A 144,179-nucleotide genomic window follows, 5' to 3' on the forward strand; every position below is an offset into this window, starting at 1 on the left:
CTGGCTATCTTGTATCCCTCCAGAGCCCTGTCTGAACATTGTTTCTTCAGCCTTACATAAGTCTCCTTCTTCCTCTTAACAAGACATTCAACCTCTCTTGTCAACCATAGTTCCCTCACTCGACCATCTCTTCCCTGCCTGACAGGGACATACATATCAAAGACACGCAGTACCTGTTCCTTGAACAAGTTCCACATTTCATTTGTGTCCTTCCCTGACAGCCTATGTTCCCAACTTACGCACTTCAGTTCTTGTCTGACAGCATTATTTTACCCTTCCCCCAATTGCAAACCTTGCCCTGTTGCACGCACCTATCCCTCTCCATAACTAAAGTGAAAGTCACAGAATTGTGGTCACTACCTCCAAAATGCTCCCCCACTAACAAATCTATCACCTGCCCTGGTTCGTTACCAAGTACTAAATCCAATATGGCCTCCCCTCTGGTCGGACAATCTACATACTGTGTTAGAAAAGCAAACTGAGTTACTGAGGGAAGCGAGGGACAAAATAGTTGGGGCCTTAACAGATATCTTTGCAGCATCCTTGAGCACGGGTGAGGTCCCAGAGGACTGGAGAATTGCTAATGTTGTCCCTTTGTCTAAGAAGGGTAGCAAGGATAATCCAGGGAACTATAGACCTGTGAGCTTGACGTCAGTGGTAGGCAAACTGTTGGAGAAGATACTGAGGGATAGGATCTATTCACATCTGGAAGAAAATAGACTTATCAGTGATAGGCAGCATGGTTTTGTGCAGGGAAGGTCATGTCTTACAAACCTAATAGAATTCTTTGAGGAAGTGACAAAGTTAATTGATGAGGGAAGGGCTGTAGATGTCATATACATGGACTTCAGTAAAGCATTTGATAAAGTTTCCCATGGCAGGTTGATGGAAAAAGTGAAGTCGTATGGGGTTCAGGGTGTACTTGCTAGATCAGGGGTGGGCAAACTTTTCCGTGCAAGGGCCACATTCAGAAATTCACAATTCACAAAGGGCCGCATAGTATATTAAGTAAAATAATTACTTCACCCGGTTATGATTCTGGGCGCCTCATCTAGAACATAGAACAGTACAGCACAGAACAGGCCCTTCGGCCCTCGACGTTGTGCCGAGCAATGATCACCATACTCAAGTCAACGTATCCACCCTATACCAGTAAGTAACCCAACAGCCCGCCCCCCCATTAACCTTAAAAAAAATTTTTTTTTTTAAATTAAAAAAAAAAATTTTTTTTTTTTCTTTTTTTAATGACTTGGTGGGCAGCAGAAATACCTTTGGCGGGCCGCATGTGGCCCGCGGGCCGTAGTTTGCCCACCCCTGAGCTAGATGGATAAAGATCTGGCTGGGCAACAGGAGACAGAGAGTAGTGGTGGAAGGGAGTGTCTCAAAATGGAGGAGGGTGACTAGTGGTGTTCCACAGGGATCTGTGCTCGGACCGCTGCTGTTTGTGATCTACATAAATGACCTGGAGGAAGGTATAGGCAGTCTGATGAGCAAGTTTGCAGATGATACTAAGGTTGGTGGAGTTGCAGATAGCGAGGAGGACTGTCAGAGAATACAACAAAATGTAGCTAGATTGGAGAGTTGGGCAGAGAAATGGCAGATGGAGTTCAATCCAGGCAAATGCGAGGTGATGCATTTTGGAAGATCTAATTCAAGAGCAGACTATATGGTCAATGAAAGAGTCCTGGGGAAAATTGATGTACAGAGAGATCTAGGAGTTTAGGTCCATTGTTCCCTGAAGATGGCAACGCAGGTGATTATTTAGGAAAACGTAGTTTGATTAAAGATAGTCAGCATAGCTTTGTGAGGGGCAGATCATGCCTCACAAGCCTCATTGAATTCTTTGAGGATATGACGAAACACATTGATGAAGGTCAGGCAGTGGATGTGGTGTATATAGATTTCAGTAAGGCATTTGACAAGGTTCCCCATAGAGGGCTCATTCAGAAAGTTAGGGGGCATGGGATACAGGGAAATTTGGCTCTCTGGATACAAAACTGGCTGGCCGAAAGAAGACAACGAGTGGTAATGAATGGAAAGTATTCTGCCTGGATGTCGGTGTCCCGCAAGGATCTGTTCGGGGACCTCTGCTCTTTGTGGTTTTTATAAATGACTTGGATGAGGAAGTGGAAGGGTGGGTTTGTAAGTTTGCCGATGACACGAAGGTTGGTGGAGTTGCAGATAGTGTTATGGGTTGTTGCAGGTTACAGCAGGACATTGACAGGATACAGAGCTGGGCTGAGAAGTGGCAGATGGAGTTCAACCTTGATAAATGTGATGTGATTCATTTTGGAAGGTCAAATTTGAATGCTGAATACAGGGTTAAAGGCAAGAATCTTGGAAGTGTGGAGGAACAGAGGGATCTTGGGATCCACATACACAGATCCCTCAAAGTTGCCACCTAGGTTGATAGGGTTGTTAAAAAGGCTTATGGTGTGTTGGCTTTCATTAACAGGGGGATTGAGTTTAAGAGCCGCAAGGTTTTGCTGCAGCTTTATAAAACTCTAGTTGGACCACACTTAGAATATTGTGTCCAGTTCTAGTCGCCTCGTTAAAGGAAGGATGTGGATGCTTTGGAGAGGGTACAGAGGAGATTTACCAGGATGCTGCCTGGACTGGAGGGCATGTCTGATGAAGAAAGGTTGAGGGAGCTAGAGATTTTCTCACTGGAGCGAAGAAGGCAGAGAGGTGACTTGATGGAGGTGTGCAAGGTTATGAAAGGCATGGATAGAGTGGAAAGCCAGAGACTTTTCCCCAGGGTGGAAATGGCTGTCACAAGGGGACACAATTTTAAGGTGATTGGAGGAAGGGATAGGGGAGATGTCAGAGGTAGGTTCTTCACACAGAGAGTGATGAGTGGGTGGAATGCACTGCCAGCGGAGGTGGTGGAGTCAGAGTCATCAGGGATATTTAAGCGACTCTTAGACAGACACATGGACAGCAGTAAATTGATGGGGTGTAGGTTAGATTGATCTTAGATTAGGATAAATGGTCGGCCCAACATCGTAGGATGAAGGGCCTGTACTGTGCTGTACTGTTCGGTGTTCTATGTTCTCCCAATTCACTGACAACTCTCAAAATTCCAACTGGCCAGTCTTTGGTCCCCTGTTCAGCTCAACATTGGTGCAGCCTCCAATCTGCTCAACCACATGCTCGCCTCCAACTCTGATGCCCCAGTTGTCCCCAAAATCATTTATGTTCTCTCTCCCTGGCATGGCACTCATCTCTGCTCCCTCAAGACCAAGTGATGTAGTAGAACAGGTGTTCCCAAACGGGGGTCCACAGAACTCAGGGGGGCCATGGGAGTGTGCCGGGGTCTGTGACAAGGCAGGCACATTCATAAAATTTGAAAAATGCTGCAGACCAGCTTGTCCAATCAGAGATTAGTTTCTGGAGCATGACATTGCAGAGCCATGGGGAAAGAGAGGAGTAGTGGGACCAATTGAATAGCTCCTTCAGAGGGACAGGACAGGCATGGTCGGCTGAACGGCCTCTTTCTTTGCCCCGTGATTCTCTATTTGCTTTTGATACATGGAAAGTGTGGCACAGTGGTTAGCATTGTTGCCTCACAGCGCCAAGTGTTGCCTTTTCTCTTCCTGTGGCTCTGTTCTAACTATGGGAATCAGTGGATGTGCCCTCCTTTATTTTCATATCTAATCTATAATGCTCAGAGATGCCAGGTATCAAATGATACCACCACAAGGTTCAACCGGCTGTAGATCAAAGACCCAAACACCAGTTTGTAGTTCAAGGTCAAGGGTACTTTATTTACACACACAATGGATCATGCAACATACACTACTAGTTAACCACACCTATCGACTAAGACAACCTGTGCTTAACTTCAGACACCCAGTTTAGGTCAGAGGAACATTGGCTGCTGTTCGATTCTGGATCTATCGGGTCTGTAGAAGTAACTCCTGCTCAGCTGGGCTCATCCGTCTAGCAGCGAGCGTTGAACTTGAACTTGCTTCTGGTGGAGCTGCACTTGGGAAATGGTCATAGCCGGGGCGCCAGGTCCAAGGGAGGACGAAAATATGGCAAACTCTTCTTCTTATACTTGGGGGTTTTCACGCTCTTTTGGGCGGTCCTTCAGTTTGAACCCCACTAATTGGGTGATCCTTGATCACTCTGTTCGATTCCTAACCAATAAATAGGCGGGGCTGTGCATGTCCCAAGCGGTCACTGACCCCGTTGTTTACCCTTCCCCTGAACAGGGAGAGGCGCCGAAATGTCTGGGACTGTACGGGTTGCTCGAGTACCAATCCTTTGTCTTGGTGAAGATGGGCCATCAAATGCTAATCGGCCGATCAAAATGCTCATTGGTTGGAGTTTCGATACCGTCTGGACTTGCTTGCGAATATACATTTCAGGCTCTGAGCTTGCCTGAACCTTGCTTTGTCCATTTTACCCGCTCGGCTTTGCGCGTTTTTCTGTTCCCAGTTGTAAGTGGCCATCCCAGATTGCTACACAGGGTTTGATTTTGGCCTCGGGAGACTGTCTGTGTGGAGTTTGAACATTCCCCCTGGTGTGCGTGGGTTTCCTTCGGGTGCTTGCGTTTTCTTCAACAGACCAAGGATGTGCAGGTTCGGTGGATTAGCCATGAGAAATTTCCCCATTTGTATCCAAGGATGTGCAGGTTAGGTGGAGTTATGGGGATAGGCGGGGGGGGGGGGGGGGGGGGGGGGGGCGGATGATTGCAGACTCAATGGGCCGAATGCCTCCTTCTGCGCTGCAGGAATTCTAAAGTTCTAAGGAAAGGGAGGCTTGCTCCCGGGATGGCCACTTTTAGTGCGATCGTGATGACTGTGTCTGAAACTGGGACTCCAAGTCCTCCTTTGTCTTTCCTCAGGAACTGATGGCTCATTGGCTGAAGCCCTATGAAGATTGGCCCACAGATGCGCTGACAGTTCAGCACTCCCACTGTACCATCTCCCTCGTCTTCAGTTCACTGACAGATTCCACCATTCATGTGTAGAGTCATCATGCTGCAATTTGTAAAACGTTTTTAAATCCGACTGACAAAATATTCCACTATAAGTAAGGTGCAGAGAGGTAAAGTCTGAGGTGCACAATCTTTGTTTTCTTTGCTCCACAGTTTTTACTGAAAGGTCATGCCCCTCCCCCCACGCCCTCGAGATAATTCCTTACAACAGGCTATTTTCATTTCCTTGAGTAAATACATAAGACACAAATGTCTGAAATCTCAGAATGCCCCCTGGCGAATCCTTCAAATTTAGTAAAAGGTCACAAAGTCTTTTTCACGGTGGCACTCGGAAATTAAATATTAATTTGATCATAGCAAAATGCTGGATTGTTGACATTTTAGCTTCAGCTCACGAGCAAAACAAGTTCTTTAATTATATCAAATACCAATGGATATGGATCATTGTCAGCCTGAGGAATTGGTTTAGGTTGCAATATTACATCAGTGCAAGAGGCCTGCGGTTAGTGGCTTCCACAATCCTTACTTTTCCACGGTAGCTCACAGCTTGTGGAGAGGTGACAGGTCCCGATACCATCAAAGAAGGAGTTTCCTGTGGAACTGTAGCTGTCGTGGTCACGTCATCTTTTGAAGATCCGACTGTCCAGTTGTTAAAAGGTTATCCATCGGTTGGTAAGCCATCGAGGCATTGGTGAGAGGCAGATTGGGGCACAGTGACATCGGCCGACAGCATTGCCATCACTGAATCGCTCACTATCAACATCCTGGGGTTCCATTGATCAGAATCTGGACTGGACTGGCCATATAAATACTCTGGCTGCATAAGCAGGGGGTCAGTGGCTAGGAATCCTGCAACAAATAACTCACCACCTGACTCCTCAAAGCCTGTCCACAAGTCGGGAGGCTGATGGAATACTCCTCACTTGCTGCTCCAACAACACTCAACTCAACACCATCCAGGACAAAGCAGTCCACTTGATTGCTCCCGCTGCCACAGTCACCCCCTCCACCACCAATGAACTCACCTGATGAACGAGCTATGCTCCGAAAACTAGTGATTTCAAACAAACCTGTTGGACTTTAACCTGGTGTTGCAAGACTTCTTACTGTGTCGTCCACCACCAATGCACAGCCATGTGTACCATCTACAAGATGCACTGCAGGAACTCACCAAGGCTCCTTAGGCAGCATCTTCTAAACCCACAACTACTACCATCTTGAAGGCAAAGAGCAGCACATATAGGAATACCACCACTTGGAAATTCCCCTCCAAGTCACTCACCATCCTGACAAGGAAATATATCGCCGTTCCTTCACTGTCACTGGGTTAGAATCCTGGAACTCCCTCCCGAACAGCACAGTGAGTGTACCCACACCTTAGGGACTGTAGCGGTTCAAGAAGACAGCTCACCACCACCTTATCAACGGCAACTAGGGATTGACAACAAATGCTGGCCAAGCCAGCGATGCCCACTTCCCGTAAAAAATTAATTAAAAAAAGCATGTAAACCAGAAATAGGATTACGGCAATTTTACAACATTGAGCTATAGGTATATAATAGCAGTGAGTGATAGGGTTACCAAACCAACAGCTATTTTATTTTTTTTAAATGTTTTTATTGGCTTTTCTCATATTTATAAACAGTTGTTACTTATATACTTTACATTTTTCTTGCCCGCACTAATTTGCTTTATTTTACAGAGAGGTTTTTTTGTCCTTCATTTGACTAACTGTGCGTACATTTTGCTGCCCTCTGGATCGGTCTATGATATCCCCCCTTCCTCCTCCCCGCCCCGATTGGTTTCAGCACCCTTCATCTTCTCTTGTGGTTTCCCCCATTCCACCCCCCCCCCCCCCCCCCCCCCCCCCCCCCCCCCCCCCCACCCCACCCCCCGGGTTGCGCAGTCCTTTGGTTCTTCATCTTTTTTTTCCCCCTGGCTTACTCTTCATTGCTGGCCTCAAACAGGTTTTGGAACAGGCCGACGAACTGCCCCCAAGTATCCAGGAAGCCTTCCTCTGACCGTCGGATGGCGTACTTAATCTTCTCCAGGTGGAGAAATCCCGAATGGTCAGCGAGCCAGTCTGCAGCTTTGGGTGGTGCTGCCGATCGCCAGCCGAGCAGGATTCTCCGGTGTGCGATTCGGGAAGCGAAAGCAAGGGCGTTGGTCCCCATCCCCATGTGTAGCTCAAGCTGCTCTGATACCCTGAAGATTGCCACTATTGGGTGTGGCTTCACCCTCATCCCCACAACCTTGGCCATTGCCTCGGAGAAGGCTGTCCAGAACCCAGCAAGGTTGGGGCAAGCCCAAAACATGTGGGTGTGGTTGGCCGGGCCCCTCTGGTACCGTTCACATTTGTCCTCCACCTCCGGGAAGGAGCTGCTCATTCAGGTTCTGGTCAGGTGCGCTCTGTGCACCACTTTGAGCTGCATTAGGCTGAGCCTTGCGCAGGAGGAGGTGGAGTTCACCCTGCTCAGTGCTTTGCTCCAGAGTCCCCATCCTACCTCTGTCCCCAGTTCGTCCTCCCATTTTTGTCTGGTCCCATCCAGTGGTGTTCGAGCTCTGACCAGTAGCTGTCCGTATATTTTCTCACAATGCCCCCCCTTCTCGCTGCTTGTGCCTATCAGGTCCTCTAGTAGTATACTTTCTGGGGCCCTGGGGTACCCTACTGTCTCTTTGCAGATGAAGTGCTTTATTTAAAGGTGTCTCAATTCCTGTCCTCTTGCTAGTTTGTCCAGTGTCGACAGTCTGCGCCCTATGTAGAAGTCTCCGACTGTCAGTGTGCCTCCGTCCCGCCTCCATCTTTTGAAGGTGGTATCTAGCATGGCTGGGGGAATCTGTGATTGCCGCAGATGGGGCCATAAGGGACATTTTGGTTATCCCTAAGTGCTGTCTCAACTGGGTCCATGTTCTCAGCGTGGCCGCTACCACTGGGCTCGTTGTGTACGTTGTTGAGGAGGATGGGTGTGCTGCTGTGGCCAGGGCCTAGAGGGTTGTTCCCTTACAGGATGCCTCCTCCATTTGTACCCAATCTGTGTCGGGTTCTTGTACTCATCCCGTCACTTTTTCTGTCATTGCTGTCCAGTGGTAGTATTGTAGGTTCGGTAGAGCCAGGCCCCCTCTGACTTCCCCTCTATGCAGTGTCGGTTTGGGAATTCTCAGGTTCTTGCCACCCCACACAAATGCCATGATTAGCCTGTTTATGTTTTGGAAAAAATGAGACTCTGTGCTCTCTGTCTCCTCTCCGGATTCCCTTCCAGCTTTTTGCGTACCGCAGGATTATCGCCAGGGTTCGATCGCTAGCGCGAACAAGAGTGGGGACAGGGGCCAGCCCTGTCTTGTTCCTCTCTGGAGCTGGAAGTATTCAGAGCTGGTGGTGTTAGTTCAGACACTCGCTTTGGGAGCGTTGTACAGAAGCCTCACCCAGGCGGTGAATCCCGCTCCGAGCCCAAACCGTTCTAGTACCTCGAGGAGGTATTTCCATTCAACTCTGTCGAAGGCCTTTTCTGCGTCCAGGGAGATGATCACCTTTGGTGTTCTCTCCCGGGGGGGATCATTATCACATTCAGCAGCCGCCTGATGTTCGCTGTGAGCTGCCTGCCCTTGACAAAGCCCGTTTGATCCTCTGTGACCACCTCTGGTACGCAGCCCTCCAGCCTTTTGGCCAGGACCTTTGCGAGTATTTTCGCATCCACGTTCAGCAGTGAAATGGGTCTGTATGATCCACGTTCCATCAGGTCTTTATCTTTTTTGGTTATTTGTGAGATTGTAGCCTGCGCTAGCGTTGAGGGCAGCTGATACTCTCCATGATTTCTCCCAGATAGAACATAGAACATAGAACAGTACAGCACAGAACAGGCCTTCGGCCCTCAATGTTGTGCCGAACAATGATCACCCCACTTAAACCCACGTAAACCCGTATACCCGTAACCCAACAATCCCCCCATTAACCTTACACTACGGGCAATTTAGCATGGCCAATCCACCTAACCCGCACATCTTTGGACTGTGGGAGGAAACCGGAGCACCCGGAGGAAACCCACGCACACACGGGGAGGACGTGCAGACTCCACACAGACAGTGACCCAGCCGGGAGTCGAACCTGCGACCCTGGAGCTGTGAAGCATTGATGCTAACCACCATGCTACCGTGAGGCCCCTCACGGGGCTTCCAGCTCCCCCCGTCTGTCTTCCCCCACCACTCGTAGTTCAAGTCTGCCTAGGAACTGTTACATTCCCGCATCCCCGTCGGAGGGCTCGGAGGTGTACAGTCGCCGGTAGAAGGTCTCGAATGTCCGATTGACCTCCTTTGAGTCTGTTACCTGTCTGCCTTTGCTATCCTTAACCTGCACTATTTCCCTCGTGGCTGCCTTCTTTCTCAGCTAATAGACGGCCAGCCTTGTCTCCGTGTTTGTAGAAGGTCCCCCATGTCTGGCGGAGTTGGTACACTGCTTTCCAGTGGATAGCAGGTTAAAGTCCATTTGCAGCTTTTTCCTCTCCGCCAGCAGCTCTACGGTTGGGGCCTCAGAGTACAAAGAACAAAGAACAAAGAAAAGTACAGCACAGGAACAGGCCCTTCGGCCCTCCAAGCCTGTGCTGCCCGTCTAAACTACACTTCCTGGGTCTGTATCCCTCTATTCCCATCCTATTCATAGTAAGAAGTCTTACAACACCAGGTTAAAGTCCAACAGGTTTGATTCAAACACGAGCTTTCGGAGCGCAACTCCTTCCTCAGGTGAATGGAGAGGTATGTTCCAGAAACATTTATATAGACAAAGTCAGAGATGCTGGACAATGCTTGGAATGCGAGCATTTGCAGGTAATCAAATCATTACAGATCCAGAGAGAGGGATAATCACAGGTTAAAGAGGTGTGAATTGTCTCAAGCCAGGACAGTTGGTAGGATTTTGCAAGTCCAGGCCAGATGGTGGGGGGTGAATGTAATGCGACATGAATCCAAGATCCCGGTTGAGGCCGCACTCATGCATGCGGAACTTAGCTATAAGTTTTTGCCCTCCAAAACTTTGCCCGAGCAAAAACTTATAGCTAAGTTCCGCACGCATGAGTGCGGCCTCAACCTGGATCTTGGATTCATGTCGCATTACATCCACACCCCAACATCTGGCCTGGACTTGCAAAATCCTACCAACTGTCCTGGTTTGAGACAATTCACACCTCTTTAACCTATGATTATCCCTCTCCTTGGATCTGTAATGATTTGATTCCCTGCAAATGCTCGCATTCCAAGCATTGTCTGGCATCTCTGACTTTGTCTATATAAATGTTTCTGGAACATACCTCGCCATTCACCTGAGGAAGGAGCAGTGCTCCGAAAGCTCGTGTTTGAAACAAACCTGTTGGACTTTAACCTGGTGTTGTAAGACTTCTTACTGTGCTCACCCCAGTCCAACGCCGGCATCTCCACATCATGCATCCTATTCATGTATTTGTCAAGATGCCCCTTAAATGTCACTATCGTCCCTGCTTCCACCACTTCCTCCAGCAGCGAGTTCCAGCACCCACTACCCTCTGTGTAAAAAAAATTGCCTCGTACATCTCCTCTAAACCTTGCCCCTCGCACCTTATACCTATGCCCCCTAGTAATTGACCCCTCTACCCAGGGAAAAAGCCTCTGACTATCCACTCTGTCTGTGCCCCTCATAATTTTGTAGACCTCTATCAGGTCGCCCCTCAACCTCCATCGTTCCAGTGAGAACAAATAGAGTTTATTCAACCGCTCCTCATAGCTAATGCCCTCCATACCAGGCAACATCCTAGCAAATCTCTTCTGCACACTCTCTAAAGCCTCCACATCCTTCTGGTAGTGTGGCAACCAGAATTGAACACTATACTCCAAGTGTGGCCTAAGGTTCTATACAGCTGCAACATGACTTGCCAATTCTTATACTCAATGCCTCGGCCAATGAAGGCAAGCATGCCGTATGCCTTCTTGACTACCTTCTCCACCTGTGTTGCCCCTTTCAGTGACCTGTAGACCTGTACACCTAGATCTCTCTGACTGTCAATACTCTTGAGGGTTCTACCATTCATGGTTTATTCCCTACCTGCATTAGACCTTCCAAAATGCATTACCTCACATTTGTCCGGATTAAACTCCATCTGCCATCTCTCTGCCCAAGTCTCCAAACGATCTAAATCCTGCTGTATTATCTGACAGTCCTCATCGCTATCCGCAATTCAACCAATCTTTGTGTCGTCTGCAAACTTACTAATCAGACCAGTTACATTTTCCTCCAAATCATATACTTTATATATATGTAGGAACTTTCTATCGACTTCCAGAATGGAGTCCACTAGCTGTTGCCTGGCCAACCTCTCTTCAATGCCTCCCAAAACGTGGAGGGTGAGACCTCCCTGTTTTGGTTGTTACTAACGTAATTGCCTATGGCCTGCGATATTTTTTCACAGAAAGCCTGTCAGCCAGGGGGTCCGTGTCCAGCCTCCATGTGGGGTGCTTGGCCCGGTCTGACTCCAACCTCACATCCATATAATGTGGAGCGTGGTCGGAGATAACGATCGCGGAGTAGCCCGTTCCCGTGATCCCTGGAAGCACCGATTTCCCCACTGCAAAGAAGTCGATACTGGTGTATAACTTGTGCACCTGCGAAAAGAACGAGAACTCCTTTTCTCCCGGGTGCAGGAACTTCCATGGGTCCACCTCCCCCATCTGTTCCACGAAGGCCCCTAGCTCCCCAGCCATGCCAGACGTTTTCCCCGTTCTAGGGTTTGATCAGTCGGTCAGTGGGTCCAGCACGCAGTTAAAGTCGCCCCCCCATAGTCAGTCGGTGTGTGTCAATGCCGGGGATTTCCACCATTGTCTTCTTTATGAATTCTGAGTCGTACCAGTTGGGAGTGTACACATTTACCAGCACGACCGCTGCCCCTTCTAGGACATCGCTGACCATGACGTACTTTCCCCCTGGGTCCGTAACTGTCTTGGTTCCCGTAAACCTCGTCTTTTTGCTGATTAATATTGCTACCCCCCTAGCCCTTGTCCTGTAGCATGAGTGGTACGTCTGTCCCACCCAGCCCTTCCTTACCAGCAGTCGGTCCTTCTCCCTCAGGTGCGTCTCTTGTCGGTAGATTATATCTGTTTTTAGGCTTCTCAGGTGAGCGAACACTCTGGATCTTTTCAGTGGGCCGTTGAGTCCCCTTACATGCCAGGTAACAATCCTGGTGGGGGGTTTCTGACCCCCTGGTCCTGTGGGATCACCCATACTTACCTGGTGGACACGCCCATGCACTCCGGGCTTTCCCTTTGCTCGGGAGTGTTCCAAAATGGCCAGGGTCACCGCTCTCGTCATGGGGACGGGCCCCAGCGCTCAGGGGTTTCCCTTTGCCCAGGTGGCACCCAATGTGGCCCCCAGCTGTGTGTATGTCACACGGGTGCACCACTGCGCTCCGGGGTCTCCCTCCACCCTGATGCCCTCTCGAGTAGCTGCTTGCAGCGCCCTCTTGGTTCCTCGCCCTGCTCCCTGCCCGCCGAGGCCTATGTCTGTACTGCTTCACTATCTCACCCTTCCCTTTGCTTCTCTTTTGTTCTGCGTTCTCCCCCAGAGTCCTCCCCCCCCCCCCCCCCCCCCGCAGCCCCTGTACCTTTCTTCCTCCCCCTGCATTCTCCCCCCCTTCTGCCCCCTCCTCTCCTCCTTGTGCCAGGCCCTCCCCCTCCCCCTCCCCTGAGAGGGGGCGCCGCGGCCCTGCTTTCTTCCTACCCTCCCGTGCTGGCCCTCCTCGTTAGTACGGTGGCCCTCCTCCCAATATTCGGCCAGTTCTGGCCTGTTTAACCTTTCACCTCTTGCCCTCCTGTTTGCTTTCCTCACCCTCATTTCCCTCGCTCCACTCCCCCCATTGCATTGAGAGAGGAGACAAGCTCTGAAACGGGACAGCACAGTCCCGGGCAAGACATAAAACACAGTGCACAGTTCATGAGTCCATTGTCCTTGTTTGCGGTCTGTCCTCCGTACTTTGTCCTGGTTTTCCCTTCCTTTTCTGTCCCCATGTCTTTCATTGCGGATGCGTGTGCTCCTCCCCCAGCTTGTTCGCTCCAACGAACTCATCAGCTGCTGCTGGGGTGTTAAAATACAGCTCTTTCCCCTCAAATGTTACCCAGAGTTTGGCCGGGAATAACATCACAAATTTTACCTTGCTTTTGTGCAGTGCTGATTTCACCTTGTTAAATTCAGTCCTTTTTCTGGCTTGGTCTGCCCCAATGTCCTGATTCACCCTTATGGTCTTCTCTTCCCACGTGCTCTGTTTTGTTTGCCGGGCCCACTTTAGGATTGTCTCCCGGTCTTGGAACCGGTGCAGCTTCGCAATAATTGCTCTGGGCTGGTCCCCGGCTTTGGGCTTGGGTCTGAGCAACCTGTGCGCCCTGTCTATTTCCGGTGGGTTTGGTAATACCTCCTTTCCCACTAGCTTGCCCATTATTTGGGTGATGTAGCCTCTTGGGTCTCTGCCCTCTGTCCCCTCTGGCAGACCCACTATTTTAATGTTCTGCCGTCTGGATCTATTTTCCTGGTCCTCCACTTTCCATCTTTGGTTCCCTTGGGCCGTTACTAAAATAACCATTTGACCTCGGCTTCTAGGGTTATCACCCTGTCGCTCTGGTCTGAGGCAGCCCTCTCCAACTCCAGAATCGTTTTTTTCTGCGCCTTCACTTCCCTTTCCAGGCCTTCGATGTTCTGCTGCATTTTGTGCATCGTCTCCTTCATCATTGCTTGGAGCTCCGACCAGAGGGCCTCCTTTAAGCTGGTCGCTGCGTCCTGCTCACGCTCCGCTGCTTGGTCTGCCATTGTTTTCCCTTTCAGGCTCGCCTGTACCTCCGTCTCGTCTTGTGGGGCCGCCTGCCTGCGCGTCCGCCGCTCAGGCGCCTTATCCTCGCTGCTGCTGCTTGCGTCTCGCTGTCCCTTCACCTTGGTGTTTTTCTTTCCTCCAGCCATCTGTCTGTCTCTCTTTCTTCCTCCGCTGCTGTTCCTTGTCTCTTTCTTTTTCCTTGTCACTTTATTTATTTACTTTTATTTTTCCCCCTTCTCTTTTTTCCCCCCTTCCTTCTCACTTCTCAGGAGGGTTTGGGAGAGATGTCTCCTGGTGCGGGCGGGAGTCCCTCTTTGTCTCGCCATGGTCACTGCCGGTCTGTTGTGGGGGGTGGGGTGGGGGTCGGGGGGGTCGCTCTCTCTCTCTCCTGCTTTGTCGGCCCCGCTGGCTCCGCTCCCGAGTGCTTGAGTTACCGGCTTCGTGGTCCAGGCTGCCGCTCCTCTTCTGCCACCCACGTTCTGCGGGGCGGGGCTCCGTTGGGCAGGCTCGCAGGATCGCGCTCGTTCTGTTTGGGGACGCGTCTCTCCTCGGCTGCTTCTGAGCCGCCGGCTCCGGTTCCTCCCGCACCTTTTTAAAATTATTCTCCAGCTCCTCTCGCACACTTACTTCTCCCACGGGCCTCTGCTTACCGTCGGTCCGGTCCCTTGCGGCTTTTTTTCCTCCTGTTCGTACCTTCGGGGGAGCGCTGCGTGGGTTCTTTCTTGAACAAGAATAAAATTACCCCCGGGACACAACAAACAAAACAAAAAAAAAAGCCTGAAAGTTTAGTCCTTTAGCAGGAGCTGCCCCGTGCACGTCTTCCCCCTGGAGAGCTCTACCGGAAGTCCCACCAACAGCTATTTTGATAAATAAATAAAGACTTGCATTTATATGGTGCTTTTCATGACCAACGGATGCCCGAACCAATCAATTACTTTTCTCAAGTGCTGTCCCTGTTGCAGTGTTGGAAAATTGGCAGCCAGTATTCCCACAGCAAGCTCCCACAAATAGTGATAATGGCCAGGCAGTCAAGATGTTGATTGAGGGATGGATATTGGGTGGACCCAATGATAACTCTTCTTCCACCAAACAAGCCGATGGGGCCTCGATTTAACATCTCGTCCAAAGGACGCATCTCGACATTGCAGCCCACATCTTTGTCTGGATGAATTGTTGGCACAGTGCTTAGCACTGCTGCCTCACAGCGCCAGGGTGCCGGGTTCAATTCCGGTCTCGGGTGACTGTCTGTGTGGGTTTCCTCCGGATGCTCCGGTTTCCTCCCACACTCCAAAGATGGGGTGGTTAGGTGCATTGGCCATGCTAAATTGCCCAATAGATGTGTAGGCTAGGTGGGGCTACAGGAATAGGGCACAGGAGTGGGCCTAGGTAGGGTGCTCCCTCAGAAGGTGGCAGTCTCAATGGGCCGAATGGCCTCTTTCAGCACTGCAGGAATTCTATGTCTAAGTGCCGCACTCATCTGTCGCGATTTTATTACAACAAATCATCCCAAGGTGCTTCATAAGAGGATTCTAAAACACAAAATATGTCACCAAGCCACATAAGCTTGGTCAAAGATAAGCACCAGAATTTTTAATTGCTCAGGCAGGCGTACACCCAACATTGGGCGCACTTCCCTACATCATCGTGCAATATTTCAATCGGCAGGTGCGAGAGTCGGAGCAGGTCTGCTGACACTGAACCCAATTATATACAGCCTCTCTGCTTTTATGATTGGCGGATGGGCCGATTGACTCAGCGGCCTTAAGTTTTCGCTGCACCCTCCATTCAGGACGGGATGTAGTGTCAGTGCGGATATACAATTGAAAAATGAAACTGGGGACTGAGGTGTGTATTTGACACTCTTTGCAGCGTGTTTCCATCAATATTTATATTTTACAGGTCAGGAGCTCCCTGAGACAGTTCCGTAGCAGCTGTCCCCTTGAGAGAGCACAGTAGAAGTGCCAGTCCGCACCCATCTCTTTTCTCAGCACCCACCCTCTGCCCAGTGCATATTTCACACTGCCCCCTTTACCCCCCCCCCCCCCCATGTTAGTTGGCCATTGAAATCATGTTCTACAGCCGATCACGACCGAAAGTATGTTGTGCTCCCCCTTCCAGGCCTGTCGATTGCCCGCAACTGATGGACGAAAAATTCGCTACCTAGATTTTAAAAGAGTGCTTTACAGGAGGACAGTGTAATACTGAGCTATAGGGATATAGCACTGGGATATAGGGATTGACCGGGATCTGCAGCTTAAATGCTGTAAACTGTGGGGTTATGGGCCATGTGCAGGAAGATGGGATTAGAAAGGGCACCTGGGTGTCTTTGGGTCGGCATAAACAAGATGGGCCAAATGGCCCCTTCCTGTGCTGGTGTCTTTTATATGTTTTTATAGCATTGTGATAGATGGACACAGCATTGAGATATAAAATGATATGGGGGCCGCTTAGCTCAGTTGACTGGACAGCTGGTTTGTGATGCAGAGTGAGACTAACAGCGTAGGTACAATTCCCATACCGGCTCAGGCTGTGCATGCCTTCTCAACCTTGCCCCTGCTGGGGGGTCGGAGAATTTCACCCCAGGTCATGAATGACTGTGGACAGTTAAACAACTACTTGGAAGAGGAGGCTCTACAAATATCCCCATTCTCAGTGATGGCGGAGTCCTGAATATCAGAGAAAAATTTGACACACAGTCAGAGGTGCCGACTGGATAATTCATCTCGGCCTCCTCCCCAACAATTTGATTTTCTCCACATGATATCAATAAATGGTTGCGTAAACCAGATACTACAAAGGCTATTGGCGCTGACAACATTCAGGCAGTAGTACAGACGACTTGTGCTCCAGAACTAACCGTGCCCCTCACCAATCTGTTCCACTACAATTGCAACACGGACATCAGCTTACTTAGCAAAGTGATGGAGGATATTGTCGACAGTGGTATCAAGTGGTACCTACTCAGAAATAATCTGTCCTGTCACGCTCAGGTTGGATTTCAACAGGGCCACTCAGCTTTTGGCCTCATTACAGCCTTGGTCCAAAAATGGACAACAGAAAAATCGACATTGCCAGGCGGCACGGTAGCACAGTGGTTAGCACTGTTGTTACACAACTCCAGGGTTGTAGGTTCGATTCCCCGCTGGGTCACTGTCTGTGCGAAGTCTGCACATTCTTCCCGTGTCTGCTTAGCTTTCCTCCGGGTGCTCTGGTTTCCAAAGACATGCAAGTTAGATGGATTGGCCGTGCTAAATTGCCCTTAGTGTCCAAAAAGGTTAGGAGGGGTTACTGGGTTAGGGTGGAGGTGTGGGCTTAAGTAGGGTGCATTTTCCAAGGGCCAGTGCAGACTTGATGGGCCGAATGGCCCCCTTCTGCACTGTAAATTCTAAGAAAAGAGACACACTCCAGAGGTGAGGTGAGAGCGACTTCCCCCAATATCAAGAGAGCATTTGACTGAGTGAGGCAGCAAGGAGCCCGAGCAAAGCTGGAGTTAACAGGAATCAGGAAGGATCCCCCCGCGCCCCCCCTTGGACCGCACCAGCCAACTTACCTGCCAAGTCCTGCTGTGTGGGACCATGTTGTGGTAGTCGATATTAGAGGTATTACGATACCTAGGTTGATGCTGTAAGATCGTTGGTGTGGGAGGTACCTGAGATAGTAAGATCATTGGTGAAGCCTGCCTGCTGGTTCTACCCAGTAAGGTGGAGTACAAGAGTCTGTGTCTCCCCAGCTGCTGCATTCTGTACCTGGCTGCTGGTGGAAACATCTAGTCCAATAAAGCCTTCAATTGTACTCCAATCTCATTTCGAGAGTTATTGATCGTGCATCACATGTCCAATCCACACCAGCGGGACTGGCCAAAAATGGGCGGCTGCTCGGCCCATCGGGGCCCGGAGAATATGGCAGCCAGCTTCGGAGCGGCAGGGCAGGATTTCCCCCCCCCCCCATGTCTCCTTATCTGAGGATGGATGTTTTTGCTGTAAAGGGAGGGCAGCAAAGATTTACCAGGCGGATTCCTACGATGGCAGGACTGACGTATGAGGATAGATTATATTAATTGCAGTTCAGAAGAATGAGGCGGGATCTCATAGAAACCTGCAAACAGGGTAGATGCAGGAAAGATGTTCCCAATGGTTGGTGTGCCCAGAACCAGACAGTCTGAGGATACCATTTAGGCCATTTAGGATTGAGATTAGATAAAATTTTGTCATCCAGTGAGTGGTGAGCCTGTGGAAGTCATTACCACAGGAAGTGGTTGAAGCTAAGACATTGTGGCTGGAATTCTCCAACCATTCTGATTTACTTTGTCCGCCGGCAGCTCGCCCTGCCCGCAGGTTTCCCGACAGTGTGGGTGGCTTCAAAATGAAATCACCTTGACAAGTGGCACGAAGCCAGAATCCCACCGCCAGCGAACAGTGGGTTGCAGAGAAACACACTGCTGGGAAACCGGAGAATCCAGTCCTGTGCATTTGCAAGAACAGGTCTGGTCCAGCTCTTGGGGCTAAATGGATCATAGGGTGTGTGGGGAAGGTGGTATTAGGCTATTGAGTTCAGCCGTGATCTTAATGAATGATGGAGCAGGTTCGATGGGCCGAATGGCCTCCTCCTGCTCCTATTTTCTATGTGTCAGTGTTTACTCCCTGCTCTGCTTTTCTGCGTGTTTGTCTATTTTCCTTAATAGAGGTCATTCTAACTCTCCCTTTTAGACTGTCAGTTTGGGAGCTGCATTTATAGCCCTCCTCCCAAAATCAACCTGAAGAAGCCCCAGGCAGTAAGCAACTGAAGGCCGGATAGCCGAGAGACACTGGATAGCACTTAAGTATGGCATTCAATTGTAACTTATATTGTACTCAGTCAATTCTGAGTGGAGGGACTTAAGGTGTCACCTTCTCTCCCCACTTGCAATTGGTTTGAATTGAATGCTGCATTGAAACATTGGTTAATGCTAATTGCTGGGACAGTAGATCGGTATATCTGTGCATTGGTGTGTTCTAGTCCTGTAACCGTTCAATACATTGATGGGCACATACAAAAGAAGGAGAAAGTTAGGCATCAAATTGGAATTGGGAGGGTGTTCATTTACAATTTTATTTGATATCAACTTATCCAGAAGACAACACTGTTTCACAAACAAGCAACCAAAAGTAAGACTCCATTTGTTTTCAGGGTGGTGTTTTGTTTTTCCAAAGCAGCTCTGTTTCACTAATTTAATATTCAATCTCACGTGGCAGCATTGCTACCACAGACAATTTTTTTTTGTTGCATTTTGTGCTCCTGTTTGAATTATATATGCCACCAAAAATGTCGTAAATGACAATGTGATGATAGAAGAGTTGTGACCAGTGGGTTGGGTCAAAACAATAAGGAGTATATTTGTGAGACATAAAATACATTGTACAAAACCCGCCGCTCGATGTTAATAACCCTGAGGCAATTATACAGCATAACTAATTCCCTTTTCAGGCAACTAAGCAAAACAGATAAAGGAGGCTTGATTTAATTGCAATTGCTTTTACTATTTTCTTAAATTAAAAAAGTTACAAACTCAGGGAAATAAACGGAAATTATGAGAAATGAAATTGCGATCTGTTTGCCAAGCTTTAATTGTCACAGTCGGCCTTCTGCATCAGAGTTGAAGGAAGAGGGGGGCAGCACGGTGGCGCGATGGTTAGCACTGCTGCCTCACGGCCAGGTTTGATCCCGGCTCTGGGTCACTGTCCATTTGGAGTTTGCACATTCCCCCTGTGTTTCCGTGGGTTTCGCCTCCACAACCCAAAGATGATGTGCAGGCTTGGTGGATTGGCCATGCTAAATTGCTCCTTAATTGGAAAAAATAAATTGGCGACTCTAAATTTATTTTTAAAAAGAGTTGAAGGAAGAGTTTACATTGATAGAATGCCTTATCGAATGCTCAGCATGTTACAATCAATGAATTACTTTGTGAAGTGTGGTGAAAGGTTACACTATTGGAATCAAGCTCAGTCGAGAAGCTGCGGGAAATCTTTTGCTGTGGCCATCGTCTTGCAAAGCATAGAGCCATTTATGGCACAGAAGGAAGCCATTCTATCCATCAAATCCATGCTAGCTCTCTGCCAAGCCAAGCAAACTAGTCAGCCCTACCCCCCCCCCCCCCCCCCTCTATCCCTGTAGCTCAGCAAGTTTATTTTACTTCCAGCATCCATCCAATTTGCTTCTCAAGTTGATCGCCTCTGTTGCCACCAATCCCCTGGGCAGCGATTTCCAGCTCATGATCACTTGCTGCATTAAAAATCTCTTCTTCACATTTCCCTTTCATTTCTTGCCCACAGCATTTCATTTGTGTCCCTTATTTCAGGTACCATCAACTAATGGGCATAGTCAAATGGACAGTGACCCAGAACCGGGATCGAACCTGGCCGTGAGGCAGCAGTGCTAACCACTGCACCACCGTGCTGCCACCCCCCCCCCCCCCCCCCCAACTCTTCCTTCAACTTTGATGCAAGGCCCTCAATTTATATTAGGAAACGGATGAGAAACCCCAACAATTTTTCCATCTGTAAACTGTGAGGAAAGGATATTTCACCCTCAGGAGTGATTTGACTGACAGATGGTAAAACAAAAGCTTTATTATTAACGCAGGATGAACCCCATCAACATCCAAGGGAAAAACAGCTTTTCAACCAACAATTACACTGTTCTTTAAAAAATTGGAAGGTCTTTGAGCTTATTTTCCCATCCACCTCTAAGCATTGTGGATAGCACAATTGCTTCACAGCTCCAGGGTCCCAGGTTCGATTCTGGCTTGGGTCACTGTCTGTGCAGAGTCTGCACATCCTCCCCGTGTCTGCGTGGGTTTCCTCCGGGTGCTCCGGTTTCCTCCCACAGTCCAAAGATGTGCAGGTTAGGTGGATTGGCCATGATAAATTGCCCTTAGTGTTGGGTGGGGTTATTGGGTTATGGAGATGGGGTAGAGGTGTTGACCTCGGGTAGGGTGCTCTTTCCAAGAGACGGTGCGGACTCGATGGGCCAGGTGGCATCCTTCTGCACTGTAAATTCTATGATAATATATGATTTCAATTCAGAAAATCCACATGCAGGTCAAATGCCATTTATTAATAAAGTTAACGATTGGCGGCTTCCAGATTTATTCACAAAGTCCGTGGGAGGGAAGCTTTCAGAAGTCAGTCTGAGAAACACACTTCCTTTCCTCAGAACCCAGAGCAGAACTCTCAGAATGACACTTAAAATAACAGACATAGGGCAGGGCTGAAAATGAAACCTGAAACAGACCCAGCCCCTCCCATGAGTGACATAATAGTAATAATCTTTATTAGTGTCACAAATAGGCTGACGTGAACACTGCAATGCAGTTACTGTGAAAATCCCTTAGTCGCCACACTACGGCGCCTGTTCGGGTACACTGAGGGAGAATTCATAATGTCGAATTCACTCAACAAGCACGTCTTTCGGGGACTTGTGGGAGGATAACGGAGAACCCGGAGGAAACCCAGGGGGAGAATGTGCAGACTCCGCACAGACAGTGCAATTGTACAGTGCCTTGGTGAGGCCACACTTGGAATATTGTGTGCAGTTTTGGTCTCCTTCTGTGAGGAAGGATGTTCTTGCTCTCGAGGGAGTGCAGTGAAGGTTTACCAGACTGATTCCAGGGATGGCGGGACTGTCACATGAGGAGAATTTGACTAGGTTGGGATTGTTCTCGCGGGAGTTCAGAAGAATGAGGGGGGATCTCGTAGAGACTTATAAAATTCTGACAGGACTGGACAGGGTAGATGCAGGGAAGATGTTGCCAATGATGGGTGTGTCCAGAACCAGGGGTCACAGCCTGAGGATTCAGAGCAAACCATTTCGGATAGAGATAAGGAGACATTACTTCACACAAAATGTGGTGAGCCTGTGGAATTCATTACCACAGGAAGTAGCTGATGCTAAAACTTTGAATATATTCAAGAGGAGGCTGGATATAGCACTTGGGGAGAATGGGATCAAAGGCTATGGGGAGAAAGCAGGATTAGGCTATTGAGTTGGATGATCAGCTATGATCGTGATGAATGGAGGAGCAGGCTCGAAGGACCAAAAGGCCTCCTCCTGCCCTTATCTTCTATGTATCTGTGTATCGATGACCCAAGCCGGGAATTGAACCTGGGTCCCTGGTGCTGTGAAACAACAGTGCTAACCACTGTGCTGCTGTGCTGCCCAAGTATATATATAAAGAATTGCTACATTCACCACATTATCAAAATCTTGCTCACCTTCATCAACTCTCCCCTCAATCTCATTTATTCCAAGGTGAACAACCCCAGTTTCTTCAACCAAACCTTGAATTTAAAATTCCCCCATTCCCGGAACTATTCTGGTAAATCTCCTCTGCACCCTCTCATGAATCGTCGAATCTGTTACAGCACTCGGGTCTAGTGCACGGTCAATTCCAGTCCCACGAGGCACAACACAAGTGAATGAACCAATAATTCTTATAAAAATACCAAAGTCTTTGCCCCTTGACTTTTCAAACATTATAGTCACCAGGGGCGTAATTCTCCAACCCCCCGCAGGGTCGGAGAATCGCCCAGGGCCAGCGTAAATCCCGCCCCTGCCTTGGCCGGAATTCTCCGCCACCCGGGAATTGGCGGGAGAGGGAATCGTGCCCCACCAATCGGCTAGCCCCCGTGGCGATTCTCCGGCCTGCAATGGGCCAAAGTCCCGCCGCCTACAGGCCAATCCCGCCGACATGGTTTCAACCACCTCTGGTGGCGGCGGGATTGGCGGCGCGAGCGGGCACCCGAGGTCCTGGGGCGGGGCGATCGGACCCCAGGGGGTGCCCCCACGATGGCCTGGCCCGCGATCGGCGCCCACCGATCGGCGGGCGGGCCTGTGCCGTGGGGGCAGTCTTTTTCTTCTGCCGCCGCCACGGCCTCCATCATGGAGGAGGCGGAAGAGACCCCCTCTACTGCGCATGCGCCGGTGGTGATGTCAGCAGCCGCTTACGCACCGGCGCATGCACGAACCGGCGAAGGCCTTTCGGCCAGCCCCGATGCCGAGCGGCGGGCGTCAAAGGCCTTTAGCGCCGGTTTTGCCACCAGTCGGCGTGGCGCCAACCACTCTGGCGCGGGCCTAGTCCCTAAAGGTGCGGAGAATGGGGCCCGAGGCCGGAGTGGTTGGCGCCACTCCGCTACGCCGGGACCCCCCGTCCCGCCGGGTAAGGGAGAATCCAGGCCCAGGTTTGCAAATGTAAACACGATTACTGTTTACTTATAACAAGGACTATCACTGAAATATGCAGCAAATATAATTGGTTAATGGCAAGCTAATACCTACTGCCCACTTTAACTATCCCACCCTCTACCTGCAAGCATAAGACAGACAAACACAGAGGGGAGGAAAGAGGCTGAAAACATAATGATAAGGATGAAGGTAAAGATAAGAGTCTTCAGATGGTGGTTCTTTAGAACATGTTCTTCACAGCAAGCATGCTGATTAAAGTCTCTGTTTTACAGACAATAATGGTCTTCTTTGTAGAGCCATTCATTCGGTGTCACTATAGTTTAGAGAATGCAGTGCTCACGGGCATAGGTATTCATCAAGCTGGGCATACAGCTCGAGGTTCGCATTCAGACCTCTGTCTTTCTGGAGAGATACTTTATTTCACATCAAACCTTGTTTTCAGCTCCTGGTTTGACTTCAGGCCTCTGCAGTCTCAGGAGAACAGCATCCAGATTTGTTGGAGAGAGAGTCAGCCTTTACAGTGGCCTTTCAAAGAGAAACAGCTGGATTATTTTGGAGAGAGAGTTAATTAAATCTCTTCATCGGGCTGCGAGAATCAAAACGGAAACCAAACTTAAAGCCTTTGGGCTCCAGCCAATCAGCGGAGTTGAGTTCTCACTGATGCCGTCCAGTCTGCAATCACCAGTAGAAACCAGCACAGCCTTCCGGATGCTTCTGTTTGAATTAAAGGGATAGGCTTCTCATAGGCTGCTTCTCTAAAAGTGAGATGTCCATCAATCATCCATAGATCAAAAATGCAACAACAAAATAAAGGAACGGGGGAATAAGGGAATAAACAGGAAGGACCCTTAAACTTCCTAAAGTGTGGTGACCAGAACTGGATGCAATACTCTAGTTGTTGTATAACCGGTGCATTATAAAGGATCAGCATAACCTCCCTGCTTTTGTACTCAATGCCCCTATTTATAAAGCCCATGATCTCATTTGCTTTGCGAACTACCTCACTATGTCCTCCCACTTTCAAGGATACATGCATATCCACCCTCAGGTTCCTGCAAACTCTTTAGATCTGTACCATTAAATCTATTTTACCTTCTGCCAAAATGCACCACTTCACATTTCACTGTGCTAAATCCCATCTGCCACTTGTCTGCCCATTCTGCTAGCCTATCTGTGTCCTGTCACAGTCGATTAGTATCATCCTCACTGTTTGTCAGCCTCCCAGTTTGGTAGCATTGGCAAATTTTGAAATTTTACTCCATATTTCAATATTGAAGTCATTTATCTAAATCTATAAAGATCTGAGCCCCAATCCTTGCAAAACACCATTGCCTACCACCCTCCAGTCTGAAAAGTAATCATTTACTGCAGCTCACTCACTACTTTCTGTCTTGAAGCTATTTTTATTTATTTCAGTTGATGCTGACACATAAACATGAACAACAATGTTATTAACCAACCCTCTTGTGTTACTTTGTCAAATATTTTCTTAAAATCCAAATAGACCGCATCTGTCGCATTCCCTTTATCAACCTTCTCAGTTGCTTCATTTTTTTAAAAATCAATTAGATTACTCAAACACAATCTGCCTTTTATAAATTTGTGCTGACTCTCCTTAATTAACTCAAACCTCTCGAATTCCCTTCTAATTTTCTCCTTGATTAACGTTTCTAACATCTTACCCATCACTGTTGTTGAACTGACCAGCCCATAGTTACTTGGACGGTCTTCACACATTCTGTGGAATAAGGGTACCAAAGTGGCTACTCTCCAATCCTCTGACACCTTCCCCGTTTCGAGGGAACATTGGGAGTTTATGGAAAACCCTTCAGTTATCTCCACTCCTACTTCCTTTAGCAGGCTGGGATTCAGACCAGGGGACTTATCCTCTCTAAGCATAGCCAGCCTTTACAGCACCTCCTGCTTCTCAATTTTCAACTAATCCATTAGATCTACCAGCTCCATGTCTAGCGATGTTTAGTAAGGTACCCCTTCTTTCGCAAATACCAATACAAAGTACTCATTAAATGTTCTAGCCTTGCCTGTGGCTCGAGCATATATCACCCTCTTTGCCCTTACGCAGCCCATCACACCTCTTACTATCCGCTAAGTATTTACACGCTGTAGGAAGACTTTTGAGTTCCTTTTCATGTTAACGGAGGTTCTACTCTCATAATGTCTCTTTGCCAGTCTTATTTTTCCTCTTCATATACCCTCTCAACCTATTGTACTTGACCTGTTTCTTGACTGAAGAATTGCCTGACGAGCATCATACACTCTCTTGTTCCGATTCACAATATTCTCTATCGCCTTTGTCCTTCAAAGAGCCCGGGTTTTGGTTCCCCTTTTTGGCCTGTACCCCAACTGGCTTGGCCAGTTGAGCAGTGCCATCTAGCTGAGGGTAAACAGACCAGCCCCAGCATGAGGCATCAGCAGGCAACAATCTGGGCAAGTGAAGGAACCAAGCCAAATTGAAGCAGAGAGACTGGACGTGGATACAGACATACTATTGGCCCACAAGCCCAGCAACAGGAATGAAAGAAAGATTTGCATTTCTGTAGTGCCTTTTGTGATCTTGGTACAACCCAGTGTACTTTTACAACCAATAGAGCTCTTTTGAAGTGTATTCAGTGTTGGAATGTGGGAGATACAGCTGCTAATTTGTGCATAGCAATGTCCCATAAACACCAATGTGATAATGACCAAGTAATCTGTTTTAGTCATGTTGAATGAGGGATGAATATTTGGCAGCCCAGTAGGGCAAAGTCTTATGTTTCTTTGAACTAATGTCATGGAACCGTTTCTTCCACCAGAGAGGGTCGATAGGACCTTGGAAAGATAGGCTGCAGTCATGTCCGCTATTCACCTCTAACCACGCAACCTCCTGGGAGAGGTACAAATGGAAGAATCAAATTCAGAAAAACATCTGGAATGTTCCAGAATCCTGGGAAATCCACACACCTCAACCACTACTGCAAATGTCCTCCTCAGCAGTCCCCTTTTTAAAGGAATTAATTCACAGTGGATGTTCTGGCAACCTATTCCAGAGGGAAATGCCTTGCTGTCAAACATAAATACATTCGGACTGAACTTATCTCTTTGCACCTTTCAACTGTGGAATGTACACATGGATCCTTATCATCACCAGCCCCAACACATTGTAACTAACCAACAAAACTAAATGAGTCCAATCCCTACATTCTTTTAAAAACCTCAGTGATATTCTCTTACACTGTATTTCTACTAGGTAAACAGTCCTAGCTCCTGGAGGCCTTCTCCAGAACTAAGAAGTCTTAAACAATGATCATAGAATATAATTTACAGTGCAGAAGGAGGCCATTCGGCTCATCGAGTCTGCACTGGCCCTTGGAAAGAGCACTGCACTTAAGTCCAGACCTCCACCCCATCCCACCTAACCTTTTTGGACACTAAGGGCAATTTATCATCGCCAATCCACCTAACCTGCACATCTTTGGACTGTGGGAGGAAACCGGAACACCCGGAAGAAATCCACGCAGACACATGAGGAGAGCGCGCAGACTCCGCACAGACAGTGACCCAAGACGGGAATCGAACCTGGGACCTTGAAGCTGTGAAGCAACTATGGTAACCATTGTGCTACCGTGCTGCCCCTGGGCTTGTTCCACTGTGCCTTCTCTAGAGCCCTATACAGAGGACCAGTGGTCTGTGGATGGGAGTTCCAAAACCTGGAGAAAGTGCTCTTTGATATATGCTTGTCACACCATTGAGAAGCCTATTTCCTTTCCCTGTATCCATGCAAATCACCATTGAGTTGTTATAAATAATCATCGCACCTCTTTCTTTAATAGGAACCCTTTTGTTGGATAAACCTGATAAGCTTTCCCAATCCCAAATGTCTGACCTCATTAGGAGCCTGTTGTATAGATCAACTTGTAATCAATTGGTTTCAACTAAAGTACTTATCTTTTTCAATCATCTGTGAATTTAAAAGCTGTTCTATTCAAGTTAGTATCTAAACCATTAAAGGAACAGATGAAAAGTAAAGCTGTCATCCCAAGAGCCGTATGGGACTTTTAGTCTCTGTTCAGATCCACTCTTCTCACAGTCAGTCCTCTGTCTATTAGATTCCAATATGCCACCAATCCCGCACACATCAATCCTAAAATGCTGCAAGATTTAATCATATCCAATTGACTTTAGTGCTATCCTTTATCAAATCCTGTCAGCAAATCTTTGCTTCAACTGAATCGCTTGCTCGGCTGTTTCAGAAAACAGTTAAGAATTACATGTAGGCCAGTCTGGATTAGGGCAACAGATTTCCTTCCCTAAAGGGTATTATTGAGCTAGAGGGATTTCTGGTGACAATCTGATAGTTTCATTATCGTCATTCCTGAAACTAGCTTTGTTTTCCAGATTTGTTCAATTGAATTTAAGGTGGGATTTGAATTCATGTCACTGAGGACGAGCTTGGGCTGGAGTGTTTCAGCTATGAAGAGAGGCTGGTTAGCCTAGGGTTGATTTCCTTCGAGCGGAGAAGGCTGAAGAGGGACCTGATCGAGGTGTGCAAAATTAATTATGAGGGGGATAGATAGGGTAGGTCGGAAGAAACTTTCCCTCTTATTAGAGGGGTCAATAAGGGGGGTGGGGGGGGCTACATTTAAGGTAAGGGGCAGGAGGGAGTTTGAAGAAAATCTTTTTCACCCAGAAGGTGGTGGGAATCTGGAACTCACGGCCTGAAAGGGTGGTAGAGGTGGGAACCCTCACAACATTCAAGAAGCATTTAGACGAGTACTTGAAACACCGCAGCAGACAAGGCTATGGATCAAGTGCTGGAACATGGCATTAGAATAGATAGGTACTGGATGGCCGGCGCAGACATGATGGACTGAAGGGCCTTTTTTTGTGCTGTAAAACTCTAGGAATCTGTGACTAACAGTGAATTAGGGCCAACATTTCCTGAAGCCATACTGGGAATGCAATATCTCTAATGAGTGATGGGCAGCACGGTAGCATTGTTGCTAGCACAATTGCTTCACAGCTCCAGGGTCCCAGGTTCGATTCCGGCTTGGGTCACTGTCTGTGTGGAGTCTGTACATCCTCCCCGTCTGTGCGTGGGTTTCCTCCGGGTGCTCCGGTTTCCTCTCACAGTCCAAAGATGTGCAAGTTAGGTGGATTGGCCACGATAAATTGCCCTTAGTGTCCAAAATTGCCCTTAGTGTTGGGTGGGGTTACTGGGTTATGGGGATAGGGTAGAGCTGTTGACCTTGGGTAGGGTGCTCTTTCCAGGAGCCGGTGCAGACTCGATGGGCCGAATGGCCTCCTTCTGCACTGTAAATTCTATGATAAAAAAATTCTATGATAAACCTTATCCTGTATAATTCTGAATAACAGCTTCCTGACACCCAATAGTAAACTCACCTAGAATCCAATAATGTCTTCCGGTTCCCACACAATAAGACCACACAAGCCTCTCTTCAAAGCCGAGAACCTTTCCAGATACCAATGACGGTCACACACGAGCAACCCTGATATCCTCCAGGTGTGTAGAATCAAGTTCAGCAGTCCATTCACCTTTAAATGTCGAGATAACTTGAGCAGCAACTTCTGTTGAAAACCAAACTACCCAGGTGAAATCTAATACACAGTGTCTCATTAGCTCATCAGCCATGTCTGTACTTTCATATCGAACCTACCATGATAGATCCCTGAAGGATCAATATGGTCATTAATTGGTTTCTGACATCTAACATTACTGAAAAGGCCTTGCTATCACTACTCCAATTATACATTATCCTCTTGCTAACTGTGCTTTAAGCATTTAGAATGCTTGCTCAGCATGTTTTTTGTACTGGTCTCCACCACTTTTGACAAATGTACCATTTCTACTTTCAGGAGCCAACAAATACTCTATTTTGACAACTAAGGCTTCAGGTTCCCATCAACTCACCTTTTCTTCCATGGGGTATACAAAGACCTTTTATCAAAATTTAGTCCTCTTGAAATGGGCCGGGATTCTCCCCTACCCAGCGGGGCGGAGGGTCCCGGTGTGTTGGAGTGGTGGACGCTGGCTGGCGTGAATGGCCTATGGCACCACGCCAGCCGGGGCCGAAAGCACTTCGCCGGCCAGAGTAAGTCCGCGCATGCGCCGGAGCGTCAGCGGTTGTTGACTTCATCCCATCGCATGTGTAGGGGAGGGGGTCTCTTGTGCCTCCGCCATGGCGAAGACCATGGCGAAGGCGGAAGAGAAAGAGTGCCCCCACGGCACAGGCCCGCCCGCTGATCGGTGGGTCCCGATCGCAGGCCAGGCCACCGTGGGGGCACGCCCCGGGGTCAGATCGCCACGCGCCCCCCCAGGACCCCGGCGCCCGCCCGCACCGCCTACTCCCGCCGGTAAGGTAGGTGGTTTAATCCACGTCGGCCGTAGAGGGTTGATAGCGACGGGATTTCCGCCATCGCGGGCCGGAGAATCGTGCGGGGGGCACGCCGAGCTGCGCAGCGCGATTTCCATCCCCGCCGAATCTCTGGTGGCGGAGAATTCGGGATACGGCAGGGGTGGGATTGACACGGGCCCCGGGCAATTCTCCGACCCCCGCCGGGTCGGAGAATCCCGCCCCTGGTTTTACCATCAACTCAGTGGCTACATTCAGCAAAGAATATAAACTAAAAATATAGATAAAACCTAATTAAGATGAGTGGTAGGAATTGCAGGAAAATGGTATGAAAATATTCCTGAACAACAGTTGAGTAGCAGACATTGATTTGAACAAATACATTAGTGGGAAGTGTCTGCAACTGAGCTTTTTTCAGTTCAAAATCCTAGAATTTGTAGTGGAGTTGGAAAAGAGAGGTTTCTGAAGCAAGAGCTTCAGAGGGTAGTTACCCAGCTGGGTGACAGGGAGATAGCAGTCCTGGAGGAAGGAGTAGTGATTATCTAGAGGTCAGGGAAAGTAAGGAGGTTGGAGCAGGAATGACTGTTGTGTTTCAGTAATGATATATGATATATATGGGTGGCAAGCGGTTAGCACTGCTGCCTCACAGCGCCAGGAACCCGGATTGAATTCCAGCCTTGGGTGACTGCGTGGAGCTTGCACGTTCTCCCCGTGTCTGCGTGGGTTTCCTCCGGGTGCTCGAGTTTCTTCCCACAGTCCAAAGATGTGCAGGTCAGGTGGATTGGTCATAATCAATGCATGGAGTTGCGGGATAGGGTGGGGGCGTGGGCCGAGGGAGAGTGCTCTTTCGGAGGGTCGATATTGACTCAATGGGCCGAATGGGTCTCTTCTGCACTGTGGGGATTCTATGGCTAATATTGAATATATGTAATGACATATGATAGAAGTAATGATGCTTATTTCCTGTACAAGTCACAATTCATCAACTATTCATTAGGGATTTTGTAAACATGTGGGTTTATTTATTCAGACTCAGCAGACGGGAACATTTATTCAGAGGTATAAAGCTTGAAGACATCAGATCTGCAGACTGCGGGTACATCAGTTAAAACTAGGGCCACAACATACCTCCTCTGACTCTCATCGTATCAGGTCAAACATAGGCAACTGTGGGTTATCACCTACCATACTTGACTCAGCGAACAAATCATTATTACTCCATGTTGAACACCACTTGAGGTGGCAAGGGCGCAGATGGCACTCTGGCTGTCCATCACCTAAAGTGGCTGGGTAACATCATTGTTGACCGGTTGGCCGACACCGAAAGGGCATAATTGCTTTACAGGGTGTGCTGCAGTTGGTGAGGCAAACAACAAGAGGGAAAATATTACTTGACCTCATTCTCACAAATTCACCGGTACAGTATCATCTGTCGGCGACAGTGCTGATAGGAGTGACCACAGCTCAGTCCGTGTACAAGCAAAGTCCCATAATATGCACTAATTATACCCTCGATCATGTTGTGCGGCACTACCACTGTGCTAAGTGGGATAGATTCTAAACAGACCAAGCAATTGAGGAATGGTCATCCATGAGGTGCTGAGGGCCATCAGCAGCAGTGGAATTGTACTCAACCACAATCTGCAAGCTGGCACATCCACCACTCTAACATTGCCAGCAAGCCAAGAGAACAACCCTGGTTCAATGAAGGGCATGCTAGCTGCAGCACCAGGCTTACCAAAAAAAGCGGTGTCAACTTGGGTGAAACAGCAACACAAGACTACATACATGCCAAACAACATAAGCAGCAAATGATAGATAGGACTAAGTAATTCCACAACCAATGGATCAGATCTAAACTTCGCAGTCTGCAACATCCAGCCATGAATGTTGGTGGAAAATTAAACAACTGAATGGAGGAGGAGACTTCACAAATATCCCCATCCTCAATGATGGAGGAGCCTAGCAGATTAGTGTAAAAGACAAAAGCATTTTCAACAATCTTCAGCCAGAAGTGCACAGTGGGTGATCCATCTTGGCCTCCTCCGGAGGTCCCCAGCATCACAGATGTCACAGACCCCGCGAGAGGCCCACTGAACCACAAAGCCAATCAGACACTGGCATGTCGGTGGCGGCCGTTCCCCTGGAAGCAAGATTCCGGGGGCCAATCAGGAGTTCTTGTACTCAGCAACACCACAGGGAGGCAGGTGGCTGCTGCCACAGCAACAGGCTTCAAAGTCCTAGGATGTGGGGCCTTACAGGTCATAGATGAGTAATGTTGGGAGAATTTTTCCAGAATGTGGGTTGCAGGCAATGGGGGGGGGGGGGGGGGGGTGGAGAGAGGGTGGGGGGCGGTGCATTGGCAGAAACTGTAAGAGTGTAATAATTCAGAAGGAAACTGTCAGAAATGTAAGTGAATTTATTTACGCATATACAAGTTAAACTTCACATAGCATCTCACTCCAAGTGTAGACCCGATTGGGAGGATAGGATTCACCAGGCCCTGACTGGGGCCTGCTTTAACCCTATGGTTTAAAGCGCCCCAGTTGGTGGGTCTCTGCCCCCTACCTGGGGAGCTTGTATAAAATGAGCTCCATTGGGAGCTCAGTGACTATTTTCTCATGATTCTATGGGGGTTATATCAAATAGAATTGTGTTAAACATCAAGAGGATGTGGAGAGGCTGATGGAATGGGCGGACATGTGGCAGATGCAATTTAATGCAAAGAAGTGGGAAGCAATATATTTTGATCAGTCGATCAAGGAGAAGCAACATGAAATAAAAGGTAAAATTTCAAAGGGGATTACAGGAACAAAAGAGGAATATGGCAGGACAGGTTGTGAAAAGGGGTTGAAATGGCAGATGGGATCTGGCGCTTTATATATTGAAGCATTGAGTGTAACCTTATAAATCATAGGTCCTCCCCCAACTGGCAGTGTCCAATTCTAGACATATCATAGGGCGGATGTGAAGGCTTTAGAAATTAGTTCCAAGAGTAAGGAACTTCAGTTATGTGGGTAGATTGGAGAAGCTGGAAGTACACACCATAGAGAAGAGCAGACTGAGAGAAGATTTGATGGAGGGGTTCAAAGGTTTGAGGGGTCTGAACAGGGTAGATGGGAAGAGGCTTCTCATGAGCAGAGAGGCAGAGTACCAGGGGACACAGATTCAAGGCGGTTGGCAAAATAAGCATTGGCAACGTGAGTTAAATTACTTTGGCACAGAGAGTGGTTAGGATTTGGAATACACTGCCTGAGAGTGTGGTGGAGGCAGATTCAATCACAGCTTTCAAAATGGAATTTGATAACAGCCTGAAGAGAAAAAAAAAATAACAGGGAAGGAAGTGTGGTCGGCAGACAATCTGTAGCTGCTATGTTTGGATGGGAGAAATTTGAGTGAAAGAAAAGAACAGCATACCATGATGAGAAACCAGTTATCGGGGTTTTGAAGAGTCAAGTGACATCTTAGCAGTGTTGGGGAATGTGGGCTCAGTGATGGAGAACGCCATCATCATCTTACCCACAGGGCTTTCTCAGTAGTCTGCCAAAAATAGCTACAATCTTTACTGGCAGAAACAAGTAGGAAACTGAAGAGACAAAAGCATCCTCGCTTTCTTGAGCAAAGCTCTAAATATGCAAATGATGGACTACATGGAATTATATAGACTTACAGAGGCTGTAAAGAACAGAAACAGGCGTTTGGCCCAAGCAATCCATGCCAATGATTGTGCTGCACTTGAGGTACCTCCCATTGTTCCTCATCTTCCGCTCGCTCATATGTTTATCTCACGTTCTCTTAAATGTATCAAGACACCTCAGCTACGTCCTCTGGTAGTGAGTTCCACGTTCTCACCACTTTCTGGATGAAGAGGTTTCTTCAGAACTTTTTTTCTTTATTGCTTTGTGAGATGAAGTTGTCATTGGCAAGGCCAGCATTTATTGCCCAACACTGACTGTCCTTGGGCCGAATGGCTGTTGAGAGTCAACCACATTGCTGTGGCCTGGGCTCATGTGTAGGTACAACCAGAGGATTTTCTTCCTGAAAGGACATGAGTGAAACCAGATGGGGGTTTTCACAACAAACGATGATAATGTCCTGGTTACCATTACTGACAAAAACTTTATATTCCTGATTCATTAATTGAATTAAGTTTCACCAGCTTCAATGGTGTGATTTGAGTATGTCTCCCCAGAGCATTTGGCTGGGCATCTGGATTACGAATCTAGCAAATTACCACAACAATTCCAAATTGGATTTAGTGGTGATATCTCATTTTGATTGAATACAGTTATACTCGTCCCCACATGGGAAAGCATCTTCTCTGTATATCAACTCTATAAAAACTTTTCATCATTTTAAAATCTCTATTGAATTACCCCTCACATGAATCTTTTCAACAGAAAGGAGACCAGATTTGTTCAGCCTTTCCTGATAGATATATCTTTGCCTATCGGGTATCATCTCTGCAAAGCTTTTTTCGACTCTCTCCAGTGCCTTTCTACAATATGATGATCGGGAGTGTCACTATGGCTGGAATTCTCCAGCCATTGGGATTCTCTTTTCCCGCTGGCAGCACAGCCCTACCCACGGGCTTTCCAGTGACGTGGGGTGGCTTCAATGGGTAATCCCATTGACAGTGGCGGGAATAGAGAATCCCACCACCAACGAATGGCGCGCCGCTGAGAACCACACAACTAGAGGATTGGAGTTAACCAGCTGTGGTTAAAAAGAAAAACATGAGAGATTTAACACAACCTCTCTACTTTTCAATTCTAACCTTGTAGAAATTACGATGAAGTCGGAATACTTATCTCGGAGGTTGAAAACATCCAGTTCACCAGTGGGTCATGCACACATGCCGCTGGGGGGCCGCACATTCGCAGTTTGCGTGTTTTCCTTTCTTCAGCCCTGCGTACCTGCGGAGAAGAGAGGAAATCAAACAGCACAAAAAGCAAGTCAGGTGAACCAGTCCTGGAATAGGGTGCCATTCTAGAGGAGGGGTCCCAGGGAACAGGGCATGGGGAGGAGGACAGGGAGAGGTCCAAGAAGAGAGTCCCATGGTGGGACAAAGACAGGGATGTGAAAGATGTCTCAGAAGTAAAGGTTAAAGAATGGAGCCAGGCAATAGGTTCTGAGTTAAAATGAAAGAGCTGCAGAGAGAAGACATGAAGCAAAGTTGGCGCGAGAGAAGTCCATAAGATCTGAGAGGGCAGTCGAATGTTGGTGAATCTGTGCTATGGGCTGTAGGGGCTAAGTTACCCCATTGAATCAGTGCTGTTTGGCTTTGCATGGCTGATGATCTGAAAGCATGTTTGTAGGTGAAACAAATGTACTGAAAGATCTAGAGGAAAGGAATCTCAGAAGGTGAGATTGAAGCCCTGGGGGTGGATCCTTGTTGAAACCAGCGAAGTGGAAGTGACGTCTGAATAGAATTCCAGGTTCTTGAAAAGTGGAGATTGGAAATCCGTATGAGAAAGCCTGCATTGCTCCCTGCGCAAATCCCGCTTTTCCGTAGAATTGGGGGAAAGCCCCTGATCGGAGTTTGCACTGAACGGAGAACGATGTTCTCAACCAGCAGCACTGTGGATTTTTGACAGTCTTCTAACCCTGCGCCCCAGCACGCTCCATTGTAGCACAGTGTGTCACATTTTGAACAATTCTTCCGAGTGAGGTTTACTGTCAAGTTAGCCAGCATGTTTGGTTTCAAAATGTCATCCCACTGAATGGATTGCAAGTAACAGCTGCGGTGTGGATTATAGGTGATTTTCACACTGCTGTTAAAATTTCTGTAAGATTACTTAAAGGCAACTCATTGAGCCCAATCTTTTTTTCCCGATTATAGTTTAACAAAATAACTCGAGCAAATGTGTCTTCGTAAAGCTGGTGACCACGGATGATCCTAAGAATCTCCAGTGGGATCCTTGAAATTTTGTTGAGGCCTATGAGGACGTAACCAGAAACTTCCCAAATACTCTGAAGGGAGGACACATTATGTTATGGTTGCATGAAGGTTATCTCTATATTGCCCATCACTACCTCACAACCATTGTACGTTCGGTAATGAATGTTGGAATGTTCATCCACAAATGACAACAAACTTAGTTACAAACTTAGAACACAATCTGGTTCGCACCCTCACTGTGTGTGAACCAACTGAGAATATTAAAGATGTGGAGATGCCGGCGTTGGACTGGGGTGAGCACAGGAAGAAGTCTTACAACACCAGGTTAAAGTCCAACAGGTTTGTTTCGAATCACTAGCTTTCGGAGTACTGCTCTTTCCTTGGGAATATTTAAATAAGTATTTGAATAGCTCAGCCTGTTTCAAGCTGCAGTCCCTGGCTCCTGGGATTCTCCACCAGTGCAGCGCGAGGCTGGCGGAAATCATTACTGTTCTCCATCGATGGACAACGGATGTGATGACTACACCGGGGGCCTCTGGGCCATTGGAGCCCCCGTGGGGTGGAGCTGGGACAGACGAGAGCAGTGGGGTGTGGTGTATCTGGCCACAGTTCACTTGTTAATTCTGGCGTACCTCATACTTACCCTGAATAGGGTAAGGTAGATAATGTAAATTATTGTCTCTTTCTTAATTTGTATGTGCCTGTGAAGATACAGCTGCGGCAAAGGAATAGTGTAATTTGAATCTTTTGTTTTGTGTTTGGGTTGAGATCTTTCAATCCTTTTTGTCTTGTGTAACAAAGTTCATTTTTCTTGTTTTGTTACTCTATGTTAAAAAGTGATTCAGCAACTCCTGTGAATTTGTTCAGTAACTTGATTCCAATAAGATAAGCCAGGATTTCACACTGGGATCTAACTCTCCCAGCATTGGGATTATAGCAAAATAAATCAGAGCTTGGCTTGCTTTTGCTCGTTAAACATCTTCACAACTTTCAGTGATTTATGCATTTGTGCTCTCAATTCTCTTTGCTCCTTGACTCCATTTAGATTCTTATTATCTGAGTAATGTGTGACCTCGTTAAGATTCTTACCAAAATGTAATACCTCATACTGATCAGTTTAAATTTGTTCGCCAGTTACATACCCATTCTGGAAGCTCACTAATGTCTCCTTGTAATTTGGTGCAGTCCCCTTTGTGTTAACTATAATGGCAAATTGGTGCCAATCAAAAATTCTCCCCCAATATTTCTAAGTGGGGTCTCTGTACAATCCAAATCATAACCCATCCACACTTAGAAATCTTTTGGGATCGAGCGGTGATTAACGCCTTGGGACCCAAAGAAGCCGTTGAAGCTGTATCCTCTGAGACTGGGCGCCTTTTTTAAAGGGACTCCCAATGTCAGGATAACATTACCCCCCCCCCCCCCCACCACCCGCAAAACTGGTAAGGCCCCTGCTCGATCACTGGCAAGGCCTCCCCCAATTGCTGGAAAGCCCTCCCCCCACGAATTGCTGGCACGGTCCTCCCCCAAGTGCAGGATACTCTGCTATGAATTCGCCAAAAGCTCCCCTCCCTTCAAGGCCCCCCCTTCATGCCCTTCCCCTCGGAAGTGCCAAACTCGTACCAGCCGAGAATTCTCCCTCCGTGTACCCGAACAGGCACCGGAATGTGGCGACTAGGGGCATTTCACAGTAACTTCATTGCAGTGTTAATGTAAGCCTACTTGTGACAATAAAGATTATTTATTTATTTTTTATTTAAACTGGGACTGGCATCCTGACACTGCCAGGTCAGCACTGGCAGGGTGCTATGAGGAAGCACTCTGACAGAGCACATGATCTTTCTCGGAGGGCTTCAGGACAGTGTGACCCCAGCAGAAAAAGAAAACAGTCAGACAGAACATCTGGGGCGGGATTCTCCGACCCCCCCACCGGGTCAGTGAATCGCCGGGCGGCGGCATGAATCCCGCCCCTGCCGGCTGCCGACTTCTCCGCTCCGGGGATTTGGCAGGGGCGGGAATCGCGCCGCGCCGGTTGGCGGCCGCTGGCAGCCCCCCCCCCCCCCCCCCCCCCCCCCCGGTGATTTTCTGGCCCTCGATGGGCCAAGTGGCCGCCCGTTTTGGCCGGTCCTGCCGGTGTAAATTAGAGTAAATACTTACCGGCGGGACCTGGCTCCGCAGGCGGCCTCTGGGGACCTGGGATGGGGGGGTGGGGGGGGGGGGGGGGGGGGGTGGGGGTGGGGGGGTGGCGGGGGTTTCTGGCCCCGGGGGGGTGCCCCCATGGGGGCCTGGCCCGCGGTTGGGGCCTACCGATCCGCGGGCGGGCCTGTGCCGTGGGGGCACTCTATTCCTCCGCGTCGGCCCCTGTAACAGTCCAGAGATGAATACCCTGCGCATGCGCTGGGATGACGGCAGCAACGCTGGCACTCCCGCGCATGCCCCAACTCGCACCGGCCGGTGGAGGCCCTTTGGTGCCGGTTGCCATGGCGCCAAGCCCAAGCCTCAAACCACTCCTGCAATAGCCTAGCCCCTGAAGGTGCAGAGGATTCCACACCTTCGGGGCGGCCCGACGCCGGAGTGGTTCACGCCACTCCTTCGCTCCAGAGTTGCCCGCCCTGCCGATTCCCGCAGAATCCCGCCCCTGCTCTTTCTTGGAAGCACTTAAGTAAAAAGTAGAAAGAACACCTTGGGTGGCATTCTGTTGCCTGACGCTGATATCGTAATCGGCGATCGGGTGTAGAATATCTGTTTATGACCAAATTGGGGTGCCGCCTTTTTTCGGATTCTCCACCCCTTCCAAAACATCGTCATGGAGGACTACGGCGCACGCCAGTGGGACAGCCTCAGGACGTTACCTGAAGACTCTCCCCCGATGCTCCGCCCCCAATGGGCCAAGTGAAATGAAAATCGCTTATTGTCACGAGTAGGCTTCAATGAAGTTACTGTGAAAAGCCCCTAGTCGCCACATTCCGGCCCCTGTCCGGGGAGGCTGGTACGGGAATCGAACTGTGCTGCTGGCCTGCTTGGTCTGCTTTAAAAGCCAGCGATTTAGCCAAGTGAGCTAAACCAGTCCCAGAAAATCGCTTATTGTCACGAGTAGGCTTCAAATGAAGTTACTGTGAAAAGCCCCTAGTCGCCACATTCCGGCGCCTGTTCGGGGAGGCTGTTACGGGAATCGAACTGTGCTGCTGGCCTGCCTTGGTCTGCTTTCAAAGCCAGTGATTTAGCCCTGTGAGCTAATAGTGGACGTGGTGTGCTCTCAGTTTTTGGGAACCCGGCGGAGCAATTGCGGACTGTAACCAGCGCCGCCACAGTCGGGGTGGAGGCGGGGGTGGGGGAGCTGTGCTGCTGGCCGGGGGGGTGGGGGGGCTTCAGCGAGGGTTGGGGAAACTGGTGAGGTTGGCCCGGGGGTGGCGAGGGGATGTCCAGGGGTGCACAATCTGGCAGGTCGGGTCGGCGTACATGCGCGGCCACGGACCCGGTAATTCTCTAGGCGTTTATATCGGGAAGGCCATGCGCTTTACGTGGTCCGACTGCTCACCCCTTGTGGTGAATGTGTAACCACTATAAATTCACACTGTACATTACTGTGTCCCTGTGGGCTCCATCTGTGAGCCGTTGCGCTGCTCTGCCCACAGGGGGAGATGATGAGCATGTACAGGGCTCTGCCCTTGGCTCCGCCCCTGTTAGAGGTCGCTTTACAAAGTTTAAATGCGTTCCCGACCGATCACGCGACCCCATCGTGGACCCCCAACTAGAGACTGCCCCAGGCCTGCGCCGCGCAGCCAGCAGCCCATCACGGAGGGCTATCGTGCCACTTTTGTGGCCAGCCCCAACACTCCCGGCAGCACTGCCCGGGATGCAACGCGACCTGCAGCAGCTGTGGGTGGAAAGGGCACTTTGCTAAGGTCTGCCTGGCCAAAGCTAAAAACTCTAACTCGAGCCCTAACCCGAACACTCGCTCCTCCAACTCACAGGGCCGCAGACCCCGCAATGTGGCAGCGTGTCTTCCGACTCCGCCACCGCACAACATGTGCCACTCATGGGGGCTGCCATCTTGGCAATCCTCCCTCATGCACCGGCCATGTGCGATTCATGGGGGCCGCCATCTTGGGTGCCATCTTCCTCGGCGCCCGCCATGTGCAATCCACGGGGGTGGCCATCTTGGATGCCATCTTCCACGCCGCCCACCACGTGTGATCAACGGGGGCTGCCATCTTGGCCATCACCCGAGATGCCACTCGACGACTACGACCTCCACAGACAGTCATCACGGGGTCGCTCCAGCACCGCCGACCATGCCACCGACTACCCGCAGCTCAGTGCAGTCACTTTGGACCAGTCGCGGCCAAAACACCTCAAGAGCTCCATGGTGTCCGTCTAAATCAACGGATACGAGACTCCGGGAGCACCGAGAGCTTCGTTCACCTAGATCTGGTAAGGCGCTGCTCGCTCCCAATATTTCCGACACAGCAAACAATCTCCCTCGCCTTGGGGTCGCACTCAGTTCAGATACAGGGGCGCACTATTGCAACACTAACGATACAGGGCGCCAACTACACCAACTTCCAACTGTATGTACTCCCAGACCTCTGCGTCCCCCTCCTCCTAGGACTGGATTTCCAGTGCAACCTCAGGAGCCTAACACTCAGCTTCGGCGGACCCCTTCCCTCACTCACTATATGCAGTCTAGCAGCTCTGAAAATCGACCCCCCTCCACTCTTCGCTAATCTCACCGCCAACTGTAAACCAGTGGCCACTCGCAGCAGGAGGTATAGCCTGCAGGACAGGGTATTTATTAGATCCGAAGTCCGCCGTTACTTACGTGAAGGAGTCATAGAGGCCAGTAACAGCCCCTGGAGAGCTCAGGTGGTGGTCGTCAAGATCGGGGAAAAGTTCCAGATTCTGGTTGATTACAGCCAGACCATTAACCGGTTCACGCACCTCGATGCATACCCCCTCCCCCGGATTGCAGACATGGCAAATCAGATCGCCCAGTACCGCATATTCTCCACGGTGGATCTGAGGTCTGCATACCACCGGCTCCCAATCCACCCGGAGGACTGCCGCTACACGGCATTCGAGGCAGACGGCCGCCTCTTCCATTTCCTCTGGGTTCCCTTTGGCGTCACGAACAGAGTTTCAGTGTTCCAACGAGCATTGGACCGAATGGTGGACCAGTACGGGCTGCGGGCCACGTTTCTGTATTTGGATAACATCACCATCTGCGGCCATGACCAGCAGGACCACGACGCCAACCTCCACCGATTTCTCCAAACCGCCCAAAAACTCAACCTCACCTATAATAAGGAGAAATGTGTTTTCGCACAACCAGACTAGCCATCCTCGGCTACGTCGTGGAAAACGGGGTCCGAGGACCCGACCCTAACCGTATACTCCCTCTCCCTCATTGTTCCAGGGCCCTCAAGAGGTGCCTTGGATTTTTCTCATACTACGTCCAGTGGGTCCCCCAGTATGCGGACAAAGCCTGCCCACTATTTAAGGCTACACTCTTCCCACTGTCAGCCGAGGCTCGCCAGGCCTTCAACTGCATCAAGGCGGACATCACCAAAGCCGCCATGCGGGCGGTGGATGAATCCGTCCCATTCCAGGTGGAGAGCGACGCCTCAGAGGTCGCTCTCGCTGTCACTCTGAACCAGGCAGGTAGGCCAGTAGCGTTTTTTTCCCGGACCCTCTCCACATCGGAACTTCGACACTCCTCTGTCGAAAAGGAAGCTCAAGCCATTGTGGAAGCCGTACGGCACTGGAGGCACTACCTTGCTGGTAGGAGGTTTACCCTCATCACCGACCAGAGATCGGTTGCCTTTATGTTTGATAACTCGCAGCGGGGCAAAATCAAGAATGACAAAATCTTGCGGTGGAGGATCGAACTCTCCACCTATAATTATGATATCGTATACCGTCCTGGGAAGCTCAACGAGCCCCCAGATGCCCTGTCCCGCGGCACATGTGCCAGCGTGCAAGACGACCGACAACAGGCTATCCACAATGACCTCTGCCACCCGGGGGTCACCTGGCCCACCCACTGCATCAAGGCCCGCAATTTGCCTTTCTCCACCGAGGAGGTTAAAGCTGTCACCAGGAATTACCCGATCTGCGCGGAGTGTAAACCACACTTCTATAGACCAGACAAGGCCCACCTGGTAAAGGCATCCCGGCCCTTTTAACGACTGAGTATTGATTTCAAAGGGCCCCTCCCCTCGACCAACCTTAACATCTACTTTCTCAATATTATAACTGAATTCTCCTGTTTCCCGTTTGCCATCCCATGCCCCGATTTGACCTCCCATACAATCAACAGAGCCCTGCACAGTGTCTTCACCCTGTTCGGTTTCCCCAGCTACGTACACAGCGACCGGGGTTCGTCCTTCATGAGCGACGAACTGCGTCAGTACCTGCTAGGCAAGGGCATCGCCTCGAGCAGGACGACCAGCTCTAACCCCAGGGGGAATGGGCAGGTGGAGAGGGAGAACGTGACGGTTTGGAAGACCGTCCTACTGACCCTACGGTCCAGGAATCTCCAGACCTCCCACTGGCAGGAGGTCCTCCCCGACGCGCTCCATGCAATTAGGTCCCTCCTTTGTATGGCCACAAACCAGACTCCTCACGATCGATTATTTGCCTTCCCTTGGGGCACTACCACGGGGGCCTCGCTCCCATCCTGGTTGAGGACAAACATCCGGACACATAAAACAGACCCCCTGGTAGAGAGGATGCTGCTCCTGCACTCAAACCCCCACTACGCGTTTGTTGAACATCCCGATGGCCGACAGGACACCGTTTCCCTCCGGGACCTGGCATCTGCAGGATCTACTACCACTACCACTCCCACTACCGCCGAGGTACCCCCCACACTACACCCCACCTGACCTCCCATGCCCTGCGCCCCTGCACCTACTTGCTTCCCAAGCCCCCTTCCACCCGTCACACTGGTCCGCAGGAACGAAGCTCTGGAAGAACCACCCGCGGAGTCCACCCTCGGATTCACACCAAATATCCTTCCACAGCCATCCGAAATGGCTGCAACACCAGTGCTTCGTCGGTCTCAACGCACGATTCGAGCGCCGGACCGACTGAACTTATAGACCCGTCACCCCCGCCGGACTTGATTTTTATAACAGGGGGTGAATGTGGTGAATGTGTAACCACTATAAATTCACACTGTACATTACTGTGTCCCTGTGGGCTCCATCTGTGAGCCGTTGCGAGGCTCTGCCCACAGGGGGAGATGAGGAGCATGTACAGGGCTCCGTCCTTGGCTCCGCCCCCAGCAGGAAGTATAAGTGCTGCGGTCCTGCGAGTCCGCCCTCAGTTCAGTTTAGTCACAGGCAGGCTCAGTTGTAAGCCGATTAAAGCCACAGTTTACTTCAACTCGTGTCTCTGAATGAATTGATGGTCGCATCACCGCTCACTGGTCAGAGCATCAATGTGGAGATGGCACCAACTTTTTCATCGTAAAACCAGGCACTTCCTCCGGACACAACCCCAAAATAGGAGAATCCAGTCACTTCTTTTTCTAGAAAGCATTTCGGGACAAAGAAACAGCATTAAAAAAAAACTGTGGTTAGAAGCTATACCTGGTCTTCATAGGAAGCACTTCTGAATAAAGAAACAGCCTTTTTGAAAAAAGCTACAGTTAGAAACAACACATGCTTAAAAGAGCAAGCACTTTAATGAAATGGAATTCCCAGAGCTATAAAATCAAAATCACCCCTCCTTTAAAATAGCCTGAACCAGTCATTCAAGAGGCCTACAAAAGATGATGGTCACCGAAGAGCTATAAAAACAAACAAAGCTAATGCCTCATTTTAAAAATTGTTAGCAGGGTAGCATAGTGATTAGCACAGTTGCTTCACAGCTCCAGGGTCCAGGTTTGATTCCCAGCTTGGGTCACTGTGCGGAGCCTGCACGTCCTCCCCGTGTGTGCGTGGGTTTCCTCCGGGTGCTCTGGTTTCCTCCCACAGTCCAAAGGTGTGCAGGTTAGGTGGATTGGCCATGCCAAATTGCCCTACGTGTCCAAAGAAATTTTGGGTGAGGTTACTGTGTTACGGGGATAGAGTAATGGTGTGGGCTTGGGTGGGGTGCTCTTTCCAAGTGCCGGTGCAGACTCGATGGGCCGAATGGCCTCCTTCTACACTGTAAATTCTATGATTCTATAATTCTGTGATAGCCGAGACCTGTCAATCAGAATGCATATAAAAGGTAATGGACTGTAAATTTGAATGTAGACAATTTGCAGTTCAAAGCTGTTAGGCTTCTCAACAAGCCCAGAGGCTTGAAAAAGCGAAAGGGGAATGAAACTGAATGTGAAAAGTCATTTCAAAGGTTTCCAGCACATCAAAGGGAAGACTTTTACCTTCATCTGACAGGATCTTTGAAATTGACATGCTCTGAAGAAAGTTTATTTATTTTTTAAAATAAATTTTAGAGTGCCGAATGTATTTTTTCCAATTAAGGGGCATTTTAGCATGGCCAATCCACCTACCCTGCACATCTTTGGGTTGTGGGGCCGTAACCCACGCAAACACAGGGAGAACGTGCAAACTCCACACGGACAGTGACCCAGAGCCGGGATCGAACCTGGGACCTCGGCCCCGTGAGACTGCAGTGCTACCACTGCGCCACCGTGCTGCCCCCTGAAGAGAACAAAGAACAAAGAAAAGTACAGCACAGGAACAGGCTCTTCGGCACTCCAAGCTGTGCCAACCATGCTGCCCGTCTAAACTAAAATCTTCTACACTTCCTGGGTCCATATCCCTCTATTCCCATCCTATTCATGTATTTGTCAAGATGCCCCTTAAACGTCATTATCGTCCCTGCTTCCACCACCTCCTCCGGCAGTGAGTTCCAGGCACCCACTACTCTCTGTGTCGAAAATTTGCCTCGGACATCTCCTTTTAAGGAGAGTTTAAAGGATTTCAGGGCTACAGAGCGAAGATTTGTCGCATGACCCCAAAACTGGGAAAGATTCCTGACCTGACAACCACCAGCCCAGCCCAAACCACCTCCCACCCCCACCTGACTCCAACCTACCCTGAAGCACCCTCCTGGGCACCCTGGAGGTAAATGTAGAGAGGATACTCACCTCCTTGTTCCCCTCAGTGTCTCTATCAGCTGGTCCCCACTTTTAGAGACCAGAAGTGATTCGTGCCCAGGTGACTTCCCGCTGGGGGTGGGGTGGGGGAGGGTGAACATCATGAGGTTGCAGGAAAATGAATGCGAATGATTGGTAATCAAGTTCTTACTGTTTCTGGGCGAGATCCTGATCATACCATCTGGAAGATGCCGGGAGAATGGGAAACTGATTTGCAAATCCCATTTCTGTGCTCTCCCACAATTCTTCTGACATAGTCGGATTTGTGTGGGGCACAACACGGTCGGAGAAATGCCCCCTGTGCTTTTCTTTCAAAAGTTTATATCATTAATATAAATTGTGAACAAGTATGTTCCCAGCACTGATCCCTGTGGGACAGTACTTTACTTATGCCATTCTGAATAGCTTAACCCCTCCTCTCTGCTTTCTGCCTTGCAGTCAGTTCACAGTACGCGTCACTGAATCCCGCTTGATTTCCCAAAATCATGACTTTGTTCATTAGTCTATTGTATTTTATATACGGGCCATTCAGACATATAAAAATAAAGAACAAAGAGAAGAAAGAACAATACAGCACAGTAACAGGCCCTTCAGCCCTCCAGGCCTGTACCGGTCATGATACCAACCTTTACCAAAACCTTCAGCACTTCCTTGTGCCATATCCCTCTGTACCCATCCTATCCATGTGTTTGTCAAGGTGCCGTTTGAACACCGTTAATGTATCTACTTTCACAACCTCCCCTGGCAGCGTGCTCCAGGCACTCACCACCCTCTGCGTAAAAACCGTGCCTCGCACATCTCCTCTAAACTTTGCCCCACAGATCTTAAACCTATGCCCTCTGATGACTGACCGCTCCATCCTTGGAAAGAGTGCCTGCCCATCCACTCTATCCATACACCCCATACTCTTGTAGACCTCTATCAGGTCATCTCTCAACCCCCGACTTTCGAATGAAAACAGTCTGAGTCAATTTGGCATCTCCACATAGCTGACACCCTCCAGCCTAGGCAACTAGTCACAACCTTCCATTCAGAAAAACACCCTTCTACTGCCACCCTTTGCCTTCTGTGACCGAGCCAGTTCTGTACCCATCTTGCCACCTGACCTGTGATCCCGTGTGACTTCAACTTTTGCACCAGTCTGCCATGAGGCACCTTGTCAAAGACTTTACTGAAGTCCATGTGAACAACATCCATCGTCCTTCTCTCATCAATCCCCTTTGTCACCTCCTCAAAAAACTCTAGATATATTACATCGACTAATTCATCCTTGTCTACTCTTTCTGTCACCTTTTCAAAGAATGCAACCAGGTCGATCAAACAAAAATGTTGACTATTTATTATGTTTTTGATTTCTGAATTTATTTTTCTATTTTCTCGGGCGCTGCTGCTTATTTCTATTTGGCCTGGGTAATACCCAACAATGGAAACAGTTGTCAACCCCGTATGTAGATAAAATGTTCACAAGAATATATTCCAAAAGAAATTAAGCCATGAATATACTAAGGATCATGTCCCACCTTTGACATTATCTATGACTGACACACCCTGGGTTCTCCTGGAACTTACTTAGCTCATTTTGAGGTTTGTTAACAAAGAGACACAGGGAAGTTAGGTAATTGCAATGTTTGATACAAGGATTTTTTGTTGGTGGTCCGTACTCTGTACTCCGCAAAGATAAAAACGGGTACAGGCCTTTAAACATTCCATGACACGATTCAAAGAGGGAAAGACACTTTTTCTCAGCATGCCACACAGCACATGTCCCTCACCCAAAATCACATTTAAAAAAATAGCCCATCTGGCATTAATCTCATTGTTGTTTCAGGGATTGTTGTGCACCGTCTGCTGCTGCTGTTTTCCAACATTACAACAGTGGCCAACACATCAAAAGATATTAAATTGATTGTAAAGTACTTTGGATTGTCCTTAAGTTGTGTTTCGTGATCTATAATTGCAAGTATTTCCTTAATATCACTAATCTTTTGAGGGTTGGATTGTGGGAGGCGGAAACTCTGGGATCATTCACAAAGCAGTGTCGGAATTGGAGATGTGATTGGTTCTCAATAACTGATTACCCATCCCCCCCCCACCGCACTTCACCCTTCATCTCTATGATTCCAACACTGATGAATTCTGGCTCCACATTTATACTTTCAATTATTCTTTACAGGGTGGTACAACATGCCTTTAAGGAGTTTTATTTAATAGTGCTGTGATTCCATGAAGCCTAGCCAATAATCATTGAAGGACTTTGTACAATAACCTTTGTTTATCAGAAGCTAACCAAGTCCTGGGGACAGAATCAAGTCTGCAACGTATTCTTCAGTGCAGTTCTGCCAAAAGAGTTGTATTGATAGCATTTCCTGTCCATTCAAATGTTCCTAACTGAGGGGCCTTTTCCCAGATATCATTTATAGTCTGTAGCAGGCAATGAAAGTACATTACACCGTTTAATTAAAATAAGACAGTTCTTGCCTGAAGGTAGTTCTGGTTGTTTTCAAAACAAAATGATTCAGACATATTTTTATCAGTACCTTCGCCCTCTTGAAGCTATAGAACTCTGTTTTAAAATTAATTTAGGTTTAACTGTAATATTGGATTCCAGTCAGTTAACATCTTTTTCTTGCACTATTGCTCTGGAATACATTGAATCAGAAATTCTTTACAGTTACTTGAAGAAACAGATCAAGAGTTCCTGCCTTTTTACAGCATGACCTTCAATCTTTGACCCATGTCCCAGCAATCAGGTCTGGAAAAGGCCCTTCAGTTTGGAATATATGGGTAGACAGTGGCATAAGGATGTTTGCCCATCTGATGTGAATAGCCTCCGCTGGTACTGGAACTGAACCCGGGTGGTTGGCATCGCTCAGCATCACAAACCAGCCGTCCAGCTAACTGAACTAAAGCGACCCCATCTCAAAGTACTTCTCAGACGACTAATTCTTTTTTTCCTAGCTATCTACAGCTTGCGTGAAAACATATTTCCTGCTGTTTCATTTGGTTGTTGCTCACTGCCTGCCAAGTATGCACTCACTGTTTGCCTCTATTAAATCAAATCCTGATGCGTGTTTTCTGATTCCTCCAAATCTCGGAAACCTCCTTGAGCTCTGGGATCCTCTGAGATCTCAGCATTCCTCCAGTCCTATCTTTTCCCCATACCAAATTCCCATCGCTTCATCATAGGTGGCCCTGTCTACAGTTGTCTGGGTTCTAAGCTCACGGTAGCATGGTGGTTAGCATCAATGCTTCACAGCTCCAGGGTCCCAGGTTCGATTCCCGGCTGGGTCACTGTCTGTGTGGAGTCTGCACGTCCTCCCCGTGTGTGCGTGGGTTTCCTCCGGGTGCTCCGGTTTCCTCCCACAGTCCAAAGATGTGCGGGTTAGGTGGATTGGCCATGCTAAATTGGCCGTAGTGTAAGGTTAATGGGGGGATTGTTGGGTTATGGGTATACTGGTTACGTGGGTTTAAGTAGGGTGATCATTGCTCGGCACAACATCGAGGGCCGAAGGGCTTGTTCTGTGCTGTACTGTTCTATGTTCTAACTTTTCCAACTCTCTATCTTTATCTCCTAATATTTCAGAACAACATCTTTGACCAGACTTTTGGTTACCTTTCTTAATATCTCCTGCTTTGACTTGGTGACATGTTTTGTTTCTTTGCATTTCTGCGAAATAATTTGCGATGTTTTACGATGCAAAAGGTACCACATAAATGCAAGTTGGTAGTGTTGTTATCCATCTTGATATGAATGTTTGTGTTCTTGAGTTGAACACGATTGTTGGGAGCAATGGTTTTGCCAATGGAATCTCCCTGTCTGATGTGCTTGGAAGAAAAGGAAGAGAAATGGATGGCCTCTAAGGAAGTCAGGCTGCATGAAAGGTGCCCTCTGTCCACTTGCCAATACGCACACCCCTGTACTAATACTTCAGGGTGGACATCTTTGTGGTTATTGGAGGCTAGAATTCTCAAAGCCCTCAAGATATTGATGGAAAGAACATGCATCGTTCACATCTTCAGGACATCCAGGAACATTTTACAGCCAATGAAATGTAATCACCATGGCGATGCCGTGCTAAATTGTCCCTTTGCGGACAAAAGGTGTGGAGGTTATGGGAGCTAGAGCAGGGGAGTGGGCATAGGTAGCATGCTCTTTGAGCGGGTCGATGCCAACTCAATAGGCCGAATGGATTCCTTCTGCACTGTAGCCATGCTATGATTTCTACGTAGGAAATACAGGAACCACTTTTCACCCTTCCCATTCCAACAACCATCAATAAAATAATGACTGATAATTGTATATTAACTGCGTTAACAGGTGATGGGTTTTGGAGGTGTATGCCTATACTTTATATAGTTTTTTATTCGTTCTTGGGACATGGGCGTCGCTGACTGGGCCAGCATTTGTTGCCCATTCCTAATTCCCCTGGAACTGAGTGGCGTGCTAGACCATTTCTTTTTTTTTTTTTTTTAAATTTTTTTATTGGAATTTTTTGCAGAAAATATAACAAAAAGTATAGCAAAAAGCAGTAATATGCAACTAACAGCCCCATAACACCCACAATTCCCCCCATACTGTAACATCACATGTATCACATTCCCCCACCCCCCCCCCCCAAACAAGAGAACTTAACCATAAATTAAAATTAGATAAATCAAATTTAAATAAAATAAGCTAACATAATCAACGCCCCCCCCCCCCCCCCCACCCCCCCCCCCCCCCGGGTTGCTGCTGCTACTGTCCCAGTACCCTATCGTTGAGCCAGAAAGTCGAGGAAAGGTTGCCACCGTTTAAAGAACCCTTGCACCGATCCTCTCAGGGCGAATTTAACCTTCTCAAGCTTAATAAAGCCCGCCATGTCATTGATCCAGGTCTCCATGCTTGGGGGCCTCGCGTCCTTCCACTGTAGCAAAATCCTTCGCCGGGCTACTAGGGACGCAAAGGCCAGCACACCGGCCTCTTTCGCCTCCTGCATTCCCGGCTCTACCCCAACCCCAAAGATCGCGACTCCCCATCCTGGCTTGACCCTGGATCCCACCACCCTTGACACCGTCCTCGCCACCCCCTTCCAGAACTCCTCCAATGCCGGGCATGTGCTAGACCATTTCAGTGGGGGGCAGTTAAGATCAACCGCATTGTTCTGTGGGGTCTGGAGTCACATGGAGGCCAGACCGGGTAAGGACGGCAAATTTCCTTCCCAGAAAGACATTAGTGAACTGGATGGGTTTTTCCGACAATAGGCAATATTGAGCTTTTAATTCCAGATTTTTATTGAATTTAAATTTCACCATCTGCCATATTGGGATTCGAACCCGGGACCCAGAGCATCACCCTGGGCCTCTGGATTACCAGTCCAGTGACACTATCATTACGCCACCATCTTCCTCATACTATATATATCTGTCAATAAATTTACGAATGTAAAGATGTGTTCCAATTCTATCCTTCAATTAGATTTCTAGAATTAAACAATGGGTAGTTCACCTGTATTTTACGAATGATGGGCAAGGGATAAATATTGACAGAACACCAGTAGCCTGCCCCTTTTCCAAATAGTTTATTGGGGATTCCCTCAGTACTGCATTTGAATATCCTGATTATATATTCAAGTCTCTGGAGGTGAACTTGAATTTGAAGCTTTCTGACTCAAAGCTGTATGTGTTACCACTGAGCTGGCACCCTCATAATAATAATGAAATCTTTAGTTTCACAATAGGCTTGCATTAACACTGGAATTAAGTTACTGTGAAAAGCCCCTAGTCACCACACTCCGGCGCCTGTTCGGATACATAGAGGGAAATTTAGAACATCCAATTCACCTAACAAGCACGTTTTTCAGGACTTGTGGGAGGAAACCGGAGCACCCGGAGGAAACCCACGCAGACACAGGGAGAACGTGCAGACTCCGCACAGACAGTGACCTAAGCTGGGAATCGAACCTGCGACCCAGGCGCTGTAAAGCCATAGTGCTAACCGCTATGATACTGTGCTGTCCATCTAGGTAGGCATGCATGCTCGACCAAATGTTGTACTGGATAGATCTTCAGAAGCACATAAATCACATCATGGCTTTTCACAAGTGGTCCTGGGTGATTTTTGGACAGCACCATCTGATTAGTTGCACCTGTCAAAATAGCAACCATGGCCGGGATTCTCCCCTACCCAGCGGGGCGGGGGGTCCCGGCGTAGCGGAGTGGCGCCAACCACCCCGACTTCGGGCCTCCCCAAAGGTGCAGAATTCTCCACACCTTTAGTGGATAGGCCCGCGCTGGAGTGGTTTCCGCTCCGCCAGCCGGCGGCAAAACTGGCACCAACGGCCTTTGGAGCTACGCCGCCCGGCGCGGGGCTGGCCGAAAGGCCTACACCGGTCCGCGCATGCGCCGGCGCGTCAGCGGGCGCTGACGTCACCACCGACACATACGCGGTAGGTGGGGTCTCTTCCGCCTCCGCCATGGTGGAGGCCGTGGCGGCGGTGGAAGAAAAAGAGTGCCCCCACGGCATGGGCCCACCTGCCGATCGTTGGCCCCATTCGCGGGCCAGGCCACCGTGGGGGCACCCCCCAGGGTCCGTTTGCCCCACGCCCCATCCCCCCAGGACCCTGGGGGCCCGCTCGCACCGCCAAACCCGCTGGCACCAGAGGTGGTTTATACCACGGCGGCGGGATTGGCCTGTCAGCGGCGAGACTTCGGCCAATCGCAGGCCGGAGAATCGCCGCGGGGGCATGCCAATCGGCGGGGCGTGATTCCCGCTCCTGCTGATTCCCAGGTGGCGGAGAATTCCGGCCACAGCGGGGGTGGGATTTACGCCGGCCCCGGGCGATTCCCGATCCCTGCGGGGGTAGGAGAATTCCGCCCCATATCATTGGGCATCACTGCACCTACCCCAGTGACTGCTGTAACGAGCTGTCTTCACCAGATCTGGGTTATCACAGGGCCAAGATGCCAATCTACTTACTATGATAGGGCTTCACATCATCTATCCTTCTATCCTTTACCCGGAGGCATGGTGGCACAGTCGTTAGCACTGCTGCCTCAGCGCCAGGGACATCAGTTCGATTCGGACCTTGGGTGACTGCTTGCATGGAGTTTGCACTATCTCCCCGTGTCGGCGTGGGTTTCCTCCGGGTGCTCCAGTTTCCTCTCACAGTCCAAAGATGTGCAAGTTAGGTGGATTGGCCTTGCTAAATTGCCCCGTAGTGTCCAAAGGTTAGGTGGGGTTACAGGGATAGGGCGGGGATTGGGCCTAGCTAGGGTGCTCTATTGGAGTGTTGGTACAGACTTGATGGGCCTAGTACACCGTCATAGTGACAGCTAGCCAACGTCATCCAGTAATTAAGTTTCATATGCACCAGAAAATCCATTGAAGCCGCCAAATCTTCAACCTAATCTTTCAACGATTCATTAAACAGACTGACTCACAAAATTTGAGATTTTGACTATTCTGCTCACACACCAAACGATAAAACGTGAAATAAAGAGATTTCTCACTACTTCAGTAACATTGTCACCTTTAATGTTTTGTGAGTTTGTTTCTAATTATCAAAATGAGCTATGTCAGTTCTGGGGAACGGCATCATTTTCCTTCCTGTTTTGCATTTGCATCATCACAACCAGGCTTGCATTGTAACCCAATGAGTTTGCCCAGAAATCTGGCTCAACTTCAAACAGCATATTGGGTAAGTTTTCCATTTCTAACAAACCTACCCCTCTAAATCGTGTTTCTGGAGTGCGAGGGTGATTTGTTAATATTCACGGTCCCATGGGCAGCACGGTGGCGCAGTGGGTTAGTCCTGCTGCCTCACGGCGCCGAGGTCCCAGGTTCGATCCCGGCTCTGGGTCACCTGTCCGTGTGGAGTTTGCACATTCTCCCCGTGTTTGCGTGGGTTTTGCCCCCATAACCCAAAGATGTGCAGCGAAGGATTGGCCACCTTAAATTGCCCATTAATTGGAAAAATTAAATTGGGTACTCTCAATTTTTTTTTTTTTAAATTCACAGTCCCTTTATTTTTCTCTTCTGCAGTTGAGCACCGCCTGTGGGGGACTGTTGGATTGCTGCATGACCCCTCACTGCACAAAGGGAACATTGCTTCTCATAGTAATCACGCTTCAGCCTCAAACGTTTGTAATTTAAAGCCAATTAATGTTGTTTCATGGCCAGTTTTGTACGGTTTCTACCAGAAAATAAGTTGAGCTTTTACAAACATGTTTCGTTCAGTGATGCAAATTAATTCAACCAGGGTCAGGGAGGGACATCATGGGGCCCTGGTGCTCCACCCCCCACCCCACATATTGGAACCGCACCACTTAATCATGCACATTATTTTCCCCCTTTTCAATATCCATAGAATCCTTACAGTGCAGAAGGAGTCCATTCAGCCGATCCAGTCTGCGTCAACCCTCTGAAGGAGTACCTGAACTAGGCACACTTCCCACGCCCTATCCCCATAACCCTGTAACCCCAGCTGACCTCCACATCTTTGGACTCTAAGGGGCAATATTTTTAGCATGGCCAATTCATCTACTTAGACATCTTTGGACAGTGGACCAGAGGACCCGGAGGAAACTCACGCAGACACGGGGAGAATGTGCAAAGTCCACAGACAGACACCCAAGGCCATAATTGAACCCTGGTGCTGTGAAGCAGCAGTGCTAACCACTCTGCCACCATGCCGCCCCAATACTCACCAAACCATCACAGACTGGTGCCCACAAAATGGCAATACCCATTGCTGTCATCTGGGTACAAATATCATCCAATGTATATGCTGCATGGGTCATTGAGAGCAGCAACAATATAATGCAGTGCATTGATCAAAGCAAGAGTAACAGCCATATCCTGTCAGAGAGGGAGGGAAAGGTCAGCCACTCGGGACATACAGTTTATTATGCAGAAACATCCCCTCCCCAGCCACTTTGACAAATGGGCTCTGGATCCCCAACTTCACAGCCTTCATTCTGCTCTCAGCATCCCTTAAATAATGAGTGGCACTGTAGCACAGTTGCTTCACAGCATTGGGGTCCAAGGTTCAACTCCTAGCATGGGTCACTATCTGTGTGGAGTCTGCACGTTCTCCCTGTGTCTGTTTGGGTTTCCTTCGGGTGCTCTGGTTTCCTCACACAAGTCCTGCAAGATGTGTTTGTTGGATGAATTGGACGTTCTGAATTCTCCCTCAGTGTACCCAAACAGGTGCCAGAGTGTCACAACTAGGGGATTTTCACAGTAACTTCAGCGTTGCCATTAGCATGTTTACTGGATACACTTCCAAGATTAATCACAGGATCATAGAATCCCTACAGTGCAGAAGGAGGCCATTTGGCCCATCGAGTCTGCAACAACCCTCTGAAAGAGCACCCCACCTGGGCCTAGATCCCACTAATCTGCACATCCCTGGACAAAAAGGGGCAATTTTAGCAGGGCCAATCCACCCAACCTGCACATCTTTGGACGAGTCGAGTTGAAACAGGAATTATGTCACAATTAACTTGTATGTGTGGATGAAGGAAACAGGATGAAGGAATGCAGGAAGAAGACCGATATATAGAACTACTTAATCCAGAGTAAGGTAAAGACCACATGGGTTGAATAGCCTGTGATGCATCTTCAATATTTTCTTGCCATTTTTCACCCACCCAAATCTCCTGAACACACAATCGTGGATGCAAATTAATAAATACGTTTGCAATCTGAAAAAACAAGGGGCAAAGTTACATTAATACAACACCTCTTCCAGCCCCACAGATGCCTAATAAGCTTTCACCAGCATTTCATTCCCTTTGAAGTGCCGGCTCATTCCTGGAGGGATTACCAGGCATCCTGAACAGAGGCAGACGGGGCCCAAGAGTAACGGGATCAGCCACCACCACTCTGTAGCCCCCATTCCTGCCATTGGCCATTTTGGGCAGCTAATTAGCCTCATCATGAGTTTTGTCAAAGGCGGGTTAAGGACTGGGATTTTCCAGTTAGCTTCCAGTTTCCATGTGGCATGGAGCAATATAACTGTTGGGAGGAATTAAAGGCATCCGTGATTGACTGAGAGGGCAAGAGCTCCAGGCTGGCCTCTCTGCCTGTCTGGGTGGGAGTGCAGTTAAAGGCCACCCTGCAAAGGGACTCCTTCCCCAAAGTGGTGGCCTGATTTCTTTCTCTATTTTGTATTGACATTTTTAAGAGAAGCGGCTGAGAGGGTAACTCCATGTTGAAGCACTAGTTACTTACTTTTCGCTGTGGGTGATTGATCCTCTGAATCTGTGAGGCCGATGGTTTGTGCTCCAGCTTCAAGAACCGCGTCCAGCCCTCGCCATTGACCTGGACAAGGGACCTGTTTCCATGACACCTAAGGGAGCACCCAGTGAAAATCCCAATTCGAGCTATTCCCTGGGGAGGGTTTGAGTGCCGGAAACAGGTTCCTGATCCCTGAGTTGAAAGTGAAAATTCAGCTGTTTTTGTGGGTTATAAATGAGGTTCAATGAAGGTCCAGAGAGATCCGAGGAGTTCGACGGAAGGTGAGCATCCAGCAGAGGGCAGCAGAGCAGAGCTTCTGATTGGCTGTTCCGGGGAGATTTGCATACGTGCAGTGCGGTCAGCGTAAGTTGAAGGTGGTTTGTGAAGGGGCTGTTCTCGAGTGACAGCTTTACCCGAAACACTACTTACATAGTGTCTCCCACCCATCCTCCTCCTCTAACCAAAAAAAAAAGCTCTGTCCGTTGGATTGCTAAACTAACAAGCTTTTTATTTTTATTTTTTTATTTTTCAGTTGTTGGGAAGTTAGTCCAGTGGGAATGGAGGCTAGGGCAGTTGAATGTTCCTCCTGCAGAATGTGGGAGGAAAGGGTCACCTCTAGTGTCCCTTCTGACTACATCTGCGGGAAGTGCACCCAACTCCAGCTCCTCGAGAGCTGCATTAGGGACCTGGAGCTGGAGCTGGATGAACTTCGGATCATTCGGGAGGCGGAGGAGGTTATTGAGAGGAGTTATAGGGAGGTAGTCACACCTCAGGTAAAAGAAGAAAGTAGATGGGTTACCGTCAGGGGAGGGAGAGGGAACCGGCAGGCAGTGCAGGGATCCCCTGTGGTCGCTCCCCTCTATAACAAGTATACCGTTTTGGATACTGTTGCGGGGGACGACTTACCAGGGGTAAGCAATAGGGCGCAGGTCTCTGGCACAGAGTCTGTCCCTGTTGCTCAGACGGGAAGGGAGAAGAGGAACAGAGCACTTGTCATTGGGGACTCCATAGTTAGAGGAACAGACAGGAGGTTCTGTGGGAACGAAAGAGACTCACGTTTGGTGTGTTGCCTCCCAGGTGCCAGGGTTCGTGATGTCTCTGATCGTGTTTTTGGGATCCTTAAGGGGGAGGGGGAGCAGCCCCAAGTCGTGGTCCACATAGGTACCAACGACATAGGTAGGAAGAGAGATGGGGATTTGAGACAGAAATTCAGGGAGCTAGGGTGGAAGCTGAGAGCTAGAACAAACAGAGTTGTTATCTCTGGGTTGTTACCCGTGCCACGTGCTAGCGAAGTGAGAAATAAGGAGAGAGAGGAGTTGAACACGTGGCTACAGGGATGGTGCAGGAGGGAGGGTTTTGGTTTCCTGGATAATTGGGGCTCATTCTGGGGTAGGTGGGACCTCTACAAACAGGATGGTCTTCACCTGAACCAGAGGGGTACCAATATCCTGGGGGGAGATTTGCTAGTGCTCTTCGGGGGGGTTTAAACTAATTCAGCAGGGGGATGGGAACCTAAATTGTAGTCCCAGTGTACAGGATGTTGAGAGTAGTGAGGTCAGGGATAGGGTTAAAAGTTCGAAAGAGGGCACCGGCAAGCAGGACGCTGGTTTGAAGTGTGTCTACTTCAACGCCAGGAGCATCCGGAATAAGGTGGGTGAGCTTGCAGCATGGGTTGGTACCTGGGATCTCGATGTTGTGGCGATTTCGGAGACATGGGTAGAGCAGGGACAGGAATGGTTGTTGCAGGTTCCAGGATTTAGATGTTTCTGTAAGAACAGAGAAGATGGTAAAAGAGGGGGGGGTGTGGCATTGTTAATCAAGGAAAGTATTACGGCGGTAGAAAGGACGCTTGAGGACTCGTCTACTGAGGCAGTATGGGCCGAGGTTAGGAACAGTAGAGGAGAGGTCACCCTGTTGGGAGTTGTCTATAGACCTCCGAATAGTCCCAGAGATGTCGAGGAAAGGATTGCAAAGATGATTCTTGACAGGAGCGAGAGTAACAGGGTAGTTGTTATGGGGGACTTTAACTTTCCAAATATTGACTGGAAATACTATAGTTCGAGTACTATAGATGGGTCAGTTTTTGTGCAGTGTGTGCAGGAGGGTTTTCTGACACAGTATGTAGACAGGCCAACAAGGGGCGATGCCACATTGGATTTGGTACTGGGTAATGAACCCGGCCAGGTGTTAGATTTAGATGTAGGTGAGCACTTTGGTGATAGTGATCACAACTCGGTTATGTTTACTTTAGCAATGGGCAGGGATAGGTATATACCGCAAGGCAAGAATTATAGCTGGGGGAAAGGCAATTATGATGCTATTCGGCAAGATTTAGGAGGTATAGGATGGGGAAGGAAACTGCAGGGGATGGGTACAATCGAAATGTGGAGCTTTTTCAAGGAACAGCTACTGCGTGTCCTTGATAAGTATGTACCTGTCAGGCAGGGAGGAAGTTGTCGAGCAAGGGAGCCGTGGTTTACTAAGGAAGTTGAAGCACTTGTCAAGAGGAAGAAGAAGGCTTATGTTAGGATGAGACATGAAGGCTCAGTTAGGGCACTTGAGAGTTACAAGTTAGCCAGGAAGGACCTAAAGGGAGAGTTAAGAAGAGCGAGGAGAGGACACGAAAAGTCGTTGGCGGATAGGATCAAGGAAAACCCTAAGGCTTTCTATAGGTATATCAGGAACAAAAGAATTACTCGAGTAAGATTAGGGCCAATCAAGGATAGTAGTGGAAAGTTGTGTGTGGAATCAGAGGAGATAGGGGAAGCATTAAATGGATATTTTTCGTCAGTGTTTACACTGGAGAAAGACAATGTTGTCGAGGAGAACACTCAGGTTCAGTCGACCAGGCTAGATGGAATTGAGGTTCAAAAGGAGGAGGTGTTAGCAATTTTAGAAAATGTCAAAATAGATAAGTCCCCTAGGCCAGATGGGATTTATCCTAGGATTCTCTGGGAAGCCAGGGAGGAGATTGCAGAGCCTTTGTCCTTGATCTTTATGTCGTCTTTGTCGACAGGAATAGTGCCGGAAGACTGGAGGATAGCAAATGTTGTCCCCTTGTTCAAGAAGGGGAGTAGAGACAACCCTGGTAATTATAGACCTGTGAGCCTTACTTCGGTTGTGGGTAAAATGTTGGAAAAGGTTATAAGAGATAGGGTTTATAATCATCTTGAAAAGAACAAGTTGATTAGCGATACTCAACACGGTTTTGTGAAGGGTAGGTCATGTCTCACAAACCTTATTGAGTTTTTTGAGAAGGTGACCAAACAGGTGGATCAGGGTAAAGCTGTTGATGTGGTGTATATGGATTTCAGTAAGGCGTTTGATAAGGTTCCCCACGGTAGGCTATTGCAGAAAATAAGGAAGTATGGAATTGAAGGTGATTTAGCGGTTTGGATCAGTAATTGGCTAGCTGAAAGAAGACAGAGGGTGGTGGTTGATGGCAAATGTTCATCCTGGAGTTCAGTTACTAGTGGTGTACCGCAAGGATCTGTTTTGGGGCCACTGCTGTTTGTCATTTTTATAAATGACCTGGAAGAGGGTGTAGAAGGATGGGTTAGTAAATTTGCAGATGATACGAAGGTCGGTGGAGTTGTGGATAGTGCTGAAGGATGTTATAGGATACAGAGGGACATAGATAAGCTGCAGAGCTGGGCTGAGAGGTGGCAGATGGAGTTTAATGCGGAAAAGTGTGAGGTGGTTCACTTTGGAAGGAGTAACAGGAATGCAGAGTACTGGGCTAATGGCAAGATTCTTGGTAGTGTAGATGAACAGAGAGATCTCGGCATCCAGGTACATAAATCCCTGAAAGTTGCCACCCAGGTTAATAGGGCTGTTAAGAAGGCATATGGTGTGCTAGCCTTTATAAGCAGGGGGATTGAGTTTCGGAACCACAGGGTCATGCTGCAGCTGTACATAACTCTGGTGCGGCCACACCTGGAGTACTGCGTGCAGTTCTGGTCACCACATTATAGGAAGGATGTGGAAGCTTTGGAAAGGGTTCAGAGGAGATTTACTAGGATGTTGCCTGGTATGGAGGGAAGGTCTTACGAGGAAAGGCTCAGGGAATTGAGGTTGTTTTCGTTAGAGAGGAGAAGGCTGAGAGGTGACTTAATAGAGACATATAAGATAGTCAGAGGGTTAGATCGGGTGGACAGTGAGAGTTTTTTTCCTCGGATGGTGATGACCAACACGAGGGGACATAGCTTTAAATTGAGGGGTGAGAGATATAGGACAGATGTCAGAGGCAGTTTCTTTACTCAGAGAGTAGTAGGGGTGTGGAACGCCCTGCCTGCAACAGTAGTAGACTCGCCAACTTTAAGGGCATTTAAGTGGTCACTGGATAGACATATGGATGAAAATGGAATAGTGTAGGTCAGATAGGCTTCAGATGGTTTCACAGGTCGGCGCAACATCGAGGGCCGAAGGGCCCGTACTGCGCTGTAGTGTTCTATGTTCTATGTTCTATCCTTAAAGAGCAGAGGAGGACTCGTGCAAGCTGATCTGTGTTTATTTGGGGTTACTGATTGTGAGATCACTGCTGACTGGGACATTGGAAAAAACGGCCTTATCTTCAAATGGATGAACCCCCAAATAAGTGGGCGTAACCTTGAGCCAAAGCTTCCTGTGGAAGACAGCAACTCCAGAATCATTGCATTCCCTCAGTACAGCACAGGAATGCCGAAGTCTAAATTGGGTGCACCAGTCCTGGAGAAAGGTTCGGAATACACAAACCTTTGACTCAGAAGGGAATATGTTACCATAAAACTACCTTCAGGTTCCTAAATTAATCCTGGTGGCGAAGATAGACCATAAGACCACAAAATATAGGAGTAAAATTAGGCCATTTGGCCCATCGAGTCTGCTCTGCCATTCAATCATGGCTGATATGTTTGTCATTCTCCTGCCTTCTCCTCATAACCCCTGATCCCCTTATTAATCAAGAAATTCCCTTATTAAGCAAGAGCACCAGATTTGTGTTGAGGTGTTGTCACCGACAAGGCTACAGGCCAAGGTCTGAAAGATGGGAGTAAACAGAATAGTTATTTCTTGGAACATAAAAAGTAGGAGCAGGAATAGGCGATTTAGCCTCTCGAGCCTGCTCCACCGTTCAATAGGAACTTGGCTGATCTCATCATGGCCTCAACTCCACCATCAGATTGCTAGGGCTGTGATGAGACCATCAATTCACGCGACACGTGGTTAGAAGCGAACAGTGATTATAATCGTCTTACAACATAGCCTGCCTGTGACGAGATGAACTCTAGATGAACTGGCAGGCAGGCTCACAACAGCAACCTTTATACTTCCGGTTAGGGGGAGGAGCCATGGGCGGAGCCATGGGCGGAGCCAAGGGTGGAGCCCAGTACAAGCTCCTCATCTCCCCCTATGGGTAGAGCTGCGCAACTACACATGATCTAGTACAAGGTATAGGCTCAACACATGTTGTACAATACAGTGTGGATTATTAGTGTTTATAATTCACCACAGGCTGCACCACGAACGGCTCAATTATCCAACCTTGCTGTGAGCATGGACTCACCCTGCGATTCCACGAGTGCACACGTGTATTGTCTTAAAATGCCTGTCCTGTGGAACACACGGATGAACAGATATCCTCATAACAAATTATATCTGATGCATTAAGCTGAGGTTTATTGAAACTCGGGTCAACTGGAGTACAATCTCCAGGTGGGACACTGTCATAGATTTTGCTTCGGCCTGTGCCAGATAGCAGCTTGTTTGAGACGCTCACAGATGGTCGTTGGCAGGCAAGCCATTCCAGTGGGGGTTTTCTGATAGCTTCCATACTGTGATCTTCATAGGAAATCTATTCTGTGATGATGACTGCCTCACTGTTGTTTAAAAACATTGGGCTAAATCTCTCTGCAAATTGGCATTACATCTGTTCTCCCAATGCAAAGACGGTTGAAGTCACATTTGTGCCCTTGAGCCATGGTCACCATTTCCCCTGCAGCACCTGCTTTATTGAAGTCGCTTGGTGGATCTGAATCAATATTTTGTCATTTGAGCTTTGGATCAGCGGGATGATGACTGTCAATCAACATTGGTATTCAATCACCATTTTTGTTACATCTTGTGCCGGGCCAACGTTAATTATTGACCTATTCTGCAATCAGCTATTAGAACAGGGAGACAGCTTGTCTCAGAAAATGTTCTCTGCCACATTTACTGCTTTTTTCAAGTGAAAAACAAAAGTCAGGACAAAGTATTGTTTGACTCACTGTTACTTCCCTGTGCCTTTGGCAGCTCTTAAACTTGACTATACTCTCCTGGCCAACCCCCCCCCCCCCCCCATCTTCTACCCCCCAGAAATTTAAGCTAATCTCAAACTCTCCTGCGCATATCCAAACTTGCATACAGTCACGTTCAACCATCTTATACTCACAGAATCACAGAATTGTTACGGTGCGGCAAGAGGCCATTCGGCCCATCGTGTCTGCATTGGTTCTCCAAACAAGCATCATGACCGAATGCCATTCTTCTGCCTTTTGCCCGCACCCCTGCACATGGCTTCAGTTCAAATAATCATCTAATGCGCTCTCGAATGCCTTGACTGATCCCAACTCGAGCTGACAAGAGCTCCAGCCATACTTCAGTTTCAAAAATCTCATCCTTGTTTCCAAATTCCTCCACTGCCTCACTCCTTCCTATTTCTGGCCCCAGAACCCACTGGCCACTTTGTTCCTACAATTCTGGCCTCTTGTGCAATGCTCTACCGTTGGTTCCATTCCCTCAGCTGCTAGTGTGGTAAACCACGTGATTGTATTGTCTGGACTGTACTGTACCATACATGCCTGGGCTTGTCCAGGTTGGTTCCGCCTGTGGCTCCTCCCCTCGGGGCTTCTGCATAAAAGTGGCAAGTCTCCGCCTCCGGCCCCAGTTCGGGTCCAGAGGCTGGAGGCTTGCTGCCTAGTGTATTAAAGCCTCAGTTAAGTTTATCACTCGTCGTGTATTATTAATGGTGTATCAATTTAATACACTAAACTTCTAAGATGGACGCTTCACTCAAGATGAACTCCTCACTCAAGCCTGATCACCTGGAATTGGACCCACAAGCAGCTGACACGACAGAGACATCACTCGAATCAACCACCACTTTGAATGGTTTAGTATAATTTGGGATGGCTAACACAGGAGCAGTGGTCAACACAGCCTTCAGGCCGTCAAATGCCTGTTGACACTCTGCTGACCACTGGAATTTGTTACACTTCTTGAGCAAGTCGGTCAGTGGAGCGACCACACTGCTGAAATTCGGTACAAATTTCCGGTAAAATTCACTCATACCAAGAAATCGCATTACTTCTTGTCGTGTCGAGGGTATCGGAAACTCCCCAATAACTTTTGTTTTCACATCCCGTGGGACCATTCGACCCTGTCCAATTGTATGGCCAAGGAAAGTGACTTGGGCTTTTCCAAATTCACTTTTGGCTAGTTTTATCACCAAACCCACCTCCTGAAGTCGATTGAATAACTCCATCAGATGTTTCAAATGTTCTTTCCATGTCTGGCTGAAAATTACCAGATTGTCGATGTACCCCGCACAATTGGGTAATCCTGAAACAACTTTGTTAGTTAACCATTGAAATGTAGCTGGGGTGTTTTTCATGCCAAATGGCATAACTTTGAATTTGTATGTACCATCTGGAGTCACAAAAGCTGAAATCTCCTTCGGCCTTTCGGATAAAGGTACCTGCCAGTAAGATTTAAATTAATCCAGTTCGGAAATAAAAGCTGATTGTCCCACTTTCTCAATGCAATCCTCTAAACGTGGGACAGGATAAGAGTCCATTCTTGTAACTGCATTAATCTTTCTATAGTCCACACACAACCATTGGGTACTGTCTGGTTTAGGTACCATCACTATGGGTGAGCTCCATTGGCTGCAACCCACTTCAAATATGCCATGTTTAAGCATACCCTCAATCTCTTTGTTAACCTGTGGCAATTTTAAAGGGTTACGTCTATATGGATGTTGTTTAATTGGAATAGCATTTCCCACATCAACATCATGCATAGCCATTTTAGTACTTCCCAATTTACCTCCACAAACTTGCCCATGTGATATCAATAACTCTTTCAGGTCAGTCCGTTTTTCCTCTGGACGGTAACTCAACAAGTTATCCCAATTTTTAAGAACATCCACGTTTTCCAATTTAATTTGAGTTATGTCAAATTCACAGTCATCTGGATTTGGTTCATCACTTTGAGTTAGAATCATTAAAACCTCCTCCTTTTTCTCTCCTTCCCTTTCAAAGTACCTTTTAAGCATATGCACATGACACACTCGGTGAGTCTTCCTTCTATCTGCTTTTTTTACCACATAATTCACCTCACTTAATTTCCTTTCAATCTGATAAGGTCTACGAACTTTGGATTTCTTGCCCGCGACCCGTTCCATCACATTTTGTGCAATTTTCAAATGTTGTCTAGCCAATTCACCTGCTCTATTTAATCATACCGTAAAATTTGACACGTAATCCAATAATGTAATTTCCGATTTCTCACTCACCAATTTTTCCTTAATCAATTTACCTCATGACCAAAAATTAGCCCAAAAGGACTAAATTTGGTTGACTCATTCGGTGCATCCATAATTGCAAACAGTACGAATGGAATTCCTTTATCCCAATCCTCTGGATAATCGTTACAATAAGCCCTCAACATTGTCTGATGCCACCTTTCTAACGCTCCCTGCGTTTCTGGATGGCACGCCGTTGATTTAAATTGTTTTATTCCTAAGTTATCCATAACTTCTTTGAATAACCTTGAGGTAAAATTTGATCCTCGATCTGATTGTATTTCTGTGGGTAGTCTATACCTATTAAAGAATTGAAGTAACTCCTCCACAATTATTTTACCTGTAATATTGCATACTGAATGGCCTCTGGAAACCTAATAGACACATCCATTATAGTCAAAAGATATTGATTCCCACTTTTTGGTTTAGGAAGCGGTTTTAAGCAATCAATTAGGACCCTTGTAAAATGTTCCTCAAATGCTGGAATGGGTATTAAGGGTGCTGGTTTTATCACTGCTTGAGGTTTCCCTTTCACTTGACATGTGTGACATGATTGACAAAATGTAACTACATATTTATGTAGTCCAAGCCAATAAAAATGTTTTTGGATTTCAGCTTGAGTTTTTCTTATTCCCAGATGACCTCCCACTGGTACCTCATGTGCAACTCTCAACACCTCCTTTCTATACCCAACCGGCAATACTACTTGATGAACTTCTGACCACTTTTCATCCGCCTGCATATGTAAAGGTCTCCATTTTCTCATCAAGGCATTAATTTTACGGTAATACCACTCTGGTATACACTCAGATTCCTCTTCCATGTATGCTTTCTGACATATCCGTTTTATTTCTATATCTTTCTGTTGTAACTCCTCCAATTTTCCTGAACTAAAAATATCCGCCTCATCCTCCACCTGTTCTTGTTCTTTTTCAACCATCTGATCAAAAATCATTTCTGATAATTGCACTTCAACTTCATCTTCACTCTTTGATTTCGCCTCTTGTCTTAACATGTGACTTTGCGACCTTGTTACTATACAATTTGGAGTAATCCCAGGATATTCGTCCTGATACACATGAGTACACCTGATACACATGAGTAAACATTACCCACACAAGTAAATCCTTTAAAGAGATCTGGCACCTTCTTATCAATCATCTCTTGATCAGGCTGTATGATCTTTTGCACCTCCTTCGCTTCACTTGGGCTTTCCTTTACCACTTTAACAAACCCCTCTGTCTTATCCTGTTTTAGAACATAGAACACAGAACATAGAACATTACAGTGCAGTACAGGCCCTTCGGCCCTCGATGTTGCGCTGACCTGTGAAACCCCTCTAAAGCCCATCTACACTATTCCCTTATCGTCCATATGCCTATCCAATGACCATTTGAATGCGTTTAGTGTTCACGAGTTTTACCACATCAGCCTTCCCAGTGCTTTTCTTCAACCACCAACACCATTACTTTAAGTGGCCTTGTTTATTACTGTGAAAACATTTGAAACTTTTCATGTCTCTTCCACCCTCCTGGATTTCTTTTTTAGTCTGAGGTACACTCTCATTATCTCCCATCAGATCACCTTTACCTTTACCACTTGAGTATTTCTCATGTCCACAGTTTCTATCCCTCACAGGCTGAAACTGATGTTGAAAACTAAACTTTGATTTATGAACTAATTCATAATCATCTGCCATTTCTGCTGCTAATCTCACAGTTTTAACCCTCTGCTCTTCCACACGAGTTCTCACTACATCAGGAATTAAACTTTTAAACTCCTCCGAAATTATAATTTCTCTGAGAGCTTCATACGTTTTGTCTGTTTTCAAAGCCCTTATCCACCTGTCAAAATTACTCTGTTTGATCCTTTCAAACTCCATATATGTTTGACCAGGTTCTTTCCATACCTTTCTAAACCTTTGTCTTTGGCTTCAGGCACTAGTTCATATGCACCGAAGATGGATTTTTCCACCTCCTCATATGACTCAGATACCTCCTCTGATAGTGATGCAAACACTTCATTTGCGCTACCTTCCAGCTTTGTTCAAATCAGTAATACCCACATGACCTGTGGCCATTTCATTTGTTTAGCTACCTTCTCAAATGAAATGAAAAAGGCTTCTACCTCATTCTCATCAAACCTTGGCAATGCTTGTACGTATTTAAATAGATCCCCACCAAGCCTTCGACTATGACATTTTTTCTCACTATCCACATCACTATCATCTAACTGTACGTTTCCCTTTATGTCTGTCAATTTTAACTGACTGGCATGTTTCATTGCCATTTTCTGAAGTTCAAACTCTCTCTCTTTATCTTTTTCCCTGATCTGTATCTCCCTTTCTCCTTCTTTTTCCCCTCTATCTCTTTCTTATTCAAGCTGCTTTAATTCTTTCTCATGTTCCATTTGTTTAATTTGTAACTGAAATTTTGCCATTCCCAATGAGTCAAACTGTATCTAAGGCAACTTTAAATGCTTAGCCACCACCATAATTACCTCATCTTTTCGCATTTTGTCAGGTAATGTTAACCACAATGTTTTTGCCAAATCTAACAGTCTGCTTTTAGCCTCTGTCCGTAAGGTACTGCATGTGACTGTCTCCACCCCCAAAAAATTCAAAGCCTCTGAAAGAACCATTGTCCACAACACACTCCCTACTTAAACTAAAATACCACACCTGAAAAGCAACCACACAATATGCTCACCCCTCACTGTCTTTAAGTTCACTAAGCCAATCTAATAGATAGACTTTTATCCCAGATGAGCCCCCAATTTGTTATGGGCCAGGGTTTCGGAAACCCCAAAGTGTATCATGGAGTTCACCTGACCCACAACCTTTAATAGATTGTGGTATGGGGAGCACACAGCCCACTCTACAAGTGTGGTACAGCAGAAATGGAAAAGTATTTTAAAATGTAAAACAATGTTTATTCTTTGAACTCAAGTTAACCTTTTTAAACATACAGTGAACATCTCAGCAACTATCAATTTAAATACAACCCCAAAGAATACAACACTACGTAATCCTTAAGCCGTCATTTTAACATCCAAAAGACTTTAAAAAAACCTTTAAACAGAGGCACATCAGGTTAAAGTCACTACTGAGTGCAGTTATTAGTTTTAAATCACCAAAGGATCGATTTACAGTCTTTAGAATACACAGAGCGAGACTAATACCCCTTCTGGCTGTGACTGCAGCTATCCAGCTCAGAAAACAAAACTAAAACACACCCTGCAGCAAACAGCCTAAAGCGAAAGTAAAAAGCTGACAGACAGCCCAGCTCCACCCACTCTCTGACATCACTGCAGTAATAAACACCCATTTCTTAAAGGTACTCTCATGACAGATATTTATATACACACCCAGTTATAAACACCCATTTCTTCAAGGTACTCTCACTTGACACCAGGCCTCTCATTATTCTGTAAGTTTCAATTAGATCCCCCCTCATCCTTCTAAACTCCATTGAGTGCAGACCGAGCCTGGAACCTCTCCTCATATGACATACCCTTTATTCCAGGGATCATACTTGTGCACCTCCTCTGGACCCTTTCCAATGCCATTACATCTTTCCTTAGATATTAGACCCAAAACTGTTCTCAATATTCCGAATGGGATCTGACCAGAGCCTTATAGAGCCTCAGCAGTACATCCCTGCTCTTGTATTCTAGCCCACTTGAAATAAGTGCTAACATTACATTTGTCATCCCAACTGCCAACTGAACTTGCAAGTTAACCTTAAGAGAATCTTGAACTTGGACTCCCAAGTCCTTTTGTGCTTCTGATTTCCAAAACGTTTCCCCATTTGCCCCTATTTTTCCAACCAAAGTTTATAGCATCACACTTTTCCACATTGTATTCCATCTGCCACTTCTTTGCCCACTCTCTAAACCTGTCCACGTCCTTCTGCAGCCTCCCCGCTTCCTCATCACAAATTGTCCCTCTACAGATCTTTGCACCATCTGCAGACTTAGCAACAGCGCCTTCAGTTCCTTCTTCCAGATCATTAATATATATTGTGAAAAGGTGTGGTCCCAAACACTGATCCTTGTGGAATACCACTAGTCACTGCTTGCTACCCTGAACAGAACCCCTTTAATAAAAATAATCTTTATTGTCTCAAGTAGGCTTACATTAACACTGCAATGAAGTTACTGTGAAAGGCCTTTAGTCGCTGAAGTGTTGGCTAGTGTAGACTTGAGAGATGACAGACAATTCCAACACTGATGAAGGTTCAACTCAATTTTATTAACTACTTCTAACTAACTAACACACGATGACTGTGGGTCTAAATGATGCTAACTTAAACTAGAGACCTAAGCCTTGTCCGAACCAGTTGATTCTCTCAGCACGTGTTGTAAGTCTGTGCTGGGCTGGATGGGCTGGGCGGACATGTTCATGAAGTACACAGGTCTCAATGGCCGTGGAGAGATTGAGCTGCTTTACGTTTAGTAGCTGCTGGCGCAGGGTCTCAGATTGAACACCAAAAACGATCTGGTCACGGAGCATGGAGTCAGAGGTGGACCCATAGTTGCAGAACTGTGCAAGGACGCGGAGGTGGGTAATAAAGGACAGGAAAGGCTCGTCCTTACCCTGAATTCGCTGCTGAAACATGTATCCCTCGAAGCTCTCGTTGACCTCGACCGCGCAGTGGCTGTCGAACTTTAGAATTACGGTCTTGAACTTCGATTTGTCCTCCCCCTCATCGAAGGTGAGCGAGTTGTAAATGAGCAGAGCGTGGTCACCGGCTGTGAAGAGGAAGAGAGCAATCTTCCGTGCGTCCGAGGCAGCTTCCAGGTCCCTGGCTTCGAGGTACAGCTGGAAGCGCTGTTTGAAAAGTTTCCAATTGGAGCCCAGATTCCCTGCAATGCGGAGAGGCGGCGGCGGGCGAACGGAGTCCATTCTGCAGGATGGCGTGAGACTGGTGGAAGGCAGATCACTGAAAGGTAGGTTTCAGAAGTGCTAGCATCCCTCAACTCCTGGTACCATGAAGTGTTGGCTAGTGTAGACTTGAGAGATGAACAGACACTTCCAACACTGATCAAGGTTCAACTCAATTTTATTAACTACTTCTAACTAACTAACACACGATGACTGTGGGTCTAAATGATGCTAACTTAAACTAGAGAGCTAAGCCTTGTCCGAACCAATTGATTCTCTCAGGAAGTGTTGTAAGTCTGTGCTGGCCTGGATGAGTTCTTGTTACACTCAGAGGCAGCACCCAGAATCAGCGGGGACCGTGGTGCCCTCTGCCTTTATAGTGTTTGTATTCTAACTGGTGATTGGCTGCGGTGTTTGTACATGTTCATTCGTCCCTGTGTGTGTCCATCAGTGTGTGTCTGCACCATGATATACTGGTGTATATTATGACAGTCACCACATTGCAGCGCCTGTTCGAGTACACAGGGGGTGAATTTAGAATTTCCAATTCATGTACAGCACGTCTTTCGGGACTTGTGGGAGGAAACCGGAGCACACGGAGGAAACCCATGTAGACACAGGGAGAACATGCAGACTCCACACAGACAGTGACCCGAGCCAGGAATCTAACCTGGGTCCCTGGCACTGTGAGGCAACAGTACTACCCACTGTACTACTGTGCTGTCCTACTCTTTGCCTTCTGCCAGTCAGCGAATCCTCTCTCCAAGCCAGTACCTTGCCTCCAACACCATGGGGTCTTATCTTATTCAGCAGCCTCCTTTACGGCACCTTGTCAAAGACCTTTGGAAATCCAAGTAGATCACATCCACTGGCTCTCCTTTGTCTAAATTCCTTGTTAACTCCTCAAAGAATTCTAACAGATTTGTCAGCATGACCACTCCTTGATGAAGCCGTGTTGATTCAGCCCTATATTACTATTCACTTCCAAGTCTTCCACCATTTCATTCTTAATAATAGATTCTAAAATCCTACCAACAGCCAAAATCAGTCTATAATTTCCTTTGTTCTGCTTCCTCCCCTCTTAAACCCGGATGTTACATTAGCCATTTTAGAGTCCTCTGGGACCCTCCTAACTCCAGTGATTCCTGAAAGATCACAACTAATGTCTCCACAATCTCCTCCGCTATCTCCTTCAGAACCCTGGGGTGTCATCCATCCGTTCCGGGTGATGTATCCACCTGCAGAAATTTCAGCTTCCACAGCACCTTCTCCTTATTGATGACCCTGCACTCACCATTGCCCCCTGACTCTCTTGAAGTTCTGGTATCTCACTGGTGTCTTCCACTGTGAAGACTGATACAAAGTACAAATTCAGTTCCTCTGCCATTTTTTTGTTTCCCATAACAAATTCTCCAGCCACATTTTCCAGTGGTCTAATGTCCATTCTTGCCTCTATCCTACCTTTTATACATCAAAAAAAACTCTTGCTACCTTCTTGTATATTATTAGCCAGCTTACTCTCACAATTCATCTTCTCCGTCCTTATTGCTTTTTTAGGTATCCTCTGCTCGCTTTTAAATGATTACCAATCCTCTGGCTTGCAACTAATTCTCGCCACTTTATATGCTTTTTCTTTTTATTTATGCTGACCTTGACTTCCCTCGTCATGCCTCGTCCTCCCCTTAGCATGTTTCCTCTGCCTTGGGACGAATTTCTGTTTTGCCTCCCAAATAATCTCCAAAAACACCTGCCATTGTTGTTCCACTGTCTTCCATACTAGGCTCCTTCTCCACTCAACCCTGGCCAACTCCTCCCTCATGTCTTTGTAGTTACCTTTCTTCAACTATAATACCATTACATTTGATGCAACTTCTCCCTCGCAAACTGCAGGGTGAATTCAACATATTGTGGTCACTGCTCCTTAAGGGTTCCTTCACCTTCAGGTACCTAATCAAGTCTGCCTCATTACACATCACCAAATCCAGAACTGCCTGTTCCCTAGTGGGCTCTACCACAAGCTGCTCCAAAAAGCCATCTGAAAGACATTCCATGAGTTATTTTTCTTGGGATCCGCTGCCAATCTGATTTTCCCAGACCACCTGCACATTGAAGTCCCACATGATTAATGTAAAATTGCCTTTTTTACATGCTTTCTCTATCTCCTCATTTATTTTCTGCCCCACATCCTGACTACTGCAAGGGGGCCTATACGTAACTCCCACCAGGGTCTTTTCCTTTGCTATTCCTCAACTCTACCTGTACAGATTCTATTTCACTCCTTGCTATCGATTTAACTTCATTCCTTACTAACAAGGTAGCCCAGCCCCCTCTGCCCATCTGCCTGACCTTTCAATAGGACACATATCCTTGGATATTTAGATCCCAGCCCTGATCCCCTTGCAGCCACATCTCTGTGATGCCCACAACATCATACCCGCCAATTTCAATGTGCACTACCAGATCATTTATCTTGTTTTGTATACATTTCGTACAACACCCTCAGTCCTGCGTTGGCCGCCCCCTTCTCATTGTTGTCTCCTTATCTGCTGTGCCTGAAGTTGATTCCTACTGCTTTCCACACTCTGCGTTCTATTTTGTTCTGGAAACTTTACTAACCTCTCCTGAGCACCCCCCCCCCCCCCCCTCATGGGAGGGTCTGATAGGGGTGACTGAGAGGGGCCTTTGATGTGGAGTATGATAAAGCTTCTCTGATGGGGGAACTGATCGGGGGGTCTGAGGGGGGTGAACCAACCCCCAGGATCCTTGAGGAGCCCTCCCTCTGCAGCCTGGCGGCATCAGGGAGGCATTTCATCAGTGTTTTGACCCCCTGTGAGTTCCACCCGGCAGGGTTGCGTTTGGCCAACCTCGCACAAAGCCCACCCAGTGGAGATCCCAATGAGGAGGTTGGAGCTTCACGGTGGGGTTTGGGGGGGAGGGGGGGGTGCGGGGTGGGGGGGGGCAGGGGGTCGGAGCATCACAGTATGGGGGAGACATGTGCTTCAAGCCCTTTAATTGCATGCATATGAATGCTTAACATTGATATCCACATTCCTGCTGGTGCAGGGCAGAGTAGTTCGCTGAGGCCAGTAGTGGGGAAGTTGAGCATTGCAACAGTTCTGGTGCCTGGAGGAGATCCTGTCTTTCAGGCCACCCGCCATTCTCCACCTGATCAGAAATCCAGATACTGGCATCAGGCAATGGAGAATCAATCCCTATACCGACCATTCCACTGCCAGAAGAGTCTGACTCCTGCTCTATCCTCAAGCTTGTTGACCCACCTCTGTTCTTCCCAAAGCTAATAGGTCCTCAGTGCTGAGCATTGGCTTTGCTCCTCTTCATCCTGTGACTGATCATCCCTGTTATCCAACACACAAAGGCACTGCAGTTGGCACCATTGCCAATGTGTCCATGCCTGGGAACATCAATATCATGGTCTTTACAGTTCAAGCTGCACATGGAATTCTTCAATTGATCACAGAATTGTTACAGGGTCGAAGGATGCCATTTTGCCCACCCTGTCGATGCCACGATGAACAATTCTCTTTGTGCAATTCTCCTGTCTTCTCTCCATAACATCTTCCTTTCAAATAACGGTCTATTTCCCTTTTGAATACCCAGATTAAACCTGCCTCGACAACACTTTCAGGCAACATATTCCAGATTGTAATGAACTCCAATTGGCTTTATTGGTTGGCCAATTGGAGTATGAGCTCTCTCAATGATAGCTCATTGAGGGGGCCCATATAATCTCCTGTGTAGGCTTTGTGAGCCAGTCTTAAGTTGACTGGACTGCTAGCAGCACTGTTTGTAGCTGCTCCTGTAATATCGTTATTGTAAATAAATATTGGTGTGGTGACGGAACCCCTGCCTCCCGTGGATTACTACAGTGGCAACGAGGTAAACTAAGAATTTTGCGGAGACCAGCTGCCGCACTCGGAGGGTAAGCCTTGCCATTTTAAAAATGCCGTTTTTTGGAAGGTTAGAGGCATTCGACCCGGCTATTGAGGACTGGTCCCTGTATGTGGAGAGAATGTGTTACTTCTTCCGGGCAAATGATATACTGATGGGCGAAAGGAGACGGCTTATCCTGCTGTCGGCGTGCGGACCCTCAGCTTTCGCCATTATATGTAGTCTGACTTATCCCGATGTGCCGGACACGAAAACTTTCCAAGAAGTAACAGAATTGGTGAAAGAGCACTACGACCCAAAACCACCCCTCATTTTGCGTAGGTACAGATTCTACACAGCGAAGTGGGAAGACAGGGAGACAGTCACAAATTTCTTGACCCGCCTGAGAAGGCTGGCAGAAAAATGTGAGTTCGCCCGACGCTAAATGAAATGCTTCGGGACCGGTTAGAGTGTGATATAAACGATCTCACAAAACAGAAACGCCTGTTGGTGGAAACTGAGCTAGACTGCAGGCAGGCGTTACAGCTCGCACTGTCCCTAGAAAAGGCAGCAAGTGGGGCGCAGGAACTACAGGGCACGCCAATGGAGGTAGATACCTGTGAGAGGGACTACCACAACGGGTCCTGCTACCAGATAGCCGCTCTCAGGAAAAACCTGAGGAAGAGAGGGAAAAAGGAAAACCCCAGAACTGCCCCCAAGTCTGCCAGGACTAACTGAAGACAGAGGGAAGTACTGGCTGAGGCTCCCCCAACAGAGAAGGACCGTTTCTGGCACCAGACAGAGTGGGGTAACAACGCCAGAAACCCTAGAAGGAGGTGGCAAAAGAGGAATAGCAGGTGGGGACGCAGGGAAGTACACAACCTAGACGCCCCATCCTCCTCCGAAGGGGAACCATTATATAATATTGCAATGAAGAAAGCAGAACCCATTAGGATTACCCCACGGGTGAACGGGCGGCCGACAATAATGGAAATAGACACGGGTGCGGCAGTATCAGTAATGGGAGTGGCAGCATTTAGAAAAATCAAAGATGGACTCCAGCCACTAACCCTAACAAAAACATTGACGAAACTTAAAACCTACACGGGGGAACCCCTGGAAGTTCTAGGCACGACTCATTAACCCGTGGAATATGAGAAACAATTGCTCAGATTACCGTTGACTATAGTAGAGTAGTAGAGGCCTCCGGACCGAGCTTAATTGGACGGAACTGGCTGAAAGACCTAAAATTAGATTGGATGAAAATTTTCCGGAGTGGAAGCGGGCAGTTGAGTGGAGTACTCCAAAAATACCCGGAGGTCTGGGGGAAATCATAGGCAACACGGTAGCATGGTGGTTAGCATAAATGCTTCACAGCTCCAGGGTCCCAGGTTCGATTCCCGGCTGGGTCACTGTCTGTGCGGAGTCTGCACGTCCTCCCCGTGTGTGCGTGGGTTTCCTCCGGGTGCTCCGGTTTCCTCCCACAGTCCAAAGATGTGCGGGTTAGGTGGATTGGCCATGCTAAATTGCCCGTAGTGTCCTAAAAGGTAAGGTTGGGGGGGGGGGGGGTTGTTGGGTTACGGGTATAGGGTGAATATGTGGGTTTGAGTAGGGTGATCATTGCTCGGCACAACATCGAGGGCCGAAGGGCCTGTTCTGTGCTGTACTGTTCTATGTTCTAAAGCAACTTTGCACGTGATCCCAGAAGCCCTTCCGAAATTTTGTAAGGCCAGGCCGGTACCTTTTGCATTAAGGAAGAAAGTAGATGACGAAATAGAAAGGTTACGGCGCGACGGCATTATCAGACCAGTAGAGTTCTCGGAATGGGCAGCGCCGGTGGTACCAATTTTGAAGCCAGACCGCTCGATACGTCTCTGTGGAGATTTCAAACAGACAGTAAACAAATACGCACTGCTGGACAAATACCCAATCCCGAAAATAGACGACCTATATGCCAAATTGGCAGGTGGGCTTTTGTTCACGAAACTGGACATGAGCCACGCCTACCTGCAGTTAAAACTGGACAAGGGCTCCCAGAAGTTCGCTACGATCAACACCCTGAAGGGTCTTTTTCGTTACACTAGGCTACCTTTCGGAGTGTCATCAGCCTGCGCTATATTCCAGCGTACGATGGAAAATATTCTGCAGGGACTACCGCAGGTGGTGATTTATTTGGACGATGTGTTAATCACGGGTAGGACAAACAGGGAACACTTAAGGCACCTGGAGGAAGTGCTCAGGCATTTCGCAAAGGCAGGCGTACGGCTGAAAAGGGAAAAATGTGTTTTTCTGGCCCCAAAAGTGATGTACTTGGGATATAAAGTAGACGAGTCAGGCTTACACCCATTAGAAGACAGAGTAAGGGCAATAAAAGAAGCCCCAGCTCCCTCCACGGTCCAGGAGTTACGATCATTTCTAGGGTTGGTAACCTATTATGGAAAATTTATTGAAAATAGGGCGTCCATCCGAGAACCCGCTACTAAAAAAGGGGCAAGAATGGAAATGGTCCACCCGCCAAAACCGAGCATTTAAGGACATTAAGGAACAGCTGTCATCCGAAAACGTCCTAGAGCATTATGACCCAAGGAAGGAGTTGGTGGTCACTTGTGATGCATCCCCCTACGGGGTAGGAGCCATCTTAGCCCATAGAGGAAGGAATGGGGAAGAACGGCCAATAGAACTATGCTTCGAGGACCTTGGCGATGGCTGAGAGGAAGTACGCCCAAATCGAGAAGGAAGCACTGGCGGTGATATTCGCAGTAAAAAAATTTCACCAGTATCTGTACGGGCGGAAATTCACCATAGTGACGGACCATAAGCCGTTATTAGGGTTATTAAAAGAAGACAAGTCAATACCCCCGATTGCATCAGCTAGAATCCAAAGCTGGGCATTGCTACTGGCGGCGTATAGATACGTTCTGGATCACAGACCGGGAACGCGAGTAGCACATGCAAATGCTTTGAGCAGACTTCCCCTCCCGGACACTCTGCCGCAAATACCAAAAGTAGAGGGGACAGTAATGACTCTAAATGTTTTGGACACACTACCAGTAGACGCACAACATATTCGGTTGTGCACGCAAAAAGACCCAGTTTTAGCCAAGATGAAGCATTTACTGCTAACAGGGGAACTGGAAAGACCAGTGGAGCCCCAGATGCACCCATACTGGACCAGAAGGGACCAAATAACCGTAGAAGGCGGTATCCTATTATGGGGAGCCCGGGTAATCGTCCCAGCTCAGGGCCATCAGGCAATCTTAACCGAGTTACATCACGGACACCCAGGGGTGTCTAAAATGAAGATGCTAGCTCGACGCTACGTTTAGTGGGCAGGTTTGGACACAGACATAGCAGCCTTGGTACGTCGGTGCCAGGAGTGCCAACAGGGGCAAAGAGTGCCACCAGCGGCGCCATTGCACCCGTGGGAATGGCCAGGCAGACCGTGGACCCACCTGCATATTGACCATGCCGGCCCTTTCATGGGCTCAATGTTTTTGGTGATAGTGGACGCCCACTCCAAATGGTTGGACATCCACCGGGTAAACACGGCAAGCACAGCATCGACAATTGAAAAGCTCAGGGCCTCGTTTGCAACATATGGACTTCCGGAGGTATTGGTGTCGGACAACAGAACGGCATTCACAAGTGGGGAATTTGGAAAATTCCTGAAGGAAAACGGAGTCCGTCACATCAAAACGGCCCCTTACCATCCAGCGACCAACGGCCTGGCAGAGTGAGCGGTCCAGACACTTAAAGCGGGACTCAAGAAGCAGCCGGCAGCGTCAATGGACACAAAGCTCTCCCGCTGGCTGTTTGATTACAGGACCACACCGCATTCCACAACGGGCATACCGCCAGCTAAACTCTTAATGGGAAGGCGGCTGCGAACGAGGCTGAGTCTCCTTTTCCCAAATTTAACGGGGAAAGTGGAGAAACAACAGGAGGCTCAACGCAGGGGGCATGATAATAGTCGGCAGCAGATGCATTTCCAGGTGGGGGCACCGGTTTGGGTCAAGAATTATGGGAATGGACCAACATGGGTCAAAGACACGGTAGAGTCCCAAACAGGGCCCATATCCTATGAGGTTTCAATAGGAGGTAAGGTGCTGAAGAAACACCTAGACCAAATAAGGGCAGCGGAACCACACCTGAAGGCAGGCGAAGCAGGACCGCCTCAAGCTGGGATAGCCCAGATGGAAAGGATACCCACACCCCAGCCCCGAGCAATTTCTCCAGACCCCGTCATCCAGTCATCAGAGTCGGAGATGGACAAGATCGACGAGGCCGCCGCGACACCTCTCCCCAAGGAGGAGGAAGAACAACTTCCAAGGAGGTCATCAAGGAAAAGACGGGCACCTATAAGATACACCCCGCCCAATTCGGAGAACGACCCGGCGGACGACAGAGGTGACAGACCCAGACATGAGGAGTAGGAAGAAACTCAGAGGAATACCACCTGGCAGGAATTCCTTGGACCTTGGGGGGGGAGGGGTGTAATGAACTCCAATTGGCTTTATTGGCTGGCCAATTGGAGTATGAGCTCCCTCAATGATAGCTCATTGAGGGGGCCCATAAAATCACCTGTGTAGGTTTTGTGAGCCAGTCTTAAGTTGACTGGAGTGCTAGCAGCACTGTTTGTAGCTGCTCCTGTAATATTGTTTTTGTAAATAAATATTGGTGTGGTGACGGAATCCTGCCTCCCGTGGATTACTACACGGATCTTAACACTTGCTGTATGAAAAATATTTTTCTCATACCCTTTTCCTTCTCTTGCCAGTTTCTATAAATCTCTCCCCTCTCATTCTTGATTCTTTCATGAGTGGGAAAGATTTTTCCCTATCTACTCTGTCCAAACCCTTTATGATTATGAATCAAATTTCCTCTCAACTTTCTCTTCTCCGTGATAAACAGTCCTAATTTCACCTATACTTTAGTGTGTTGGCCAGATCTGGATGCTAAGGCTCCAGTTGAACTGAGCTAGTGTCTTATCCAAATTCAACAGAATCTCCTTTCTCTTATACTCCATGCGCCGAATAATACATTTTAGCCCTGATTGGAAATGACTAAATTCTTCAGTTCTGATGATGAGTTCAAAGCTCAGTTCACTTGCTCTAAGCCTCTGCCCTGACTTCTCAGCTGTAGCTATGACTATCTGCGTCACCAAAGCCATCTTGGTGTATCAAACACTGTGTGCCAAACTGTGAATACAATCCATGTCCATCCTGGGCTCTCTCGTATCTCCTGCTAACCCTGGAATACTCTTCTATCTCCTCAAAACGCCAGTGTCTGTCGTCTCTTGTCATTCCTGGCCGGCTCCATGTTGTGTTGACTGAGGACAACCTTTTATCGCTCTTGATCTCTGTTACTCTCTCCATTACCTTTGCGATGTCAAACTGTTTGTCCAACATGCAGCCTTGAATGAGTCACAATTTCCTCCTGTTAAACATTGGAAACATAGTAGAAGTTGGCCATTCAACCCATTAAGCTTGGTCCTCCATTCAAATAGATCATGGCTGATCATCTACTTCAATGCCACTTTGCTGCACTGTCTCCCTATTCCTTGATGTCATCAGTTTCCAGACATCTAACAATTTCTGTCTTGAACATGCAGAGGACTGAGCTTCCACGCTCCTCTGGAGTAAAGAATTCCAAAGATTTGCTACTCTCTGAGTGGAAATATTCCTCCTCATTTCAGTCTCAAATGCCCTGTTCCAAATTCTGAGACTGTTCCCTCTAGTTACATGACAAACTGCCTATCTCAATCTACCCGTCATACCTTGTAAGAATTTTGCAAATGGATGAGATCATCTCACATTCTTTCCTCATTGACAATCCCTCCTTCCCATAAATAAGTCTGGTGAGCAATTGTTGCATTCCCTCTCTGGCAAATACATCCTTCCTTAGATAAGGAGACCAAAACTGTGCACAATACTGCAAGTATGGTCTCACCAAGTTTCTAACACAATTGCAGCAAGATATCTTTATTCCTGTTCTCAAATCCCCTTGCAATGAAATCCAACATACCATTTGCCTTCTTTATTGCTTGCTGCAGCTGCATTTAGCGACTAGTGAACAAGGATACCCTTACTAACACTTGCACACAGTATATTCCATCTGTTGTACTATTGCCCATTCACTTAGACTGTCCTCTTGAAGCCTCCTTTCCTCCTTCTCAAAGCCTACATTCCTACCTAGTGATGCACCTGGAGGACAGCAGTGGGATGTTGGCACAGTGGTTAGCACTGCTGCCTCACAGCGCTAGGGACCCAGGTTCAATTCCGACCTTTGGTGACTGTCTGTGTGGAGTTTGTATGTACTCCCCTTGTCTCCATGGGTTTCTTCTGAGTGCTCCGGTTTCCTCCCACAGTCCAAAGATGTGCAGATTAGATGGATTGGCCATGCTAATTTGCCCCTCAGTGTCCAGGGATATACCAGGGTCTGGTTCTGGGGATAGGGTAGAGGAGAGAGTACTTTTTCAGAGTGTCAGGGTGACTTAATGGGCCAACAGGCTTCCTTCTGCACAGTAGGAGTTCTATGGTTCTGTTCCATGTTTCTTGGAACCAAAGCAGACATCAGGAGAATGTGCAAACACCACACAGTCACCCAAGGTCTGAATTGAACACGGATCTTAGGTGTTGTGAGGCTAACTAATTGTGCTAACTAATTTGCCACCATGTTACCCATGTTATTATATTTGAGCTTTTACAAAGGGTCATCTAGACTTAAAACGTTAGCTCTTTTCTCTCCCTACAGATGCTGCTAGACCTGCTGTGATTTTTCAGCATTTTCGCTTTGGTTTCAGATTCCATCATCCGCAATAATTTGCCTTTATTATATTTCTGCCTTGTTTACTTCAATTATCTTATTCATTTATAATTTTCTCAAAATTAAAAGTTGTCACTGATGTTTCAGTGAGACATTTGTAGAAACTTGTAAAGTTCAGTGTAAAATATTTATTAACAAAAATAATTTTATAAATTCAAATTTTGAAACCAGATAACATTTAACATAACCTTTAACTTATGCAGCTGAACAATGACATTAAACTACCTCAACTTTCACAAGTTTCTTGCAATAAAATATATTTTCCACATAAACACAATGGTTCTGTCTATTTGTAAAGAGGAGGGAGGAGGGATGAGAGCGGGGAGGGGAAGGGAAAAGGGAGGGTTATGACATATCAATTAGTAATGTTACAAGCTCAACGTCTGAAAGCACCAGCTGCTTAAATGCAGTGTCCTGGCACACATCTCCTCTGGCATCATTTCAGGATGTACTTTGGCAGCGCACTCTTTGAGGTGGGTAATTGATTCGCTGCAATACCTGCCAGACAGATCATTCATATTAGCTTACAGGAGGCTTGAATATATCAACAAAGGCATTAAACGGTGTTAAAGCATTTGAGGTAATCACTGAGGCTTGTAAGGATGAACATTACATCAGGGAGACTCTTAAACAACCCACTTTAAAATACAATGCAAAATCCCAATGTACTTTAGCTGGGAAGACAGGCGTGCTAACATTAATGTCCTTGAAGGAGTCAACAGAACCAGTATCGAGACCTTGATCATCCAAAGCCAACTCTGTTGGGCTGCCCATATGTTTAGGATGTCAGAGTCCCGGCTGCCGAAGCAAATCTTCTTCACCCAACTCAAGGAAGGATTCCGAACAAGAGGAGGACAGAGGAAGATCTTCAAAGACACATTGAAGGCTCACTTCAAGAAATGGACATAGACGTCAATGCCTGAGAGACCTTTGCTCAAAAGAGATCTACTTGGAGGAATGTCATGACTGGAGGGTCACAAATCTTTGAGAACACCCAATGGCAAGAGGAGACCCGGAAAAGAAGCCTGAGAAAGGAATAACCACAACTTAACATCCAAGGAATGATCCCACTTTTTGGAAACTCCTGCCAAGTGAGTGATTGAAGAGGCAGCTCTAGAATCGGGCTCATCAGCCACGCAAGGACCCCAGAACCTGTGACCAGTAACATGGAGTATCCTAGGTGGACAATCACACCTGTTAGCAATTGATCACTGCATTCTATCCGTTATAGTTCCTTTAATGGAATTAACATCCTCATTGACAAACCAAAGTAAAAATATATATTTCTTTCACTTTCAGTGACTTCAAACACACTTGATACAGTAAAGTATCCTTTTAATGGAATTAACAGCCTCATGACAAATCAAAGTTTTAAAAAAATATTTGCATACCTTATTTGCATTTTAAACATATTTATAAACGCTAAACACTTATAATATAAAACATTAACCCACCAAACAAGTGTCTCCCGATGTCTCATGCCTCTGCTAGACCGAAAAATAAAAATGCAAATAAAAAGGTGTAAAAACTCATCTGAAATTAGGGGAAGTGGTCTACATTAGCTCTGTCCCTGTAATTTTCATTCAGCAGCTCCAGCACAGTGCAGAGCTTCAAAAGGGAAAAAAAAACAGCTGAGAATTTAAATGCTGCACGTTTGCAGGACGCATGTTCTTATACCTGCACTTCTGGGTTGTCTTGCTGCGCATGTGCAGTGGACCAGCGACGTAAGTCACTGACTAGAGAGGTTATGGGCCGTTGACTTTTACATATACGAGCGGGTGATCAGTCCATGGAAGTGTCATCCATCTCTGGCTCCTTCTTTGTCAGTTCAGCCTTGGGAGTCTGGCACCTTCTGTGACAGCAACTTCCTTGAAACCCGGCCTTGTAAATCTCCAGTACTTGGCCAGCAAGGAAGGCCTTCTGAATCTCCACTTTTATCCCCAAAATGACCATTACTACACACCGGAGTTGGGCAGATGTTGGAGATAGGAGGAAGTTTTAGTCTCTGTGAAGCTCATCCCAGGGGATTTGTCAACTTTCAATCCAATTTACTCTTCAAGTACTTCCTCTTCATTAATACTCATTTTACAAGCCCCTTGGTTCCCTCAGCATTCCTAGGAGATTTTCTGTATCTTCCTCCATGAATACAGATACAAAGTGACTGTTTAGCTTTGCTGCCATTTCCCTGGTTTCCGTTATAAATTCTCTTGTATCTGCTTGTCATGGACTCACATTTGTCATTGCTAATATTTTCCTTTTCACATACATAAGGAAGCTTTTACAGTCCGCCTTTAGGTTTCTTGCTAGCTTGCATTCATATTCTCTTTTCACTTTCTTTGCCAGGTTCTTGGTACCCCTTTAATGGATTTGAAATTTCTCCCAATCCTTTGCCTTACCACTTTTTTGGCCACCTCATAAACCACTTCCATGACCTAATGCAATCTTTAACTAATTTTCTTATCAATGTTTGATTCACCTTTCTGCTGGGTTTGTGTGTCTCAGAGGAATGCATATTTGTTGTCGACCATGTGATACCTATTTAAATGCTCGTGATTGTCTGAGTACCATAAATTTCATTTTCCCAATCCACCTCAGCTAACTTGCCCCTCATACTTCTATAATTTATTTTGTAAAGATTTAGGAGCATAGTTTCAGAATTAACTTTATCACTTTCAATCTTAATGTAAAATTCTAACATTTTATGGTCACTATTTCTTAAACCCTCCCTTCCAGAAAGTTTATTAATGTGCCCTTTCTCATTACATACCTTAAGTAGCCCAATCCTAAATTGGTTCTTCAATTCACTGCTCTAGAAACTGTAATTGAAAATATGGAAAGATGTGTCATTTGAAACATGGAAGTCTGGCAATATATGATCTGAAAGAAACATGAGAGGATACAGGGAATGATCCCACAAAGGGTTAAAAGCAGCTGCAAAGAGCAGGATTATAAAATGCAGATTCTTTCTCCCAAACAAACAAACAGGATTTTTGTATGAAGCTAAAAACAATGGTTCACACCTTCATTGAAAGTAACTATCTTAGTAAGCATCTGGAAAAGCATGGATGAGGGTTTCAGTTGAGCTAGGTGATAAATGTAAACCTTTCAAGTTATAACCAAGTGGATTTTTAGCATTACGCTAAAAGCAATGATTCACACCTTCATTGAACTAAAATCAGCAGATAGAAAATAATGACTAGGGGGGCAAATATATAGGTGTGAAACTCTGCTGACATCAGGTAAATTAAAAGAAAATTGGAGACAACCTGTCTACGAGAAACATAATTTAAAGCCAAAATCAAAGTCAAAATTATGAGCTGGGGACACAATTGGAAAGTAAAACTATAGAAATGACAGGAACCAAAATTCACACCCCTATTGAAACCAAAGCATTTTTGAATATCACAAAGGAACTTTAAACATCACAAAGGAAACAATGTAATCAGAGACCTGAGAGCTGAGGTCATGTCAAAATGAATACTTAGTCGTGTTAGAAAAATTCAGATTAAAATTACCTTTTGCAATCCAAGTGAAATAAAAGTTACTTTACAATAAAGTCATAAAAACTTAATAACTTTTAGAAAGATATATAAAACCTGAGAAAGGGGACAGGAGATTAGGAAGTCCAGGAGAGAAGGAGAGAAGCAGAGCAGGAACAAGCAGCTCAGAGTCCGCTTACAGCCAGCTCAGTCATGGGAAAGAGACAGAGCCAAGTCGCCGAGCTAAAACAGCTAATACATCGAAGGAAGACCAGAATTTAAAGAGGAGGCAGAGTCAGTTCAAAGTCAGCTCGGAGACAGCCAGCAGAGCCAGCAATAACAGCTCGGTACATGGGAAAGATAGAGCATAACAACCGAGCTAACCAGTGAATACATCTAAAGAAGACCAGACTTTAAAGAAGACTGATTGTCAAGTTGGGCCTGAAGGTCCCTTCAACTAACCAGAAGGATCCAGAAGCAAAATCTTTTTACCTTTCTGTAAGGACAGTGATTGCAGCTTTTAAAAGAAAAAAAATAATAATAAAATAACTTAAAACTTTAACCTGAAACAGTGGTTATTCCAAAGTCTACTTTACTTACTTAGCAATGCAGGACCCAGGATCGATGCTACTAAGTGGTAAGTAGATTAAATCTTCTGTGATGGGTTATACCGGGGGATAACTTGAAAATCTCGTTTGACCTGAATAGCACCCACCGAAGCCTGCACACGAGTCAGGGAGTGAGAATCCCTGTTCGCCATTTCGAATGCCGACCCTTTTTGGTATAGGGGGACTTCTAAGAATAGTGGTGAGTTTTCAACAACAAAACTCATCTTGTGCACACTCCAGGAGCGTGATCTTCCAGTCTCGTTACACTCGCGCACAAGCGTATCGAGGCTGGTGAATAGCGGGAGAGGTCCAAAATGGGAACCACACCAGGCGCCAAACACTTTGCGATGCAACCGGCCTGCTCCCGTAGGCGAATTTGGAGTCTCGCCATAGCGTGGCAAGAAACCAATTATCACCACTTAAGCTCAATTTCCATACAATTAATGAGAGTGACCCCATATCCAACAGCCTACCGTCATTCAGCGGCCTCCCAGCAAGTACTCACCCTGGCGCCGATTCGAACTCTGTTTTAAAAACATGAACCTGGCGAAAGGGCTTCTGTGGGGAGCCGAGGAGATGTGTAACCATCTTTGCTCACAGAAAATATCCTGGGAGCGCTCGGCTTCCTGCCCCTGTGCTCGGCGGGGGATGGGGGGATATTCCGCAGGGCCGAGCCATCATGGGAGGATGGTGGGCTCTGGGGGGGCAACCACCACTGCACCACCATGCCAACCCCTGGATCTTGTGTACCCGTTATGGGGGCTACCCTTGCCCCTGCTCATCCACCCCACTGACCATTCGTAACCCTAACTGATTGCCGAAGCCTCTGGCCATGCAGCTGAAGGCTATTGCTAATAGGGAATTGGCATTTGTGGTTATGTGAGCACTTCACACATGCCAAGTGAACTCCCGTGGGTAAGCATGCCATGTAGCATGTGGGAGTTTAGAACAGTACAGCACAGAACAGGCCCTTCGGCCCTCGATGTTGTGCCGAGCAATGATCACCCTACTCAAACTCACATATCCACACTATACCCGTAACCCAACAACTCCCCCTTAACCTTACTTTTTAGGACACTACGGGCAATTTAGCATGGCCAATCCACCTAACCCGCACATCTTTGGACTGTGGGAGGAAACCGGAGCACCTGGAGGAAACCCACGCACACACGGGGAGGACGTGCAGACTCCGCACAGACAGTGACCCATCCGGGAACCGAACCTGGGACCCTGGATCTGTGAAGCATTGATGCTAACCACTATGCTACCGTGCTGCCCATTAACTGCACCTGGTATTCCCAGGCGGTCTCCCATCCAAGTACTAACCAGGCCTGAATCTGCTTAGCTTCCGAGATTAATTCCGAGTTATTGCCTAGCAACCCAATTGCACCTTGATGCCTGGACACTGTGCCTGAATATTGCAGGAGGCAACACTACGCATGCAGCAGCCAACATCCCAACACCCAGGGGATGGGACACAGGCCAAAGGGTGGGTAGGTGCCACAGGGAGGGGGTGTTGCCTGGAGAGATGGGCAATGGGTCCAGGGCCATTGGAGGAGACATAATGGTTGTGCAAAACATTGTTTAATGTGCAGAACATTACCCAATTCCCGATAGTGCTGCCCTGCCCAACCCTCCAAACCCGCAGCTTCCAAGCACACCCCCTCCCTCTTCCCCGACATCCCCTCCACCGCTATTCCGGCGCCTTCAATGATCCTCATTGTGCCTGGCCCCCCTATCTCTACCACTACATTTTGGTGTTTCCACAGGATGCACATCTGAGGTGGAGGCAGCCAGGTGCCATCCTCATCCCATGCCCTCAGTATCCCTAGCAGGCATCCTCTGGGGCTCTGGAGCCAGATGGCCCTGCTCACTTGTGGGCGCCACATGCACAGTCGTGCCGTCCTGTCCTGTGTAGGCGGCACGGTAGCACAGTGGTTAGCACTGTTGCCTCACACCGCCAGGGACCCAGGTTCAATTCCCACTTGGGTCACTGTCTGTGCGGAGTCTGCACGTTCTCTTTGTGTCTGCATGGGTTTCCTCTGGGTGCTCCGGTTTCTTTCCAAAGATGTGCAAGTTAGGTGGATTGGCCATGCCTACGGGATTACCCTTAGTGTGTGAAAAAGGTTAGGTGTGGTTACTGTGTTACGGGAATAAGGTGGAGGTGCGGGCTGAGGTAGGGTGCCCTTTCCAAGGGCTGGTGCATACTCGGTGGGCCAAATGGCCTCTTCTGCACTGTAAATAAATTCTATGAAACAGTGTGCTGCCTGTGAGAAGTGGCCTCATTAGAGGTGGAACTCGGGGGAACTGCTGGCCACTGTCGGCACTACATGGGATGGGTCTGGGTTGGCACCCCGCACCTCTTTCTCTGAGCGATGCCCATAGGGCCCTGTGACTCACCCCCCTGGATCCCCGGGGGAACCGGACATCCCTCCTGGCCTCCTCCATGTCCAGGAGCCTCCCCAGGTCAGCCTCCCTGAATCTTGGGACTGGTCTCCTTGGTGCCATTATGACAAGCTGGTTGGGGTTGGTTGAGCAAGTGCAGCTTAAGCGCCGCCTGACCATGTCATTAGTGAGCTGGTGAGCGTGGTCCCAGTGAATCAGCTGGCGAGCCGGCTTTTAGTGTGAGAAGCCCGTGAGGCCTCCTTAAGTGGGCAAATTAACGTTGACTAGCATTGCCGGCCTCGTTGGGCTGAGTGCAGGGAAACCCGTGGCAATTCCTGCTCGCTACAGCACTCGGAAATTTAACCGGAGAATCGTGTCCCAGGTGTTCATCCTCCACAGTATTAGAGCTAATTCAGTTTACACAGTCTATAGTCCCCCATTATTACTGCGCTACTCATATCACATTGCATCTCTAATTTCCTGATTTATACCGTGTCCAACAGTATCACAATTTTGGTGACCAATAAACACCTCCCACCAATGTTTTCTGCTCCTTGATTTTTCTTCGCTCCACTCAAACTTATTCTACATCATAATCCTTCGATCTAAGACCCTCTTTCCTTAATCACCTGATCGTATCCCTTTTTAACAGTGTTATCCCACCTCCTTTCTCCTTCATGCGTCCCGTTCGAAAATGATGAATATCCTTGAATATTCAGTTCCCAGTCTTGGTCACCTTGTAACTGTCTCTGTAATGGCTATTAAATCATATCTATTTGTGCCTTCAAACCATCTATCCTATGCAAATTTTGCATGCGTTCAGATTAAGTGCCTTTAACCTTGTCTTTTTAACATTATTCCGCATCCTGATTCTATTCAATGCTTGCCTTTGGTTCATCTGCCTTCTAATTTTGTTTACTAACTTTCAAGCAACCCATCCCAAATTCTGTACCAATGCCACTGATTCAATCTCTATCCTGCCAACGATCTATGATTGAAACCAGACCGTCCAGAGTCCTGGCTGAACAGATGACCCTTATACCGTCTCCTTCACAAAACTGTCCCACTCCACATTCAATGCCATCTCAGTCCTGGTTCCTTCTGCTGTGAATACCTCATCCATACTTAACAACTCCAATACTTACCTTGCCAGGTTCCCATCTTCCAAAATCCATAAAACTGCTCTTCCAAAACTCGGTGATGTGTATTTTACCCTCTCCCGCTTAGTCAACATTCCTGTGCCCCTTGATCAACATTGATTCCGAGGGCAGAATTTTCATGCCAAGTGAAATAAGGTTTGGAGGCGAGAGGAAGAGTGCATCCCAGGGAAAATAGTTGGGTACGTGGGATGGATTCCCCGACGGCTTCAGGAGAAGCTCTTAGGGATGGAAAAGAAAGCCAGCAGCCAGTTCCAATGAGCTGGACAGCCGGCACTGACAGGCTCAATTAATGGTCATATTCCAATGGAATCAGGACCTTCCCACCATGGAAGATTGCTAGCTTTCTTAGGATGGCCTCCTGATGGTGGTTTGCGTGGTGTTGGGGAGTGGGGAGGGAGATGGCGCAACAACCCTCCTTTAAGATCCCCACCTCCTGAGGCAGCAGGGATTGACTGGTCACAGCTGCAAACACAGACCATCCTGTGGAGATTTTCCCCCTTCATAATAACAACCTGGCAACTATGGCCATAATTACCTTTAACAATTTAAGGAATCTTCAAAGGACACCCCAAGTTCTCCCACCTACTGTGGCAGTGCCTGATGGGGCTGCCATTCACCCCTCAACCTTGGTGGCTCTGATTGGCCTTCCCAACTGTGGAGCTCACCAAATCTCTCTGATTGGACAGCGTTACCAGAGACAGACTGTTCATTGGCTGCTTCCAAGAGGATAATGCAGGTGAGCGAGATTTGGAAAATTCTTATTGTCTTTTCCTGGTTGGCACCTTGAGAAAAGAGGGGAACATATCTCAGTGACATTTTTCCTCCATATTAAATATTCTTATTTTCTTTTCTTGACAGACCTGGACCCCACTGGTGGGTCCACCTGAGGCCTTGTCGTGACTCTCAATTCACCGACTATCAGAGATACATTCGACTCTCATTGAAACTCAAGAATGGAAACATCCATCTCAGGGTTGGTCAAGGTGCAAGATCCTGTGGGACCTGTCACAGCATGTTAAAAGGGGGGTTGGTATTTCATCGAATCATAGAGTAATACAGCACAGAAAGAGGCCCTTCGGCCCATCGTGTCTGTGATGGCCATCAAACATCTATCTGTTCTAATCCCATTTTCCAGCACTTGGTTCATCGCCTTGAAAGGCACTAGTTTGGAGTGTGATGTGATACTCTCTACTTGGCTGGATATGAACAATTTCATGTCATGTTGAAATAGTATAAGATGAAAGAAGTCAGGTTACGCAGATCAGTAGATGACAGAATGATTCATCTATAAAAATAAATTTAAAGTATCCAATTCTGTTTTTTTTCAAGTAAGGGATAATTTAACGTGGCCAGTCCATCTACGCTGCACATCTTTGGGTTGTGGGGGCGAAATCCACGCAGACACGGGGAGAATGTACAAACGTCACATGGACAGTGACCCGGGGTCGGGATCGAACCCGGGTCCTCAACGCTGTGAGGCAGCAGTGCTAACCACTGAGCCACCATGCCACCCCCTCGTTCTGTTCACATTGACCATGCTTTTGACATGAATTCAGGACTATTGCAGATACCTATTTAGGGTCAGTGGTGTCAGCCATGTCCTTACATAATCTGAGTATTTGTATTTCAACGTAACGAGCGTGACCAGTGCGTGACAACATTTGATCTGGCCATCTTGGTTTCCGTCTCTCTTCACAAGTTCTCCTCAATATCTAACAAATTTTGATGTTAAAATGGGATTAATGTTTACAGATTTTGTAGCAAATGGCATAGAGACATGATGAACAAAATAATACTCAGTGATCTACCTGCTCAGTTGGCAAAGATTGTCCACGAGATTGTGTTGAGCCTTATTGTTTCTGAAAACGTGTGGCTACACTCAGTTAAATAGACTGCTGCAGGATTATTGTGCCCATCTCATGAAATTACTGACAACTTCACACCTGATGTACCTTCAGTATCACTGTTCCAGACAGTCACAGTAAAGTATTCACTGGGTCACTGTTCCAGTCACATGTAAAGAGTTTGGTTTAATGATCAGCATTATGACGATAGGTCATGGTCCAGGACATTGCCATGCCACCATCTATAAGCATCTATCAGCATTGACAATGTGACAACGTGGTTGTTGATAGCACCTGGTCTCCACAATCACCAACAAGCTGTCACGTGTTGCTGAAATCAATACATGCATCACAAAAGTTGAAGCTGATAAGTCCAAGCTGAGTACGAGAGTATGGAATGACAGAAACCTGAGTGAGAACACCAAACTCTGAGTCTACCAAACCTGGTGGCCTCAGCACATACCTCAACAGTGGTGAAGCCTGGAAAACATACGCTAGGCAGGAAAAAGGCTGAATAATTTCCACTTACACTGTCTCAGGCATATGCTTGGCATCTCTTGGCAGAACAAAATCACCAACTGGATCATGCTAATTCCATTGGCATATACCCATTGCTAAAGAACAATATCTGCACTGGCTCAGCCACATTCATCAGATGGATAACAGCCATATACCCAAAGACCTTCTGTACAATGAACTTGCCACTAGGGCCATGATATCCTGGGCGACCGCACGTCTGCTAAAAAGATACTGTGGGCGGGATCCTGCGCCAGGTCAGAGAATTGCGGGGGGGGGTGGGGCACGAATCCCGCCACGCTGGACCGCCGATTCTCCGGTCGCTGGAGAATCAACGGCAATGGCGTTGACACGGTGCCGGTCGGGGGCGGCTCCATGGTCCCACCGACGATTCTTGGCCCGGGGTGGGCCGAGTGGCCACGCTGAAAAAACCCGAGTCCCGCTGGCGCCGACCACACCTGCTTTTACCTGGCAGGACCTCGGCATGGATGCATCTTGGGGCAGCCTGGTGACAGGGGAGGGGGCCAGACCCCGGGGGAGGGGCCTCCTCTGTGGCCTGGCCCGTGATAAGGGGCCTACCGATTGGCGGGCTGGCCTCTCGGGCTGGGGGCCTCTTTTGTTCCGTGCCGGCCCCTGTAGCCCTACACCAAGTTGCGTTGGGGCCGGCGCGGAGAAGGGAGCCACCGCACATGCGCGGTAATCGTGCCGGTCCCGCTGTGCATGCACGCCTTGGTGCCGGTGCCAATGCGCATGCGTGGACCCCGTGGCACCCATCTGACATCAGGATTGGCAGCTTGGGTTGCTCCAGTGCCATGCTGGCCCCCTGTAGGGGTCAGAATTTCTGCTCCTGATGCCATGTTGACGCCGTCGCATTTCTCGACGGTGTCAACACTTAGCCTCAGGATCAGAGAATCCAGCCCGGGGTCCCTGAGACACACCAGGTGTTGTTTGACACAGAGCTCACCATCAAGGGGCAAACCATCGTCATGAGACAGAAGACTGTCACCAGAGGAAATTACAAAACAGATTTGCGTGTGGATTGGTGGATAAAGTTACAAAAAGCATAAGATCCGACAGTTAGCATGTAAGATCGCTTTCACTTTGGTGATGGTATCAAAGAATGCTCGGGAATTTTTTCCTGTGCAAAATGATCTACTGACCGCATTCAGAAGTTATAAAGCGGGGAGACCTAATCAGAAGAAAGGATCCTCGAAAGCACCAAAGAAAGTATCCCACCCGGCTGCATCACAGGCCCACCTCGGCCCAGTGTAGTGATCCTCGCCTGAGTGTGTACAGAAGGGGCTGATGGGAAATGGAAGTACCACCATGGGGCAGCGCGGGGACATATAAGAAGGACGCCGAAGACCCGCCCTCGCCCACTTGGACTGGAGAGTCAAGGAGGCAAGACGCGGAAGTTGAGCTCAGGGCTGCAAGTCTTTTGGGCCTAGTTGCAGAGCATAAAAAAGCAGTATATTCACAAGTGCAATTCTGTAAGTAAAAGCCAATGAAGTAATTTATTGTGGAGCACAATAAACCATCCTTCAACTTCTAAACGACTTCGAGCATTCTTTCAAGAAACATAACATGGTACAGGAGTGGCTTCTTTGAACAGAAGGAACCAGCACTACCAGCAAAAGCAACAGGCCGGCCGCCCGACTGTGGAAGACTTCGCAGCCTCTCGACTCCAGACGACCTTCTGAAACAATAGATCACACGCTACTTCCAGGGCCAATGAGAACTACAGGTAATTTAAATTACAACTGGAAAATGTTTAAACAACAGTTTGAGATATACTTGTCAGCTCAGGACTTACATGCAGCCACCGATGACAGAAAAATTGGACTTTTACTCAGATCGGCTGGCCAGCAGGCGGTAGACATTTATAACTCTTTCACATATGCTGATACTGAAGATAAAACCAAGTATCACGTGATAGTCGCGAAATTTGATGAACACTGTAAATCTCAATCCAACGAAATCATTGAAAGATTCACCCTGCGTAACAGACTCCAAAAAAACGGGGAGACTATCTCCCACTTTGTAACAGATCTACGCTTGCTAGCACAAGGCTGCAACTTTGGTGATTTAACAAACTCACTCATCAGAGATCAACTGATCAGTGGTCTTGCCGACGGAAATCTAAAAGAATCTCTAATACTGCAAAACGATTTAACACTTAAAACCACCATAGATCAATGCTTACTACAGGAGCAGAAAAAGCAGCAGTTACTGGAGCTATTTGACAGACAATCATTGCAAAACACTCACCACGAGGCAGATGTAAAAATGGTGACCTCTCCTCACAGGCCGCCTCTTCCGTTCTCTGGCCCGTCTGCGCATGCGCGTCATCCCGAAAGACGCGATCCCGGAAGTGATCGGTACGCGCATGCGCACTTCTTGCAATACCGGCCCCGGACTGAAAATCGCACTGCGCATGCGCGAACGCAACATACGCATGACGTCATGACGTGTCATTATTGTGGCTCCTCCCATTTAAAAGGGCAATGTCCTGCTCAAGGAAAAAGGTGCAGAAAGTGTTCAAAAATGAATCACTTTTCCTCCCAATGTCAGTCCACAGCCAAATATCACTCAACAATGCAAAGGCATGGAAACTTGAAGGTACACACAGTTGATGTAATGAACACTCCGGCACCCGAAGACAATTTCTCCGACCACGAAGAATTCAACTCCTGGGCTAACACGTACAGCATTGGAATTATAAACGCCACAGCGGAACCACAGGAGCTGACGACAAAACCTCGACACGTGCATGCCATCGACTCCGCAAGCGAATGGAGTGCTACGGTGCAAGTCAATGACTTCCCCATCACGTTCAAGCTGGACACGGGAGCCTCCGCAAACTTGATGACGAGAAAAGATCTCGCATCCGTCCCAGGGACGCACGAGATGTTACCTGCCGCATGCAAGCTCACTGACTACAACGGAAACCAGATCACCTCAAAGGGATCCTGCCACCTACAAGTTGCCAACAAAACGGTCACAACAGGAATACGATTTGAAATTGTAGATGAAAAAAGATCCTCACTGCTAGGTGCTCAAGCCTGCAAGGATTTGCGGCTAATTCAAAGGATCTTCATGCACGCGGCTGAATCATCACGCATTGCCGATGACATACAGCTGCTACTCAGCGGGTACCCCGACGTCTTCTCGGGCATGGGTATGCTACCCTACAAATACAAAATCCTGCTCAAAGAGGATGCCATACCGGTCGTTCATGCCCCACGGAGGGTGCCGGCTCCATTGCGGGACAAGCTAGAAGCTGAACTTCAACGTCTCCAAACTCAAGGCATCATCTCAAGAGTCACACAGCCGACTGACTGGGTCAGCTCTCTGGTGTGTGTTAAGAAGCCGTCTGGTGAACTCCGGATCTGTTTAGATCCCAAAGACTTGAATAAGAACATTCGCAGGGAACACTACCCTATCCCCAAGCGAGAGGAGATAACGAGCGAAATGGCACAAGCTCGCATCTTTACCAAGCTTGATGCCTCACAGGGCTTCTGGCAAATGCAGCTCGATGAGTCCAGCCGCCTGCTGTGCACCTTCAACACGCCGTTTGGCAGGTACTGTTATAATCGGATGCCCTTCGGCATTATATCTGCATCCGAAATATTTCACAGTATTATGGAGCAGATGATAGAAGGCATTGAAGGCGTCCGTGTCTATGTGGATGACATCATAATATGGTCAACGACAGAGGAAGACCATATTGCAAGGGTTAAGCAAGTCTTCCAGCGGATCCACCACTTTGGACTGAAGCTCAACCAAGCCAAGTGCACCTTTGCACAGTCCTCTCTGACCTTCCTGGGTGACACAATATCCGAGCATGGGGTGAAGCCGGACGCTGAGAAGATCGCCGCAATTCAGAGCATGCAGAGACCACAGGACAAGAAAGCGGTGCTAAGATTCCTGGGATTCACCAACTTCCTCGGCAAATTCATACCGAACCTAGCAGCACGGATGACGGCATTGAGGAACATGACAAGGAAGGATACGGAGTTTGCCTGGACCCAACATCACCAAGATGAATGGGATGATCTGAGACACCAATTAATGGCAGCTCCAACGCTCGTATTTTTTGACCCGGCTAAACCTACAAAGATCTCCACTGACGCCAGTCAACATGGAATTGGTGCTGTGCTACTGCAACAGAATGACCAGTCGGACTGGGTCCCAGTGGCTTACACTTCACGAGCGATGACCGCCACAGAGTGCAGGTATGCACAGATAGAAAAGGAGTGCCTAGGGCTAATCACAGGCGTGACCAAATTCCACCACTATGTGTACGGTCTCCCCACGTTTCTCGTGGAAACTGATCATAGGCCGCTGGTCAACATCATCGACAAAGACCTAAATGATATGACACCGCGCCTACAACGCATGATGATGAAGTTGCGGAGGTACGACTTCACGCTGGTCTACACCCCTGGCAAGGACCTTGTGATAGCTGACACATTATCACGAGCCATGGACGCTGACAACACGCCACTGGCTTCCATCAATGATGTGGAAGCTCATGCACAGTGGTGCAAGGAGACACTCCCAGCAACGGACGAGAGGCTGCAGCAAATTCGTCAGGCAACACAGGAGGACGCCACCCTCCTTCAAGTCATACACAACCTTCAGCATGGCTGGCCAAAAGGGCGGTGCCCACAGTTCCAAAACGTCAGGACTGAACTATCCGTGGTCGTTGTACTGCGAAATGACAGAATCGTCATCCCACTGGCGCTCCGGGCGGACATCCTCCACAGGATTCACGAGGGGCACCTTGGTGCCGAAAAGTGCAAAAGGAGAGCACGACAATCTGTTTACTGGCCAGGGATAAACGAGGACATAACAAACATGGTGCTCACCTGTGACACGTGTCAAAGACATCGACCGGCACAATGCAAGGAGCCACTGCAGCAGCATGAGATGGCCACGTCACCGTGGGACAAAGTTGGCATTGACTTGTTCCACGCCATGGGCCGCAACTATGTTCTGATCATTGACTACTACTCCAACTTTCCGGAAGTCCTGAAGCTCCCGGATCTCACAGCGGCATCAGTCATCAAGGCCTGCAAAGAAACATTCTCCAGGCATGGCATCCCACGGACGGTCATGTCTGACAATGGTCCTTGTTTTGCCAGCTGGGAGTGGACGGACTTCGCCAAGAACTACAACTTCAAGCATATAACGTCGAGTCCACACTTTCCGCAATCGAATGGCAGGGTGGAGAAAGGTGTCCACATAATCAAACAACTCATCAGCAAGGCTGCGGACTCAAAATCCGACATACACTTGGCCCTCTTGTCATACCGATCGTCACCTTTGAGCTCTGGACTATCACCAGCTCAAATGCTCTTCAACACAGATGTGCGGACAACGTTACCGGCACTACAATTCACCAATCCCGATCACTCGCCTGTCCTGGATAAGATGCGTCACCAACGTCAAGTGCAAAAGCAACACTACGACCAGCAGGCAAAAGTACTGCAACCGTTGGCAATCAACGATACGGTGAGGTTGCGACACCCGGCTGGGGGCTGGTCTAAAATGGCGTCGGTCCTCCACCAAATATCGCCACGATCCTACATCGTGCAGTCTGACGATGGAACAATGTTTCGACTAAATCGCCGAGACCTTCTAAAAGTTACACCTCGTCAACGGGTATTTCCGACACTCGATCTGCAGGACGCACTAGATCTACAGGACGCTGTCATACAACATCCTGGAACTCCAGCAGGTGTCCAAATGGACATAAAAGACCCTGGATCTCCATGCCCACTCAGGAGGTCTACCCAGATCAGACGTGCACCCAACCGTCTGAACCTATGAACATGGACTGACAATTGCATTGCCCTGCCTTGTCTTTTGTATATAAACCTAACTGTTTAAATTTGTGTTTAGTTACAGCTCTGCAACTACAAAAAAAAAGTGAAAAAGGGGGATGTAGTGATCCTCGCCTGAGTGTGTACAGAAGGGGCTGATGGGAAATGGAAGTACCACCAGGGGGCAGCGCGGGGACATATAAGAAGGACGCCGAAGGCCCGCCCTCGCCCACTTGGACTGGAGAGTCAAGGAGGCAAGACGCGGAAGTTGAGCTCAGGGCTGCAAGTCTTTTGGGCCTAGTTGCAGAGCATAAAAAAGCAGTATATTCACAAGTGCAATTCTGTAAGTAAAAGCCAACGAAGTAATTTATTGTGGAGCACAATAAACCATCCTTCAACTTCTAAACGACTTCGAGCATTCTTTCAAGAAACATAACCGGCCAGGACCGCAAGAAACTACAGAGAGTCGTGAACACAGCCCAGTCTATCACGCGAGCCCTCCTCCCATCCACTGACTCTGTGTACATCTCCCGCTGCCTTGGGAAAGCAGGGCTTGCCTTTCTGCTCATTACTCCATTGGATGGCTTTCCTGTTTCAAGCAGAGCTGAGAGTTGTTCAAGCTCTCGCTTAATAGCCCCAATTGTTATGACTTCAGCTAAAACTACACTCAAAAAGCCTTCTAACCCAAAAGGTTGCTAAGCAACAGCTTGTTATTTATCCAACCTGCTGGGTACTTTTCACAATGTAAACCTCTCGAGGCACAATGGAAGCGCAGTTTGAATTGACCAGAACCATTACACATACAAACACCTTTATCTAGCATGAATCTAACTGGGGGTTTACTCCTCTTACACAGAACCACAAAATTAAACTCACTTAAATCTATACTTTACTTCTAATATTTAATAATACAGTAAGTTACCTGTCACCTGATATCACAAGTCACCTATTGCTTGGGTTGAGTGAAACATCTGCCCATTTAACATGTGAATCAGCATTTATCTTGCACATTAATTGCCATTCATTGCATGTAATTTAATATTAATGTTGCATATTAATTAGCACAATTATGCATATTAAGTGCCATTGACTTTGAATATTAATCAGCATCCATCCTGAGTATTAATTGTCATTCATTTTGACTATTAATTACCGTGTGTCTGTCTGCAGCTACAAGCAGCAATATGGAGCTCTCTGGAGAAGCTGGCCCTATTGGCCAAGCCTTTGTTCACCATAAACTTCAGTATAATTGAGTCACAAATCCTCTTGGTATAACAAAATGAGCAAGTCCCAAATGTGAAGCAATCCAACACTCTTCATTACCTTTATATCCCCTTCACTTCTTACGCATAGAATTCCTATAATGCAGAAGGAGGCCATTCGGCCCATTGGATCTGCACCGACCATCTGAAAGAGCCCGACCCAAGCCCGCTCCCCTATCTGATCTCCGTAACCCCATAACCCCACCTCACCTGCACATTGTTGGACACTAAGGGCCAATTTAGCAGGGCCAATCCACCAAATCTGCACATTTTTGAAACGCAGGGTACATTACCCCAGCTGTAACATCATTTCCTATATGCAGTGGGAGAGCTAGACAAATACATGTCATGGCTATTGAGAAAATGTACTCAGAGATCTGGAAGGGGTTTGCACGTTTCTGGAATGCATCTTCTTATAAAAATAAAAGGAGGCTGGTGATGGGGAAGTGATGAATTAGTGCCTTATTGACCGTGAATGTGTTAATGTGTGGGGTTGCGGATTAATTTACATAATGGCTGCCATTTAATAACACATTTAAAAGTTAAATGGTAATAAAGAGCACAAAATGGCCAGCAGATCAGGCAACCACTGTGAGGAAAGAAACAGAAAATTCTGATGAAAAAATATTGGATGGAATTTTCCCAAGCCCCCATTGGTGGGTTCAATGGCGGGTGGGGAGGGAGGGGTTAGAATTCAGCGGGAATGCCAAAACTTGGTTTTACAGCAGCTTGAATTTCCTGTGGGATCTTCCCTTCCTGCGGGATCTTCCACTGGTGCCTTTCATTGTGGATTGGGAATCCTGCTGGAAATCAGGTGTGAAACTCACCTGCATTCCGCAAATGGGATGCCGATGACAGCCCGACCAGTAACCCACTTGTTGAATTAATACAAGGCAGACAGGGGAGCACTCTTTGATCAATCTTTATTGACATGTGCACACGGAGAGCAAACCAGCTTTACTCAATCTTAGTCCAGCGAAGCAGAAACATTTATAGCTTGATTAACCAATAGAGTTTACAGATGCATTCTAATCCTTCATTTGCATGTCACACACCAATAATATCACAGTTAAACTTTCATTTTAGACTAATGAAAGGACAATAATTCTAGCCAATAGAAAAGAGGGCAAATCGACAAATAGAAACACTAGCACCTTTAATCCTTCTTTTTCATACTTATCTCCCCTCATAACTTGGAGGTTATGGTAGTTTACAGAAAAGCACATCCTTAGAATCATAGAATCATAGAATTTACAGTGCAGAAGGAGGCCATTCAGCCCATTGAGTCTGCACCGGCTCTTGGAAAGAGCACCCTACCCAAGGTCAACAACTCCACCCTATCCCCATAACCCAGTAACCCCACCCAACACTAAGGGCAATTTTGGACACTAAGGGCAATTTATCATGGCCAATCCACCTAACCCGCACATCTTTGGACTGTGGGAGGAAACCGGAGCACCCGGAGGAAACCCACGCACACACGGGGAGGATGTGCAGACTCCGCACATACAGTGACCCAAGCCGGAATCAAACCTGGGACCCTGGAGCTGTGAAGCGATTGTGCTATCCACAATGCTACCGTGCTGCCCGTCCTTCTTATGGCTACTTCCATCATTCTGTTTCCACAGACTCGCGTCATTCACTAAGAACCAGTTTATTATGGATTCCATTCTAACTCATGTCCTTTGCTTCTCCAGGATACTATGGATTTCACACTAACCCATGACCCTTACTAAGAAACAGTATATCATGGATTCCACACTATCCCCCTTTTGTCCTTCAAGGACAACTTAAGATCTTATTCAAACTCTATCTCCCCTAACCGCTGGGCTTCCTTATCCGTAAGGTTGTGCTCATTGAGGAGGAGAAGGAGCTGGGCTGCTGGGTCATTAACTGGGGCTTTAAGTGTCCTTGATCGGCAGCCAGAGCGAACGCAGCAAAGGAGTAGCTGTATTACTATGTATAGGATGAAAGGAAGGGCAAGGCCTATGCCGAGATACTTGAGGAGGGTCTAACAAATCCTCCAAACCACCCTCCAATATCAGGGAGCCTTCCCCACCAATCAGAAAGTTTATCTTGAACCACGGAATGGAGAAGGAGAACTTGCTCCTGTATGTCACTCACATCCATCTCGATTCTTTGGTCCTCATTAACATAAAAGCAGCAAGAATCATTAATGGTTGCACAGACTCCCCCTTGCACTGCCATTAGGAAATCAAGGGTCACTCGATTTTGGAGTACCATCTTAGAGAGGGACCGAATTTCTGATTGCAATCCCTGGATGGCATCCACAGTTCTATTCTCAATTATTTCCACAGTGGCAGAGATGTTAATGATAGCCCTTTCTAATTCCTAGACTCCCAGACCCGGGATAAGGACTCGTACAAACTGGTGAAACCCGGTATTACGGGTAACCAGTGAATTTGAGATTGATCTTTTTGGACACCCCGGAGGTCCCAGGTGGTTATGGAGGGAGTGAATGGCAAGATGTAGAATCCCGAAGGCCTCAGAGATAATGTTGCCAATGGTCCCTGTCCAATCAACGGGAAGTGTCTTCTGGGTCCTATACCCACAAAGCCAGTAGGAACCATTGCGAACAAGGGTCGGGTACCAAAAGGTATGGTTCTGACAGAATCTATGCCAATTTCAAACAAAGGCAGAATTGATCTGGGTGTACCAGTGAATTTGACAGGTCGTAATGCTCGCAGTGCCAGTAGGTCTGGGCATCCAGTAGTGTTTCTGTAATTACAAGGCCCAATCCCTCCTTCGACGTAGCCATCAGGGGCCCAAATGATTATGGAGTTGCCCAGGGTCAGATTGTACACCTGTTGACAGACACACCCACTCTGGTTAGTATATATGAGATTGGCCTCAGAGGAAAGGGCGTGGGGTAGGAATGTTGACTCATTCCCTTTCCATTCCCAAAAGGATGCCATTTGGCCTGGCTGGTTGTCGAAGCGGAATCGGACTTCTCAGTAATCATAATCAGTAAGATAGGCACAAGAACTTAATGGTAACTCACCTACCACAGTATTGCCCCGGGTATAATTCTTTCTAACGCATAGCCAGGCTGACCCCTTAACAGCCACAGAAGTGGGCTGCCGCCTCCAAGTGGGCACACTATGGATAAGTGCCCCTGTACTATCTTGGGGCCGTGCAGAATCCAAGGCAAGGGCCAAAAATCTCATCTCTGAGGAGGAAGGGTTAGTGGGAAAATGAGCAAAAATCCAACAATTGGTTCAGTTGCCCTGTGAGGCAATGGCCTGCATCTTTTGGATCGTAGAATTATCAATCCATCAATCCGCAAGGGCCATGCAGAAGAGAGTCAGTATTAGAGTCCGCATCTCGATGGTACAGTCATGGTTCTTGTTCAGGCACTTTCGTCCGTGGTCGGTGCCCACTTTACGTGTGAGGCATGGATCCACAAAGGTCGTCCCTCAACTTTCAGAGGATGTGTGGGTGGTCGGCAGCACATGGTAAGGGCCTTCCCAATGAGGTTCCAGGACATGTTTCCTCTGGAAGACCTTCACGAGCACCAAATCTCCCGGCTGGTACTGGTGGCACTCTTCAGTGGCAGCTTTCTTCTGTGCATCTGTGACCTGAGAATGCAAACTTTTAAGAGGAGTAGTCAATGCTATGCAATAACCCAGCGTTCCCTCATCCATGGAATAGATGTCCAGTTGCTTAACCATGAGGGATGGGGAAACAGGGAGGCGCATGGGGCATCCCATCACTATCTCCTTTGGTGACAGGGAGGTGGTACGATTGGGATAGGAGCGCATGGTCATGAGGGCCAAAGGCAAGGCCTCAGGTCACTTCAGACCAGTTTCTTCACAACTTAGCCAACTTGTTCTTTAGTATCCCATTCTGCCTCTCCACTGCCCCTGTAGACTGGGGATGGTAAGGGCATGAGAGGTGGTGTTTGCATTGTAGTGCTTTCGGCAATTCCCTTCCCACCTTTCCTGTAAAATGGAGACCATAGTCACTGGATATGAGTTCAGGGATCCCAAACCAAGGCACATTTTCATGTAACAGTAACTTAGCTTTTTAGTTGGGTATGCTTCTACCATCGTGAAAACAAGCACACAATAACAGCTATATCCCATACATTTAGGCAATTGTATAAAGTCCATTTGTAAATGCACAAAAGGGCCCCATGGCTGTGTACCCACCGCTGGAGGTGTCTTTATAGGGTTATAGTGTTGGCAGAGCAGGCACTGGGCAGCAACCATCTCTGCCATGGTAGAAATTATACCTGCTGTGCATCCTTATCATCCCCCCTTTGCCCGCATGAGTAAATTCATGTAGCATGCGGGCAAGCCAGGGCAGGAGTGATACAGGGGCAACAGCTCGCCCTTCTGGGGAACACCAAAGGCCATCAGAGCACTGAGTGCATTTGGCTTGTACCCACACATCCTGTTCACAATGCAGTGCAATGAACTGTAAATGAATAACATGTGACAAATTAACAGTAGAAGTAACAGACGGAGTAGCGGTGGCAGCCTGATAATAGAGAGAAAGCAAAATGGAACCGTACAGCCTTCTCATAAATAGCCAATACCCCTTCCATACATTCCAACTTAATTTTGGTTTCTCCTGTTGGAGTCGAGAAACCATAGGGCCAAGAACCTTGGCCTGGGAACCACGAGTCACGGAAAGGGTGACATGTGGGGCTATATTTGGCAGAGCTTGAAAAAGGGGCACAGCAGAGGGCAATAGGGCGACAGAGGTGGTGAGGCCCTCGGGGCCAACACAAAGGGAGGTGATAGTAAGAACATAACACTCACCCAAGTGGGCAGATACCTCTCCGTCATACTGAAGGTCGAAGTATTACGCCGAGTAATGGATTGTGCAGTGGAGATGGTCATGCCAGTCTTCTACGCAGAGACAGCAGTCATCTACTGCTCATCAGCCAGTAGATGAAGGAATATATTTTGCAGGCAGGACAAAAGGTTGACTTTATCAAAGTTTCACCACCACACATGGGGTTGAAAGGAGTGTTCAGCAACCTATCGTAAAGCACAGACTGTTGGACAAGTTGACTTGGAGGCTTTGAGGTGGACACCTTTGGTGGAACAAACGAGTATGCATCCTCGTTTGCAGAGGAGGTCACGACCTAGGAGATTGTTAGTAACATCAGAGCCGAGGAGGAATCGTTCATCATATTATCCTGTGAGGGAGAGCGGAACCTTTTCCAATAGAGGTAGAGACAGTGGTTGGCCCATTACTCCGACAACATGAACAGTTAGGTGTGAAAGGCTATGAATAGTGAAGTGGTGCCAGTATCAATGAGAAAGTTCCACTGACAACCAATTGTATAATAGATTCTTCAGCAGTAATGACAGGTTTTTGACGGGTGTGGCATCCCTATAGGGAGGGTCCTGGTGGACCAAAGGGGTTGTTCATAGTATAAGGAACAGTCTAGTAGGTTGGAGGTGGTGGAGCCAGGTGACATGACGGCGGGGGTGGCTGGTGCTGCTTCTGAGGGCAATTCCGGGACCAATGCCCCTGGAGACCACACATATGACAAGCACCATTATTCCCTCCCCGGCTTGCTTGCCTACCTCGCCCACATCTATCATTCCAAGTCCACCACTGTTGATGTCGACCAGGACCGGGCGGACAGCATTACAGGATCTTGTCGGCACCTTTGTTTGCTAGTTTAGGTTTCTGATACTGGAGCTGCCGCTCACAGTATTGTAGTGCACAAATGATTTCAGGCAGGTTTTGCTTACCCTCCAAACCAACACAAGTCAGTGTAAACATTTTCTTAATATCAGGCTGCAACCCGTGTACAAGGGCATTGACGACTGCTGACATACCGGCGTCTATAGCAATTCCAGAACATTTAGTAAACACAGAACGGATGCGTTCAACATAATCACGTACATCCTCATCAACAGGAAGCGCTGATTTTTTGTTCTTTTGGCCCGGGCCTTTTGGTGTTTGCGCAACCAGGATCCTGGATTTTAGCTGTCTAGCTTCCTTCAACCTTAACTATTGTAACCCATAACCCACCATTCAAGTATGTGTCAACTATTGACACTCCCCTTGAGCCCTTCTAGCTTCTGAGATCACTTTCAATCTTTCCATGTCTCTGAGTCTGCACTAAGGGGTGTTCTATATGGATTTCCGAGATATACTGGGTAGGTGTGTTGGCTATTATCCAAGGATGTGTAGGTTAGGTGGGCATATATGGGGATAGAGCGGGAGAGTGGGCCTGGGCAGGGCGCTCCCCCTGAGGATCGGTGCAGACCGAAAGTCAAATGGCCTCTTTCTGCAGTGTTGTGATTCTATGATGCTATCACTCCATCGAATAAATTCTCAAATTCCTGAAGCTACTGCAATTCTTGTTCCACTTGCAGTTACCTGTAGAGTAACACACAAAAGATCCATTCTGCTTGGGGCAAAATGGGTTCATTAATCTGAACATATACAACAGTTCAAATTTAAAATTTGTAATTCCCAATTCCTGTAAAAATATAAATACATCTTTAGCTGTTACCAGGCAAGGGTTAACTCTCTGCCCGTTAAAAAAAAAAGGTGGAATGAAAGTTTTCAACTGGACGTCATTACGTCACCATCTTTCTTTATTTCGACCTAACAAGAAATCTGATCGGAAGATACCCTTTTCTTCGCCATTTTCACACTCTTTTAACTTTTTCCATCTCAGAATTTTAAAAATCTTTCTTCTTGTGTCAGTTGTGTCAGGAATAATTCTTTTTTTTTTTAACCTGACAAGAAGTTTTAACTCAAGATCAATCCAGCAATGCATTGGTCACTTGTATTTCAACTACCCCAACTTTCAATTAACCCAATTAAATTAAAATTCTCTTATCCTTGCATGCATGATTTTGTATCCAGGGTAAAATTCCTCATGTTTATCACAAATACCCTGGGAATCATCAGTAAACACGGATCTATATTGATAACTTTTTAAAAGAAAGATGTATTAATTACATTTCAGTTTGTTAGCTGTTTGACACAAACCACTTAAATTATGATCTTTAAATCACAATATCATACGACACACAAATATCACCACACTCACAAACCAAGGGGGCTAGCACTTCAGTGCTTTGACCAAAATTAATGAGCTAAACGTACTTGTGGTTTCTAAACTTCCAAATTCTAAACTCAAGGTTACTTCCCAGAAAACCTTAGACCATCCACATAAAACAAACTAAACACACAGATTCTCACACCTCGCAAACATCACAGTTAACTGTTACCTTTCTCTCACATCTACAGATTCTTAAGCAGTATTAAACAAGATCCTCCATTCGCCTTCATCATAAAACTTTTATTTTTTTTATTTCATTTAAGTCAATTTCCAATGATTGATTTTATAGGCATTAGCTATTCTTTGTGGATTCAAAACCATTCTTACGGTTTTTACAAATTGCTTCCAGACTATGTTTGCTGAAATGGTTAATTTTCCTACAGAACCTAAGGGGGTGGAGAGTGGGTAGAAAAACTCGGAACGCCATTGTGTCCCTACATATAATCTAAAAACTATATCGTTCGATATCTTTTATTCTTTTTCTTTAAACTGATTTCAATTTCCGACATTTCAGTGCCTGAGAGAAATTTTACTAGTTTTTTTCTTAACTCAAATGTTGAAAAGTTCAAATTGGATCAAAACGGTGATTGATGCTATAAACATTGTGCGAATTCGGGGTGTCCCCCATGCAGGAAAATTTCAACAATCAGCAAAGTTCAAATCGGATTTAATCATCTTATCGATTAGCTTTTGTTCTGGTTCCTTATGTGGGAATCTTGGTCGACACGCTTCCCATGATAAAAGTTCAGATCTTACCTTGTCCGCCGGCTTTCAAGTTAACTTTGATCAAATAGCCAGGGACTTGAACCCTGCTAACCGTGTCTTCTCAGCTAAGGACTCGAACCTTGCTGGCCTTGCCTCATCTGCTAGAGACTTGAAACCTACTGAGAGCTGGGGACTCGAACCCCAGTTCTGACAGGGGACTCAAACCCCAAGGGGGACTCAAACCTCCCTTTAGACCAATGATGACTTACCCTGGTAGTGCCACACAGGTAAACGTGTGCGTTTCTTTTGTCAAAACTTCGTAATGCTGAAATCTGGCAGCTGAGTTGTTGACTGGTGAGGCATTACGCTTGGTACCCGTGTCCGGCACTCCAGGGGTTAGTCATGAAAATGAAATGAAAATCGCTTATTGTCACGAGTAGGCTTCAATGAAGTTACTGTGAAAAGCCCCTAGTCGCCACATTCCGGCGCCTGCCGGGGAGGCTGGTACGGGTACATCTCGGTGGAACCTCTAATTATTGTCGAAGTAATGCAAGGCAGACACGGGAGAACTCTTTGACCAATGTTTATTAACATATGCACATGGAGACCAAACCAGTGGGGTTCACTGCATTGCTCTATCTGAGTCCAGCGAAGCAAAAACATTGATAGCTTGATTAACCAATAGAATTTACAGATGCATTCTAATCCTTCATTTGCATGTCACACACCAATAATATCACAATTAAACTTTCATTTTAGACCAATGAAAGGACAGTAATTCTAGCCAATAGAAAACAAGGCAAATCAACCATTAGAAACACTAGCATCTTTAATCCTTCTTTTGCATACTTATCTCCTTTCCTGACTTGGAGGTTATGGTAGTTTACAGAAAAGTGCACCCTTGTTACGGCTATTTCCATCATTCTGTCTCCACAGACTTGCGTCATTCACTAAGAACCAGTTTATTATGGATTCCATTCTAACTTATGTCCTTCGCTTCTCCAGGATATTATAGATTTCATACTAACTAATGATCCTTGCTGAGAAACAATATATCATGAATTCCACACACCCACCCAACCTGATTTGCCTTGGCACCCGTGGGAAAACATGCTGGTGTGAACTACGTCCGGTATAAGGTGGTGTGTAGATGTTGGGAGTTATCTGAACAATGCTTGGGGTGGCAGCTGGAGTTCAGGATGGGGACCGGCAGCAACCCTGGATCCCAGAATACCACAGCAGTGGGGGTGGGGAGGGGGGTATCTACAGGAGTACCTTCCAGATTCGGTATCCTGGAGAGGATCTATCCTCCAGACTTAGAATATTCCTGGAGATCCACCTTCGTTCTAAGGACGTCCATCTTCTGATCGCCGAGAGCTCGCGGACATCCATCTTCGTTCTCAGATGGTCCACCTTCTTTCTTCAATAGTAGGTCAATGACGTTGGGCACCTTTTCAATATGGCACCTGGATAGGATGGTGGACTGTTCTCCATCGGGTCTGCCCCACCTTGGAATATGACGTAAAGCACCCTGTTGCATCAATAGGGCAGCCCGGTAGCACAGTGGTTAACACTCTTGCTTCACAGCTCCAGGGTCCCAGGTTTGATTCCCGGCTTGGGTCACTATCTGTGTGGAGTCTGCATGTTCTCCCCGTGTCTGCGGGGGGTTTCCTCCGGGTGCTCCGGTTTCCTCCCACAGTCCAAAGATGTGCAGGTTAGGTGGATTGGCCACGTTAAATTGCCCTTAGGTTAGATGGGGTTACTGGGTTACGGGGATAGGATGAAGGTGTGGGCAAAAGTAGGGGACTCTTTCCAGGGGCTGGTGCAGACTCAATAGGCCGAATGGTCTCCTTCTGCACTGTAAATTCTATGACCTATGAATAATGAGAATGGGGCTGGAAGATTTGGTGAGTTTTTCTGCCAGCCGTCATGCCACCTTCCCACCACGGGGCTTAGTCCGCAGGTTTGGTCTGAAACGTGTTAGCTCTGTTTCCACACATGATGTGGGCTGACATGCTGAATATTTCCAGCATCCTCAGTCTTTATTTCCCCTTCCAGCCCTTCAATATTTTGCTATTTTATTGTCTAATATCCACTGCATTGCTCACAAGTTAAGGGCAGCATGGTAGCATGGTGGTTAGCACAATTGCTGCACAGTTCCAGGGTCCCAGGTTCGATTCCTGGCTTGGTTCACTGCCTGGTTCGTGCGGAGTCTGCACATCCTCCCCGTGTCTGCGTGGGTTTCCTCCGGGTGCTCCGGTTTCCTCCCACAGTCCAAAGATGTGCAGGTTAGGTGGCTTGGCCATGATAAATTGCCCTTAGTGTCCAAAATTGCCCTTAGTGTTGGGTGGGGTTATTGGGCTGTGGGAATAGGGTGGAGGTGTGGGCTTGGGTAGGGTGCTCTTTCCAAGAGCCGGTGCAGACTCGATGGGCCGAATGGCCTCATTCTGCACTGTAAATTCTATGATGATTCTATGATGAAATAAGGGGCTAGATTTTCCGATTGTGATGCAATGTCCCCATGCCAGCGTGGGAACAGTGGTGTTATATGCCCGAAGATTTGGCCCAAAATGGCCACCGACACTCCGTTTGGCTGCAGTGGCCGCGCTGCGCAAAATGGCGCCGGCCGCGCATACCCAGCCTGCGAGATAACGCCATCCCTTTGGCCGCCTTGTGAGCCCCGGACCACCCCACAAAACTTTCCCCAGCCCCTGCCAAAGTCCTTCCTGCCCGCGGATCGGCTCTGCCCCAACTGTGGCGGTGCTGGACTGAGTCCGCAGCTGCCACGCCGAGTTCCCGACAGGTGTGACCATGAGAGACCCACGCCGTCTGTAAGTCAGCCGATCAGGGGTGGAGCATCGGGGTGAGGGCCTCAGGCAACGTCCTGAGGCCGTCGGTTCGACGTACGCTGCTAGTACACCACTTTGGAGGGGGCAGAGCATCGCGGAAGCGGCATCGTGCCCCCCGATTTGGTCGGAAATGGGTATTCTCTGGCCGATCGCCGAACGTAATTTTGGGGTCGGTGACTGGAGAATCCCGCCCAAGACATGCTTCATCACTTGATGGGCTCATTAAAGTGTGCAAGTTTTCAGTGAAAGCAGCCAAGCGCACCTGACTGATGCGCCGTCAATTACCCCAAGACGAGAATTGAACGAGATGTTGTGCCTCCTGTAGCTGGAACCAGAGTGGCTGCAGCGCAGGTGAGCACACACATTTATACGTGGCCTGCTGGGCGGGGCCAGCAGGCAGGAATTTACCAACGTACCTCTAATATATGGGCAGTGCCGTAATACACATAATATACCACTAGTGGTGTTCACCACACTGACCCAGTCAGATCTAATTGGAGAGACCTATTTTATAGCTGGTGCATTTCTGCGTCAGAGAGGCCACACTGAGGATTGTGTTGCTGTTCAGGTGACATTTAACCTCACATAAGAAGGAACGATTCTTTGACTCGCTGGGATTGGAGGCTGGATTCAGGATGGATGTCATGCCCTTTGTCTCCCAATCGTCTTAGAGAAAAAAAGCTCCTTCAATAAATTCGCTGAAACATCTGCCACACTGAAAACGAAGCAATGACATTTTATACATTACAATTTAAAAAGCAACCGATTCACTTAATTCGCTTCTCAGCATCCAACTTCCCACAGGTGCAGACATCAATCTACTTTGCAATCCAAGGCAGGAGCTATGTTTTTAGATCCAGTTACCAACACCGCATTTCCTGAAGAATCCTGCCCATTTTGCCCACAGTCACCCTGTCATACTTAGGCTGTGCTTCAACAGGCAAATATATCAATCAGCAACCAAAACTTTACAATGAGGTAACAGATGGAGAATGATATGGCGCAAAAACCCTCAGATGAGGAAAAAGCACCAGTTGCCAGCAACACCTCCTCTTCCACAAGCTGTGATCCGTTTGTCAACTTCTACATGGGATTGTGGATTGATGCTGCTACAGATTGGCTTCCTTCTTGTCCAATGGGCTAATGTCTTTCATCAGCTAGATTAGTTGGCAATAATGCTGCCTCCCAGCTTTCCAAGCAAACAGCAGACATCACCGTATTGAACAGAGATCTTTCTTCATTCCTGTTTCCGCTCATTTTGAGTTTGAACCCAGCCTACAGCCGGCCTCAGGCCGGTGTCAGGCAGGGACTGCAGGATGGTTAAAGACTTGAAATGGCAGCTCAGTCAGGCACCAGCTGAGCCTGCAGCCCTCTTATATTATAGAATCAGTGTGCAGCCCTGTTATTGACTTCGTCTGCAGCCCTGTTACAGGCTTGGTCCGCAGCCTGTTACAGACTAGGTCTGCAGCCCCGTTACAGACTCGGTCCGCAGCCCCGTTACAGGCTCGGTCTGCAGCCCTGTTACAGGCTTGGTCCGCAGCCTGTTACAGACTAGGTCTGCAGCCCTGTTACAGACTCGGTCCGCAGCCCTGTTACAGGCTCGGTCTGCAGCTCTGTTACAGACTAGGTCTGCAGCCCTGTTACAGACTCGGTCCGCAGCCCTGTTACAGACTAGGTCTGCAGCCCTGTTACAGGCTTGGTCCGCAGCCCTGTTACAGGCTTGGTCTGCAGCCTGTTACAGACTAGGTCTGCAGCCCCGTTACAGACTCGGTCCGCAGCCCTGTTACAGGCTCGGTCTGCAGCTCTGTTGCAGGCTTGGTGTACAGCCCTGTTAGAGACTAGGTCTTCAGTCCTGTTACAGGCTCAGTCTGCAGCCTTAAGCCTTATTGCAGGTTGAGTCTGCAGCTCTGTTGCAGTCTTGGTCTGCAGTCCTATTGTAAGCTTGGTATGCAGCCCTGTTACAGGATCGGTGTGTAGTCCTGTTACAGACTCGGTCTCCAACCCTGTTACAGGCTCGGTCTGCAGCTCTGTCATAGACTAGGTTTGCAGCCCTAATACAGATTCAGTCTGCAACCCTGTTGCAGGCTTGGTCCGCAACCTTGTTACAGGCTCAGTCTGCAGCTATGTCACAGACTAGGTCTGAAACCCTGTTACAGGCTCGTTCTGCAACCCTGTTACAGGCTTCATCAGCAGCCCTGTTACAGGCTCAGTCTGCAGCCCTGTCATAGACTAGGTCTGCAGTCCTAATAAAAGTTCAGTCTGCAACCCTGTTACAGGCTTGGTCCGCAACCCTGTTACAGGCTTGGTCCGCAACCCTGTTACAGGCTTCATCAGCAGCCCTGTTACAGGCTTGGTCTGCAGCCCTGTTACAGACTAGGACCGCAGCCCCGTTACAGATTCGGTCCGCAGCCCTATAACAGGCTCGGTCTGCAGCTCTGTTGCAGGCTTGGTGTGCAGTCCTGTTAGAGACTAGGTCTTCAGTCCTGTTACAGGCTCAGTCTGCAGTCCTATTATAAGCTCGGTCTGCAACCCTGTTACAGGAGCCACCTGCAGACCTGTTACAGGTTCTGTCTGCAACCCTGTTACAGACTAGATCTGTAGCCCTGTTCCGGACTCCTCAGTCCTGTTACTGGCTCTGTCTGCTACCCTGTTACAGTTGCAGTCTGAAGCCCACTAGGTTTGGAGGCCTCTTAGGCTTGCATTGGCTCTGGAGGCCTGTTACTGTCTCCTTCGAGCGTATTGGATTGTAATGAGCATTGCTCTCACAGCTGATCTTCATTTCAAAAGGTTCTTTCCAGTCAGGTACGTTTTGTACCTCAACCTAGAACAGTTACAGCACAGAAGGAGGCAATTTGGCCTAACGTGTGCTTGCTGGCTCTTTTCAAGAGCAACTCACCCTGTACACAGCCCCATCTTTTCTCCGCAGCCCCATTATTATTTTGTCTTCCGCCTCCAATTGGAAGTCAAGATAATGATCCTGAGAATCCAGAGAAATGGTCAAAATAAGAATGTTTTATTTTGCCCTGTGTGGTGCTGTCATTATTCAACAGTTTACATATTTCACTTTCATCTTATTAAACATATGCTTAAAATAATTCAGCAAAGTTGGGTTAGGTGGATTGGCCATGCTAAATTGCCCGTAGTGTCCTAAAAAGTAAGGTTAAGGGGGAGGGTTGTTGGGTTACGGGTATAGGGTGGATACGTGGGTTTGAGTAGGGTGATCACGGCTCGGCACAACATTGAGGGCCGAAGGGCCTGTTCTGTGCTGTACTGTTCTATGTATCTATAAAGTATATGGACCTCACAGATTCAAACAGAAACATTCACAGTACAAAATAAAGAAAGGCTCTTTGATTGGATTGGTCTGGTTTATTGTCATGTGTTCCGAGGCACAGTGAAAAGTATTGTTCTGCGTGCAGTTCAAAAAGATAATTCCGTATATCCCACTTAGGAAAGAAAATATGTAACAGGGCAACAGAAAATACACAATATAAGTACATAGGGCGCGATTCTCCGCACTCACGACGGGGGGGAGAATAGCGGGCGGCGCAAATTTTTACGGCGACGCTGGTCCGACGCCCTCCCGCTATTCTCCCCCCCCCCACCCCCCCACGCCCGCCCCCGACACGAATCGCTGCTCGCCGTTTTTTTACAGCAAGCATCGATTCTCCCCTGGCCAATGGGCCAATTTCCAAGGCCTTTACGGCCGTTTTCACGAATTTGAATGTACACCTGCTATACAAGTTCGTGAAAACGGCGCCAAAGTGCCATTCTGCACAACCATGCCACCGATTTGCACGGCCGCACCACGGCCGTGCCAAGGGTGGCATGGGCCCGCGATCAGTGGGCATCGATCGCGGGCAGCGGGTACTTACCCCGCGCACTCGTTATTACTCCGCCGCCCCGCTGGATCAGTCCGCGGGGCGGCTGAGGGGCATTACCGACCGCGCATGCGCGGGTCTAACGCATGCACGGATGACGTCATCCACGCATGCACGGGTTGGAGTCGTCCAATCCGCGCATGCGCAGCTGACATCATCAATGCGTCAGCCGTCGCTAACTTTGGCGCGCGGGCTTAACAAAATTCGTTAAGCCCGCGATGCCGTAGTTCACGGGGCCGCGATGCTAGCCCCGACCGGGGAGCAGAATCGGGTCCCGGGCGGGGGCTCGGAGGCTGCCGTGAAACACGGCCGTTTTCGTGGCAGCCTTCACAACCCGCCACCTTTGGGGAGAATCGCGCCCATAGACTCAGGCATCGGGTGAATATATGTGAAGTGATCAGATCAGTCCATAAGTCCATAAGAGGGTCGATTGGGAGTCGAGTAACAGCAAGGAAGAAGCTTTTTGAGCGTGTTCTCAGACTTTTGTATCTCCTGCCCAATGGGAAAAGTTGGAAGAGTGAGTAAGCAGGGTGGGAGGGGTCTTTGATTATGCTGCTCGCTTTCTCCAGGCAGCGGGAGATGTAGATGGGGTCAATTGATGGGAGGCAGGTTTCTGTGATGCACTGGGCTGTGTCCACGATCCTCTGTCGTTTCTTTCGGTCTTGAGCTGAGCAGTTGCCATACCAGGCTGTGATGCAGCCAGATAGGATGCTTTCTATAGTGCATCTATAAAAGTTGGCAAGAGTTAACGTGGACATGACAGTTTCCTGAGGAAGTATAGGCACTGTTGTACTTTCTTGACCGTAGCGTCGTCACGGGTGGACGAGGACAGATTTCTGGGGATGCACAATGACTAGCTCTTTAGTTTTGCTGGCATTGAGGGATAGATTGTTGTCGCTGCACCACTCCACTAGGTTCTCAATCTCCCTCCTGTATTCTGGCTCTTCGTTGTTCGCGATCCGACCCACTACGGTCGTGTTATCAGCAAACTTGTAGATGGAGTTGGAGTCAAATTTTGCCACACAGTCGTGTGTGTACAGGGAGTATAGTGGGGGGGCTAGTTATGCAGCCTTGTGGGACCGGGGTATTGAAGAATATCATGGAGAAGATGTTGTTGTTTATTCTTGCTGATTGTGGTCCATGGATCAGGAAGTCATGGATCCAGTTGCAGAGTAAGGAGCTGAGTCACAGGTTTTGGAGCTTTAATATGACCTTGGCTGGGATTATGGTAGTCGACTGTGGTTTGATGGTTTCCTGATTGAACCGAGCATAGAATGCATTGAGTTCAGCAGGGAGGGATGCCGGAGATTCTGCTCGGCTTCACTTTGTAGCCCGTTATGTTGTTTAAGCCTTGCCACAACCGACGAGAATCTGTAACGCTAGTCTGTGACTCTAGTTTGGTTTGATATTGTCTCTTGGCATCTCTAATGACTTTACGGAGGTCGTACTAATTTATGGACAGAATAATTTATGTGTCTATTTTTAAAATTAGATGCTGGTGGGGCTTTCCTTTGCTATTTAAGCAGAGACATTAACCCACATCAAGTAGACAGTTTAACATCTCATGGTAAAAGCATCATGTTGAACATTTCAGAGCTTTACGATTTACATTGGGGGGCGGGATTCCCCGCCAGCGTGACCGGTCGACGCAATGGAGAATCCCGCCGATGGGTCGGGACAGAAATATGGCGCAGCGGGGCGGGAATCCAGCCCCAGATGCTATTTGTTGATGCTGCAAGCACACATGTGAGCGAAATATGTGTGCATTATGTATAAAGTGAGGTTGTCCAGATGATCATCGGCTTCTTTTCCCTTTGAGGAAGAGCTGATTTAACTTGAGGGTCACCACACGTCAGGTAAAGGGCAAGGTTGAGAAGGCAAGGCCTGCATGAAGAACCTCAGCCTGTATGGGAATTTGAACCCACGATTTTGATGTCCCTCCACATCATGGATCAGCTATCCAGCCAACTGAGCTAAACAAACCAGCTACATTGCGCAGACTCATACCCTCTCAAAGTACAATTGTTTTGTAGCATTCTTTTACTTTGCTGTCAATCTGACACAACAGAGTTCCGATAAAGAATGAGCCATACTTCAAAAGCAAGGATCAGTCAATTGAGAGGTCAGAAGAATCTTTTGCACACAATACCTATGGTTACCATGGTTTCACAAGGCTGAAAATAAAAGCGACTTAGCAAATCCTGCCGAATATTGTAGTTTTCCTGACTCCCTCAGTATAGACACCAAGCTCATTGTTACAATGGTAGCGCGTCCCTGAATCGCCCCCGCTGCACAGTCCATTCTATCTGCATCACGCTCCCTCAAAGCAACAATGCATTTGCTCATATCTTCTAGAATGGAAAACAAATACAATAGGTTGGGGGAGATAAATCAATATAGGTGGTAAAGAAATGGACGAGAAATTCCTTTGAAACTTGAAAAAAATGCAATGTTAAACATGACTAATGGAAACCAAATCTGTGAGTAAGTGGATTTGGGGAGTGGATTGCTTGCTGTGCTTCTATCTCCACATTCTAAATCTGAATCCAGTTCTAAACAGTGAGAGAAAGGATCACATCAGTGCTGGCTGTAAGGCTTTTGCATAACATGAGTTTAGGTCATTTTAACCTGGGGTGGAGGCGAATATATTTTGCAGTCCCATTCAGTGCTCTTTAGGATTCTGAAAATAAGAAGAATGAAAAAATATATTCTGAGTGTGATTGAGGTATTTATTGAGGCAAATTGGAAGTCCCTTTGATCTTCAGGTCACAGAAAGTGGCAACATAGGTAGCGAAGGTAGTCAAGAAGGCATACAGCATGCTTGCATTTATCAGCCGGGGCATTGAGTATAAAAATTGGCAAGTCATGCCGCAGCTGTATAGAACATTAGTTAGGCCACACTTGAAATGTAGTGTTCAATTCTGGTCGCCACACTACCAGATGGATGTGGAGGCTTTGGAGAGGGTACAGAAGAGGATTACTAGAATGTTGTCTGGTATGGAGGGCACTAGCTATGAGGAGAGATTGGATAAACTCGGTTTGTTCTCACTGGAACCATGGGGATTGAGGGGCGGCCTGATAGAAATCTACAAGATTTGGTCAGTGGACAGTCATAAGCTTTTTCCCAGGATGGAGGAGTCAATTACTGGGGAATATAGGTTTAAGGTACGAGGACAAAGTTTAGAGGAGAATTGTGAAGAATGTTTTTTTACACAGAAGATAGTGGGCGCCTGGAATCTGCTGCTGGAGGAAGCAGGTATGATCGTAAAGTTTAAGGCATGACAAATATTTGAATAGGATGGGAATAGAGAGGTACTGACTCCAGAAGTGTAGAAGGTTTTAGGCTAGACGGGCAGCATTGTTGGCGTAGGCTTGGAGGGTCGAAGGGCCTGTTCCTGTGCTGTACTTTTCTTTGTTCTTTGTTTACTCGGTGTAGATCTTGCCTGGTTCAATTCTCGTGCTCCAGTCTTACAAAACTGAATTAGAGAACAACATTAAATATACATTTACTTCATTCATTTCAATTAATTTCCTTGATCTTGCATATGTGGATTTTGATAAGGCGTTTGATAAAGAAAAAAAGAAAAAATTTGTGAGCAAAATTGAAACCCTCAGGGTTAGAGGGGCAGTTTGCGTGTGTGTAAAAAAATCAGCTCAGAGACAATGAGTAGTGTTTTTCTCAGACTGGAGGGAATATAAGGTATCCCCGAGGGGTTGATGTTGGGGCCACAGCTCTTTATAATTTATATTAATGACTTTGGGTAAACAGGACATAATTTCAATGGTTCAGGATGGCACAAAACTTGGAACTCAGTAAACAGTGAGGAGGATATTAATTGACTTCTGGAGAGCCTAAGAAGACTCGTGAAAATGGTGCTCTTTTATAAGCACGGTGTGTTTAACCCGTATACATACAAATTATCACACAAGTAGTTTAGTTCAATTATAGTTTATTTAACATATACAAGGTTATCTACTTAATTAATCACACATTCATGCACATTGGACAATAAGCTAATACGCTTAAACAACCTTAACTTAACTTCCAGGTGACCGGCAAGTGCAGAGCAGATATGGCCTTATCTGGATTCTGGTAATCTTGCAGCACTGAAATTCTGTAGGTAATCTGTGTTCTGTTGTCATCCTCTGTGGATGGCGTGGGCTCAGCTTGGCTGGTGGATTCACTGTTGGTGATGCGGCAGTCGAGAGAGTGCGAGTGCAGGCCTGTGCTGCCTTTTAACCAGCTTAGGATTCCCTGCCCCTTTGCACGTGTAAGTTTCTGCATAAAGTCTGGGCCACAGCTTGCAAATATACAAACTGCAGTCTGTCTGTGTTCAAGCTTGGCTGAATTTCCCATCACTCTTTGCGGGAGGCCATATTAGATGGCCAAATATCCATCCATTTGATCATGAACGTGATGGATCACAGACTTGGATCAATACATGCCCTGCATCCCCAGTCACCTGTCGGTCAATCAAGGCCCTGCTCTACTTAATCAAAATATAGAACATAGAACATAGAACAGTACAGCACAGAACAGGCCCTTCGGCCCTCGATGTTGTGCCGAGCAATGATCACCCTACTTAAACCCACGTAACCCGTACACCCGTAACCCAACAATCCCCCCATTAACCTTACACTACGGGCAATTTAGCATGGCCAATCCACCTAACCCGCACATCTTTGGACTGTGGGAGGAAACCGGAGCACCCGGAGGAAACCCACGCACACACAGGGAGGATGTGCAGACTCCACACAGACAGTGACCCAGCCGGGAATCGAACCTGGGACCCTGGAGGTGTGAAGCATTGATGCTAACCACCATGCTACCGTGAGGCCCCAATATAATATTATATATTACATAATACTGTCTAAACTCATTAACAAATACAATTCATTATCAAATTAAATTAATCTTATGTTGCTTGCTGACACATTCAAACCTATTTACAATACAGAGATTTAAAGAAGCAGCATCACATTCCACAATATGTTATCATAAATCTTAACACAAGGGGCTCAAATGGCCCATTTAGCAGCAGGTGTATGTAAACTGGTACTTAGTACAATGAGGTATAAGTCCCAGGGAATCTTTTAGTTTGCCTGAAGTAATGGGCCTCGGGTTGCAAATATGGGTCCCAAGTTCTGGTGCTTGGTGATTTTTGCTTCCCACCTACGGAATTGTGTGTGAGGATGATAAGATAAACTAGTGTAAACAGGATGAGAATAAAGCCAGGTGGGAGATGAGACACACCTTGGGGTGTTTGGGGCTGGCTTGGGTCTTGTCCTGATTTCGTATCTGGCAAAATGACCCTTTATGAATGTCCCGGTGCATCTTTTTCTTCCAATCCTTTTTCGGGGCTACTAGCTAAACACCCAATTTCAGGACACCCATTGCTTGAAAATCCCCACCAATCCCCTTTTACTGTGATGCTTATATAACATTCTGATGAAGTCCCATTGGGTTTTTTGTATATTGCCCTTTGATTGTTAGACCCGAACATGATGCTTTTGTTGGGGTGTATCCATAATGTACCGACCTCACATTCCCCTGCACTAGGTGGGGCAAACCATAGACAAACCATAGATACCCTGGGTGCAGAAAGTTCACATTGTCCTAGGGTCTGATTCCGGTGATTCCGATGATGGTGTTGGCGAGGATGATGGTTCCAGGGTTCATCCTGTGACTTTGTATTTGTCGTCCATGGTTGTTCTAGGGGGAATCAAACATAGTGTCTTATCATTATCATTCGTCTAATATCTGTATTTTATTAATCTTCTCTTAATTCTAAATACACGTTAATTATGTTGGTTCTCACTGTGTGACTCCCCTCTTTTGTTTTAAATAAATTGAGCAGAGAGACAAGAGATTGTAATTGAAGTGCAGGGGAAAAAAAATAAGTATGCGATTTCTCACAGCCTGTCTGGAAACTGTCGGCGACCAATCTCCACCTTTACACAACCATGTCTGGTTCAGGTTTTGCTTAACCAGCCGAATTTTAGGGCGGCCAGTTTAATTATTTCTTAGCCACAATCACATTTGGCCTGGGGTGTAACTAGCATATGGAGTCCGTGTAGTGTGACCGAAGAAGAGAGGAAGAAAGAGAGAATAAAAAAATGAAGTGGCATTGCTGAGGTGCCCCTGCCATGAGAAGTGGCGGGTAAGCGCTCACAGTTTGCATGGGGCAGCTGGAACCTTGTAGCTGCTATGGGTGGGGTTCTCTTTCATGTCTGGAGGCTGGTCTAGCTGATGGGGCCGTTGGTCCACGTTGTCTCGGGGGCCATGTATATGGTGGTGGGGGTCTCCTGCAATCTCGGGCAAAGTGTCCCGACTGCCCACAGTTGTAACATGTTCCCTGGGGCGCATATGGTGGAGCAGGTTCTCTTGGGTATTGTTCTCTTGCATTTTGGTTTTCCTCTCTACCCTCATTTCTCCATGCGGATCCCTGATTAGCTGGATTCATAGTACCCTCCTGGCCAGTCTGGTGAGTTTGTTCCTGCAGTGACTGTTCCGATGCTCTAGATAAGCGTCTAAGTACCCATGCCTCATTGTGTGTCTGTTCTGCTGGGTCAAGGTTTACACAAGCCTTTTGCATGCTTCAGTGGCATGTGAGACTAAAGTGCGGCCCATTTAGTGGTATCGGCATCATCTAAATCATCACGTTCTATTTCCCCAAACACTGATTTTAAATGTATCCAGAGACGACCGGCAAAGGCAGTCGGATGTTCCCCTTTCCTCTGTCTACATTTATTTAAACCGTCTACATTATTATATTCTATGGCAGTTAGCATAGCCTTCTTTCATTTCATCATTTATAACTATCAATTTAACCTCCGCTCTCTCATCTGACCTGTACATGATCTTCTGCTGCCGAACCTCTTCGAAAAAGCAGTGTGGATTGGCAGTGGGTTCAAAGGTAGTAATTTTATTACAGCGTCCCTCAGCTGGGTCACTGTGAATGGGGTGGGAGAAGTGATAGTGGGACCCTAGGCATTCCCTATCCTTCTTTCTGTAGTGACCGGATTCATGGGCATCGGGGTGGTCTCAACAATTACTGAGGGTCTGGGATGGTGCGGTTGGTGTGGCATGTACAACCAGTGCTGTGGGTGCAGCTGGTGTATTTCTTACTGGGGGAACGGTAGTATTGTGGATAGCACAATTGCTTCACAGCTCCAGGGTCCCAGGTTCGATTCCGGCTTGGGTCACTGTCTGTGCGGAGTCTGCACATCCTCCCCGTGTGTGTGTAGGTTTCCTCCGGGTGCTCTGGTTTCCTCCCACAGTCCAAAGATATACAGGTTAGGTGGATTGGCCATTATAAATTGCCCTTAGTGTCCAAAATTGCCCCCAGTGGGTTACTGGGTTATGGGGATAGGGTGGAGGTGTTGACCTTGGGTAGGGTGCTCTTTCCAAGAGCCGGTGCAGACTCGATGGGCCGAATGGCCTCCTTCTGCACTGTAAATTCTAAGAACCGGTGGTTGCTCTCGACTCTCAGTTCGCATAACGTACATTTTAGCACTTTCTTGTAAATATGCCCAATCTGCCAACTCTTCTTCCTCTATCTCTACTGTCCCGAAGGTACACATAAATCCCTCTTAAACTGAGCGTAATGATTTGAGTCTATTTATTTCTTTCTGGCATTTAGTATGGTCAGCACGAACCTGCCTCTGCTCTTTGGTGGACTGGTGGAGTGCTCTTAAAGCTGCCTATAAATTGGCACATTTTGTTTCTAATGGAGTGTCTTTATGTTCGGCCTCCTCTCTTATCAAAACAGCACGTTGTATGTTTTGATAGGCTTTATCTTACTGGGTCTGAAAACTACTAAGGTGCATTATGCTGGCCTGCTTTGAGATCCGTGATTTCCCTATCCTTGTCAGCTAGTTTTCCCAGGTATTCCTCCTTTAGTTTCCTCCTTTTCCTCTATTAATTGGCCGCAGACGGTGCCAGGATCTCCTCGGTTCTTCACAATTGTGCCAAGCAGCAGATTACAGCCATTTTATACACATTATACATAATTGTATATACCTGACTAAAATTCTCCCACCAAGTTTGTATTATCTTCCCAGGACCTGAATCTATTTTCACACAGAAATCTGACCACAGGGGCCAGCCTTTCCCTTCAAGATAGTTCCTTAACATCCTCCCATGCGGGACACTACTCTTTCTCATTGACTATCTCTGTTTCTGTCTGTTGCCGGTTCATCTTCCTTTCTATCAATTGAGCTGCCATTTCCTTTCTTTTACTTTTAGAACAAGGGGATGGGGAGTCGATTGGACAATGGGTACGGCTTGTCGCTATTTTCAGGCCCAAATCCCTCTGAATGTGCGTGCAAATTTGCAGAGTTTACTCAAACCTGCCCTATTAGATTCACATGCGGTTAGTTATCACTTCCAAAATTCAATGATTTGTCCAATACAGAGTTCACACTGTGGTTTCTGCTTTTAAACTAATTGATAAATTTTGTGGGATCCTTCACAGTAACAAAGTTACTTCTAATCGAATCCCATCAGAGTTCACCAGAAATACCGTTGCTCTTTTATGACCAGTGTGTTTAACCCGTCTCAGGTGGACAAATGATCACACAAGTAATTTAGTACAATTATAGTTTATTTAACATACACATGGGGCGGGATTCTCCCAATGGGGGACTAAGGGTGGAATTCTCCGCTCCTGGGAAAAATCGGGAGGGCCGTCATGAACTCGGCCGAGTTTCACGACGGCCTCGGAGGCCGCTCCTCGCCCCCTATTCTCCCCTCCCAGCGGGGCTAGGAGCGGCGCTCCGTAAATCTCGGCCGCGGGGGCGTCGCACTGAGAATGACGTGGCTGGCGCGCCTAATGACGTTAGTCACACATGCGCAGGTTGGCCGGCTCCAACCCGTGCATGCGCGGCTGACGTCACGACGCTGACAGCACGAACCCGTGCATGCGCGGTGGCCGTCTTTCCCCGATCTTGCGGGGCGGCGGAGGGGAAATAGTGCGTCCGATTGAGACGCCGGCTGGTCGATCGGTGGGCACCGATCGCTGGCCTGTCCCCTCCACACCTATAGTGTATTAGTTTGTAGTCCAACGTGCATGGACATGTGATTAATTAAGTAAATAACCATGGGCGCAAGTCGTGGTGCTCATTCCCCACCAGGCCCCCTACAAGCCCCAAACGGGCATCTCCACACCCGTTTCACGACGGCAGCGACCAGGTGTGGTTGCCGCCGTCGTGAAACAGTTGCGAACGGCAGGCCGCTCAGCCCATCTGGGTCGGAGAATCGCCGGTCGCCGTGAAAAACGGCGAGCGGGCGTGGGGAGCGGAGAATCGCACCCTAAGTGCCGACGCCGGAGTGTAAACCGGAGTGTTTAACTCCGCCGTCGGAGGCCGCTCCTCGCCCCCTATTCTCCCACCCCCGGGGGGCTAGGAGCGGCGCCACGTCATTTACGCGCGCCGGGCCTTGGCAACACATAAAAGCGGCGCCCGTAAATTATGCGGCCGCGCCGCATAAATGACGTCACCCACGCATGCGTGGTTGCTGTCCTCCCCGCGGGCGCCCCGCAAGAAATGGAGGGGTGATCTTGCGGGGCGGCGGAGGAAAGGAGTGCGTCCTTCAGAGACGCCGGCCCGCCGATCGGTGGGCACCGATCGCGGGCCAGACCCCTTCTGTGCGCCCCCCCCCCGATGCTCGTTCGCGCGCTGTTCATGCCGGCAGTGACCAGTTGACCGTCATATTGCGTAGGCCGCTCGGCCCATCCGGGCCAGAGAATCACCGCTCGCCCCTTACAAATGGTGAGCGGCGATTCTCCGAGCGGCCTGCTGTAAATCTCGGCGCGCCGTTTTTTGGGGTGTGTGTGGGAGAATCGCATGCTGGTGCGGTGTGGCGGGACTCACCCGGCGCTTCCGCGATTCCCCCACCCGGCGTTGGGGGGGGGGGGGGGTGGAGAATTGCACCCATGGTTATTTACTTAATTAATCACACGTTCATGCACGTTGGACTACAAACTAATACACTGAAACGATTTTAACTTAACTTCCAGGTGACCGGCAAGTACAGAGCAGATATGGCCTTATTTGGATTCTGGTACTCTGGCAGCACGGAAATTCTGTTCTGTTGTCGTCCTCTGTGGAAGGTGTGGGCTCAGCTTGGCTGGTGGATTCACTGTTGTTGATGCAGCAGTCAAGAGAGAGCGAGTGCAGGCCTGGGATTCCCTGCATCTTTTGTAGGTGGTTTCTGGGTCGCTGTCAATCAATTGATCAAGGCTTCATCCCCCTGATTGGTCACCTCCAATCAGGGGCTGCCACATTGATTTTGGGATGGGCACTCAGTAGCCAAATCTGGGAGTATTCCGAGCAGGGGCTTGGTGTCCCTGGGTCTGGTAGACGATGTGAAGGACAGGATAGTTCTATTGTTCCTTAATTGCCTTTTAATGACCTTTTGCAGGTTTGAGTTTCTGCATAAAGTCTGGGCTGCAGCTTGCAAATATACAAACTGCGGCCTGATGTGTTCAAGCTTGGCCAAATTTCACATCACTCTTTGCGGGAGGCCATTTTAGATGGCCACAAAAGGAGCAGATGAAATTTAATACAGAGAAATGTGAAGTAATTCAGTTTGATAAGTATAATGAGGAAGGAAAAAAAAGAATGCACAATTTTAAGGAGGGTGGAGGCGGAAGCAGATATGATAGTGACGATTAGAGGAATACGGATCCCTGAAGTGCAGAAGATTTTAGTTTAGACAGGCATCATGATCGACACAGGCTTGGGGGGTTGAAGGGCAGCCATAGGGGCTGGTTTAGCACAGTGGGATAAACAGCTGGCTTGTAATGCAGAACAAGGCCAGCAGCGCGGGTTCAATTCCCGTACCGGCCTCTCTGAACAGGCGCCGGAATGTGGTGACTAGGGGCTTTTCACAGTAACTTCAGTGAAGCCTACTTGTGACAATAAGTGATTATTATTATTAGTATGACAAGTTCCTGTGCTGTACTGCTCTTTGTTGAGTGTCCAGGGACCTTGTGATGTACATTCATAAATCCTTTCAGATTGTGAAAGGCACACAGGATACGGGACTGCAATAGCAGCATTCAAGGGCAAGAAAGTTATGCTAAATCTTTCAAAGACAGTTGGAACATTGTGACCAATTCCAGGAGCCACACTTTCATAAGGATGTCAAGGCCTTCAGGAAGGTGGCTGATGCAGATCATGCAGGGGGTCCTAGTTCCTGTGGTGTCCTACACATTTACATGTATAAGGGTCCTTCCTGTTTTTGCCATTATTGCCCCTTTCTTTTATTTTGCAATTATTATTTTTGATCCATGGATGGTTAATGGACATGTATCTTTAAGTCAAGCATCAGAATTCAGAAGTTACTGGACAGCATGCTAGTTCCTGCTGGCTTGAACTGGAGGCTTCAGACTTGTTGGCATCAAAGAGAGAGAGATGGGGTGGGACTCAGTTTAATTGATTGGCTGGTGGCCAATGAATGGGCCCAAAAGGCTGTACTCTTCCTGGTAACAGGTGGTGGAATGCTTTTCAGAGTCTTAAATAGTTTCAGTTTGACTCCTGACAGCTCAGAGAGAAAGGCCTACTCTCTTTCCTTTTTGTGTCTGTCTAGAAAGCCTGCAGGTGCTATATTTCTGAACCTAGAGCACCTAAATTAATCCATCTGCAGGAAAACCGGTACAAGCTGCAAACAAAGATTTGAACTTGCTACTCTCTGCCTTGAACGGCTACTTTTGAAGTTGCAAAAAACCTGGATGAATGCATCTACAAGTAAGATATTATAAGCTGTGGACAGAGACTTTAATTTGCAAGCTTACTGTGAAGAAAGGCGTGCAAAAACTATCATCTGAAACAAAGGCACTTTTTCCTTTTGCTTTTTGTTTTTACCCCTTTCCACCCCTCTGTGTTCATCTTCTGTGCGTGTGTGCATGCATAACCAGTAGGGGCAAGTTAAAGTGGGGAGTTAGGAATTAGTTGATTGTTATCTAGTTGTATTTGCTACATCGTTCATTTTAGTTCTCATACTAAATAAACAGCAATTGTATTTAAAATTACAAACCTGGTTATTGTAATTATTGGGCAGCTTAGGGCCAAAGACCTTAGGCATTTTTATAAGAATTATTGATTAGTTCACTTGTCTTGTAAATCTGTGGCAAGTGGGGTTGGAATTCACTGCACCTGCCCAGGGTGTCTTAACACCATGCATGTTGCAGCCCAGAGCTATGGATAATGATGGCAGAGGCTTCAACATTCTTTCTGTCACAGTGATGATCAGAAATCTCTCCTGCTCTTACCGCCTGCCATTTCTGGGTGTTGGAAAGATTTACAAGTTGATTCTCTATTTGTTTGGCCACATTACGAACGCATCTTCCTTGGCCATCGAGTCCTGGGTGGGTCTTCAAACAAAAGTTTCTGGCTCAAAGGCAGGGACACTATACCTACGCCAATCTCTGCCGGCCTAAAGCGTTCATGTGCTCTGCTCATGGTCCCTCAAATCTGTCCTGCTTCCCCCATTTATGATTCAGCTCCCAGCAACATTGTCACCACTGCTAAGATGACACCTCTTTAACCTGTGATTTTCCCTCTCTCTGGATCTGTAATGATTTGATTACCTGCAAATGCTCGCATTCCAAGCATTGTCCAGCATCTCTGACTTTGTCTATATAAATGTTTCTGGAACATACCTCTCCATTCAGCTGAGGAAGGAGCTGCGCTCCGAAAGCTCGTGTTTGAAACAAACCTGTTGGACTTTAACCTGGTGTTGTAAGACTTCTTACTGTGACCACTGGTAAGGTCATTGATTAAAAGTTAATGATGGGTTACTAAGGCCAAATTTAGATTAGGACTCTATTATAACTGAATCCAATTACTACTATTACTTGGCCACACGTGAAGGGAAGTAAATTGTATGGCACCATCCCATTGTGTGCGTGCCATGATAGATGTCCTGCCCTTGGTTGAAGAGATGAATTATGCACCTTATCTCACTTCTGGCAATAAAACCCTCAATTGGCATTGGCTTGCTGTCTGATTTTACTGCTCTGTCCATTGGTTATCCAAGATGCTCAGCATCATAGAATAGTTACTACACAGAAGGAAGCCATTCAACCCATCAAGTTCCTACTGGCTCCCTCCCAAGAACAACTCACCTCATTGCATTTTCTTTTCTGTTCATATAATTATCCAAATCTCATTTAAAAACTGTGAATTAAATTAAACCTGCCAATTACCATAAATTAATGTCCCCTGATCATGGTTGTTTTGCCAATAGGAGCACCTTTTCTCTATCAACTCTGGCCAGACCCCACCTGATTTTGAACACCTCTATCAAATCACCTATCAGTCTTCTTTTTCTCCAAGAAGATCAGCCCCAACTTCTCTAGTCTACCCACATACCTGAAGCTCCTCATCTCTGCGCACATGCGTTTGCTTAAAGTGGTCACGTTGTCCGTAAACTGTGTAAGAACTTTGGGCAGCGTGATGGGAACACTGGTCCTTGGAGTGGTTTGACATGCTTGAAAAATCTACTAGAATTCTTTGAAGATGTAGCTAGTAGAGTTGACCAGGGAGAACCTGTGGATGTGGTTTATTTAGACTTTCAGAAGGCTTTCCACAAGGTCTCACACAGCAGATTAACATGTAAAGTTAAGCGAATGGGATGTGGGTAGTGTCTTGAGATGGATCAAAAGCTGGTTAGCAGACAGGAAGCAAAATGTTGGACTAAATGGCTCTTTTCTCGATTGGCAGGCAGTGACTAGTGGGGTACCGCAGGAACCTGTGCCAGGACCCCAATCAAGGATAGTAGTGGAAAGTTGTGTGTGGAATCAGAGGAGATAGGGGAAGCATTAAATGGATATTTTTCGTCAGTGTTTACACTGGAGAAAGACAATGTTGTCGAGGAGAATACTCAGGTACAGGCGACCAGGCTAGATGGGATTGAGGTTCACAAGGAGGAGGTGTTAGCAATTTTGGAAAGTGTAAAAATAGATAAGTCCCCTGGGCCAGATGGGATTTATCCTAGGATTCTCTGGGAAGCCAGGGAGGAGATTGCAGAGCCTTTGTCCTTGATCTTTATGTCGTCTTTGTCGACAGGAATAGTGCCGGAAGACTGGAGGATAGCAAATGTTGTCCCCTTGTTCAAGAAGGGGAGTAGAGACAACCCTGGTAATTATAGACCTGTGAGCCTTACTTCGGTTGTGGGTAAAATGTTGGAAAAGGTTATAAGAAAAGGTTTATAATCATCTTGAAAAGAACAAGTTGATTAGCGATACTCAACACGGTTTTGTGAAGGGTAGGTCATGCCTCACAAACCTTATTGAGTTTTTTGAGAAGGTGACCAAACAGGTGGATGAGGGTAAAGTGGTTGATGTGGTGTATATGGATTTCAGTAAAGCGTTTGATAAGGTTCCCCACGGTAGGCTATTGCAGAAAATACGGAAGTATGGGATTGAAGGTGATTTAGCAGTTTGGATCAGTAATTGGCTAGCTGACAGAAGATAGAGGGTGGTGGTTGATGGCAAATGTTCATCCTGGAGTTCAGTTACCAGTGAGTTCAGTTACTGGTGGTGTACCGCAAGGATCTGTTTTGGGGCCACTGCTGTTTGCCATTTTTATAAATGACCTGGAAGATGATGTAGAAGGATGGGTTAGTAAATTTGCAGATGACACGAAGGTCGGTGGAGTTGTGGATAGTGCTGAAGGATGTTATAGGTTACAGAGGGACATAGATAAGCTGCAGAGCTGGGCTGAGAGGTGGCAGATGGAGTTTAATGTGAAAAAATGTGAGGTGGTTCACTTTGGAAGGAGTAACAGGAATGCAGAGTACTGGGCTAATGGCAAGATTCTTGGTAGTGAACAGAGAGATCTCGGCATCCAGGTACATAAATTCCTGAAAGTTGCCACCCAGGTTAATAGGGCTGTTAAGAAGGCATATGGTGTGCTAGCCTTTATCAGTAGGGGAATTGAGTTTCGGAACCACAAGGTCATGCTGCAGCTGTACATAACTCTGGTGCGGCCGCACCTGGAGTACTGCGTGCAGTTCTGGTCACCACATTATAGGAAGAATGTGGAAGCTTTGGAAAGGGTTCAGAGGAGATTTACTAGGATGTTGCCTGGTATGGAGGGAAGGTCTTACGAGGAAAGGCTCAGGGACTTGAGGTTATTTTCATTAGAGAGGAGAAGGCTGAGAGGTGACTTAATAGAGACATATAAGATAGTCAGAGGGTTAGATAGAGTGGACAGTGAGAGTCTTTTTCCTCGGATGGTGATGACCAACACGAGGGGACATAGCTTTAAATTGAGGGGTGGTAGATATAGGACAGATGTCAGAGGCAGTTTCTTTACTCAGAGAGTAGTAGGGGCGTGGAACGCCCTACCTGCAACAGTAGTAGACTCGCCAAATTTAAGGGCATTTAAGCGGTCACTGGATAGACATATGGATGAAAATGGAATAGTGTAGGTCAGATAGGCTTCAGATGGTTTCACGGGTCGGCGCAACATCGAGGGCCGAAGGGCCCGTACTGCGCTGTAATGTTCTATGTTCTATGTTCTATATATTAATGATTTGGACAAAGGAACTGAATGTATTATCTCCAGATTTACAGGCCAAACAAAGTTGGGAGGGAGCGTGAGCTGTGTGGAGGATGCAGAGATGCTTCAGCAGGATTTGGACAGGCTGAGTGAGTGGGCACATGCATGGCAGATGCCGTATAGTGTGGATAAATGAGAGGTTATCCACTTCAGTAACAAAATTAGGAAGGCAGATTGTTAGTTGAATGGGTAAAAAATTAAGAGAAGTGGATACTCAGTGAGACATTGGTGACCTTCGTGCATTAGTCGCTGAAAGTAAGCGTGCAGGAACAGCAGGCAGGAAAAAAGGCAAATGGTACGTTGGCCTTCAAAGCGAGAGGATTTGAATATAGGAATAAAGATGTTTTACTGCATTTGTATAGGGCATTGGTGAGGCCACATCTGGAGTAATGTGTACAGTTTTGGTGTCCTTATTGGAGGAAGGATGTTCTTGCTGTGAAGGGAGTTCAGCGAAGGTTGACCAGGTTGATTTCTGGGATAGCGGTTCATGTGAGAAGAGACTAAATCTGTTAGCATTATATTAATTTGGAGTTTAGAAGAATGAGAGAGGATTTCATAGAAATTTACAAAATTCTAACAGGATTTGATAGGATAGATTCAGAAAGAATGTTCCTGATGGTGGTGGGGGAGTCCAGAACTAGGGCTCATAGTTTGAGGACAAGGAGTAAACCTTTTAGAACTGTAAGAAGTCTGACAACACCAGGATAAAGTCCAACAGGGTTGTTTCAATTTATTTGCCTTCGGAGTGCAGCTCCTTCCTCAGGTGAATGAAGAGGTGGGTTCCAGAAACACATACAGCGACAAAGTTAATGATGCAACACGATACTCTGAATGCGCATCTTTGCAGGTAATTAAACCTTTACAGGTCCAGATGGAGTGACTGGAGAGAGGGATAATCACAGGTTAAAGAGGTGTGAATTGTCTCAAGCCAGGACAGTTGGTAGGATTTTGCAAGCCCAGGCCAGCACGGTAGCATGGTGGTTAGCATCAATGCTTCACAGCTCCAGGGTCCCAGGTTCGATTCCCGGCTGGGTCACTGTCTGTGCGGAGTCTGCACGTCCTCCCCGTGTGTGCGTGGGTTTCCTCCGGGTGCTCCGGTTTCCTCCCACAGTCCAAAGATGTGCGGGTTAGGTGGATTGGCCAGGCTAAATTGCCCTTAGTGTCCTAAAAAATAAGGTTAATGGGGGTTGTTGGGTTACTGGTATAGGGTGGATACGTGGGCTTGAGTAGGGTGATCATTGCTCGGCACAACATCGAGGGCCGAAGGGCCTGTTCTGTGCTGTACTGTTCTAATTCTAATAGATGCTGGGGAATGAATGTAATGCCACATGAATCCAAGGTTCAGGTTGAGGCCATACTCATGTGTGTGGAACTTGGCTATCAGTTTCTGCTCAGCGATTCTGCGTTGTAGTGCGTCCTGAAGGCTGCCTTGGAGAATGCTTACCCAAAGATCAGAGGCTGGATGCCCTTGCCTGCTGAAGTGTTCCCCGACTGGAAGGGAACATTCCTGCCTGGTGATTGTCACGCGATGTCCATTCATCCGTTGTCTCAGCGTCTTCATGGTCTCGCCAATGTACCATGCCTCGGAACCTGATGATCAGCCATGATTATAATGAATGGTGGAGCAGGCTCGAAGGGCTGAATGGCCTCCTCCTGCTTCGATTTTCTAAGTTTCTATGTTTCAAAGCTCCCTAGATTCTGGAAAGGTCTGAGCAAATTGGAAGTTAAAATGCAACACCTCTATTCCAAAATGGAGAGAGAGAGAACAGGAAACAACAAGCCAATTAGCTTTTATCCTTTCGGAGGATGTGAGCGTTACTGGCAAGGCCAACATTTTTTGCTCATCCCCAATTGCTCTTGAACAGAGTGGCTTGTTCGGCCATTTCAGAGGACATTTAAGAGTCAACCAGATTTCTGTGGGTCTGGAGGTACATGTAGGCCAGACCAGGTAAGGACGATAGATTTCCTTCCATAAAGTACACCAGTGAACCAGATGGGCTTTCTTTACAAAAACTGCTCCAATGATGATTGTTTCATCATCATCCACTGTGGTGAATGTAAGTAACTGCTATATATTTTCTATTTATTGCAATAATGTTATTAAAAACCCTGGCTGAAAATGCATACAGGCACTATGTCAGCTAAAGTTGTGATTGAAGAGTTGTAAAAGTGAGGTAATCATAGATTTTAACTGTTTTCTTGTCTACATATATATGGTGAATAGAATATTATTTATGCTTTGGAGATTCCCTGATGTGTAGCTCATTTATGAGGAACTGTGTTTAATCCTAGTTAAGCAGGTCATTGGGCACCTTAGTGGGAGGGGACTGGAAAGTGCCTTATGCTTGTGATACAGATGACGTAATTAATGGGAGTGTCAGGTCTGTATGTAGATTTGCAGTCTATGACAGGATTTTAAGTTGAGCAGCAGTATCTGATGAGACAGAAGAATTTTCAGGTTTTTCCTGAGAGGGTCTCTCTCCAAAGGTCTGCACAGAGAAGCAAGCAACCCTGATTGTCAACTTTATTTGCAAGTGGCATTTGAACTGTATTTGTTTGATTAATTAGAATATACAGTGGCAGGTATAGATAGTGAGTTGAAGTTTATTTTTCTTTTAATTTGGCACTGTTTTAACTGTCAAATGTAAAGTCATTTCTTTATTGTTAATATGGTTAACTCTGTGTTTAAATTAAAGTCTGTTTTACCATAAACAACATCCAGTGTTCAGTGATATACTTTTGCGGTTTGGTAGTCTTCCCTCACACGGGATTCTCACAATATTATTAGATTTATGCTCTAGACTTTTTAACTGAATTCAAATTCATCTAGCTGCCATGGTGCGATTTGAACCTGCATCCTCAAAGCGTGAGCCTGGACCTCTGTAATTCAGTTACCTTACCACTATGCATCACATCCCCCTGCCTAACATCAGTCATTGGGAAAGTGCTGGAATCAGTAGTGCAATGTGTTCTGTTGGATATTGTGTTGTTTATGGATTCATTTGAATCCTTTAATAGACTAATCATACACTGTTCATCATCAACAGGATCCAGGCAGAGTTGATAGAGGAAAAACTGCTCCCATTGGTAGAAACCTCCAATACAATGGGGACCAATTTAAGGTAATTGACAGATGCAAACCAGAGCAGGAAGATGTGTTCTGATAGTGGCATAGTGATGATGTCACTGGGCTAGTAACCCAAAGGACCGGACTAATTATCTGAGTACAAGATCAAAATCTTACTATGGCAGCTGATGGAATTTAAGTTTGATTATTTCCATGCCTGGTGGACACCGTGAGGACTGGGGGCCGGATTCTCCGATCCCCCGCCAGGTCGGCGAATCCCTGGGGGAGACGCGAATCCAGCTCTGACGCCGGCTGCTGTATTCGCCGGCGCCATTTTTCGGGCGGTGGCAGGATTCCTGCCACGATGGTCAGGGACTGTTGTCAGTGGCCCCCCCGGTGATTCTCTGGGCCCCGATGGGCCGGGCGGCCGCCCATTTTTGGCCAGTCCTGCCGGCGTGAATTACTCACCTCACACACAGTGGGACCTGGCAGGTGAGTATGCAGTGGCGGACCTTGGGGGGGGGGGGGGGGGCGCATGGTGGCCCTCACGGTGGCCAGGCCCACGATCGGGTCCCACTGATCTGCGGGCGGGCTTGTTCCGTGGGGGCACATCTTCCTTCTGCGCCGGACCCCTGTAGGGCTCCGCCATATTGCCCGGGAGCCGGTGCGGAGAAGAGAATCCCTCGCGCATGAGCGAAAATATGCCGGCCGTTCCGTGTTGCGCGAATTCGCACCGTTCCTTCGGCGCCAGCGTCAACCTAGCCCCTTAGAAGTGTGGGAATTCCTCACCTTGGAGGCCCATTGACTCCGGAGTCTTTGGAACCGGTTTTCCCGTCAGTGTGGGGACTTAGTCCCCAGAAGGGAGAATCCCGACCTGGGTGTTTTATCGGCCCAGTTAATCACATTTTGATTTGATGTTTTCCGTTTCATTTGTGATTTTTTTCTTTGATGCAGTATCCCTTTAAGAGTCTGATCTTTTGACTTGTCTCTCAGTTTGGTTGATTTATTTTAATTGGTTTACCCCCCCCCCCCCCAAAATAAAATGTGTTGCAGTAAAGCTTTGGAACGGGTGCAGAGGAGATTTACCAGGATGTTGCCTGGTATGGAGGGAAAATCTTATGAGGAAAGGCTGATGGACTTGAGGTTGTTTTCGTTAGAGAGAAGAAGGTTAAGAGGTGACCTAATAGAGGCATACAAAATGATCAGAGGGTTAGATAGGGTGGACAGCGAGAGCCTTCTCCCGCGGATGGAGGTGGCTATCACGAGGGGACATAGCCTTAAATTGAGGGGTAATAGATATAGGACAGAGGTCAGAGGTGGGTTTTTTACGCAAAGAGTGGTGAGGCCGTGGAATGCCCTACCTGCAACAGTAGTGAACTCGCCAACATTGAGGGCATTTAAAAGTTTATTGGATAAGCATATGGATGATAAGGGCATAGTGTAGGTTAGATGGCCTTTAGTTTTTTTTCCATGTCGGTGCAACATTGAGGGCCGAAGGGCCTGTACTGCGCTGTATCGTTCTATGTTCTATGTTCTATGTTCTAAAGCTCCTGTTTCATTTAGCTCTGGACACTCATTAAATATTTTGCATTCTTCTAACAATACCAACAATATTGTACGGTCACAGCGAGTGTAAAATAGTGATGGAGAAGCCTCGCTCATCGCCTGAAAGATTCGAGAAGGTTGCAGGCATCAAGCGAGCAGAAGCATGGCTGAAATGGTATTGGAGACTTGTCAGACTGCATTGTGCCTCATTGTGAAGGTGTGCAGTGAGTACTTTGTCAAACTTGATAGGTGACTGTGTGGATGCTATCCTTGTTATGCAGGGTATCGATGAGCCATTATGATGAGGTAATCAAAGTACTTGATACATACTTCAATCTGAGAGGGAATGCCATTGTTGCGTGGGGTAAATTTAATAAACATGCCGAACATCGAGGAGAAAGTGTTGCTGGCTTCATAAATGACCTATATAGATCTTCAAAGAACATTGGGTATGGCAGCTAGTAAGATGAAGTGATCAGAGACAGAATTACCGTGCGAGTGTTGGATGATACGATCAGCGACAGATTTACCGTGCGAGTGTTGGATGATACCTTCTCCGACCGCTTGCAGTCAAGAAATAATCGAACCTTAGCAAAGACAATCTAGCTGAACAGACAGTCTGAGGTCAGGAAACAGAATCGATCTGTGGTTTGATGTGACAGGGTGAACCTGATCTCAAAAGCAGATAACTCAGTAGAGTATGTTCAATTTAAAAAGAGAGACTGTTGTTAAAAAACAGGGGAGAGAGGAAGAGTGTCCATCAATAACCCAAGCTAACTGCAATTGGGGTGACAGGATGAACACAGGGGTGAAGAGCGCCCCGCCAAAGAGGCCAAATGCAATTTGTGGAGAAATAAGGGCCACTTCCTGCCTGCATGCCATAGCAAGAAGTCTGTACAGAGTACACACAAAGGAAGCCTTTAAAAGGTGGCTATTAGATCAAATCCATGATACTGAGGTACCTTTCTTTGGAAAGATCCAGGAACCAAGTGAAGAAGAGTCGTACAGATACAAAATATTAACTCTGTTTCTCTCTCTGTAGATGCTGCCTGACCTGCTGAGTTTTATCAACATTATCTTTTTTTGAATTTCAAATTTCCTGCATTTTTAAAATCTTTATTATTGGCACAAGTCGGCATACATTAACACTGCAATAAAGTTACTATGAAAAGCTCCTCGTTGCCACATTCTGCCGCCTGTTCAGGTACACGGAGGAAGAATTCAGAATGTCCAATTTACCTAACAGCACGTCTTTCGGGACTTGTGGGAGGAAACCGGAGCACCCGGAGGGAACCGACGCAGACACAGGGAGAACGTGCAGACTCCGCACAGATAGTGACCCAAGCAGGAGTCAAACATGGGACCCTGGCACTGTGAAACAACAGTACTAACCACTGTGCTACCGTGCCGACCCAACAGCTTGGTGAGCAGCAAATTATTCCCTGACCGGGAATTGAACCCGGGCCGCAGCGGTGAGGACGTCGAATCCTAACCACTAGACCACCGATGAAAGTACCTGGCTTTGAACTTAGAGGAGGCTACTGGAATGCTGATGTCCAAGCAGAGGGAAACAAGACACACTTTAAATTAGACACAGGGGCAGGGGTTTCGATTCTATCTGATGCTGAACTGTGGTTGGAGAGAAGTTCTCTTCAGCCAAATTGCTAAACATTACATGGGCCGGTAAGGATAGAACTCAAAGTCAAAGGAGAACTGAAGGCAACCCTCCACCATCAAGTGAAATAAATCACAGAAACATTATATGTGATCCTGAACAGGAGTTGCTCACTTTTGAGCAGGAAAATCTGGACTGCCTTACATCTGATTCACAGAGCAGAGGAACTGGAAAACCAAGATCAGGCTGGAACTTCTGAGCTGAAGTTCACACGACTCGGAAAGTTGAAGACAGGGTAGCGCACCATGCTACACCCTGAAACCAAGTGTGTCTGCTTACACTAGAAAAGCTCCTCATCTTCTCTTGCCAAAGGTAAAGAAGGAAATTGATTCAATGTTGAAGCAATAGATTATTTCACATGTGACAGAACCAACACGCTTATGACAGGATGATCTAAGTGCCAAACCCTAATGGCTCTATCAGAATTTGTATAGATCTTACACAGTTGGATGGGTAAGCAATGAGAAGGGGTTAATTGCAATGAGAAGTGGTTAATTAATAATCCTGTTGTGCGTGTTCCTTTGGGGAAGAGTGACTTTTACAACCAGACCCCAACAGTGGCTGGGATACTGAACCGAGACCCAAATATTTTATTTTAATATTATAAGGTTGTGAGGATTTTAATATTATAATATAATGAGAAAAGAATCATTTTCTCCAGGAGTGATTAAAACAAACTTTATTACTGACACAGTATTAAAATATCGCTTACATTATACCCCCAAAAAACTTACAATTTCCCTTCAACACTACTACTCAATAGAGTAAACACAACACCCTTACTCATTATCTTTATTCCTACTTAAACAACAAGAAAATAAACTATCTCGGCTCTCAATTCACCCGAAATGTTAATGGTACAGAAGAATACTTGCTTTACAGAGTTATCCTTCGAGAAAGAGATGTCTTGACATTGCTTTATAGAACAGATCTGACTCCTGTCCAAATCCCTGCAGAAACTCTGGCTGTATGTCTTGAAAAGATGTTTCATCTGGCTTGTTGCAGCTCCCCCTTGTCCTCAGACAAGTCTCTACTGCTTTAAATACAGTTAATCACTTTTAACTAACTTACAGTGAGAGCAGAAGTATCTTACTTCTGGACACGGCTTCAATCAGCTCAGACTGAACTGCTTTCACAAAATGCCTGATGCCTTTGCTTCACCTAGCAGTGATCATCTCACCAAGCTGATTAACTGCAAATGGAAACCTCTTAATCAAAACAAAATTGCATTTGTCCAAACGTTTACGATGGTTATTTGCACCCCAAGCTCCGAAACCAAGGTTCTTTTAAAAAATGATTTTAGCAGTGAAACACTTTAATCCAGACGGTTAACCCTTCACCAAATACTGAGAATTTGGATTCTATATTCATCACATTGACCATAATTCTTCATTAGGATGGGAAGTGAAGAAGTCCAATTTAAAACTAGGGTCCTAATTCTAAACAAGGTATGATGCGTGAGTTGGCTAAGATAGATTGGGGAACTCCCTTAAAAGGCATGATAGTGGATAGGAAATGACTAATATTCAAGGAAAGAACATATGCATTGCAACAATTATACCTTCCATTCTGGTACAAAACATAACAAGAAAAGTGGGCCAACCATGGCTTAAAAAATAAATTAAGGATAATATTTGATCCAAAGAGGAGTCACATAAAGTTGCTTGAAAAAGTAGCAAGCTTGAGGATTATAATAATAATCTTTATTGTCACAAGTAGGCTTACATTAACAATGCAATGAAGTTACTGTGAAAAGCCCCTAGTCACCACATTCCGGCGCCTGTTCGGGAACACAGAGGAAGGATTCAGAATGTCCAAATTACCTAACAGCACGTCTTTCAGGGCTTGTGGGAGGAAACCGGAGCACCCGGAGGAAAGCCACGCAGACACAGGGAGAATGTGCAGACTCTGCACAGACAGTGACCCAAGCCGGGAATCGAACTTGGTACCATGGAGCTGTGAAGCAACTGTGCTAACTACTGTGTTACCGTGCTGCCCACCAGTTCAGAATTTAGCAAAGGACGAGAAAGAGATTGATTAAGAGGGGACAATAGAGCATGAGAGTAAACTTGAGATGAGCATAAAAGCAGATTGTAAAAACTTTTATAAGTATACAAAAAGAAAAAGAATAGTGAGGACAAATGTAGGTCCTTTACAGATTGAAACAGGAGAATTTAAAATAAAAAAACAAGGAATGGCAGCACAATTAACTTCCCATAACTGCGAGGGAATCAAAAATCTAGTGAGAAGAAGGAATTGAAGGAAATTAGTATTACTAGAAAAATAATGCTCAAGAAAGTAATGGCATTGAAAGCTAATAACTCCTCAGTGAAAATGAAATGAAAATGAAAAATGAAATGAAATGAAAATGAAATGAAAAATGAAAAATGAAATGAAAATCGCTTATTGTCACGAGTAGGCTTCAATGAAGTTACTGTGAAAAGCCCCTAATTGCCACATTCCGGCGCCTGTCCGGGGAGGCTGGTACGGGAATGGAACCATGCTGCTGGCCTGCTTGGTCTGCTTTAAAAGCCAGCGATTTAGCCCAGTGAGCTAAACCAGCCCCTGTGAGCTAAACCAGCCCCTGTGAGCTTAACCAGCCCCTGTAGCTGGTTTAGTGGCTGATAATCTACACACTGAGGTGTTAAAGGAGGTGGCGATAGAAATAATGGATACATTGGTTGTCATCTCCCAAAATTCTATAGATTCTAGAACAGTCCTGGCAGATTGGAGGGTGGCAAATGTAACCCTGCTATTTAAAAAAGGAGGGAGAGAGAAAACAGGGAATTACAGACTGGTTAGCCTGATGTCAGTAGTTGAGAAAATACTAGAGTTTGTTGTAAAGGACGTGCTATCAGGACACTTAGAAAATATCGACAGAATTAGACAAAGTCTTGAGAAAGAGAAATCATGTTTGTCAAACGACTGCAGTTTTTTGAGGATGTAACCAGTAGAATAGATGAGGGTCAATCAATGGACGTGGTGTATTTGGATATTCAGAACATTTTTCCCGCATAAGAGGTTAAAGTGCAAAATTAAAGCACATGGGATCGAGAGTAATATATTGGCACAGATTGAGAATTGGTTAGCAGATAGAAAGCAGAGAGTAGGAATAAATGGGTCTGGCAGGCAGTGACTAGTGGGTAGCAGTGATTGGGCCCCAGCTATTCATAGAATTCCTACAGTGCAGGAGGCCATTCGGCCCTTTGAGTCTGCACCGGCCCTTTGAAAGAGAAATCCACCCAAGCTGATTTCCCTGCCCTATCCCAATAACCCCTTGACCCGACCTCCACATCTTTGGACACTAAGGGGCAATTTTAAGCTTGGCTAATCCACCAACCCGGTGGAAACCCACGCAGACATGGGGAGAACATACAGATTCCGCACAGACAGTGACCCAAGCCGGGAATCGAACCTGGGACTCTGGAGTTGTGAAGCCACAGTGCTAACCACTGTGCCACCGTGCCACATAAATTTGTTATAATAACAGACATCAACGATTTGGATGAAGTAACCAAATGTAATATCTCCAAGTTTATTGATGACACTGAGGTTGGTGGGAATGTGAGTGGTGAGGAGGATGTTAAGAGGCTTCAAAGGGATTTAGACAAGTTGAGTAAGTGGGCAAACACATTGCTGATGCTGTATATCATGGACAATTATAAAGTTGACCACTTCGGATGGAGAAACAGGACGGCAGAGTATTATTTAAATGCTGATAGATTGGGAAATGTTGATGTCCAAGGGACCAGGGTGTCCTCGTACACCAGTCACTGAAAGGAAGCATGCAGATACAGCAAGCAGTTAGGATGGCAAAAAGTATGTTGGCCTTCATTTCAAGAGGACTTAAGTACAAGAGTCTTACTGCAGATGTACTGGACATTGTTGAGACCACATCTGGAGCATTGTGAGCAGTTTTGGTCTCTTTGGCCAAAGAAAGGATATACTTACTTTAGAGGGTGCGCAATGAAATCCCGTAACAGCTTCCCCGAACAGGCGCCGGAATGTGGCGACTAGGGGCTTTTCACAGTAACTTCATTTGAAGCCTACTCGTGACAATAAGCGATTTTCATTTCATTTCATTTTCATTTCATGAAGGTTCACCAGGCTGGGATGGCAGGATTGATGTACAAGGAGAGGTGGGTCGAATGGACCTGTATTCACTGGAATTTAGAAGAATGAGGGGGATCTCATTAACATGTATAACATTCTGACAGGGCTGGACCAGATTGGATATCGGTATGCTGTTTCTTCTGGCTGGGGACATCGAGAATAAGGGTCACAGCCTCAGGATATGAGGTAGGTCATTTAGGACTGAGATAGGGAGAAATGTATTCACCCAAGAGGGTGGCAAGCATATGGAATTCTCTGCAACAAAAGGCTCTGATCATGTCACTAAATACATTTAAGAAAATGGATAGATTTCTAGACTCTAAGGGTGAAATGCAGTATGGGGAGACTGTGGGAATATGGTGTTGAGATAGAGATTCAGCCATGATCATATTGAATGACGGTGTAGGGTCAAAGGGCCGAAAGACTTAGTCCTGCTCCTGTTTTCTATGTTTATGATTAAAGCAGTTGAATGCAAAATCTATCCTTTGTTGTCTGTGGATGAGAGTTTTGCTAAATTACGAAAGAGTTCAATCTTCATGAAGCTAGATGCAAACAGTGGGTGGGATTTTCTGGCCATTCATGCTGGCCAGTCATGGCTGTGAAGAGTGAATTCAACAGGATATCCCATGGACAATGGTGGAACTAGAAGATCCCACCGACGGCTACTGGTGAACTGCCCTCCACCGCTGCAGAACACGCCGTGGAGGGAGTGGAAAATTCCGCCCGGTGTTTTTTGGCAACCAACCCCCAATGAAGAGTCCAAGTCTCTCAAAACATTCATGACTCTATTTGGGAGGTTTTGTTTCAACTGACGAACCTTTAGCATCACATCAGCATCGTGCTGCATAAATTTAGAGGACTATGTCAGGTATCCTCGGACTAGGTGGAGCAGCAAGTCACATGGATGATGACGTATCTATGGATACACTCAGTCACAAGATGACACTAGTGTGTGAGCTGTGCTCCAATGCCTACAGGAAGCAACACTTACACTCAACAAATGTGAATTCTTACAACCAACAGTTATGTTCCTCTGACATATTGTAGTTGTCTCTGGTGTCAGAGTTGACGCGCAGAAGACAAGAGAAGTCAAGGATTTTCCAGCTCCTCACTATGTGACTGAGCCCCAGAGATTCATGGGAATTGTAAGCCAAGTCAGAAAGTTCCTGCCCAACCTCGCTGTGGCCAATGTGCCACTACTTCAGCTTTCATGACAAGACGATGCATGGTGCTGGGAGGAAGCACCACTGAGGCCTTTTGAGAAAATCAAAGAGACTCAGAGAGCGGTTAGGGTGTGGAATGGACTGTCTGCTGTGATAGTGGAGTCGGACACTTGAACTTTCAAGCGGTTATTGGATAGGCACATGGAGCACACCAGAATGGCAGGGAGTGGGATAGCTTGATCTTGGTTTCGGACAAGGCTCGGCACAACATCGAGGGCCGAAGGGCCTGTTCTGTGCTGTACTGTTCTATGTACTATGTATGTTCTATGCTGATATCACCTGATATTTTAGCTCACCATTACCAAGAGTTACCCACTATCATTGCTGCTGATATACCTTCTGCAGGACTAGGAGCTGTATTCTCTCAGATACAGATGGATGGAAAGTGTTGACCTATTTACTGTGCATCCTACTACATTTATAAATATATTTCATGACTTTCAACAAAGATACATCCCAGTGAGGAAGAAGGATTCTAGGAAGGGGATAAATCAACCATATTTAACCAAGGAAGTTAAGGATAGTATTAAACTGAAAGGAAAAAAAAAAACAGACAAAAAGCATACCACTGCACCACCGTGCCATCCATAAGGAGGTAATTTGGCCCATTGAGTCTGCACCTACCCTCTAAAAGAAACCCTACCTAAGCCCACTCACACACTCTATCCCCGGAACCCCACCTAACTGTGGTGATATAAACACTGTAGTGATAATCACTGTAGATATGAGTACTTGCATTTGGGGGATGTATGCCTGTACCTGTAATAAAAGTTCCTCCGGTAAGCCCCTGCTGGCTAGCTCCGCCCACAGGGAGCTTGTGTATAAATATGCTTGTGAGTCACTCAGACCCTAGTCTACAGTTGCAGATGGAGGAATAGCATCGCACAGCAATAAAGCCTCTATTGTACTTATTTCTCGTCTTCGAGTATAATTGTTAGCGCCACACTAACCTACACATCTTTGGACACTAAGGGCAATTTAACATGGCCAATCCACCTAATCTGCACATCTTTGGACTGTGGGAGGAAACCGGAGCACCCGGAGGAAACGCACGCAGACACGGGGAGAAAGTACAAACGCCACACAGACAGCCACCCAAGGCTTGAATTGAACCCGGGATTCTGATGCTGTGAGGCATCAGTGCTAACCACTGCACCACCGTGCTGCCCCATTATAAAGGATATAATAGCAGAACATTTAGAAACAAATAATGGATGGATGGATTTGTTTATTGTCACGTGTACCGAGGTACAGTGAGAAGTATTTTTCTGCGAGCAGCTCAAACAGATAATTTATTACATGAAAATAAAATAAAAAGAAAATATATAGAGTTAGCCTGGCTTCTTGAAGGAGAAATCATGCCTGACCAATTTATTAGAATTCTTTGAAGTGCTAACGAGCAGGTTGCATAAAGGGGGATCAGTCAATATAACATACTTGGCTTTCCACAAAGCGTTCGATAAAACACCACAGGAAATGTTACATGATAAGATAAGAGCCCATCGTATATTAGCATGGATAGAGGATTGACTAACTAAGAGAAGACAGAGTTGGGATAAGAGGGGAATATTCAGGAGTGCCTATAACTAGTGGAGCGTCACAGGGATCAGTGCTGGTTCCAGAATTATTGACAACATGGGCGGAATTCTCCGACCTCCCGCAGGGTCGGGGAATCGCCCGATGCCGGCGTAAATCCCGCCCCCACCGTGGCCAGAATTCTCCGCCACACGGGAATCAGCGGGAGCGGGAATCACGCCCCGCCGACCGGCTTGCCCCCTGCGCCGATCGGCGTGCCCCCCGCGGCGATTCTCCGGCCCGCGATGGGCCGAAGTCCTGCCACTGACAGGCTAATCCCGCCGACATGGTTTAAACCACCTCTGGTGCCGGCGGGATTGGCGGCGCGACTGGGCCCCCGGGGTCCTGGGGGGGGGGGGGGGGCGGGGCGATCGGACCCCCGGCGGGTGCCCCCACGGTGGCTTGGCCCATGATCGGGGCCCACCAATCGGCGGGCGGGCCAGTGCCGTGGGGGCACTCTTTTTCTTCCGCCATGGCGGAGGCGGAAGAGACCGCCCCAACCGCGCATGCGCCGGTGGTGACATCAGAGGCCGCTGATGCACCGACGCATGCATGGACCGGCAAAGGCCTTTCGGCGAGCCCCGACGCTGGGCGGCATAGCGCCAAAGGCCGTTGGCGCCAGTTGTGGACTGTTCTGTGCTGTACTGTTCTATGTTCTATAGAACAGTACAGCACAGAACAGGCCCTTCGGCCCTCGATGTTGTGCCGAGCAATGATCACCCTACTCAACCCCACGTATCCACCCTATACCCGTAACCCAACAAACCCCCCCCTCCCCCTCCTCCTTAACCTTACTTTTTAAGGACACTACGGGCAATTTAGCATGGCCAATCCACCTAACCGGCACATCTTTGGACTGTGGGAGGAAACCGGAGCACCCGGAGGAAACCCACGCACACACGGGGAGGACGTGCAGACTCCGCACAGACAGGGACCCAGCCGGGAACCGAACCTGGGACCTGGGGCTGTGAAGCATTTATGCTAACCACCATGCTACCCTGGTAGCAGGACCCGTTGTGGTAGTCCCTCTCACAGGTATCTACCTCCATTGGCATACCCTGTAGTTCCTGCGCCCCACTTGCCGCCTTTTCTAGGGACAGTGCGAGCTGTAACGCCTGCCTGCAGTCTAGCTCCGCTTCCGCCAACAGGCGTTTCTACATTGTGACGTCGTTTATACCACACATTAACCGGTCCCGAAGCATTTCATTTAGCGTCGGGCCGAACTCGCATTTTTCCGCCAGCCTTCTCAGGCGGGTCAAGAAATTCGTGACTGACTCCCTGTCTTCCCGCTTCGCTGTGTAGAATCTGTACTTAGGTAAAATGTTTTGGGTCGTAGTGCTCTTTCACCAATTCCGTTACTTCTTGGAAAGTTTTCGTGTCCGGCGCATCGGGATAAGTCAGACTACGTATAATGGCGAAAGCGGAGGGTCCGCACGCCGACAGCAGGATAAGCCGTCTCCTTTCGTCCGTCAGTATTTCATTTGCCCGGAAGAAGTAACACATTCTCTCCACATACTGGGACCAGTCCTCAATAGCCGGGTCGAATGCCTCTAACCTCCCAAAAAACGGCATTTTTAAAATGGCAAGGCTTACCCTCCGAGTGCGGCAGCTGGTCTCCGCAAAATTCGTAGTTTACCTCATCGCCACTGTAGCAATCCACGGGAGGCAGGAGTTCCGTCACCACACCAATATTTATTTACAATAACGATATTACAGGAGCAGCTACAAACAGTGCTGCTAGCAGTCCAGTCAACTTAAGACTGGCTCACAAAGCCTACACAGGTTATTATATGGGCCCCCTCAATGAGCTATCATTGAGGGAGCTCATACTCCAATTGGCCAACCAATAAAGCCAATTGGAGTTCATTACACATGGATTTCCATTATTTTACTTGACAGTATTTTTGATGCCTTCACTTTGCAATTGCCAACACTCGCTGATTCTGCTGACAGTTCTGATATTGACAACAATATAGATTTCATAAACGACTATTCATAGGGTAGCTAATAGAATGATGTACAGTGCAAGACATGAACAAATCAACATTGGGGACAACATAAACTACAGGAGTATAACAGAAGCAAATTGTTATTTCCTCAACCCCTGTGCTGTTATAATTTTTCACCTTGAGCCTCTTTCCTCCATTTGGACAGTCGGAAATTTAATTATTGCCCATTCCTCTGGCCTCCTAGTATAAATTATAAATAATTAAAAGTTAATGAACCAATTGGTCCCATTGATGCCCCAATCTTGCTTTGAGCAAGAAATAACAAACTTGAGCTTTTATCGTGCCTTTTCTGTGCATAAACATATCCTAAAACACTTCATATCCATTGAATTACTTTTGAAGGGCAGTAACTGTCGTAGTGCAGGGAAATATATCAGTGAATTTGTGTACTGCAAGCTGCTTGGCTATAGACAGCTGAAGAAGGAGCTGCCCTCCGAAAGCTAATGATTCGAAACAATCCTGTTGGAATTTAACCTGGTGTCATGAGACTTCTTACTGTGCCCACCCCATTCCAATGCTGGCATCATAGCTATAGATTGGGTGAGAGGAATGTGCAACAAGGCCTGGGTGTCCTTGTACACCAGTCGCTGAAGGTAAGCATGTAGGTACAGCAGGCTGAAAAGTAGGCAAATGGTATGTTGGTATTCGAGTACAGCAACAAAGATGTCTTGCTGCAACTACTGGAAGTACTGTACTTAGATTTCCAGAAGACATTTGATAAGGTGCCACATCAAAGGGCCTTGGTGACATTACGGGCGGGATTCTGCAATAATGGGGCTATGTCCCCACGCTGGCGTGAAAACCAGTGCCAACCTCTCCGGCGTCAACAGCCCCCAAAGTGAGAATTCCCCACTTTCTCGGGGGCTAGGTTGATGCCGGAGAGGTTACCGCAGCTCCAGCCAGCGTCGAAGGGCCTGCGCGAGTTCGCGTATGTGCGGAACGGCCGGAGTATTTCCACGCATGCACAGAATGGCCAACGTATTTTTGCGCATGCACGGGGGTTCCCTTCTCCACGCCAGCCCCCGGGCAATATGGTGGAGCACTACAGGGGCCCGGCACGGAGGAAAGAAGGCCCCCACGGAATGATCCCACCCGCAGATCGGTAAGTCCCGATCGTGGGCCAGGCCACCGTGGGGGTACCCCGTAGGGTCATATCCCCCCAAGGACCTCCACCGCACACTTACCTGCCAGGTCCCGCTGTGTGTGAGGTGAGTAATTCATGCCGGTGGATATGGGCAAAACCTTACGGCCACTCGGCCCATCGGGGCCCGGAGAATCGCCGGAGGGGCCGCTGTCAATGGCCCCCGACCAGCGTGGCTGGAATCCTGCCTGCCCCAAAAAATGGTGCCGAAGAATAGGGCAGCCGGTGTTGGGGTGGCATTCGTGGCTCCCTCCAGGGATTCTCTGACCCAGCGCCGGGTCGGAGAATCCTGGCCTACATCGAGGATATGGTGTGCAGTTTTGGTCTCCTTATCTGAGGAAGAATGTCCTTGCTCCAGAGGAAGTACAGTGCGGTTTATCACACTGATACCTGGGATGGCAGGACTGTCATATGAGGAAAGATTGAGTCAATTAGGATTATATTCACTGGAGTTTAGAAGGGTGATGGGGATCTCATAAAAACCTATTAAATTCTAACAGGATGAGACAGGATAGCTGCACGAAGGGTGTTCCCGATGGCGAGGGAGATCAGAACCAAGGGTCACAATATACGGGATAAACCATTTCGGACAGAGATAAGAAGGAATTTCTTCACCTAGAGAGTGGTGAGCCTGTGAAATTCGTTACCACAGAAAGTAGTTGAGGCCAAAGCATATGTCTTCAACAAGGAATTAGATATAGCTCTTGGGGATAAAGGGATCAAAGGAGTTGGAGGGGAGAGAAGGCGGGATCAGCGTTTTGAACTTGATGATCAGCCATGATCATAATGAATGGCGGAACAGGCTCGACGGGCTGAATGGCCTCCTCCTGCTTTTTTTGTTTCTATGCTTCGACAAGCAGCAAGGAGATAATTGACCATATTATCTAGTTTTTACTGGTGTTGGTCGAGGTATAAATGTTGACCAGGTTCCCACAAGAAATCTCATTTGCATTCACAAGTGAGGAAAGTCAGAGGCTAGTTTGAATGTTTCACCTGAAAAATGGCACTTCTGACAAAGCAGCATTCTTTCAGTACTGAATTGTTTATAAATTATCTACTCAAATCCTTGAATGGGGTGTGAGCCTATAACCTACTGGCTCACAAATGTAAGTGTATCCAATGAGCCAGGTTAACACTAGGAGCTGTACAACAACTCATTAATTAATCAACTAAACAAGATAGGTGACAGCCATTACCTGGTTCATTCCCCAGGGCAACGCCTTGACCAGTCAGAGTTCGCCTTACTGGTTTGAATTTAAAGTAAAGCTTGGCAGATAACTGTCAGTCATCAATTCATTGGAGCATTCTCAATTGCAATGCCCCTAATAATCAGAGACCATTTGCCAACCAATTAGCATTGTTGTTTTGTTTATATTTGGTATTCTTATGAATTATCCTGATGAGTGCAAGGCAAAAAACTTCGACAATATGTATCTTTTCTCAGCAGTGCTCAACAAACAACAAACCCATTAACTCATAATTTGCAACAAATATGCATTCCCTTAACCTAAAAGGAGCGGGATTCTCCACATCAAAGAAAAAGTGCTGCTGCAGGGACTGAATCGGTGGTGTTCTACGAACATGGAAGCGGCGCTGGTCCTGGAGCAATTGCCGGGCTGGAGCAGTTACAGGAACCGGGGCCGCACGGTAGCACAAGTGGATAGCACTGTGGCTTCACAGCACCAGGGTCCCGGGTTAGCTTCCCCGCTGAATCACTGTCTGTGCGGAGTCTGCAAGTTCTGCCGGTGTCTGAGTGGGTTTCCTCCTGGTGCTCCGGTTTCCTCCCACAGTCCAAAGATGTGCAGGTTAGGTGGATTGGCCATGATAAATTGCACTTTGTGTCCAAAAAGGTTCGGAGAGGTTATTGGGTTACGGGGATAGGGTGGAAGTGAGGGCTTAAGTGGGTCGGTGCAGACTCGATGAGCCGACTGGCCTCCTTCTGCACTGTATGTTCTTTGTT

Source organism: Scyliorhinus canicula, chromosome 16, assembly GCF_902713615.1.
Source record: "Scyliorhinus canicula chromosome 16, sScyCan1.1, whole genome shotgun sequence".
Taxonomy (NCBI): Eukaryota; Metazoa; Chordata; class Chondrichthyes; order Carcharhiniformes; family Scyliorhinidae; genus Scyliorhinus; species Scyliorhinus canicula.